This window comes from Heloderma suspectum, chromosome 5, assembly GCF_057233095.1.
Source record: "Heloderma suspectum isolate Gila_16-S chromosome 5, 16-S_ref, whole genome shotgun sequence".
NCBI classification, from domain to species: Eukaryota; Metazoa; Chordata; class Lepidosauria; order Squamata; family Helodermatidae; genus Heloderma; species Heloderma suspectum.
Window position 1 is genome coordinate 102,916,393 of NC_139462.1, and position 144,179 is coordinate 103,060,571.

At 42.8% G+C, this 144,179-nt stretch overlaps 1 protein-coding gene and 1 long non-coding RNA gene across 7 annotated transcripts; one reads left to right on the forward strand and one right to left on the reverse strand.

Annotated features, from left to right (window-relative positions):
* Positions 1 to 537: 537 nt before the first annotated feature.
* On the reverse strand, positions 538 to 52,850 carry KLF3 (KLF transcription factor 3). Of its 5 annotated transcripts, none has more exons than XM_084856951.1 (8): positions 51,984 to 52,850; positions 45,648 to 45,700; positions 27,506 to 27,603; positions 22,468 to 22,550; positions 10,021 to 10,498; positions 9,210 to 9,360; positions 5,642 to 5,802; positions 538 to 2,836 (listed from the first exon to the last, which is right to left on the reverse strand). In XM_084856951.1, the coding sequence occupies exons 5-8, from the start codon at positions 10,478 to 10,480 to the stop codon at positions 2,655 to 2,657; spliced, it is 954 nt and encodes a 317-aa protein (XP_084713077.1). In that variant the 5' UTR covers positions 10,481 to 10,498; positions 22,468 to 22,550; positions 27,506 to 27,603; positions 45,648 to 45,700; positions 51,984 to 52,850; the 3' UTR covers positions 538 to 2,654. The 5 variants fall into 5 exon arrangements, with proteins under 5 accessions (XP_084713077.1, XP_084713076.1, XP_084713075.1 ...); XM_084856950.1 differs by having other exon boundaries at positions 22,468 to 25,567; XM_084856949.1 differs by lacking the exon at positions 22,468 to 22,550 and adding an exon at positions 51,094 to 51,314.
* On the forward strand, positions 51,669 to 64,366 carry LOC146344231 (uncharacterized). Of its 2 annotated transcripts, XR_014792181.1 has the most exons (4): positions 51,669 to 51,730; positions 61,765 to 61,869; positions 62,333 to 62,542; positions 62,932 to 64,366. It is a non-coding gene; the product is annotated as an uncharacterized LOC146344231 (long non-coding RNA). The 2 variants fall into 2 exon arrangements; XR_014792182.1 differs by lacking the exon at positions 51,669 to 51,730 and having other exon boundaries at positions 61,541 to 61,869.
* The last annotated feature ends 79,813 nt before the right edge of the window (positions 64,367 to 144,179 follow it).

Below are 144,179 nucleotides of genomic sequence, written 5' to 3' on the forward strand. Positions count from 1 at the left end.
AACTCTTGGTTTGGCTTTAAAGTACAGAGAACTGAAAAAAATGTTTTACTCATTTCCTCCATTTTTTTTTGCACTAGCAACCCATAAAGTATTCAGCTGAATTCTACATCTCTCTGCGACGTGTTCTAACATTGCACGGCGCAACAGAAATATTTTAGAGCCACAATAGCCTGCTCCACAGTGTCTCATATTTGCGTCACTTAAGTGGCAACTCTTCCGTATCAATCCTTTGACATGTTTTGTGAGTATTTTCCTTTCAAGTAATATCAAAGTAAGAATTTTCTTGGAGGAGGGAAGGTAGTTTCAATCAAGTCAAAGTTGTATGGGATTTATGCAATAAATTGAATTTAAAAAACTGGTACAAGGCCTACGCCAGGTATGAGAAGTGTTTGGCAGCAAAAACAATGGATATGATCAAGTCAAAATGAAGGAGTTCTGTGTTACCTTGATTTCAGTGGGAGAGAGCTAAGCAGAACCAGGCTATAAAATGACTTTTTAAAAAATATGGAAGAAAAGAAGAGACAGGACTACAAAAAGTGCTAGAAAATAGTTTATAGACATGAACTATTGAAGACCAATACAATCTATGGATCAGTATTACAAGCACTACTTTGCAGTCTTGAGTAAGCCAAGTTGCCCCTGAAGGGTTATTTACCTGAAATGTATTTGATTATAGTAGTTGATTTCAATAAAGTATTTCCTAGCACATTCTGAGGCTCTCTTGTTCATTCCTGTTATTGCTGCTGGCCTACATTCTTTTATCCTTCCTTTTTAAGTGTAGAGCTAGAAAAGGTACAGAAAAGGGCAACCAAAATGATCAAGGGGCTGGAGCAACTTCCCTATGAGTAAAGGTCTGGGGCTTTTTAGCTTCAAAAATGGTGGAGGTGGAGACATGGTAGAGATATATAAAATTATGCATTTTGTGGAGAAAGTGGATAGGGAAAAGATTTTCTCTCTCATAACACTAGAACCAGCGTCATCCAATTAAGGTGAATGGTGGGAGATTCAGGACAGAAAAAAAGGAAGTACGTCTTCATATAGCATTATACTGGAATTCAGTACTATAAGATGGAGTGATGGCCATCAATTGGAAGGGGATTAGACAAAGTCATGCTCGATAAGGCCATCAATGGTTCCTTGTCATGCTATCTATATATTCCTTGCAATATCAAAGGTATTATGCCTCTCAATCTAGGTTAATATGAGAGGGAGGGTGCCATTGCACTCATGACCTGCTTGTACGCTTCTCATAGGTATCTGGTTGGCCAGTATAGATAGGAATAGAAGTGAACTGGAGGAGCCTTTGGTCTGATTCAGATCAGCTCTTATGTTCTTAATATGAAAGCTGGACATGTCATGATTCTATCAACAGCCTGCACATTACAAAGGAAAGCATGCTGGTGGACAATGCAAGATTGACAGTCTTCTTAAAATCCTTCCATTTTACATAAATAGAATCTCTAGAGGATACTGAACAGTATTAACCATGCTGGATTTTTAAAAAAACACATCTTATGTGTATTTAATCACTGATACTGAGAATGTAAGACTGTGTGTTACAAAATATTTAAGGAACTTCATGAAGCTCTCCTGCTGAACTTTGCTTATAAGGCCAACAAAATCTGTAATATGAGAGAGATCAAAGTGTTATCTTTTCCATTTGACAAGTTTTGAGCTGTACAGAATTGTTTGTTACGATTTTCTCTTCCTTGAATATCTTATATTATGAACATATTAGTGTCTTTGATGGAATTAGCTTCTAACAGTGATCTGATTGGGTTCATTTTACTAAAAAGGTTGCCATTTCTAAATTATGCCAGGCAAAGGACAGAGGCCTTCTACACAACTGGAAATACAGAGAGGAGTGATGAGAGAAGAACATACCTACCACACCTCAGTGAGGTAGATTATTGCATGTATCATTGAATGCCACATCACAGGAGTACCATGTGTGTTCCATTCATACAGTTGCACATAAAACACAGATACTGACATCACATGAAGGTGTTTTGCTTAATGAATCTACTGAGGCACTATCTCCAGGCAAACACAAGCTAGTATTCTACACAACACACAAAAGAGAGGCAATGTCGGTCAGTATGTACAACATTATGAATTGACAAAATTTCTGGTAACAGCCACTCATCAGTCGAGAATATTTCATTCACTCCCAGGTTGATGATTTTTTAACATCCAAAAAGTGTCTTGTGGAACATGCTTCTATAACCAACCACACTGGAAAGGATCCATTCATTGCATTGCTGAGCATAAAAGGAGACATGCATCCTTTACAGGACACACAGAGTCTCTGGCAAGGACTAGCAGGCTGGATTTCCAACAACAGTAATTATATGATCAACATATACTGGCTGATTAAATGGCAAAACTAACCAGCTTGATTTTAGTCTCACAGAAATTTAATCTACTTGCTGGCAGATAGGGTTTGCTTAGCATCCCCTGGAAAAAAGTGTTCACATTCTTTAGGTCTGACCCGTGACAAGGGCAAAGAAGGGTCAAGCAAACATCTTTTACTGACCACAGGGAAGGTTTTGAGGCTATAAATCCAGAGATTCAGGCCAGCTGAATCTAAATTAAGATGCACAGATTAAAAATAAAAAGAAAGGAAATACGGAGAGAACTGAATGACGAGAGGTTCAGACTAGCATGTGGCGTTTCCTATGAAGGGCAAGATGGTCAGAGCGAGAGAAGCTACGATCACAGTCTGGGCACTGGAATGGTTTAACACCGGTATGTTTCCGGAAATGCCGCGTTAGTTCATCAGATCGAGCAAATTTCCATGTGCAACCTTCCCAAGTGCATTTGTAAGGCTTTTCACCTGAGGACAAAAAAGACAATTATTTTTTAAGAGCACATTCAGCACTGCTTTTTTATTATATATAATGAACAAACAAGAAAAGCAGGCCTCCCTTGCCAATACCATCTTCAGTTACAACCTATAGGATATGTTTACACAAGATGATATACTACTATGTTGAAAATTCGGTAAAAGATACTCCTCTAGATTTAAAATACGCCTTAGAAACTTTTGATATTTGCTCGCTGCTAATCTGTCCACCACACCGACCTGTCTTCCATCTTTAATCCAGGACATAGTACAAACATTGGGGCTGGTCTTGTGCAAAGGTAACCTTATGAGTTTATATAGGATATGAGACCCAGGTATCATTGGAAATATTATTTATATCTGTCTATTTCAAATATAGCATTCCTTTGCACACACCTGTAACCCTGTGGGAGCCATGTCTCCTATGGGGCAATCCCATGCAAAGAATATCATGACCACCTGGGCAGTGCTGGAGCCCATCTACATAGCATATTCACTGTGGTCCTTCTGTGGCCCGCAGACAACAGTGGCAGATAATGCATGCCAGTCTCTGTTGCAAGAGTGCTGTTCCTTGCTGTAAAATTTGGTGTTTCTCACAGTGGTTTCAGGGACTCTGTGTGACTTGAACTGCCCTTGGTGTGCACCGCTGTGTGGTGGGGGGCAGGGGGAGAGCAGAGGGCTAAACATGTCCACTCGGAAGAAACGTCAATTGCACTTTGCCACGTACAGGAGTAGAGTGGTCAGGAGAATTCCTTTGTTTTAAATACTCATTGAGCGTGGGAGTGGGCAGCCAGCCTGTTGCTTTGAAACTGCTCTGTGTTACAAATGTGCGCTGGATAAACATGCTTACTCTGAAGTAACTCTCTCCAATTTCACTTTACTGACCTCAGGAGTGGGGAGGGGAAGTGGCAGAGAGCAAGCCTCAAGCCCGTCGCTTAAAAACTACCCATGCCTACATGGAAGTAACTCGTCTTCTATTGCACTTCACTGAGTGGGGGGAGGGGGGAGTAGTGGACAGCAAGCCTCAGACTGCGCTGTTATGCAAGTGTGAAAGTATGCTCTTGTGGGGGTTCACAGGTACCCAGAGCCTTACTGTTTTCAAAAGCTGATATTCCCCAAATGACCCCTAATCCCGCAGAGAAGGGCTGGAGACAGAGGAGAGCTATCTGCTAAACATGCTTACTTGGAAGTAACTCATCCTCCATTGCAACTTCTTGAGCACGGGGGGGGGGGCGCGGGGGGGAGAAGGGAGGTGCAGAGAGCAAGCCTCCACTCATTCACTTCCCCACACCTATGCAGTTGATGAGGTTCATTTCTACTTGCAAGACTCTACTCACCCATCCCCGAAGTAATGCGGTTTCAGGTGCCGTTTGCCCCACGCAGGCGGGTTTTGTTTTAATGTATAAACTGCTTTATTAGCTCCTCCTGGGGCAAAAGGCAGCCAACTCAATTTCATGAAAATCCAGATTTAAATGCAATCTCAAATGCCATCGCCATGTAGATTCAGCCCTTTTTATGCATCTTTCCCAACTCAACTGGCATACTTCCAGCTAGCAGGTGGTGATCTGGTAAGAAAGACCCATGCCCTTTCAACATGGCTGAATGCATGTAACTTCCATGCCCATTTGTGTGCATGAGTGTATGCACAGACATATGTAGAGGTGGGCACAGTTAATTTCTAACCTAAATGAAGCCTTTACATAGTGACAGAACCCTCTAGTAGTTCCCTATTTTTCTAAGTATCCTTTTTTTATTTAAAAGATTTTAAACTTGCCTTTTAGGGTACATTGCCTTAATAAGTATGAGATCTTTAGATTCAATGTAGTAAATCTGGACAAATTTAGTGATGATGTAGAAGGGTGTGGTAGTGCAAATTCCACTGACTCACCATTTGCTAGGCGAGCAAAATAAGCCAGCCACCAGTTAAAGAAGCAAAAGTATGCATAGAAAAAAATAAATTGGCTACAGTCCTACACATACCTACTAGGGAGCAAGCATTGAACATAGTGACACTTACTTCCAGATAAACGTGAATAGGATTGCACTATAAACAAAAATATAGGCAGGTATTCTACTTTACTTACTCCAAGCCACATACTAGAAACAATTTCTGGTATTGTGATGTGGCACAAATGGTAAGAGTGGTAGGCTGGACTTAATTTGAGCCACTCTTGTGGCAAAAGGAAATACAACCACTGATTATTACATCAGTGGTTATTTTCTACATCAGTTCCCCACCACCATTGGGACCAGTGATGTTGCCAAAGCATGTTGCCACATAAACTGGTCAGGCACACTGCCAATAAGATGCGAAGTGTGACAATGGCGTAACAGGTATTCTGTTTTTTGCAGCAACAACATTGTGTAGTTAAAAGATAGACTGCACCTAAATTAGGTTGCTTTGTGATTTTCTTCATGGCTTCACTGCTTGAATAGTGAACAAACTCATTCAGCCAAATGAAATTATATATATTCCTCAAGTCTACTATATTCCTATGGATCGATTTAAGCTTTAGCAGCTCTAATAGCAACTCAGACTGATTCAGTTGTCCTGCTACCAGAACATCCCTAACCCTTTTAATTGGAAGTAGCTTACACATATTTACGCTGGCCTTTGCAGTATGCTATATATGGAGCTGGGCCACTCTGTCCCTGCCCTCCTCTTCCCTAGTACAATGGCCCTTGTACAGTACTACTGTGTCATACATTGCTATGTCTTCAGGGGAAGTGGCAACGTAATAGTTCTAGCATTCAGGCAGGGGTTAGGTTCCATTATACTTCTGTTATGTTTCATACCTGTATGTGTTCTTCTGTGAGCTTTTAGATGGGAGCTTTTAGTGTAAACCTTGTTGCAGCCTTCGTAATCACATCGGTGTATTCTACGCTTCCTTTGTGTGTCAGGAGATTCCACAGGTAAAGGCCTCTTCCCAGGCTGAACTATAACTGAAGGGTGATTCCTGCATAAAGTTAAATCACAGGTCAAAAATAAAATCTTCTGAGCTAAATCTTCCTTTATGGCATACCACAGAGCTTCTTTATTCACTAACCCCTACGTCTTTTGGCAGCATGAGCAACATTACATACATGTGGAAAAATTCAAGCAAGCTTAGCAAATTTCATGGACTTTAGTGGTAATATTTTGGCTGTCTTCCCTGTTGGGGTTTTTATTCATTCTGTGGAATGAACATAACCAAAAAATATATATTTTTCATAGCATGCTAGGATTTTTCATTTATTTTTCAGAGCTGACCTTGTTTCCTAGACAAACAATCTTAGATTTTTCAAATTCTCACTTGGGCTTCCAACAAACTTCTATTGCTTTTGTTTACATATTTTATTTCATTTAGAAAATATTTTAAAAAATGAATGGGCTGACAGACTTTTCAAATTATTAAATCCATCACTTCTTTTGCTTTACAAAGCTGAACTCAAGAGGCTTTATTGTTCATCCACTCCTTAGAGACCAATTAAGAATTTCCTGTGTGAGACTGGCAAAAGGGTGTGGCCTCACTTCACCACTTATGTCAATTCCTAAAAGTGGACTTTAGGCTGCATGTGCATGCGTCACACCCGCAGGATGTCTGAAATTATCTCTCTGGCTTCCATAAATAAAGTTTTCTTGCCTGCATCCTAAAAGGTACTATGCAGGTAAGATGGACAAATTAGTAAGCATAAAGATGACACAGACTACAGTCCTAAACACAAATTCTGGATTGGTTTCTATTATTAAAATAAGACACCTATTTTACAGGTGGAAATATGCTTTCAATACTGAAGTTAGAACAGTACACAGACTACAGAAAGCCAGGCCCATTCATATGCAGTAACTGGCCCTAGATTTTTTCAACATTTTTGTAGGTTATGTGAACTTCAATGTCCCATGTGTAGAACCTTAGATATTACTGGGTACTTTCAAAAGACATGATACTTAAAGGTATAGTTAGAATACATGTGTGCAAATTTATCTGTGTCCAATTAGAAATAAGTAGATTTGAGTCTGACTTCGACAAGTGCTTAGAATAGAAAGCTCTCAACCAAATGTGTGGCCGCTGAAATCCAGAAACTCTCAGGCCCTTGGACAACTGGAGAAGGCAAAGTCAGCTGTAAATGACAACGGCCATAAGAGTTCCAACCTTCCCGTCTCACATTTCTTAGGTCCCGTACTCATCACCAAAGGTCAATATCACCAATGGGACACTTTTCTTCATTGGTTATGTTTCCAGACAAATAAATGATAGCAATGATAACGTCTCCTAACAACAGTAAGACCACATTACCATTATACTACTGTTATTAATGACATTTACTTATATCGACAGAAATTAAAATTAACGGACCCATAATAAAAAAAAAAGTATTTATTTACTTGCAAAAAACCATCTTGGTAATCAGGTGAGAGCCACACATTACACAAAATATATAGGTGATTAAGGATTTACTGCCTATAATTCTACTAAATACATCCATCGTAGTTTGGTCGAATTTACATAACTATTTATGAATACAAGTATTCTTTTAACACATGGAGGGCTTTCTGAAATATATAATATTATCTTCCATAAAATCATTTTGTTGTGGTTTGTTTAACCACGCTTATCCTCCCACACTCATAGCTTATGCTGTAATGGTTGCCTGTGTAAAACTGTGTTTCCTGTAAAACAAGAACACTGAAAATTTTCAACCTGTGCTGCATATGACTGGGTTTCAATAGCCCATTAATGTTTGCTTAGAACTTTTGCAGGGATGAATGAATGCAGATTCAAGAGGAAGAGCCTACTAAACCACATGATGAACAGCACAGCCAACCCAAGATATTTTGATGCCTCAGGCAAAGGACAAGATGGTGCCCCCTCCATTCCACGAAGCCAACTGGACTGGCAGTTGAATCTTATCTCAACATTGGCAATGGGATAATGTCCACCACCACACCCAAGGGTAGCAGCCTAGCTTAGCGGGGGCACGACAGGTGTGTGGCACAAACAGCTCTGTCTTCCAAGAGAAGGGAATGGCTGGCACCAGGTGCCACTGCTCCCCCGCTCCCCAAGCATCTGCTGCCTGAAGCAGTTGCCTCACTCTGCCTCATTAGGGCCAGCCCCAATGAACAGCTTTCAATTTTAGGGTAACCTTAAATTCAGGCATTAATGGTGGTGCCCATAACAGTTGTATCCATAACTGTTTAGGGGAAAGACAGACAGTTACCCCCTCCTTCTCTTAATTAGTAAGCAGAAAGTCCCACCTCTATTTTCTTCATCTAGAACTTCTGTACTTTTTAAAAAGAGGAAATAAAGGACTGCAAGAAGTGACCATGCAATTTCTGCAAATGGAAAACTTTAAAACATAGGGTAGGGTGTGGCTGCAAAGCACCAGTGTGGGAAGGAACTGTGCAGATGGGCTATCCACACATCCGAGCTTCCACTGCTATAACATTGAGCCCCATCAGCAATAAGTGTTTTTCGTAATTAATAACACTGAAGAAATAATATGAAAATTGCAAAGCACATGAGCAGTATAGGTTAATCTCACAAAAAATTCAAAGAGAATCACAAGCAATTTAGGGCAAACCTCTGCCAAAAGGAAGGACCACCCATCAAAACAAGTAGCCTCAGATTAAATAGGAGAACTAAGCCACATGCTACAGGAGAAGCGTAAAGGCCCAGGATCTCTAGTCAATTTGATATAGTAAAAAAAATCCCTTCTTGACTCCAAAAAGAGCAATCAGTGATGCACAAAACTTGCTGATGAATTAAAAATACCCCAATGAAATAAACTGTGCACAACCCTACACCACCCAACACAGATCTCCCAAAGGAAGTTGCTGCACTTGTATGCTTTCTGGGTATTTTATTCCATTAGGGCAACACCAGTTGCACTAATGCAAGACATCTTGCACCTGATCTTGTCTATGGGGTTTTTTTCCCCCAAAGGAGGGTGAAAGGCCAGAGGGGAGGGTATAAAATTGTCCTAGGTTCAGGTCGGTTGAGGGTATTCTCTTGACATCAGTAACATGTCATCTTTTCAGGTTTTGAGGGATATTTTAAAAGTCTCTAGGGGTGCAACCATATGAAAGCTTAGACAGAAAAAAATCCTACAACTTCCAGCATGCCCCAGCCATCATAGCTGCCTGGGGCATGCCATGAGTTGTAGGACTTTTTTCTGTCTAAACATACATAGGGCTGTACCCTAAAGGTCTTTCCTGGGGAATGTATTCTATCTGTTTTGACAAAAGGATTGGGTTTTAACTCGTCATAAATTCAACTAGATAGTACTACTCTGAATGTTTTGTATCTAGTTTTCAACGACGAAGCACAATTAATTCTTGTGTTGAAGTGAGATATTTTAGGACTCCATCCACTTAGCTACTTACTCTTGAAGCATTGCTTGAGGGGGTGACAATGATGTCATCAATGGAGGGGAAATTTGTTCAGGATAGTAGTCATTTCTAGGCGATTCCATGCCTGGTTCTATCTTAATAGATTTCTTTAGTGCTTGCTTCTCATAAGATTCAATAACAGGTACTACAAACAAAAAACAAACACAGTATGGAAATAGTAAATGAAAAGAAAACACATTTTCAAACACATTTCAAACATTTTCAAAATTTAGAATCTGCAAATAGAATTTTATTTTCCCATTGGTGTAAATCTGTACCACTGTATTAATATGCTATGCTTACCTCTGGAAATTAAGAACCTTCACCTGGCAACCAAACAGGGAAGTTTTATAAATTTGAAGAGAGGTGGTTCTCTCCTCCTCCCTGTCCCCAGGTTAGTGATAACTAGTATACATATTCATGCATTTTACAGGCTAGTACATTCTGTAAACTTATTTGTAATCCTGTCATTTAATACATTTTTTTAACTGCCTTTCCTCCAAGGAGCTCAGGACAGCATACATGTTTCTCCTTTCCTCTCCTCCCTTTATCACAACAAAACTGTGATGTAGGTAAGGCAGGGAGAAAGGGATTAGGCTAAAGTTCTTGAGTGAGCATCAATCTGCTTTGTTCTAGAGGAATTTGAACACTCTATCCACCTCATACCCTTGCAAAAGGATAAAGAGCACCAAATTTGTCCTGTTATATTTAGGATATGGTTAAATGGAAGAACATTGGATCCTTTCCTATTTAACTTTAAATCATAAGAAATGGGAGGGCAAAGTCCACAAAAACAAGCTTTTACCTGGCATGCTACTTGGGTTTTCCAACTCTTCTGAAAGAACTGTGGACACCATAATAGGCTGTTGAAGGTGAGGGGCATACATAAAAGGGACAGGTTGTACTACAACTGGCTGTATAACTGGAAGTATCCCTGGGCTTCGAAGTCCATGGCGTGAAAGAGCTGCCATTACTGGAGGAATAGTTAATGGCATAGTGAAAGGCTGCATTCCTGGTGGAGTCAATTTCTTCATTGGAGGGCTGGTGGAGGGCAGATTTAATCCAGGTGAGTGTCTCCTATGTACAGTCTGGAATTTCAGAGGAGAAGGAGAACTTCTAGCTGAAGGTTGCTTGTTCACTGTGAGATCGACAGGCTCAACTTGGACTTCATTACACAATCCTTCTGGAATCTGGTAGAATTTATTCGACATTATATTTGGTGTTGAATAAATGACACTGTATTTGTTGGGCTTCATATGGTCCATGTAACTAGAGTTGAATGACTATATGAAAAAAGAAAGGGAGGGGAGCAAGAGATGAAATGAAAATCACTGATACAAAACAGGTAAAATATGTATGTTTTAGAAAACATGGATTACTTATGGATCACCTTAAATTCCATTGGACTGCATTTGAAATCCATACGGGTATTCTTTAAAATGAGCCAAAATCAGACACTCAAATAATTCTGGTTATGTGGGATCATGTTCCCAACAGTAGATGGCCTACAGGTATCTCTGGTATGGTTAGCCTTGGGGGGTTTCTCCACGACAACGGAACGAGATGGAAGGAGAAGCCAATCGTGGCTTACCCAGATTTTTCAAGGAGCCAGCTTTCATCTGCGCAGGGTTCCACTAGTGAGTGTATCACAGTCACTTCACCGAACATACTTCCAGTGCATGCGTGCGTGTGTTGGAGTGAACGTCATCTGACTGGCATGGGTTGCTCAACCAATAAGAGAGGCTCCCCCTGCCCCCCATGCAGGCTCTCCCCGCTTTCTCCTATGATAAAATCCTGGGAAGTTTCCTTCCCTGTATCCACAGAAATCACTCTCTTTTGCTCTCTTTACCCCGCCCACCTGACAATCATGAAAGGAACACAATGTTCTCGCTGCCCTGCAGCGATCAATCGAAGCGTTGACATTAAGGCTCTCTAAATGCGTTATTTTGATTCATGGGAATCTTGGGAGTGCGCTTTTCAGAAACAAGCCTCATTGACCACAATGGGAGTTACTTCCGAGTAGACACGCATGTTTGTGTTGGGAAAGACAGGGAGGGGAAATGGATGAGAAGTCAACCCCCTTTCTAATCCGATGCTGTGCAGGATCGGCATGATTAAAGGTGGAAGTAGTTACTTCTGAATGGAAATAAACCAAACAATGGAGAATCATAGCTCTGAGAAAGCGCTTTACAGCCTTTAGGGAATTAGTGCTTTAAAATGTGCTATTTCAATTGGGGAAGATCTCTGTAAATTCTGATACGTGCATTCAGGGGACAAGTGTCACTGACCACAATGGGAGTTACTTCTGAGTAGACACTAATTAGTTTGTGCTGGGACAAACACACAGGAAATATCCCTTGACTGAGGTCAGGGTAAAAGGCACACCCCTGGGCAGGGCTAGCATACCCGAGGTAAATGTGGGGGTTTAGAATTGGACTTTAAACAGTTTCAGGAAATCTGGTTTTTCCGTGATAAGCTCTGAGGTGGCTGCTGGATGGCCACAACATCATATTTCATCATATTTCCCTAACGACCTCCAAATGCAGCCAGCTCAGAGTAAATTGCTCATGGAAACACCCCCTTGGTCCCTCATGTTCAATGCCCGTGCCACAATACAGACTTGGTTTTATTGTAAGCCAGAACCTTCCGTTATGAAAGTTGAACTGATAGGATTTGTCCAATACCTTTTGATGAATATTGCAACTCAGAACTGATTGCAATGATTTGGACTAAACAAACTCCAGTTCAAATTCTAATGTGAAGCAGTCTAGTTTGGGGGTAAGTAACATTACGACCCAAGGTACTGTGCCCAGTTTTTGCCCTCAGAAAACTTTCTCATCTTTTATTGGAACAACTAACCCACAGGCAAGTTGCTGTAGAGCAATGCGAGACTGCAACAGTGTGGAGAAAAACTGACTGGATGCGGCCCTCATGCTGCCTATCTCTGGCCTACTCTATGTAGTAAGCAAAATTCTTTCATCATCATAAATGTTTGTGGTTGCGTAACCTTTTTAAAATAATAAATGTTTGTTTGTTTATTTATTAAATTTCTTAATCACCCATCTGGCCGGTCACCCAGCCACTCTGGGAGATGTACAACAGTACAATTTAAAACAGTAAAATTACACATCAAAACCTTATTTAAAAATACCCTAACCCACCCCCAAATGCCTGGCTGAACAACCAAGTTTTCAATGTGTGGCGGAAGCTCATTAAAGCTCATCATGTTACACTAAACCACAATATCCCTGTGTAAGTAACTTTTAATTGAACTTAACACTAGGACATTAACATCTTTTGACATCTAAATAAGTTGTTTATATAAATTCTATCAACTATTTGTTCCATAATTTCCAGAACTCAACACTTCAGTACTTTTGCCTCTTCCAAATATTTCATTTGTAATCTTATGCCTGTCAAAGCCTAAAGAACTGTGAGGCAAGGAAATTATGATAATTATTAAACGTTCTGAGTGATCAAGGCTACCAGTTAAGGAGATATTAATAATGAACAATACGAAGCACTTGCCAACTCCCAGAGCTGGCCCAAGCCACTCCAAGAGAAGGTGCAATCCAAGAGAGGCACCCTAGAATTATCTACAACATTGCCAACGATCCTGGGACAGACCTCTTGGATTGCACACTGGTTCTCTGCAGCCCCAAGCAACTGCTTGGGTTGCTCGTGGAATTAGGCTGGCTCTGGTAGTTAAAATATAGCTCTGTGCACAGTACTAAACTCCTGCAATAAGGACCAAATTAAACCTGCAGAACATGATCTATAGGGCTTTGCAATGCTGTGGTATTAGGTATTCACAATTAAGCATATACACTGTGATAGGTCTAATCATAATCACTTTAACCAAGTGGAGTTCAAGATTAGGAGGATTCCTAGAACACTTCGTCACCAAGGTAAAACACAGTATAATTTCTTATGGCCTGATGCTATGAGCTACTGCAAAAGCAAGTAAACACTTGAGGTGATGGCACAAGTGTGGCAACCTAATCCAGGATGTCATACCAACACTGCACAGCTGAATGTCAGTGTTGCAGTGACAAAGTGGTACTATATGAGGCACAGATTGTTATGTGGCTCAGAACTGAGTAGAGATGGGATGTGGCGACTGTGGGCAGGAAAAGACAAACATCATCCAAAAGGCATTTCAACTGTCACAGGAGCCAGCAAGATGAATGCAACCCTCCATTTTTAAAAATCGTTTTGCAACACAATGATAACAACAAGCAAACCAAAATAAAGGGGTGGGGGAGAGAAGGACAAAAAAACTGTATAATGAAATGTATCAATGCAATTCTACATGCCTAATACTGGGTTGTAATTTTTTTTAAAAAAATGGAATATAACTTGTATACAACTTGGAATACAACTTGTATACAACTTGTATACAACAACTTGGAATACAACTTGGAATACAACTTGGAAGGCACAACATAGGAAGATAAATTTGCTCCACTGGTAAAACATAAGATACAGCTTTAGTTACATCGTACAAGCTACTCAAGGTACTGCAGCTTGGACACACAGGACTGAAACATCAGACGATCATTTTCAAATGCGAGTACAACACAAGGACATTCATGTACCTAACTAGCTTAAAAAAATAGGGTGGGAACCAATGTTGTTACATTCATGGAAGGAACTTCCACTGATGAAAGGACAATTGCACTCACAGAGGCTGTCCTTCAGTAAGCACAACTCTCCTTCCATAAACAGAGTGATGATGTTCTATCTCACCCTTGATAATTTTCACCAATTTTGAAGTTTAAAATCATACTGTGTCGAGGGATGCCTTCTAGAAAGATAACAGACTTATAAGCAAGCAGACTTATAAGCAAGCAGAAAAAGTACTCTCATTAAAATGTCTTATACAAAGTTAGACACTTTTTTCCATTTTAATTGGGGCTGTGATCCTAAGCATATCTTCTTGAAAACAGCGGAAGTTACTTCAAATTAAACATGCTTAGGATCAGACTGTATATATAGCTGTGCAGTTTTGGCTTCCAGTGAATTTATGTGGCTTATAAAATGGTCGTCCCACAGATTTCAGTAAAATGTATGTTATGTTTAGGACTATTGTCATAAATGTTCAAAACGATGTGCAGGACAGACTACAGCCAGGCACATCTCTGAGCTATAATTTAGCATTCTATAACATTTTTGTAAAGGTTGCAGTTCAAATGAAACTTTCAGACTAAATAAAGAACCGTGTTTACTTCAGATGTTAAGACAACTATGGTGTACTTAAATGAACGTCAGTAATGATTTTGGGTGGAAATACCTAACTATTAATGGCAAAAAAGCACACAAAATTATTAAATATGCCAGGGATTCAAGTTGTTCAGCTTCTCAGACAGCTTGGAAGAAAAGATTTTCATTGTGTGTAGCTATGCTGGCACAGAACTGGTCTAAGTCAGCTGTTTTTGTGCCAGTTTGAAGAGGCTGCGTATTTTGACAAGGTTTCTTTCTCACATTTCTACTGAACTGCACATTTTCAGGAGAAAATCATTCACAGCATAAGAAGAAAAAGGTAAAGTGCAAAAAAGAAGAAATGTGATATGACTGAAAAAACAAAAGTACGGGAGATAGAAATCTGCATATCTGGCAAGTTAAAATATCAACATAAAGTTTGCAATCCTAAAATGGGCATCTATCAATAACTGGGCAAAATTAGAGCACTATAGACAAAACTGCTAAACTTGTAATAGCAATCTAATGGAATGACTACTCTCTCTCTCTCTCTCCCCCTCTCCTTCTCTCACTCACACACACACACACACAGCTACTCTTACTCTATCTGAGTTAAAGTATGACTGTTTTTGTTTGGTTTACTTTAACTATGTTATATATATATGGAAAAATACAATAAAACAGTATTTAAACAACAATAGTATTTAAACAAATCTTGTGGCACTCTAAAGACTAATATATTTTACTGTAGCATAAACGTTCATAGACTAGAGCCCATTTTGTCAGAAGCATGAAGTGGGGCTTCTTCACACAGAGCTTTTATTCTGCTATTGAGATTGCTCACTCACGGAAGTTTGGGGGCCTTTTACATGACTTCATGAACCTTCAGGGCGTCTCCTGCACTAAATGACCTTTATTCCGTTTTTAAATAGGTCAGAGATAATGAGATATCACATTACCCTGCTTGTGTTCCACTTGAATTCCCTCTGTGAAAAAGGAAAAGCTGCAAGAAGAGGAGCTAGGTCAATGAAAGAGCCAGCATGGTGTAGTGGCTAGAGCATTGGACTGGGAATCGGGAGATCTAGGTTCTAGTCCCCACTCGGCCATGGAAGTGCAATGGGTGACTTTGGGCCAGTTACAGACTCTCAGCCCAACCTACCTCACAGGGCTGTTGTTCTGAGGATAAAATGGAGAGGAGGATTATGGACGCTGCCTTGGGTTCCTTAAAGAGGAAAAAAAGCGGGATATAAATGTAATAAATAAATGAAACATATGGAAGACTGAGATAAGGGGGGAAGGAAGGGGAAAAGGGAGGGGGGGAAAGGAAGCATGTGTAAAGGGAGTCTGTTGTGATCCTGCATTTACAATAGAAGCAGAAAGCCCCTTTTTAAATGCGGGATTTTAGGCTGCTCATGATCTCTGCAGTTGGCAGATTATGTGACTATACATACAGTATACAGAAAAAAATAATTGTAAATAGTGGAGCCAAAATGCCATGAAATGTAGGAGTTAGTGGTGGATCTGTAAAATTTCTATGCAAAGCACAGAAATGTTTTTATACAATATTCAGCATAAGCAAAAATGACCCATTCAAAACAGCAGTCACTATATGAATACTATCTTTCTAGCTATGCTGTGCTAATTGTGAATTAATTAATAATTAATTAATAATAAATAAATAATTAGTAATTAAGAGAGCCAGTGTGGTGTAGTGGCAAGAGTGTTGGACTGGGAGCTGGGAGATCCGGGTTCTAGTCCCCACTCGGCCATGGAAGCTCACTGGGTGACTCTGGGCCAGTCACAGACTCTCAGCCCAACCCACCTCACAGAGTTGTTGTTGTGAGGATGAAATGGAGAGGAGGAGGATAATGTCAGCCGCCTTGGGTTCCTTGCAAGAGGAAAAAAGGCGGGGTATAAATGCAATAATAATAATAATAATAATAATTGGACAATTTGATCTTAATTTAGCATACTATAGCTAGAAAGGTGGTATTATCACAGGTACTAACATGGCAAATGAGTCACTATTGTCATCTGGTACACATTTGAGCTCTGCATAGAAATTTCACAGATCCACTGCTACCCTCTGCTTTTCATGGCTTTCTGGCACCATTGTTTCCACGTTGGTTTTCTCTGTACGTATTCCAGCCTTGTCCCCTTCATGGATCACTGCCTTGTTGTGGCGAAGGGGCTTGCGAAACTCTGTGAAGCCATAAGCTATGCCGTGCAGGGCCACCCAAGACGTACAGGTCATGGCGGAGAGTTCTGACAAAATGTGGTCCGCTGGAGAAGGAAATGGCAACCCACTCCAGTATTCTTGCCAAGAAAACCCCATGGAACGTATCACAAGGCTAAAAGATATGACGCTGGAAGATGAGACCCTCAGGTCGGAAGGTGTCCAATATACTACTGGGGAAGAGCAGAGGGTATTTCCAAGTAGTGCCAGAAAGAGTGAAGCGGCTGGGCCAAAGCCGAAAGGACACTCAGCTGTGGATGTGTCTGGTGGTGAAAAGAAAATCTGATGCTGTAAAGAACAATATTGTTTAGGAACCTGGAATGTCAGATCAATGAATCAAGGTAAGCTGGAGGTGGTCAAACATGAGATGGCAAGAGTGAACATCGACATCTTGGGAATCAGCGAACTAAAATGGACAGGCATGGGCAAATTTAATTCAGGTGACCATCATATCTACTACTGTGGCAAGAATCCCTTAGAAGAAATGGAGTAGCACTCATAGTCAACAAAAGGGTGGGAAAAGCAGTACTGGGGTACAATCTCAAAAACGATCGAATGATCTCAGTACGAATCCAAGGCAAACCATTCAACATCACAGTAATTCAAGTCTATGCCCCAACCACTGATGCCGAAGAAGCTGAGGTTGATCGGTTCTAAGATGACCTACAACACCTTCTAGAACTAACACCAAAAAAAGATGTCCTTTTCATCACAGGGGATTGGAATGCTAAAGTAGGAAGTCAAGAAATCACCGGGATAACAGGCAAGCATGGCCTTGGTGTACAAAATGAAGCAGGACAAAGGCTAATAGAGTTTTGCCAAGAGAACATGCTGATCATAGCAAACACTCTTTTCCAACAGCACAAGAGGCGACTCTACACATGGACATCACCAGATGGTCAATATCGAAATCAGATTGATTATGTCCTTTGCAGCCAAAGATGGAGAAGCTCCATACAGTCAGTAAAAACAAGACCTGGAGCTGACTGTGGCTCAGATCATGAGCTTCTTGTTGCAAAATTTCGGCTTACATTGAAGAACGTAGGGAAAACCACTAAAGCATTCAAGTATGACCTAAATCATATCCCTTATGAATATACAGTGGAGGTGAGGAATAGATTTAAGGGATTAGACCTGATAGACAGCATGCCTGAGGAACTATGGACGGAGGTCTGTAACATTGTTCAGGAGGCAGCAACTCAATCCATCCCAAAGAAAAAGAAATGCAAGAAAGCAAAGTGGCTGTCTGAGGAGGCTTTACAAGTAGCTAAGGAAAGAAGGGAAGCAAAAAGCAAGGGAGAAAGGGGAAGATATATCCAACTGAATGCAGAGTTCCAGAGAATAGTAAGGAGAGACAAGAAGGCCTTCTTAAATGAACAATGCAAAGAAATCGAGGAAAACAACAGAATGGGAAAGACTAGAGATCTCTTTAAGAAAATCGGAGATCTCAAGGGAACGTTTTGTGCAAAGACGGGCATGATAAAGGACAAAAAAGGCAGGGACCTAACAGAAGCAGATGAGATTAAGAAGAGGTGGAAAGAATACACAGAAGAACTATACAGGAAAGATCTGAATGTCCCTGATAGCCATGATAGTGTGGTCACTGAACTTGAGCCGGACATCCTAGAGAGCAAAGTCAAGTGGGCCTTAGGAAGCATTAGTAACAACAAAGCTAGCGGAGATGACAGTATTCCAGCTGAGCTATTTAAAATCCTAAAAGATGATGCTGTTAAAGTGCTGCATTCAATATGCCAACAAATTTGGAACACTCAACAATGGCCGCATGACTGGAAAAGGTCAGTTTACATTCCAATTCCAAAGAAGGGCAATGCCCAAGAGTGTTCCAACTACCGTACAATTGCGCTCATTTCACATGCCAGCAAGGTTATGTTCAAAATCCTACAATCTAGGCTTAAGCAGCATGTGAACCAAGAACTACCGGAAGTACAAGCGAGGTTTCGAGAGGCAGAGGAACTAGAGATCAAATCGCCAACATTCACTGCATCATGGAGAAAGCAAGAGAATTCCAGAAAAACATCTATTTCTGCTTCATTGACTACACTCAAGCCTTTGATTGTGTGGATCACAACAAACTGTGGAAAATTCTTAAAGAGATGGGAGTACCAGACCACCTTACCTGTCTCCTGAGAAACCTGTACGAGGGCCAAGAAGCAACAGTAAGAACCAGACATGGAACAACTGATTGGTTCAAAATTGGGAAAGGAGTACGACAAGGCTGTATATTGTCGCCCTGCTTATTTAACTTATATGCAGAGTACATCATGAGAAACGCCGGGTTGCATGAATCACAGGTCGGAATTAAGATTGCCGGGAGAATTATCAACAATCTCAGATACACAGACGATACCACCCTAATGGCAGAAAGTGAAGAAGATCTAAAGAGCCTCTTGTTGAGGGTGAAAGTGGAGAGTGCAAAAGCTGGTTTGAAACTCAACATTAAAAACACTAAGATTATGGCATCTGGCCCCATCACTTCCTGGCATATAGAAGGGGAAGAAATGGAAGCAGTGACAGATTTTATTTTCTGGGGCTCCAAGATCACCGCAGACGGTGACTGCAGCCATGAAATTAAAAGACGCTTGCTCCTTGGGAGGAAAGCTATGGCAAACCTAGACAGCATAGTAAGAAGCAGAGACATCACCTTGCCAACAAAGGTCCGTATAATCAAAGCTATGGTTTTCCCAGTAGTAATGTATGGCTGTGAGAGCTGGACTATAAGGAAGGCTGAGTGCTGAAGAATTGATGCCTTCGAACTGTGGTGCTGGGGAAGACTCTTACAAGTCCCCTGGACTGCAAGGAGGTCAAATCAGTCAATCCTAAAGGAAATCAACCCTGAGTGCTCATTGGAAGGACAGATACTGAAGCTCAAATATTTTGGCCACCTAGTGCGAAGAGAAAACTCCCTGGAAAAGACCCTGATGGTGGGAAAGACTGAAGGCAAAAGGAGAAGGGGACAGCAGAGGATGAGATGGCTAGATAGCATCACTGATGTAATGAATATGAACTTGAGCACGCTCCGGGAGAGAGCGCAGGACAGGAAGGCCTGGCGTGCTATGGTCCATGGGGTCACGAAGAGTCGGACACGACTTAACGACTGAACAACAAATTCCAGCCTTGTATTTAACAACTTGTATTGGTACCCATAGGCAATCAGGAATTCCATGCAGGCAAGTGAGCAGGTTGGCAGAGGAGAGATGGATCTCTCAGTTATCAGTATGTTTGGTAGTAGGCCATTTTTTTTTACCTGCGAAGAAGCTCGTAGCCTGTGTTCTCTCCTCTTTGGCCAGAAAGCAAACACAGCCTACTAGCCTCTTACAAAGCGGCTAGGCCTCAGGAGGCTAGCAGAAGTTTTTGTACAGGCTACTAACTTTTGTTTTGTGAGCTTATTTACAAGACTGACACACGCACAGATCTTCCAACCATGAAAAACACATGCATCTAATGAAGTGAACTGTAGAACACAAAAGGCTATGCTACAGTAAATGCTAATCTTTAAAGATGCCACAAAACATTGCTGTTGCCTTTTACTACATACAGCTAAGACAGCAATCCCCCAACATATTTAAATTTTCAGTAACAAATTCACCTGTTTTCAACATAAAGAGGATATCCTTTCGACATGACTGTAGTGCATGAAGGCAATGGCAAAACACTAATATTGAAAGAAAACATGTAGATATACTAGGGCAGGTGTAGACAACCTCTTTTGGTCCAGGGACTAGATTGCCCCCCCCCCGACCAAACCAGTGGGCCAAATGATGCTAAGGGGGTGGGGGTCCTCCCCTCCCCTCTCGTGATGTCATTGGTGCTGCCTTGCCCACTTCTTTTCCCTGTGCAGACAGAGGCACAGAGCTAGTAATTAGATATAGGTAACTATTGGTGACACTCATCATACTGTTGTCAAGCTTTACAATCCAGTGCTGCCTCTGTTCTGCAGCTTGCTCAGAGGGAGGGAGGGAGGGAGGGAGGGAGAGACTGACTGACTTGGGGTGTGGGGTGGGTGAGAAGCCACCCCTGCCATGCACCGGGTTCTGACAACACAGCAACCCGTGACATGGCACAAGTAATTGGGGAAATGCCAGTTGAGTGACCAGCACGCACGGGAGTGGGGGAAACGATCCATACCGCATAGTTTCCCCCACTGACTGTGCAAATTCGGACAGTCTGTCTCCTCCTCCCTGTCTACTTCAGTGTGAAAGCAATATGATAGTACAGAAGGCAATATTTCTGTACAGATATTACAGAAACAGACAGTGTGTTCTTGATGGAGGCTGTTAAATATAGTATTTTTAGGTATCAATCATGTGCCAGGGGTTTTTCCTGGCCTATTCTGATTAAGATTACTTTTCAAAAATGTGTAAATTGGAAAGCAATATAGTCAAATCAAACTGGGAGTTGCTACATTTCTTCCCTTGTCACATCTAGGACAAAGCCTAGCTAAACAGATGACATTTGTGATCTCCACCCAGAAATGGAAGCTGTGTTAATCCAACATAATTTTCTCTATATCGTAAAACCACATACAGCAAGTTATGTCAGATTAACCCAGCTGTGACGATGAAAGAGTTTTATAATCACTAAAAACTCATGGATTTTGAAGAAGCTACATATCAAACCTCCATTCATAAGGACAATTCATGCAGGCCCTTTACCACTAAAGTAATCCCTGTTTCCCTGTGATAGATTTGTGTTTTTATTTTATTTAAAACATGTGTTTTTCTCTCCTCCTCCTCTCCATTTGCATCTTAAGAACAAACAAATCACCACCTAGTCTAGTTTCAAATAGTCTAGTTGAGTTTCGAACACTGACCTGCCTTTCAACTACATGTAGAAGTCTAAGGTGGACACTCATATAGCAAAGGCATCTGACCACTACTGTTTATGTAGCAAACTGATTTTCTGGCACCTTTAGTGGTATTGAAAAATTGTTTACCCAGTGGAAGAGTACAACATTAACTGTTTGCCATTACACATAGTCGACAGGGTGGAGCTCAGGCAACACTGCAATTAGATCTGCTATATAGTTATTACTCATGTGTGTAGTAACATAGATTCATAACTGCCTATTCTGACAGAGAGGTGAGAAAGTACCCTGGGTGTGTTCTCCTATTATGTGAGTGTGGTACATTCTTTAAAACCACATCCCTATGGTGAAGCTCAGCCTTCCCCATCCTGGTGCTCTGCAAATGCGTTGGACTACAATTCCCATAATCCCCAGCCAGCATGGCCAATGGACAGCACCAGGTTGGGGAAGGCTGGTGTAACTAAACTTAGCCAAGACCTTATTATGCACGAATGGCACTGTCCCTCTCACCCACAGATGTTTTTGTACACACAACCTATACAGTGCAGTAACCCCAACTATTAAAAGGGTGAAAATGATTAACAATTTATCAAACATTGCAGCAAACACAATGTACTTGATTAGAATTATATGCACTAGAATAGGAAATGGTGGTCTTTTTATCCAACTACCACCATACCAACCCAAAGGCAAAATTTTGTACTGTATCTATTAAAATTGCCTACATGGCTCTTTCTGGGGTTATAAGACCAGGGATAAGTCCATTCTTAAAAACCTAAATGCGTACAAGATTTTTTTAAAAAGAAACTGGAGCTATAATGTATTTGAATTAGTGCTGCAATGTTTAGTCAATAAATCAATATCAAATCAATTATAAATCTTTGGATCAATCAAAAGCAATTAACCCTTTAAAAAAATTGGATCCCTGACTATATCAGTGGCACATTTTTAACGTAAGGACTTGCAAATGCATTGATGGCCATTAGTACCTTAGAAGAGGTATTCTTGCTGTCCTCACATAGGAGAGAACACCTCTTCTGAGATGGTGCCTACTGTGAAACATGTACATCACCTAAAAACAAAGAAGGATGCACCTTTTTTCAGAACTATAGTTTTTCATATGCAAATGTAATCAATCACATGTTATTTAAAATATATGATTAATCAGCTAAGATTTATTTAAGTGACAACTCTAATTTGAATGGATTTAAATAACGAAATGGCTCTGCTCTCCTTAGAATGGGACAGATCAACAGAATATCAACGTGTGAGAAACAAAGATGTATTACTGTTCAGGAGATGAAGGCAAAGCACCTATGAAAAAAGTATTTTATAAGAGGAACGAGGTTGTGCTTAGGAAGCCAGCACAGCAGTGACTGAACAAGATAATCGAAGAAGAGTGCTTTGTGGCATGCTTGCTGCTACTTAGTTTAATGTAATGATTCAATCTGTGGAACAAGTTATTGTCTCTGACACCTTAATTTTAGAACTACATTATTCTAGACATTTTATCACCCTTTTAAAATTTGTCCTGTAATGCATCTAAGAAGCTCTAAAAACTAATTTTGTCTTTAAACTGGGACTATGGTACAGATTTATGTAATGGTTTCTCTTCCTTCCATGATATAAGCTCTTGGAAGAGCTTTGGTCCGCCAAAGCCATGGGATTATTAGAAATATTTCCAAGGTACATCTGCGTTTTTATAACATGTAAATAGGGTTATACTAATGGTTTCAAACATTTTATTAAGGACTTGTACTGCACCCCAAACAAATTTACCAAGAAGTAAGTCCTACTGAGTCAATGGGATTCACTTCTGAGTATACAAGTTTAGTAAAGGGCAGTTTTGCATGGCATGTCTTTGTATGGGGCTTGCTTGTCAAATCAATCCCTTCTCCTGACCTGGCAGTTACACCGTTCCTTAACATTCTGTAGTATATTGTCCCTATGCCCTGAAGTTGGCAGCAAGGGGATCAGCCCGAGTCTCCCATAATCCTCTAACCCATAATATTAATTAGGAACCTGCCAAGGGGGTGGGCAAATCTCAATGTATGTTTTCATTCAAGGCTGTAAAGTGTAATAAAATGCACTTCAGTTAAACACAAACATTTTATTTTTAAACAGCAATTTATGTTATAGATGAAGTGGCTTTGCACTCACTCATGTACCTCAGAGAGTGTCTGTGCACTCAGGTAATCTAACAAGGACCTGCTTAGAGTTCCATAATTGTGAAATTTACATTGTCAGGTACCAGGTGCTGGGCTTTTTAGGTGGTAGCTTCTATGTTGTGGAATATCCTTCCTTGTGAGGCTTGCTACATCTATTTCATCTCTACATCAATATGACTTGACTATATTTATTTTAAGCTTGCAAAAGGAGACTAAAAAATTCTTTTTCCACTAGGCGTTTGGGGACAGAGAGTGTAGCAGGGCATTTAGTATTACGGCTGTTTAAAATTTCTGTACAAATTTTTAGTACAGTTTTAGTGTATTTTTAAAACTGATCTTGTGTTAGCCTATTTCAGCCAAAAAGCAAGATAAAATGAAATAAACAAATTCATACACAAACTTCATCACTCATGTGAATATACTTATGCACACTCTGGCCAAGAACCTCACACATAATACATGCAGCTCCTTCCTATCCTGTTTTCATCTGAAGCCACCATCCACAAAGTCACCCCCTCGTTACTTTTCCATTTCTCTCTTATCCTTTAAAATGCATTCACACACATTGACTAGCCAAATGCTCACTAGCCACAATCAGCTCAGCATGCAAGAGCTACACCCTAGTACTGATGCTATCAGAAATGCTCAGTAACGAAAAGCGGGCTCATTATGGGGACTGGCAGGAGGTGGAGTGTTGCAAAGGAAGTCTTCTCATAGCATTGCTCTTGTCAGTTTTCTTGACCCAATATCTATGAAGCACTAGTTTAGTGATGCAAAACAATCTCATTTCCCTTTTTGTGGCTCACCAACCTTTCATGAAATGCAGGCTACATCACATCTGTCCTGTCCTAGATGTCACTGAAATATGGCAACATAAATTTAAGGATGCTATAGATGGGCAGACAAGGAGCTAGAAAAAACTTGCACGCGTTACATTCCTGTAGCACTTACCTCAGAGGATCTATATTCTCATGTTATGCTAGAGATAGGTAGCAACAATTACCTCTTGGGGGATTCTCACTTACTTCTAGCAAATTACCTCTAACCTTTCTGTAAAAGTACTCCTGCAGTAACCTCAAGGTAAACAACGGAGTTACCTATTGGCACAATAACTGGGGGGGGGGGGTGTCTTCACGACAACTGAATGAGAAGCGCATTGGAGTATTATACGGATTTTCATGGATTGGCTTTGATCTGTCAGGGATACACGAAGCAAGAAAAACCAAGTGTACCATACTTTTAAAATTTAGTTTCCACAGGTCACACAGCACTTGAAAGGAACATACTTCCGGGTTTCGTGCTGGGAGTACAACGGAACGTTACCAACTTGGCAGGGGCTGCTCAACCAATGAGAGAGACTTGTTTCGTGCCCCTGTCCAGGATACCCCCACCTTTTTTGCATGAAGAGGCCAAAATCCTTAATTCTCCAGTGCAGCATCTGAAGGCTCCCTATGAGTGCATCCCATCACCCCAATTTTGCCCCATTCTAGCAAACTGTCAGGGCATTATTCCTCTCCCCACCTTCTCCCAAATGTGCCACTTCTACCTGAAGAAGCCCAAATCCCCAATTCTCCAGCGCAGCATCTGAAGACTCGCCCTGAGAGTAGCACCCCTGAGAGCAATTTCTCCCCATTCCAGCAAAGTGTCCTGAAGATATAGCTTCCATCCCCCCCTTCCTCCGGGCACTTTCTCCCTGCTTGCAATGACAGGCTCCCTTGAGCCTGAGACCTCACCTGATCACTAATGTGATAAAGCTGTTATGCATCAGAGAAGCGACTTTACACAATATTGGGAAAGCGATTTCACATCACATCTGAGAAGCGAAGTAATGCAAACATCAGAGAAGTGCATTACCATGGAGGCTAATTAGTTCCACTGGCAAAAAGGAAGCGCAGGGCGATTCTGAAGGCTCGAAAGAGTGCTGGAAAGGCAAGAGAGTTACTCTAGTTACCTAAGTTACTGAGGACACAGCCAGGTGAAAGACACACCCCTAAGAACACTCCCATCATACCGAATTTAAAGTGGAGGGATGGGCACACAGCTGCTCAACCGCAGGGGAGCCAAATTAAAGAAAAACAATGGAGTAAAAGTACTCTGTAAAAATGTGGCTTCCCCACAGGTAAACTCTGGGGTGGCTGCAGAATGGCCATGATGTCATGTATCCTTAACGGCTTTAAGCCCTGCAGCATTGGAGAAAACCTCCAATGTTGATATGCCCCAAGTAGTACTTTGGTCTATAACCAATCATGCCGATCACTTAAGGAGACATTTGTATTCATTAACCATACGACAGTTCTTGGTTTTCTTGATCAAAATAAATGTGAAGTAACGGAGGTGCTTGTTTGTTTTAAGCTGACTTCAAAAAGGAATTCAATTAATTTTTATAAAGTCTATCCAGATAAAGAATTTTATTGATTTCTTGGAAATATTGTTTTCAGAAAAGTTTAAAAAAACCCCGCTCTGAACACTATTTGGATACTTTCAAATATTACAAATATCCATGATAACTTTGCTCCTTGGGAGGAAAGCTATGGCAAACCTAGACAGCATAGTAAGAAGCAGAGACATCACCTTGCTGACAAAGGTTCGTATAATCAAAGCTATGGTTTTCCCAGTAGCAACGTATGGCTGTGAGAGCTGGACTATAAGGAAGGCTGAGCGCCGAAATATCGATGCTTTCGAACTGTGGTGCTGGAGAAGACTCTTATGAGTCCCCTGGACTGCAAGGAGGTCAAATCAATCAATTCTAAAGGAAATCAACCCTGAGTGCTCATTGGAAGGACAGATACTGAAGCTGAAGCTCAAATATTTTGGCCACCTAATGCGAAGAGAAAAGTCACTGGAAAAGATCCTGATGCTGGGAAAGATTGAAGGCAAAAGGAGAAGGGGGCGGCAGAGTATGAGATGGCTAGATAGCATCACCGATGCAATGAATATGGACTTGAGCACACTCCGGGAGAGACCGCAGGACAGGAAGGCCTGGCGTGCTATGGTCCATGCGGTCACGAAGAGTCGGACACGACTGAATGACAACAGTGTCAACTTTGTTTCAAAGTGATGAATCTTGTATAACCACTGCTGGCAGAATATCAACAGCCAAAAACACAGAGATGTTCTGATTGTACAAGCTTCTCATTACCAGTAAGTTTCAAACATAATCCTGTATTCAATTTTTCCTCTTTGCGACTACTTTCCAAGTACACAGAGGCAAACTAGGCAAACAGGCTCACTGCACCAGACTCTCCCTAGAACATCCTTGAGTAAGCTTATTTTCTTGAACTTTGCCAAGGTGCTCCTTCCTATACCCTCTATGTGGGTCTGGTGGAAATTCTCAAACATCAGCATGAAATTAAAACATGGGTAATCAAGTAAGGCTAACAGCACCAAATATAGAAAAGGGAAGTTCTAATATCCAGTCTTAGACGATGTTATGTGCTAAGTTACAGGACCGCCACTTTTTTTTTTCTTTACGGAGGAGCTCTGCCCATAGCAGCTGCATGGTAGGAAGAATTTTATTTATTTATTTAACTTCTATGCGGCCAATAGCTGAAGAAGAAATCCAAAAGAGATGATCCTATCACAGCATTTCCATGCTGGGAAACTGGACAGGTTGAATTCCTTCCTGATAAACAGCAATTAAAGGCAGAGCATCTGTCAGGAAAAAGGTGGCTATCCTAACTAGTCAGTGACTCTAACAAATATTTCTAGGTATGATGAGTAGCAGTGCTTTTTAGAGGAACTGGGAATCTCTTCTCATTCCTTATGAAATCCAGAGAGTTGTGTCAATAGGTACTACACTATTAACCAGACTAGAATATAATCCATGAAAATAGACACTTTAATATTTATAAATACTGACCACTGGTACTGATTCCATTGGTTCTTGTTTGATAGGGACAGGGTCAAACATTAACATCTTCTTAGCGCACTCTACTCGTGGTGGTGTTGCTCAGGTCTCTAAAATCAAGAGAAAAAAGTGGGAGAGGGTTTTTTTTAAAAAAAAGTATGAAAAAGCATTATAATAAAACTTAGCACTAACAAAGCACATTTCAAATGTTCAAAGTACTCCACATATATTCTCTTGATAACCTTTACAACAAACCTGTATGTCATGCTGACATTATCTCCATGTAATTCCATCTCCCGGGGGGGGGGGGAGGGGTGACCCCAGGCTGAGATAATAATGGCATGCCTAATAATGGCATGCCTAAGGGGGGTTGTTCAGTTTGAACTGGGAACTTCCTAGCTCACAGCTCACACTGTACTACATCTGCACTCGCAAGTGTGTCACAATACTGCATTGACTTGATGATTCTACCTCGCAAGCAAGTATAATTGCTTACACTATGGTCATAAACACTCTAGGCTTATAACACCATACATTAAGTTGTATGATATCAGCTTATAGCTTCAGAAAAGCCATTTATGTTTTGATGTTAAAGTAAGTACTTATACTTAAAAAGTAGTAAATATGTATCTTATATTTAAGATAAGGAAATTTGTTACCAGTCGTACAATACAGAAACCTTTATAACATATAAATTGTTAGAAGCAATAAAGATCCTATTTGCCTATATGAATCCCCCTCCAAAATACCTTAAACTCCTCCAATGCTTTTATACAGAGCTAATTCAGATATTATAAATTAGCATGAAATGCAAGAATCACTCTTGCTTGTCTTTCCTGCAATCAATGTGATATAGATGCCACCCATGTGTTCAGTGCCCACAGCTGGTCTTGTGCCAGTGGCTTATATGCTACATTACTGGCCTGGAAAGTCCTTTCCTCTGCCGCTTAGCCGGCAATGTCCAAAATGCATTCATATAGGGTCTCCTTGTTGGAATATAATATAAAAGGCAGGTAAAACCATATATTAGATAGCTCTCCTCTTGGGAACTGGGAAGCCTTGAATTCTAAGGTCTGCTTAAGCCAGCCTTCTCCAACCTGGTACCCACTAGCTGTTTTGGAGTTCAACTTCATCAGCCACAGCCAGCATGGCCAATGGTCAGGAATGCTGGAAGTTGTAGTCAAAAACATCGGGGGATCACTAGGTTGGGGAAGGCTGGCTTCAGCTATGAACTCACTGGGAGAGCCTTATTAAAGGTAAGATGAGCAAGGCAGCCTTGTGAGGATGAACGAAATTAGTACTGCCATGCATTTTAGTTGCGAAGACAGGTTACTCAAAGGAGTTAAAGCTGGAGTGACTAATCTGTTTGGCCTGAGAAGCAGGCTACAAAATCTAAAAAAGCAAACACCACTGCATACTATGTTTGACAGTTTCACTTGATTACCTTTGGACAACCTCACTACCCCAGAAGAAGTCTGAGGAATACAGCTTAACTTGATGATTACAGTGTACAAAGTAAGAATAAGTATGTATTGTTCCTGCCCCGACCCCCATTAATATTTCTAAGAACTGGTTAGAGTCCTTAAATAGTAATTTCAGTATAAGAGAAGTCCCTACTGTTTATATTCTAGATAACAAATCTTATAAGTACTGTATCATTTACAGTTCACATTTTTGTAAATCAGAGGAAGCAAATCTGTCATATTCAGGAGAGGATGGAAGCAAAGCAATTGCCAGCAACAATAATATCTAGTCCTGAAAAGGAAGAAATTCCCATTTTAAAAAAGGGGGAAAACAAATTAGGAAAGGATCGCCGAACAGACGGCTAATCAGGGTTCAGAAGTAAGTAAGATGTGTAATGGAAAATATAGAAAGGCAGAGAAAGAAAAACCCTGGAGGGAATAACGTGTAAAGGACCTGATATTAATTCTACAAAGAATCCAGAAGCAGAAGCCTTGGTAAAGTGGCATGTTAAAAGGCTCATGTAGAAAAGCCCCAAGTCAATTGGAAAAAACAAGATGACAACAGAATAATGTTCTGGATGAGTGTGATCTTTATGTATAGTACCAGAGAAATATTCTAAGAGCACAGAGAGTATGCCCATTTATTTTGGGAGCTTCACATTACTTTACAAAGTTATTAGAAGTACCAGCCAGTGGGTTTAATATGCATTTTAATGCACAATGCATGTGTCTTGTTAAACAGATGGGGCTATTACGAAAACACGAAAATTGGCAGCTTTGCTGCAGGTGTTTGGCAGCTTGATCCTCTCAACATTTGATGAAAATGGAAGTAGAAGGGTATTATCCTAGCACTCCATTACGAGAATCAGACACAAAAATGTGTGCATGTTGTAAGTTTGAATACAATATAGAAAGCTCAGATATAAAGAGACAAATACCACTGCTGGCATACAAGTGTTTACCCCACCCATCTATAAAGTAAACACTGCACACAATGGTTATTTTGTGTTTTCACAGGCAGTAACAATAGCAACTAGCTCTCTGGCACTGGCTGAACATTGGGGAACGGGAGAGCGGGGAGTGTTTGAAGAGCACCACAATTTTGCCCGAAACATCTTTTATGATAAAACTCAATTACTATTATGTCTGGATTGTATTGTTTACCATTAACTTTTAACTGACTTTAAAGTGACTATGCTTGAGGGTAAGATGGAGGGAGGGGAATGGGGTTGGGGGGCAGAGAATGTCTTATTTGTATAAAATGAAAAACCTTTTAGTAAAATGTTAACCTAGCAACCACTGAACAACAGAGAGGAGAGGGTGGGGAGAGTTCATGGAGCCCAGGCTCTGCAAGGGCCTACATTTTTATTGCTCCTGACATTTCCAAGGTATGTCTGGTTAAGGATGTCTAAGGACAGGGAGAAAAGAAGGGCTTGCCATATTAATATACTGTGCAAAATGGGTAGGAGTGGGACCTCTGGGGGCAATGGCTGAATGAAAAGGCAAGGCACTGGCCCTCAGAAGCTCAAGTATTCAGGGGTATGAACATGGATTACTCGCTAGACTCAAAGTGTTCCTCAAGAAGCCTGGTGAGTACTCTCCAAGAGTTAATAACAGTGGGGAAATACTCTTTTAATTCTTTTGGCTATGGAAATACTTATTACCAATATTTTCTTATATCTGAGAATATGTAGCTATCTTCAGTCCTTGACGGCAACAAGCACTAAAGGCTTAAAAGTAAAGAAGCAATTTAAAAGACAGCCACAGCCTATGATCTTGAAACCCACATCTTGAATTATAAAAGGCAAAACCAAGGGTTTTTTTTTGGGGGGGGGGGGGGGTTACACCGAAAGTGAGCTCTTCCAGAATGAGTATAACCCAGACTGGGCACAACATATGCAGCTGCAGTTGTCTGACTTATCTATTAATGAAAATGACATAATCCCCATGAGCAAATTATCAGCAGCATTCTGGCTCATGATGTATTTTTGCTGATTCCACAAGTGCTGAGCAATATACCCATACCTGTACCAAGCCAACCCTGTCCCAGACAATGTTTAACTGTTATGAGAGGCACGGTCAAGTTGTATCCATAGGTGGCGCTAGAAATATAAAAAGAACATCGCATAGATAGACTTCACTTGTAAAGAAGCAAAAAATTCAATTGTAAAGTAACATTACTTTTAAACTCCTTCCTGGATTTCACTCAACAAATCAAAAAGCATATTTTCAAACTGATTCTTTTCCAGAAAGTTCTAAATGTGGCACTAATGACGAATCACACTACATTATGTAACATTCATAAAATAGTAAGTGAAGTCTATAATAGAATAGGTTTGATTTTTTTTTTGAAAACTAAGCAAGATGGAAGAGTTATAAATGTTAATCAAGGAAATGTTAATCAAGATTAAAAAGAACACGAATGAATTTAAATTCCAGTCACAATAATTTTAATCAGATTATTCCAAGTTCTTCTTCAAAAGACCCTTTGTCAAGAATTGATAGAGAAAGGGAAGCAGTGAAACTACCTCGTGTAAACTAGGGCAAGTTTGCCATATTTGTTGGAAGGAAAATGGGTAAATCTATTGTCTTCCATGTTCATTTGAAATGAGAGGGACAGCACTCATACAACAGACATAAGAGATAGATGTCAGGATGGAGGCACATGAAACTAGATGTTTTATGACCACTTTATTCTTTGCTTGATCAAGACACTTAAGGTTGCAACTATGGGGCACATGACATCTCATGAAAACTGTAAGTGATGTCATTACATGCAACTCCATATGAAAATTATCTGCAGCATTCTGGTTCATTATATATTTTTGCTGAGACCCCATGTGCACACACTTTACAGAGCTAATCCTGTCCTGGATAACATGCAGCTGTTGGTGAAACATTCAAACTGGTACAAGTCAAGGCATGGTGATCCATCTAGTCTAGTGCCGGGTACACTGACAAGCAGTGGCTATCCAGCATCTCAAGCAGAAGTTTTTGCAGTCCCATTATCCCAGATGCTTTAGCTAGAGAGGTTAGGGATTGAACCCGGGACCTTTTTTTAATGCAAACCATGTGCCATCCCTCTATATTAAAGTAAGAAAAATATTATGCATATTCAAGGCTTATCTGCTCACATGCAGTGATAGCGCTCTACAAATCTCCAGTACTGATCAAAAAGTGAGCCTGCCAGCATCTTAGGTATTGGCTTGGTAAAAGATTCTTTAATGATTCTTAAGAATCTAAGAAAAGATTCTTAGGGGCCTTTCAGCCCCTAAGAGAGGCTTGAACTTTTGCACTTCCGCTCTCTGTTTAAAAGTTTAACCACCTGAGCTATACAAGGAGGACTGTGACTTTTACTTCAGTTTCAGTTTTCTGTGTTAGTAGTTCAACACATTGTACTGACTTGGGGTTGGTTTGCAAAAGCAAAGGGCCTTTAGATCACTCTCTGCTTTACCTGTGCACAGGCATTATTTGAGAAAGCATATTGGTTGAACTGGTGCTCCAAGGATGCCCTCTCTTTGACATTTCTGCAATTATGACAGCTTAAAAAACCATCTCTGGAAACAGCAGTGAGAGAATACCCACGGAAAACCAGTTCATACATTACTCTATGTGACCTCCTGTACTTAAGGGCCGTTAGCAAGAGGAGATATTCTTACATGGAATACATTTTGGCTTGAATAGATTTTTCAGTAAAGTGATTATGGTAGGAAGTTAAATTGTTGTTCTGGTTAAGTAAATTTTATTTCATGCAGCATAACATTAGAAGTCTGACCCCACTGGTAACTAATTATGGCTGGCATGGTAAAATATTTTAAATGTATCCCTGGTGATCTCAAGCCAGTCATCAGTGCTCGTAACAGTTTTTCAAAGTCCTAGACAAGGAGTGAAGCTTACATCTGGTTCCCTTTCCAAAACCATATTTACCTGAACAACAGTCTGAAGTTCAGAATCTTATCTCCTTTCTAATGAGCTACTAGAAAGACAATTTCATGTATTTGAAAAGCAAATGAAGCAGCTGTTGTGCCAAGAAGCTGCAAGACATACATGAGTGAAAAAGCCTTGAATGTGCAATGTTGAAGAGCTGTCTCCTCTCGACTGGGATCTAAGTAACTGAACAATGGTTAGAATATTAATAACTACAACTGTACCAAGGAAGACAAAAAAAATCCCTTTAGGGACAGTCATCCGGTAAACCAGTGGGTCCACCCACTGCCACCTAAAAAACAAAGATTTGGGGCGAGGCAGAGAAGTTATGAAACTATAGTAAGGATATTCTGAGTATATTGTCAATTATAATATATGAATAAATTTGCTTCTCTTGTACACAGGAGAATTCACATCCTCCTTATTTTACAGGCCACCATTTTATTTTGTTTGATTACGCATTCTTGTTGGAAAACAAAACAAAAATACCTGCTCAAGTATCTGGGTCACCAGTTCAGAGGAGATAAATCTTTGTGTGTGTTTTTTACAAATAAGATAAGTTATTTTGCATCAAAATGTTTTATATAGGTAAAAGAATGTGGACTATATGTAATATGAAACTAAATCATTAACAATGATCCAGTAAGCAAACATTTCACTGTGTGTGTGTGTGTGTGTGTGTGAACAAGCCACAGAGTTTTATTTTTCTGCCTCCTCCCAGCCACTCCACCCTGTGGATTTTTGCCAAGGGAATGCAACTTGTCCAAACAGGACACAGCTTTGATAAGATTCTGCTCACACCCTATACTTTGGCAAGACAAGTGAAGCAATTGATTTCTGTATGCAAATAAGGGCAGGTGCAAAGGTAAAGTCCAAGCAAAGTTCCAAGGTATTTCTGCAACAGTAGCCTGATGGAAAGGAGAGAGAGAGGGAGAGAATGCGCGCTAGAGAGACAAGAGAAAGGAAAGTGTAATTTCTGCCCTTGATGAAAAGAAAGATTTCTCTACTGAGTCAGAACACAACCCAGCCAAGGTAAGAACTTTGGCTGGATCATGTTCTGACTTTCAGCACACAGATCCTATTGATTTCAATAGGTGAGATTTAACATGTGCTTTAAGTTCCATTGTTTTCAGTGGAGAATTTAAAGTGCTTAAATTTGAGGACTTGATCCAGCGAAACTTCATGTTACCCATACTTTCCCTCATCAAGACTGTTTTTGTTTCTATCAACAGAGAACAGCTTGAGATCAGGCTACGCTTCTTCCCATGCCAATCTGCACGCTCTCGAAGATCTATTGATGAAGACCTCTTGCACATGCCACTGCCTTCTAAGGCACATTGCATTATGCGAGAGGGCTTTTTCTAATGCAGCACCCCGTATATGAAACTCCCTGCCCTGACAGGTTTGACTGTATGTCGTTGTCTGTGTTTCATTGTTGTCTGAAGAAATGTCTTTCTCAACATGTTTTTTAGGGTGCTTCTAGATGGAGGACTCTGAGCACTACTAATCAAAAGGCACTGTGCATATCTTCTGTGTGTTTTTTCCTTAACAGATTTTTTTCCTGGTAAGAAAAATAGGCAGAAGAAATATGAGAGGGTTACAAACGGAAGACAATGATGTCTGGACCTTCTCTGAAATTCCATGTTTGACTTTGTAGTACAAAAGCCTTGTTTAAAAGTGCTGAGTCTACTGCCAGCTAGACTGTGATGTTGTGTGTGTGCACGTGCACATTTTAATTCTGGCTCTTTCCAGTTTACTCTATTTTAGCTGTGTATTTTGCATTATTATTGTATTTTAAATTAATGTAATATTTTGGGTTGTTTTTGTTAGCCACTTCACGTATCTCTATTTAGAGATGATGTTGCAGCATATAAACGAGTATGCTGATGGCCTGAAGCATACAGACAACCTCTGATTAAGCTTGTTTAGCAGCATGGTATGTTTCACCATACATAGAACATTCAGGATGTCCACAAGGAGGCACAGGATAGGAACAGATACCGCCTCTAGGCTAGGAGGTAAGGTTGGAGAATAGAGAACAAAGATTCAGCATTTACAAATTTCAGGGTCAGTGAAGCAACATTTTAGCCATTCTTGAATATGTCCAGGATTTGATCCATACTACTATGTTGAGGGATGCTGAAACTTCTCTCTCTGTCTCAACCGGTTTGCACAATTGTTGCAGCCATCATGGCTTATTTAAGTCACGGTAGATTGTGCCGCATGCCATCTGCCGTGATGAATATTCAAGCCACGGTAGGTGATCACTGTGGCTTGTTTGTGTCTTCCAGACCCGGTGACAGTGGGTTGTTGGCATGGTTCTCACACACACACACACCCATGGGCTGTTTTAGGGCTGTGGATCTGTTAACCACCTTCGCCAGGTTCAGATGACAAGATAAGCCATGGCGACTGCCTGCTGCAGTGTGAATATTCAAAATGGCCACCAGCATGCACCATAAGCCACGGTGGGCTTTGGTGATTGTACGAACTCCCCCCCCCCCCGCCACACACACAGGCCCTACCCCCCACAAACCCTTCTTAAATCAGCATTTCTGTCTGTGGGCAGGAAGGAAGGATAAGTCTATGAGGTTTACTTACTGTTCCAAAACTCCTACTATAAAGCAATGTGGCTACCGTAAAAAGAACAAATATTTCACCCACCCCCACCTCTACCCACCCTAACAAATACTTTCTACAGAGTCTATTCTTGGAGGAACTATAGGTTTATAAATACCCAAATTAAGTTTTCTCTCTAGCTTTCAGCATTGGGAATACATCTTTGTTATTAGAATATGGTTGGAATTTATAAACTAGCTCCAGGTTCCTATGTCTTTAAGGCAAAATTCCAAAGAAAATGTGTCAAGAACTAAGAGTGCTTCCAGACTGGTGTTTACTAGCGCTACCCAGTCATTGCGATTTTGCATGTATCTTACAGGGGAACAGAAACTGACTTTCCACAGTCCAGGAGGTATAACGCTTCATGTGTGTACATCCTGCTGTGTTCCATCCATGCTACATGTGACACAGCTGTGTGGACAAGGAGGATCAATTCACCTGAACATGACATTTTAGCAGTGTTCTTTAAAATTATTATTTTATTTGTGCTAAAACACCTTTTCATTTAACTGCTATTACAAAAAATACTCTACTAAAATGACACTGACTAGAAAGGTAGTAGCAAAGCTGTGCTGAAGTGTTGTTGTTGTTCAGTCGTTAAGTCGTGTCCGACTCTTCGTGGCCCCATGGACCATAGCACGCCAGCCCTTCCTGTCCTCCGCTATCTCCCGGAGCGTGCTCAAGTTCATATTCATTGCATCAGCTGTCCCCTTCTCCTTTTGCCTTCAGTCTTTCCCAGCATCAGGGTCTTTTCCAGGGAGTTTTCTCTTCACATTAGGTGGCCAAAATATTTGAGCTTCAGCTTCAGTATCTGTCCTTCCAATGTAGGATTTTGAGCATAACCTTGCTGGCATGTGAAATGAGCGCAATTGTGCCGTAGTTTGAACACTCTTGGGCATTGCCCTTCTTTGGAACTGGAATGTAAACTGACCTTTTCCAGTCTTGTGGCCACTGCTGAGTGTTCCAAATTTGTTGGCATATTGAATGCAGCACTTTAACAGCATCATCTTTTAGGATTTTAAATAGCTCAGCTGGAATACTGTCATCTCTGCTAGGTTTGTTGTTACTAATGCTTCCTAAGGCCCACTTGACTTCACTCTCTAGGATGTCCGGCTCAAGTTCAGTGACCGCACTATCATGGCTATCAGGGACATTCAGATCTTTCCTGTATAGTTCTTCTGTGTATTCTTGCCACCTCTTCTTAATCTCATCTGCTTCTGTTAGGTCCCTGTCTTCTTTCTCCTTTATCGTGCCCGTTTTTGCACAAAACGTTCCCTTGAGATCTCCGATTTTCTTGACAAGATCTCTAGTCTTTCCCATTTTATTGTTTTCCTCGATTTCTTTGCATTGTTCATTTAAGAAGGCCTTCTTGTCTCTCCTTGCTATTCTCTGGAACTCTGCATTCAGTTGGATATATCTTCCCCTTTCTCCCTTGCGTTTTACTTCCCTTCTTTCCTCAGCTACTTGTAAAGCCTCATCAGACAGTCACTTTGCTTTCTTGCATTTCTTTTTCTTTGGGATGGATTGAGTTGCTGCCTCCTGAACAATGTTACAGACCTCCGTCCATAGTTCCTCAAGCACTCTGTCTATCAGGTCTAATCCCTTAAATCTATTCCTCACCTCCACTGTATATTCATAAGGGATATGATTTAGGTCATACCTGAATGGTTTAGTGGTTTTCCTGATGTTCTTCAATTTAAGCCGAAATTTTGCAAGAAGCAGCTCACGATCTGAGCCACAGTCAGCTCCAGGTCTTGTTTTTACTGACTGTATAGAGCTTCTCCATCTTTGGCTGCAAAGAACATAATCAATCTGATTTCAATATTGACCATCTGGTGATGTCCATGTGTAGAGTCGCCTCTTGTGCTGTTGGAAAAGAGTGTTTGCTATGATCAGCGTGTTCTCTCGGCAAAACTCTATTAGCCTTTGTCCTGCTTCATTTTGTACACCAAGGCCATGCCTCTCTGTTATTCCAGTGATTTCTTGACTTCCTACTTTAGCATTCCAATCTCCTATGATGAAGAGGACATCTTTTTTTGGTGTTAGTTCTAGAAGGTGTTGTAGGTCTTCATAGAACCGATCAACCTCAGCTTCTTCAGCCTCAGTGGTTGGGGCAGAGACTTGAATTACTGTGATGTTGAATGGTTTGCCCAGGATTCGTACTGAGATCATTCTATCATTTTTAAGATTGTACCCCAGTACTGCTTTTCCCACCCTTTTGTTGACTATGAGTGCTACTCCATTTCTTCTAAGGGATTCTTGCCCACAGTAGTAGATATAATGGTCACCTGAATTAAATTTGCCCATGCCTGTCCATTTTAGTTTGCTGATTCCCAAGATGTCGATGTTCAATCTTGCCATCTCATGTTTGACTACCTCCAGCTTACCTTGATTCATTGATCTTACATTTAGGGATGTACGAAAGACACTCACCTTTCGCGGATTATGTTGGTGGGGGGGGAGGCGCTCCGTCCCTCGCCCCGGAATCCTGGACGGGGGGGAGGCGCTCCGTTCCTCCCCCTCGGAATCCTGGCTGGCCGGCTGTGCTCCGCAGGGATTCTGCGGAGCTGCCAGCTGGCTCCGCCAGCAGCTGGACATCCGGCTGCTGGCTAGCAGGGACGCAAATGGCGGCGGCCATAGCCTCCGCCGTTTGCGTCCCTGCAGTCAGCTGTGATACGCTACGTAAAGGTTTATGTAGCCTATCACGGCTGACTTAAAAAAACAACAACAACAAGTGTACGCAAATGCGTTCCTTATTTTGGCACGTCTTAGTCTACGTCAAGATTTACGTAGACTAAGACGGCAAAAATAAGGGGAGCGCAAATAGCGTAGCAGACGTAGACTACGACGTGCCAAAATGAGGAATGCAAATGGCGGTGGCTGTGGCTGCCGCCATTTGCATACGCGCATTGTTTTTTTTTTTTAAGTCAGCCGTGATAGGCTACGTAAACATTTATGTAGCCTATCACGTTTTTTTTTTTAAACCTAGCCGTGATCGGCTACATAAATGTTTACGTAGCCTATCATGTCTCTCTCTTTTTTTTTTTAATTGGAAATGGCGGCGGTGGCAGCCGGTCGGAAGACCGGCCGCCACAGCTGCCACCGAACCGCCGCCGCAGCCGCCACCGCCGGAAAGATCCGCCCCAGGTAAGTCTCGTCCCGGGGGGGTGGGGGGGCAGACCGTTCCGCGACCGATTTCGTGGGGCCGAATGCGCTGGCATTCAGCCTCCCCGAGATCCGTGGCGGAATTCTCTGACATCCCTACTTACATTCCAGGTTCCTAAACAATATTGTTCTTTACAGCATCGGACTTTCTTTTCACCACCAGACACATCCACAGCTGAGTGTCCACAGCTTTGGCCCAGCCGCTTCACTCTTTCTGGCACTACTTGGAAATTCCCTCTGCTCTTTCCCAGTAGTATATTGGACACCTTCCGACCTGAGGGGCTCATCTTCTGGCGTCATATCTTTTAGCCTTGTGATACCTTCCATGGGGTTTTCTTGGCAAGAATACTGGAGTGGGTTGCCATTTCCTTCTCCAGTGGACCACATTTTGTCAGAACTCTCCGCCATGACCTGTCTGTCTTGGGTGGCCCTGCACTGCATAGCTTATGTCTTCACTGAGTTACGCAAGCGCCTTTGCCACATCAAGGCAGTGATCCATGAAGGTGTGCTGAAGTGTAGATATATGGTAAACGGCTCAACTCCCCAATGTGTCACACCATACATATAAAAAACACACTTCTTCAAAAAGAAAGAAAGAAAGACACATGAGTAGTGCTAAGAAGATCAACACCTGTGGAGATTGTGTTCCATTCTTCCAAAAATCAAAATCAGATTTTCTGAGGTTTCAAAAGAGACAGAAGCAGCACAGGAAAAACGCAGTGATTTAAAAAGTGAGTGAACTAAGGGTAACAGTTCTGCATTAAACTTTGGCAAGCACCCTAAATCCCATTGAACTCAGTGGAACTTGTTTGTTGAGTAAGCATTTTAAAGGTTGGGCTGCAAATCTTTTGTGTTCAGAAACAATTACACTTTTCTTCCTGTGCTGAAAGGTAGTGCCCGCCCACACCCCACCATCCTACTGGGTGTCAACAACTGGCACCACAGAACATCAGATGAAAAGACAGGCCAAGCAGTGGGGGGAAACCCCAATGAATTCTACCTAGTCCTTGAAGACTTAAGACTATTAGCCTCTTTGAATGCCATTTTGGGGTATGTGTGGAAAGGTGGGGTATAAATCAAATCAAATGAAGTAAATAGTATTAGGACCATGGAGTCAGTTGAGAAATTGTAACCCTAAATCTGTAACTTCTACTACCTCTGCAAGATCAATATATATGTCACCTAAAATTACAGAGGAATCAGTGCACTCAAAGGAGACAAAACTGTCTGCAAGTCCCTTCAGCAGACTTTTATTCTGTTCTCAGATTGTTAGGCTCTATGACCTAAATATGGTAACTCATATTTAACAGCCAAAACAAAGAAAACATTTGTCTGCTCTGTTTTAACAAAGGTCTCCAGCACATCTATGATTCCACTGTCTTCACTAGGATCTAATTATCCCCTTAAGCATTTACTAAATGAGACTCCACTTTTGTACCAGACAGTTACAAAACCCAGTTAGAACAAGTAAAGGAGAAAATATCTAGTAGTGACATTGGTGATGGTGAAGAGAAAAACAATAGGACCTCGAAAGAGCAGTTTTAAGAGAAGTAGTGTTGTCAATCAGCCAAAGATGTATTTTTTAGTTTAAAATTTTGGTCAATAGATGGAAGAAATTTAAACACATTTGCATATTACCAAAATCTCAAAATATTAAACTTCATAAGCTACTGATGGAAGTGTAAGATAACTGACTATAAGCAAAGAACAAACAAAAATAACAAAAACAGAAAAGCTATTAATTGTTCCACTCCACTAGAACCAAAGTAGCCTCACAAAATATACATGTCTTAGTATCTTGGCCCTGTTGATTAAATTTTGCTCTCAGTGATGAATCAACTAAGGGTGCAATCCTATTCAGATAGGCGGCTGCCTCCGAACTTGGAGGCAACCACCTATCCAAAGCAGGGCAGGAGAAGCATGAAGGAGATTGTTCTCTCTGCGCTTCTCCTGCCCTGCATTTTCGGCTAGACAGCCAATTCTGACCATCTAGCCATGGGAGGGTTGAGTGGTGGAGGAGGCTGCTGTACGACACACTGGATGTGTCATACAGGCATTTCTGCCCTCACCGCCCCAGAACGCCCCCAGCCACGCTCCTTTTCGGCTGTTCCGCACTCCTCTTGTGAGTGTGGAGGACAGGGCTCTTCCGCGCTGCCTCCGAGGCAGTGCGGAAGTAGGGGGAGGTCAGTTCCCGGAAAACCAGATATCCTATGGCTGTCTAGCTGCTGTCTAGAAGCCACAGGATTGTTCCCTAAAGCTTTAATTTATTAATCTACTGATTATAAATTGCGGACCTCGAGGAGAGCTATGAGAAACTGGAGGAAAGGAGGAAACAGTTTTATTATTATGAGAGGACCTCGGAATAATTACTCAGGTTTGCTCTGATTCTATTAGGCAACAGGAAATGTTTGATGTACATCACAAGCCAGCTTGTCTGTTTAATACAGAACTTTTAACCTGAGCTAGGATACCAACCTTATGAATATAATGCTGCTACCCAGATACTTGGTGTGGGGTTGAGTGTTTTTCCTCATATGTATGGGTATGTATACTAGATACTAGAGTTAAATGGACACATATACTAGATACTAGCATTAATCTGATTTAGCAGTTTCTACTAAAAAAAAAAGGCCTTTGCTGCCATATGATGCTCTGTGCAACTCCTATCACCCTCTCATTTTATATCTATTAGACCTTACTGAGAGCCTCAAGCCACCTCCATGAGACAATGTGCTCCCTTATCAGAACAGAATGTTATCTGGCTTCCTGTCTCAAGCTACTGCTTCCACGGAGAAACACAGACACACATTTGAGAAAGAAGAAAGAGCAGACTTATGAAAACAAGTGAAGTATGCAGAATGGTATGACAATTTTTCCTTTCTAAGAAGAAGGGAAAGAGCTGCTTTAGTTTTTTTAAGAGTTAACTTTTGAAGAATGTAACTGATAAAAATACATGAGCTGTGCACAATCCAGTCGCAGTAAAATCAATGGGACAAGTCCAGCCCCTAACAGGAGTGTGTCTGTTCAAGGTTCTAGCCAGCCTGGACACAGGGGCCTTGCAGTGCTACTCAGGCTTGAAGGACAGAAGGACATTTTAGGAAGAAGAAAACAATGATACCTTTTCACCATTGACCCTCTACACACCTGCTGGCACACCTAAGCATGGCCCCCTGCCATCCCACAGCCCCCTGAGGGAGGGATCTGTCCACTCCATTCTCGGGGGCGGGGCTGCTCCACAGCAGGGGGGAGGGGGCAACTGTATAAATCTCTCCCTTGGACTACTCCCCCCCCGCCCCGCTTCAAACACTACTGACTGCAAAGCCATGTGCTGGTTAGGGAAGTCTGCCACCTAGTGACTGAAGTTGGTACTGCAAAGCAGAAGTTGAACTCAGTGAAATGGGGAGTACCTTCCAATTCTGACACATTTAATTTTCAGTTTTGGATGAACATTTCTGCTTTGGGTAGGTGTTAAAAGGTTTTAGGAGGAAGAAAGGAGGAAACAGTTTTATTATTATGTTTTAGGACAGAGGACCTCGGAATAATTACTCAGGTTTGCTCTGATTCTATTAGGCAAACATACATCATATGTTTGATGTACATCACAAGCCAGCTAGTCTGTTTAATACAGAACTTTTAACCTGAGCTAGGATAGCAACCTTATGAATATAATGCTACTACCCATATACTTTAAAATTAATCAAAACGAATGAATGCATTTTACAAACCAAATAATCCCGAGGTGCACATACCTAGGGTCCCCTTAGTATGCATGCCAAATTTCAAGTGTCTAGGTTGCATGGTCTTGGCACTGACCGACACACATTCTTTTTTATTATTATAGATAACCAGGATTTGAAACCAGGATTTAAAGTTAGTTTCAAATCCTATTTAAACAGGAATCCAATTTAACTATAACAACAACAACAACAACAACTTAACTGTGATTACCATAGGTGCCAATATAGTTCGTGACTGTGATTAAGTCAGGAGGAGGAGGGGAGGGGCTGGAGTTAGGGAGCACATGATTCCATGATCTACTCACATTCTCTTAATAGAGGTTAAGAGGATGTCTCCACTGACAATGGGTGAAAATATCCATGCAAGTTAAGGATAAAAAAAAGATAAGAATCCTGTACTCTTGGATCTGAGTAAGATATGAGTATCAGAAGGAAGCCTTGCATGAATTATGAACAAAACCAAACAAGGGAAGAGAAGTAAGAAAGATTATTGGTATGGAAAAATAATTAAATAAATTTGGATTTATTTATTCTCCAGAGAAGCAATTCGGTCATTCCCCAACATGCCAAACCCTTCAAGCTGCGTACTGACTGCCTGTATCAGACAGACAAACACCATTTCCTCCATTATGGATAAATTCACATAACTTGTAAGGTTAGGTCCCCTTAGAATACATCAACAATGGTTATTAGAAACCCTATAAGAAAGGCTTGGCACTAGATGAAGCCTTAATACAGGGAAAAGTTAAATTTGTTCCTTAGACTAACCCTGCCAAATGTCAAATTATAGATTGGAAGTAACCAGCCTTGGCATGAAAACTCAAAACTTCAGTGCTGGCTGCACAAAAGAGGCTGGTTGTTGTTTTTATAAAATAATCCCCTATGTGCTAGCTGTGTTGGTTAACGCTACCTGTCTCTCCAAAATGCATGATTTAACTGTTATACAAACTTAGGTCTCAGAAATTAAATTCTCTGAAATTGTAAATAGTTTACTATGGAAAGTTGTGAATAGCAAAGTCTACTACATTTACAAGTACTGGCTTCAGTTTATTGTCAAGCCTTGCCATAATAGATAAAATATACAAAAATTACCAGTGTTTAGTTTGAAAAAAGCAATGGCAATGCCATATAAAACCATAATGATATGTCAACATTAAAGTGATCCACTATTCTTTGATCTGATACTTTAGCAGTTTTAGGGTGCAATCCTATGCATATTTAGACAGAAAGAAGTCCTACAACTCCCAGCGTTCTCCAGCCAGCTAAACATGCATAGGATTGCACTCTAAATCCCCATTGCCACCATCTAAGATATACACAATTTGATATTGAATTGAACAGAATCTAATCCAACATAATGGTTGAGCAAGTGGCTTCAAACCAGTGAAGCAGTTTTCAGTTTTTTTGATCCAAGCTACTTCAACTGACTTTAGTATCAATGAGTCTTCTTAGGCTACAGGTGAGAGTCACATGGTTCAGTGCTCATCTACATCAAAATATTTTGTGTATGGAAAGCCAACCAGGGGAAAAGATTTTAGCATATCCTGCCCTCTAATATGCACACAGAGAACTAGGAGAAATTTTAAAATATTCTTTTTAAAAAACCAAAAATATGAAGCTGTATTTAAATATGCAATCCATATCTTCATGAATGGGTACAGTTCTAGGAAGACTGAAGTACATGCTGTTTCTGAATTTGAACAACTGGCTCATAGTGCACATGCGAAGGGCTTACAATATAACATTTCAGTCCTAAACGCGTAAGTATATCATATTGTAATGATAGCAACCCAAAAGGGATAGTGGGTACATGGAATGTCTATAGCTGCCTCTAGGAAGAAGAGTGCAGGAAACCTTTGAACTCACAGTTCTTACAATGGCAGGCAATGGCCCCTATTTAGGGCTGCACGTACAGTCTAATGCATACATGGAGCGCCTTTATATGCAGACTTTCCTCCATTCACTTCAATGAGTATTCCCATGTTGACATCCTTTTTTTTTATGTGGAACTGCCCCTCCACTAAAGTTTATGGGGAAGTTATTTTGCTTAGGGGGAGCTTCATACTGGAGCAGCCATAGTTCAGTGGTAGAACACATGCTTCACATGCAGAAAGTTCCAGGTTCAATCTCTGACTTCACCAGGTAGGCCTGAAAAAACTCCTGTCTGAAAAACTGGAGAGCTGCTGCCAGTCAGTGTTGATAATACTGGGTTAGATGGACCAATGGTCTAACTGGTTATAAGGCAGCTTCCTATATGCACCAAAGCTCCCTTGTCTTAAATGGAATGATTGGGACACATGTCTTTTGCATATGGCTATAGTCCTAAGAACCTCATCTTGCAGGGCAAATGAATCCGAAATTAGCAGGATTTATATCTAGTGTGTTTAGATTTTTTAAAATTTTACTTAGTGTGTTTAAAATTTGTGGTACTAGTAAAAATACTAATTTAAAAATAAGTAGCATCCATATGATCCTGCCTGTTCTCTGGGATCGTCTGAGGCCATTCTTTAGATACTAACTTCATCATCACAGATACAGCAAGGACAATCGAGATCAGGGTTTTTCAGTGGTGGCACCCCAGTCGTGGTATGCTCTCGTTAAAGAAGCTTGCCTATCATCTTTGTTCTCTTTCTGGCACCAGGAGGAAACATTTTTGCTGTTTCTCTAAGTAGTCCACATTTCCACTCTACTGTGTTGAAATCAGGGAAGTTCTGATAGCAGCCATGTTTGCACAGCACACTAAACCATAGTATAGTGTGAAATGCATGAGCAGAAACAAGTTGCAGCAATTCCCAGGATTGCATGCTCTCTGCTTCTCCTTCTGTGGTTAACATTAACTATGATTCATTTAAATAAACTAGCTTCAGAAACCTTGGTCTGAAGTTGGCTTGTCTTAGGCTAACTATGATTAATATTAGCCAGACTTTGTCATTCCATAGGACCCAACAAGCCACTGTTAACCAAAAACATAAACAAAAGCTTCTAACATCCTCCTTTGGTCCACATGGGATGAGATGGGATAGCATACAAGCCCAAAGTTTGATGTAGTTCATTCCTGCTGGTGCATACCATGTTATACCATGGTTTAGTGTGACATGTGACCGTGGCCATTATGTAAGGTATTTTAGTTGATAATTTTGTCCATATTTATGTACATTGTGCACAGTTTTAATATTTAGAGAATCAAAACTCTTTAATGCCTTCGCAAGAGAGAAGTAAAAATGTTTGCGAAATATAACTTACCAAAAAGATTAGCTTCTGTTTTGCACACAAATATTTTCTTGAAGTTGGTACTTCTGAGGGAAAAAAAGCAAACCACTGTAAGTGTATCTCTAAGTAGAATAGACATAACAATCCCCCCAAAGTTAAAAACTTTTAGTCACAATTTTAATGGGAGAGCGCAGTAAGCTCTTGCTTGAAATCAATAAGAATGATAAATGTTTAACTTTGGCTAGATTTTGTCCTATAAGCCCCAATCCAGTTCTTAACACATATCGTTTCACATGACTGGTTGCACCTGATTGTAGATGGAGACAACACACACATCTAAATGAACACCCAACTGAAAGTAATGTTGTGCAGATAGATGACATCTGCATCCAGATGTGCATCCAATTTACACCATTGGCTCCTGTTCCAGCAAGTGTTAGTCATGCAGAAACCTGCTTCCATTCACAAATCTTCTTGTCTACAATTGTCAATGTAGACAATGTTAGGTATGGAGAAGATATTGTTAGGTACATTTAAGACTGTTTTGTAATAATCCTTAAGCTATCACAGAAGAATCTAACAACACAGATCAGTGCAGAAGTTATTGGTGGGGGTGAGGTAAGAGATATAAACCTTATGAGCCCAAATAATTAAGCATAAAGGTGAGACGATGCCTATCACTTTTTCATATATTTTGCTTTCATCCTGGATCTTATCTAAAGCCAAATGTTGAAATTAATAGCATTCTTTTAACTGACCTCAGTGGACTTTGCCTCAAATCCATAATGTAGTTGTTAATCTCACTTATTCATAATCACACAGTCTTTAACAGGAATACTTGGTATCTGCAAAATACATCTTTAGCTCAATCGCTACTAAAGCTAAGAATACTGCAGATTTTCCAAGTTCTCTTTCTCAACTTCCTCTTGAACACTGTCTGCCTACCTACTCTCATTGTGAATGTGTCCTTGCTTCCCAATCTGATATGCTATTTTATTTCAACAAAGAATGCTTAATGTTTTCTATAGTATAGAGAAATTGTATTTCCCTACTCCAAATAAAGATTAGGAAGCACTTCTACAATGGATGAAGTGCACAGAGATGGTACTTTATTGGAGGTTTTAAATGAGAAAAATGGACGTGGCTTAGGAATGTGACAAACTGAAGTGGTCTGCACATAAAAATAGCCCATGGTTTAAACAACCCATGGGTTGTCATACATGAGCGGGACCACTGCCTCCTGCACGCCTGTGACTTCAGTTTTTAATCAACAACCTACAATCAGCTGGGCTGTAGGTTGTTGAGCATGACATGTGAACCCAGAGTGCTGGGTGCTGTTTAAGGGATAAACAACCTAAACAACCCAGCACTCCAGGTTCGCATATCATGTTCAGCAACCTATGAATGGACCGATCATAGGCTGTTGATTAAACGTGGAAGTCGTGGGTGCAACAAAGGCTGCATGCCTGCTCTCTCCCTCTCGTTCCTAACCCACAGACTATTGTTACATGTGAATTGGCTCACTGCCTTAAGGCAGAAGTTGAACTCAGTGAAATGGGGAGTACCTTCCCATTCCGACACATTTAATTTTCAGTTTTGGATGTACATTTCTGCTTTGGGTAGGTTTTCTTCTATCACAATGAAGAAAAAATGCACTTTGATAAAGTGAAATATGCTTTATATACTCTAAATACTATTGTTATCATCATCACCACAGGGTGGTAAAGTTAAACAAAACTACACTGGGAAGTGATTCCTGTAAAACCTTTCAGAACCAATACTGAATATACTTTAACATAAACTCGTGAGCAGCCTAATTTTTTCCTCACTTTTGGATGTGTAGACTTCAGTGGAATTATTTCTAATTCACACCATCACAAGCTTTTTTTTTTTTTTTTAAAAGAGCAGCCAAAGCTATGTCTTTTCTTCAAAAATATTTTTTTTCTTCAAAAATTCAGAATAAAAATCCTTAATCACCCAAGTATACCGGAGCACAGAGTGTGAGAGTTAAAAGGTTAACATTGGCTTCTTATGGTGACATAACACAGGCTGCTTAGGCAATCATAAGTGTGTAGAGACATGATAATTCACTGGGTGGGGATTGGGAGTTGTAGGGCAGTGACAGGGGGCCGGGTTTGGGCTACTGATCTACCAGAAACAGCCTGAAACAGGAAAGAGCACACATATGCTACTTGGAATGTATGACGCAAACCCCAGCCTTGAAACAAAGAACAGGAAACAGCTCTGCAGGCTAGGCTGGAAAGAAAGCACAGAGAAACGTTTAGGTGGCCCTCCCTGACCTCTATATTCATGTGCAGCTGGAATTTTTAAAAACAAACAAACAAACAAACAAACAACGTGGGTGTAAGTGTTTGGTCAATGGGTGTGAGTAAAAACTACCGTCTCTGCATAGGAGAACTGCCCTTAACAAACACTGGGTTAATATCTATACTGGACAACATAACCCCAACATGTGATTTCTTTTTCTTCCATTACAGCTCAAACTAATTAACCCTGGACTCCCTGTACATTTTGTTTTTAAACACTCTGTAATTATGAACAACAAATACAAACTTTTATCAAGACACAAAGCAGACTCTTGGTCCCAATAAGTACATTCTTTCAAAAAGAAAAAAATGAACAGCTAATTATCAGAGCTGTTCTATGGCACTTGCTAGCCTGCCTCTTCCATCCACACAAGATCTCCTTGGTATGAGAAGACACTACAAACAACTTAGTGTATAATGATAGTACCATGAATATAATATATTACATGCAGAATTAATTTATTAAAAACAAAATACCATTAAGACACATTACAGAAAGAAAATACCATGACAGTAAGCTGCCTTGGATGTCATAATTAACCAAGATTTATTGTGATGTGAACAAGCTGCAACAAGCCTTGGGCTCACATAGTACTATCTCAGGTTGGCCATAAAGAGGAGGAATTCAGAAACATTTGCTTCCATTTTTTAAAACACTCACAGCTTGTCATTTTGTCCAAACCTGACTAACAGTGATTAATCTTAACTTTTGTTCGAAACAGGCCAACTTTTAACCATGGGTTATGAATCTGGCTTGTTTCAAACAAACCACAGTTTAGAGTTTGGATGCCACACTAAACTGTGGTTAATTAAAAACAGAAGCAAACATTTCTATCTCCTCTTTGTGTCCGCACCAGAACAGAAGCAAGCCAGCCCAAGGCTTGCTGATGCTCATTCCCATCACGATTAAGTCATGGTTTATCATGACATCTGAACTGACCCATAGACAGACCACAATACTGTCCAGAAAGACGAAAGACCATTTTATATCTGGTTTTATTTCTATCTATTGCACTGCTTTTATGGAATTCATTTTTTACTAAAACATATTACGATCTAGATCAGTAACACAGGTCTGCTGTAACAGCTGTGAAAGGAGTATAGGAAAGTGCTACATTGCATTGACTAGCATCATAGCAACTAGCAAATTTTATTACAGGAATTTTGATATGGTTCTAAATCAGTAATCTTCAACAGGCTACTGTAGAGTCCTACTTATCTTAATCTAGTCTCAGTGTTTTACCCCTTTCTCAGCTAAATCAATGAGGCTTAAAGTGTTAAGGTTATGCTTGGACCCACCCTCATAACTGATATGCATTTTCTAAACAGAGCGCCATTTCTGTTATTTCCTTTGTTTTCAGCATTCCAAAATATAAGTACAAAATCCATTTAGTATGCAATTCTATACATATTTATTCAGAATTAAGTACCAATGGGGCTTACTGCAAAGTAAATGTATGCACAAGATTGTAGCCTTAGATTGCTATAGGCCTGCCTTTTCTGAACACCTGTGAAGGTTCATCTAGCTTTCCCCAACCTGGTGCCCTCCAGATGTCTGATTACAACTCCCATAATTCCTAAGCTAGCATGGGCAATGGATGATGGGAGCTGTAGTCCAACACATCTGGGACACCAGGTTGGGATGGCTAACTCATCTTCTTTATTTACTAGATTATAACTTTAGTTTGGACAGATTACTTTGGTGATTGTAAAAAAACAAGGCAGAACAGCAAGCTGCTTTGACAATCAAGTTTCACTGTTATTAGACACTGTTATTCTCAATATTATTTTATTTTTCATATCTATGTTTACCAGTATAAAATTCAGTCAAAGTAAAACCTGGACGTCTGCTTGGATAAAAAGAAACTATTCCTGTGCTTTGATGGGATGGGGGGGGGGGGAAGAAAAGGTAATCTGAAAGCATTAGTGCTACAAAACAAAAGTTTTAACGCAAAGTTAGGTTGATGTACATTATCCGTAGGTCAAAATGTTAATCTAATCTAGATTTGAGTCCTATGATGCAGCAACTAATGAGGCAAACTATAAAAGCTTGTACTACTCTATGGAAAAAATGTTACAGTGCATTTTGTTGGCTTTCAGTGCAGATAATAAAAATGTTTAAAGATTTAAAACTACAACTTAAACCTCTGAAGGCCTCAGCATCAATGCAAGGTTTAGATTTTCCCAGCAACTGAAAAAATTGAGCCCTGTGAACTGTGGCACTTCCTGCATTTACAAAAGGCCATACACAACTGTGCAAGAGTTACTGTTCAACTGGCAGCATGTGTAGAAGTAACTCAGCAGAAGAATCAGTGGGGACAAGAGGACCAATTTCATCTAATTTCTGCATTAAGGAGAAAGCTAAATGTTAATCTACATGGAAATGTGTTGTCTTGAGGATTCTAGTACAATTTCCTCAGATAGAAACTAGGATTTTAATTTGTTATATTCCACATCTATGGCATTTAAGTATGAAACTTGCATCTGACAAACATTTAAGTAGTATTAAACTGTCTTTAAGCACAAGGAAGGCAACTTTCAGAAAAGAAGGAAGCCAAGTATTGCTGTTATTTACATTGATAGTCACGTGTGAGAGACATTCTACCATGTTTCCTTAACATAATTCAATACAGTCAGCTTTGGTGCATATTTAATGTGTGTGTGTTTAAAAAATGAAAATACATTGATCCCTGTTGAAGAGTCTCTTTGGCCAATGAAAATAAAACATGGGCAGACGATTCTTCTCCAATGGTATCATTCTTACCATAATTCCTACTTTAAACGGTACACATGACATCTTCACCTCAAGACAAATGTGTACTCCAACAGAAACAAAGCAACAAAGCAAATCAATTATGTTCAAATTTAGTTTTGTTCTTTAACACTACATTCTTTACCCAAATAGTGACTAAATTGGTGGATAGTAATAGAATCACTTTTTAATTTAAAAGCTACTTTAAATAGGAGAATGTCTGACATTACTTGCCTAGGTATCTAGGTACAAAACCCCAAGGCTACACAAATCACCTTCTTCTCGTCTTTGTATGTGTAGAAACTACACAACTTGATGTACTCTCTGTATTTCCTTCCTCCTTGAGAAAAGCTGGACCCCCCCCCCCTCTACACACACACTACAGGGCAACTTTACTGACATCTTAATGATTTAAATGGGGCTTCTCCAAGGATGCGATGATGTAGGCAGTTGAGGCTCACTGTTGTCAAAAAAGCATCCTATGCAGTGACGACTGAAATCAATATATGGAGCACGAACACACATGGAGCAATATTCTTTCCCACTTGAAGACAGGAAAGTATCCCATGGAGTGAGCTGAAAATTCTGTCAAATCCAGTATTCCAGTGATTCCAGGTGTTCCTTAAAAAAAAAAAAAAAGGCCCTCAAGACAGAGGTGGTACCCTAGGCTTTTGTCAGATTCCTCGCATTCCGTATCACCACAGCTCCAAATGACAGGATGAATGGCTCATATTTCAGTAGAAGCAAAAAACCCGGAACACAAAGGATGCGCCCCCCTCTGCAACCCAACGACCCTCAATTCCATTGCAGACCAGTGGATACGTGTGAACGCAAAGCTGCAGCGTCCGTTCAGCCATGAACCCGGCCTCTGGTAATCCAAGCGGCAAGTCTTGTCTCTCCTTACCTACCCACTCACTCACTCACCCCGGGGTGCTAGAGAGAGAGATTCCACCTCCTGCCCCCCCCCCCGGCCTCACACGCAACTTTTGCAGCTGCGACGACGTTCTCGCGGAAGTGGCAGAAGTCGCTTTGTCCAGGTCGGCGCGCGCGTTTGTGTCCTCAAAGCGGCAACCCCTTCACGCGAGTGACACGCCTTAAACAAGCCCTTCTCTCTGCCTCGCCGGGCTCAAGGGAGCACCTTCTCCCCCGTGCGTACCCCCCCCCACGCCGCGCTTCCAGTACGGTCCCAGTTACCTCTCTCCTTTTCCCTCCCCCCCACGCCAGACACGTCGCGTTCCCTGAAGTCTCCACCGCCACCTTTTTCTCCTCCCCTTTCTCCGCGCGACTTACTTTTTCCTTGTCAAGCGAGGCGACACCACTAGCCCCCGACGGGACACCGAAGTTGCTGCTTGGGTGCGGGGGGGGGGGGCGTTGCTTGCTTTCTCTTGTGGAAAACCGAGGAGCTTTTCTCTCTCCCCTTTAGGTCCTTGTAAAGGCGGCGGGGGGGGGGGGGGGAGAGAGGTTTTTGTCGGGCTGTTTCTCTCGAGCGGCGAATGCCGCTGCCGGAGCCTGTCCGTCCCTCTGCCTTTTCCGCAGCAGCAGCTCCGCTAGTCGGTCCGAGCGCCTCTTCTTTCTCGCCTGCTTGTCTTCCCCCACTCAGGCAGGCTCCTGGCACTAGGCAGCGCTGTCACATGACGCCGGCGCCGCTCGCTCTGCCAGGCTCCCTTGGCCGGCGGGGTAACTAAGAGGGCGGGAAGGAAGGAGGGCGGGAGGGAGGAAGGGTCGGGTCAGGGAGGGGCGCGCGATTCACTCAGCCGGGCGGGCAGGGCGTCTCCTCTCAGCCTCGCTTGGGCGGAGGCCTCAACACACCACAATCCAAGCCAGGGGTCGGGGCGAGGCGAGTCACTGTTTGGCTCCCTCTCTCTCACACTCACACAAACAAGTCGGGCACGCACTGACTCTTCCCTTCCCCCGGGAGGCAGACGAAGACGGCTCCTCCTCGCGCAAGTTAGCCACTAATTACCCCCCCCCCGCAGCCGAGGAGAAGGGTGGGGCCGCCCCGCTGACAAACTTGCCCTTCCAGCTGCTGCGCGCCTCGGCCTCCCTTCTCCTCCTCGCTTGTCAGGCAAAGGCGTGTGCACCTGGCAGCCGGCTCGGAATGACACACGCCCTCCCTGGAAGCAAAGCTGCAGCAGCGAAAAACAACAACACCCCCACCCCCCAAAAAGCCCAAAGGGAAGGAAGGGAGGTGCTCGCTGACAGAGGCGGGAGGAGGCTCCTGCCGCTGCCGCGCAATTAGCTTGGTCACCGCAAAGGCACAAAAAGGCGACACGTAGCCCATAGCAGAGTGGAAGGCAGGCCCTTTAGAGAGCTTTCTCTTTTGAGTGTGTTGTACTTCACTTCTTACATAGCAGTGTAACGAAATAGTTTTTCTATTTCAAAAGTTCATAATTCACACAGTATTTTTAGTTAACTCTCTGTAATACTTCACTTGCCCTTATCCTATAGATCTATTAGGGGTATGGCCATGTCAGGGCTCAGCTGGACCCCCCTGCAAGAGGTTTTGGGACCTGAGATGGAAAAGCCATGTGGCACACGCCCCTCACCCCTTGCTTAACATAAAATAAATGCCATCTTTTCATTGTACCTGAAAATCTGCTATCTGAGGCCCCTGCCACCATGGTGGGCCCAGCCACTTCGTCATTTTAGGCACGTGGTTGGCTGCTTGAAAAGTCTTTGTAGCATAGACCACAAAGTGGTGAGGTGGTGTGCTCCCAAGTGTCTCACCATGGGCTATATCCCAACCCACTCGGTGGGCTATATCCCAACCCACTCGGTGGGCTATATGAACAAGACCTCAAATGTTTCAGGGCCACCAGATCCTCCTACGCCACACAGCAAGTGAATTAGGGCCTTCTACTTCCCGTGGTAGATGGCAGTTTCCTGATCAGGGCTTCTGAAGCATCTCATACAGAGTGAAGACACAAAGTGTGGTGGAAGTGATCTGAAAACACTCCAAAGCATCTAAGGGCAGAGAATATGTGTTCAGATTACTCTAGCAGGGTTAGAATGTCTTTGCATTCAGAGATCTGATTTCCACAAAATTTCACCCATATTCATAATTGAACTCAAAGAACATTATGGAGACTCTGCTGATTTATTTATTTATTTCTATACCGGCCAATAGCTGAAGCTCTCTGAATCTCCTGAGGGGGATCTTCATGGTAACGCTTTGACATTGCTCTCCGTTTTTCTGCGCTTTTAAAGGAATTCGGCACTGCTCCATAAGGGGATATATTGCACTGAAAGAAGCAGACAATCCCACTCCCCAGGCTGGTCACACTGAACTCTAATTCACAATATGCTGGGATGACTTAGATGGAATCCCAGCAGTCCCGATGCACGTCATCATTCTGAGAGTCTTGTCCCATCCACCCCTTTCACCTTGTCCTGTCCCCTCTTCTTCCTGAAGGCAATGCTGAATACGTATCCAATGGCCCATACCCCACCAGTACCTATAATAATACAATACAATATAATATAGAGCCAGCAGCATAGTTTCCCTTGTGAAAAGGCCAGCAGGACTTTGCAGCATAAATATCACAAGATCAACCTATCGAGATAGCGCATTACAATTAATGCATGAAAGTGCTATTTTGCTCCATCAATACTGCGAATGTAACCGGTAGTTCCTGTGTAGTGGTTAATGTGTGCTACACATGTCCACTGTGCTGATTCTGTCTTTCTGATGCAGTGGAACTGAGTCTGGGGGGTGAATGCTCCATAATGAGAAGGGGAAAACTGAAGGGGGTAACTACTGTGTCTAAAGCCATCACTCTGCAATTACGACGGCATGTAAAAGTGAGATCCCGCATTTATGAATGAGAAATGCACGCTGTTAAACAGTTTGCTTTTCCATTCATAAATGTGGGATCTCACTGTAACGTATCCCCTGGAGTACTTTACTGTGTGAAAGTGCTACGTTGCTTTGGCAACATCACGACTGGTTGGGGCTATTTACTCCTATACTCGCTTATTAATTTTGGATGGGAATCAGGACTTTGCCAATACTTCATACATTTTCCATCACTACCTCTCTCTAGAGGAAAAGAAGAATAACCTACAGTGAGTAGAGAAAAGTAAAGTAGTGTGAGGTATGAGAAGAAAGGAATACCTACAGGCATCTCTGAACTTTGCTGTGCCCGGCTGCGAAATGGCGGAAAAACTTGGGGGGAAAGAGGGAAGGGAAACACCCATTGACCTGGGTCACCGAGGTCACGGCCAGGTGAAAGACACACCCCTGGGCAGGACTATTATGCCAAAGTTAATGCAGAGTGTTGGGGCACACAGCATTTGAAATGGAGGTGCGCCTAATTAAATAAATAAACTGGACTAAAAGTAGTCTGCAAAAATCCAGCTTTTCCACTGGCAATCTGTGAGGTGGCTGGGGACTGACCATGACGTCATGTGCTGCGAGTGAAGTCGAAATGCTCTCAATTTGCAGCAAATCCCCCTGGATCTCTCAGTAGCATTTAATGCCATTATGCATGGTATCCTTCAGGGCTGTCTTGCTCAGATGGGACTAGGGGGCAGGGCATTATGGTGGTTTTGGTCTTTCTGTAGCTTCACCCTGTGACATTGATTTGCAGGGTGCTGCAAGGTTCCATCTTGCCCCTGCGTTATTTACCATCTATATGAAACCTATGTTCCTCAGTAGAACTTTAACCTACACATTCTAGGCAGACTCCTGTACCCTTGTAAGCTCTATGACAGATATTTACGCAACAGGTGAATGTGTTCCTAACAGCAAGTTGCTACCCTACTATCTCTAGAGCTACAGGAGCTCTGATGGAGTAACCAGTTGGCAATACCTCATGTGTCTTTCCCCCTCAGCATCTCTTCCATCCCAGGTGTTGACCAGTATCAGCTTTGACAGTGCCACATACGTTGTTTCTTTATTGCCATGAAGTTTCTTTGTTGCCAGGGAGTGGTAATGGCAGAGTTCTGCACTGACAACAAGATTTGTTTGGACTCCAATCTGGTAATTTGGAAAACATGGCAATTCAGCCCGGACTGATTTGGATGTTGCCCACTTTGGGTTGGGTCCAAATCTGAATTTTGATTCAGAAGTCCAAATTTTCATGCCTCCCACTGACTATCATTGGAAATTAAAAATAAACAAACAGCTATACCTCCCCCTCCCCTATTTGTCAGGCCTGGATGAAATTTGCAGGTGTAGTAGCCTATTATTATTATTAATAGTTTTTCTCCAAGGAACCCAAGGCAGCTTTCATGATCCTCCTCTGTTTTATACTCACAATAACCCTGTGAAATAGGTTAGGCTGAGAGTCAGTGACTGGCCCAGTGGGCTTCATGGCGGAGTAGGGACTAGAAGCCCTATCTCCTGAGTCTCAGTCCAATACTTTAAATAGAATGGGGGACAAGATGGAACCCTGAGAGACACCTTACGCCATTGGCCAAGACCTCAAACAGGAGTCCCTAAGCACCATCTTCTGAAATCACCCCTCCAGCAAGGTCCAGAGTCACCATAAAATGGTGCCTCCAAGTCCCATCCCATCCAGGCAGTCCAGCAGGATACCGTGGTCAACGGTATTGCAAGCCACTGAGAGGTCCCAAGAACCAATAGGGACACATTCCCCCGTCTCGTCCCTCACATACATCATCCACCACCAAGGCAACCAAAGCAGGCTCTGTCCTGAAACCAGGCCTGAAGCCAGATTGAAATGGATCTAGGTAATCGACCTAATCCACAAAACACCTGAAGCTGAGACGCCATCACTTGCTCCAGCACCTGCTCAATAACAGAATGTTGGAAACTTGCCAGAAGTTATCCAATACCATGGGGTTTAGGGAGGCTTTTAAAAACAACAAAATTCTAACCACCACCTCTTTTAGGCATGATGGCACCACATCCTGTTGTAAAGAGACATTCACCACTACCCTTACCCACTCAGCCAGTCCCCACCCCATCCACTTTTACTCTGGTGTAAAATATTTAATAGTTGGACAGCCAGTATGGTGTAGTGGTTAAAGTGATGGTCTGGGACCGGGGAGACCTGGATTGAAATTCCCCACTCAGCCATGAAGCATACTGAATAACCTTGGGCCAGTCACTATCTCTTAGCCTAATCTGCTTCACAGGGTTGTTGTGAGGATAAAAGGTGGGAGACACCATACATGCGCCTTGGAGTAAAGGCAGGAGATAAATACAATAAAACATAAAATAATGGTGTGCCAGTGGATTTTGTAAGCCAAAAGTTTGGCTAGAAATGGGGAAAAAATAGGCTACATATATATTTAGGAGCCTGATTTGAAAATAAGGACTTGGTATTCTTAGATGACCCCAGAGCAAAAAAGCTGAAATAATTGGTTTGATTAATTTAAGGTGCAATCCTATGCATGTTTTGACAGCTGGGTGGGAAATGCTGGGAGTTGTAGGCTTTTTTCCTGTCTAAACATGCATAGGATTGCTCTCTTGGTGCATAATCTTAGCAGTGTCCCTTTTAACATTGTGTTTTATAAAGTCTAAAGTAATTGGTGTAATGGCAAGAATAAATGTTACATTTCCTGGCTGAGGATGGTTCTGAACTCTAGGCCAGGGGGTGTTGAATCTCAGCCCAAGGGCTGAATTCAATTTCAGAGACACTCTCGGGTGCTGCATTTCAGTGGTGGGCCCAAAGCAAAAGTAGCCAGGCCAAAATATCAGGATCCCAGGGGTGTGGCCATCTGGGGAACCCTGGAGAACTGGATTGGGACCCCAGGTGGCCCAGATTTGACCCGCGGGCCTGAGGTTCAACTCCCCTAGCCTGGAGCTTAGAACCCTCCTCAACCAGGAACCAGGGTTAATGTCTGGCGCCATCTGATATGGCAATATCATACACTGAACTACCATGCCTTGCATGGGATCATTTGTGAATGAGGAGCATTCCAAGAGGAGCCAGGCTCTTGGAATTTGTGGGCCAAGTGATGCAGCATACTTTGGTGTGGCAGTCAAGCCAGCATTGCAGCGGTTTGGTTCATGTGATGCTTGCTATTACACAGCACAGAAGGTGTAGTAGGCAATCTGATAATGTTTCACTGCACGTGACAAATGAAGCACAGGAAGTACAGTACATGCAAATGTCAGATGAACCTCTTGGTTTGCTTGGTTAATTCCTGGATAACCAGATCACATCAGGGTTCTATATTCCTTATTGATTTGGACATGGTAATTATATGGGCAAATCAGACTTCAGCTATAACTCTTTGTGCTTTTGTAAAAATTTGCTGCAATAAAAACATAAGAGCTATGCTAGATCAGACCAAGAGCCCATCTAGTCCATTCTGTTCACACAGTAGCCAACCAGCTGCCCGCAGGAAACCCACAAGCAGGACCTGAGTGCAACAGAACCTTCCCACCCATCTTTCTGAGCAATTGGTGTACATAGGCATACTGCCTCTGATATTGGAGGTAGCATAGCTAGCCATCAGGACTAGTAGTCATTGACAGCCTTATCCACCATGAATTTGTACGAACACCTTTAAAGCCATCCAAATTGGTGGCCATCACTACATCTTGTGGAAGGGAATTCCATAGTTTAACTATGCACTCTATGAAGAAGTACTTCCTTTTATCTGTCTTGAATCTCCCACCAATAAGCTTCATGGGATGACCCCTTTGGGTTCTAGTATTATAAGAGAGGGAGAAAAACGTCTCCTTATCCACTTTCTCCACACCATGCATAATTTGTACACCTGTATCATGTCCCCTCTTACTTCCCCTTTTTCTAAGGTAAACAATCCCCGCTTTGTTGTAACCTTTCCTCATAGGGGAGTTGATCCAGGGCCTCGATCATTTTAGTTGCCCTTTTCTGCCTTTTTTTCCAACTCTACAATATCCTTTTTTAGGTGTGGTGACCAGAACTGTACACAGTGTGTGGTTGCACCATAGAATAGATTATGTGTGGTGTGTTATGAGGGAGAAATTCTGTTGTCACTAAGTCCATGCAAGCGTATATTGAAAGCCATACATTTCACAACCCAGCCGTACTGTATTTTGATGCAAACTACGTGTAGATACATCATGGGGGTGGGATGGGAATGCCTCAACATCTCCTAATTTTGTCTTGTTAGATCAGTAAAATGTGGACTTAAAGCAGAGGCACAAGCAAGTTGCTGTCTCTCATCCTTCGTATCAGAACAATACTTATGCATCTCACGAGGCTGCAGAGAGGATGAATGAGACAAAGATGGCACAGTTTGTTGCACAGTGAAAGTATGGTAACAGTAAATGGCTTAATGGGCAGTGCTGTCCTGCCTATGGAATACCCTCCCTAAAGAGGCTAACCTAGTGTCTATGCTGCAGTCCTTTCAGTGCCAGGCAAAAATATTCATATTCGTCCAGGCATTTTCACACCTTGTAAACTTTTTGTTAAGGGTTTTACTTGCTGTTTTAATGTTTTGTGAGATAATTGATTGTCCACCACCCTGAAATCCTGATAGAATGAAGGGTGGTGTATAAATGTTTTGAATAAACCAACAGGGCTGTGTCCCTACATGCAGATCACGGTAGGGAACTTCCCTAGATGTGAAGAGCGTGTCGTTCTGATGGAGGACTGTGTTAACCTTTGCCTAATGGGAGTGCCAGCAAAACAACCTGCTGAATCCTTTTCTGCCTCCTTTCTACTCCAGCCTCTTCAGTTATTCCCGGCCTTCTAGCCCTTTAAAAGTCCAAGAGTTCTTGGGCCAATTCCTACCCTCCCTGAAGAGAAGAAGCTATCAGAAGAAATAGTGTTCACACCCTCTACCCACCAAAATGCTTTTTCAATTGAAATCTGAAATCATTATTGGGGTTCCTGCTATTGCAAGCTTTGGAACATAGGAAGAGCTCTGGATCAGACCATATTATTTAGGACCCTATTCCAGCAGGAAGCCTGTAAAAAAGGCATAAAGGCACCAGGCCTCCTTCATTATAGGTCTCCAGCATCTGGTATTCATAGATATAATGTAAGTTCAATGTAGCTATCATGGTTAAAAGCCATCAACAGTGCCGCTGTTGCCCCCTATTGCAGCCGCTGCACTTCCCTTACTGTTGCCTCTCCCTCCCTCTCCCCCCACGCTGGCCACGTCTGTCTCCCTCTCCTCCCTGTCACCACTGCCTGTACAGGCAATTCCCAAGGACACCCCTGCATGTCCCACATACCTGGCTTTAATGGAGGATCCCTCAGAGCCAGACATTTGGGCCTGTCCGCCTCTCTGAAGAGCTGTGCTGGCCGCTTTTCTAGGCAACACAACTCTTCAGGGGGCTTGGCTGCCTGCTGCTCAGTCTGAGAGGATTCGCAGAGCAGGTGGCAGTGGCAATGGGGCAGAGAGGGCGGCGGCAAAAGAAAGAGTGGTTGGGTGGACAGGTGGGTGATATGCTGCAGTGGCAATGGTGACAGGTGTTCCTGGGGGGGGGGGAGTGCATAATTTGCCTGAAGTGGAGGATTCACCCAGCCTCATGAGAAGGCCAGCCCTTGCCATTCATAGACTTAACTTTTTTTCCTCTTCAAAAAGATCTGTCACCACACTCTGTGCCTGTGTGAATTCTTACGTTAACGAAGGGTTGTGTGAAAGAGTACTTCCTTCTGTTGGTTTGGAATCTACTGCCTACCAATTTCATTGGATAATCCTTTATTCTTGTATTATGAAAGGAATAAAAATCACACAATGGTGTAAGAGCTAGGAGGCCAGCTGTTCATTTGCTTTATTTGTCAACCAGTTTGTACACATTCTGCTTCAGACATTTTTAATGCATCTGTTACCTTGGTTCACTTTGAGCCATTGTGCAGACATCATAGTGCTGCAAACTCTGACCACAGCCTTGAAAAATATTGCACATACATCTTGGAAGCTGTTAAAATTAATTGCAACACAGGATGCTGAGCCACAGGTCCCCAACATTTTTGGGTCGGTGGGCGCATCTGGAATTTTGAGAGTGTGTTGTCGGCTGCCATGGCATGGCCAGTTACAAAACACTCATTTCCCCGAAGGCAAAGTGATGAGACTAAAAGAAAAGTAACTTGCCTAAGAACCCAAGTACAAAACAGAGGTGGGGTCTTAGCTCCAAAAGACAAAACCACACTTTTGAATTCACAGTTTTCTGCTCCAACAGCCATTTCACAGAAGGCAAAGTGATGAACCCCAGAGACAAGTAATTTGGCCAAGAAACTGCATACAAGGCAGAAGTAAGGTCTGAGCACCAAATGCCAAATAATATATTTCCCCTCACAAAGCACAACAAAATACCTATTTCACAGAGGGCAAACTGTGAATAGAAGAATCATAGAGAAACACATACCACACCCACACAGATCCCAGGCAGAACACACCCACACACCAGGCAAAACAGACACACACAATGCCTGAACAAACACACAAACCACACACACACACAGCCCCAGGACATTTCCTACCATCCCCCAACTTACCTTCTTTGTTTTTTCTGGGCTGGCCAGGTACATTTCAAAATGAAGCACTAAGTTGCAACCAACCACCATTTTTATTTTCTAAGACTGCCTCTGGGACCCACGTATGGCCCAGCATTCTTGGAAATAAAGATGGCGCAGGAAGGCAACACTTCGCTTTGCAGCATGCAAGCTTCCCAGTCAAGGAAATAGTTGTAATTCTTAATTAGAATTAATTTTAATTTAAAAAATCTTAAAAATAAAAAAACAGAATGTTTGGCAGGCTTCTGCCAAACAGACAAGAGAGGTGTCTGTAGGCACATTGATGCCCATGGGCATCATGTTGGCAACCTCAGTGCTTATATATTGAACCCATTAAGTGGTATTATTGAAATACGATCATGCAACTCTTAACTAAGCATTATTTTATATTACAAGGCTATTAATACATTTCAAAAAATGAAAACATAAAGTAGCCTTCACATTTGATATAGATCAAATTATTATTATTATTATTATTATTATTATTATTGATAATTCAGTGCCTTCTGAATGGTCAGAATACATCTCATTAGGGTGTTGCATTGGCCATGCCCTGCTGTTGCTACATATATGTGCTCAGATATAAGGTGCAATAAATGTAATACCACTAATTATAGCTCCTGTTCTGCCTTCCTTTTACACAGGTAACCTCCCATTGGTTGCACTGATAGTTAAACCAGTGAAACTGAGGACAGGATTATCAAGTCATGCAAAACTACCAAGAAATGTGTCAGATGCTCCTATTGAAGGTAATGGGAGTTTCTCATTTCAAGGGTTGTTACAATTTCATACATTTCATTATAATTCCATGGATGTAACTGGGGTTACATAAGATTTATACCAGTCTAAACAACAGAAGACCTATAGCTTTGAATCTTTCATTTAAAGAAATCCTTTAAAAAGCTGTCTTGTTTGATGAATGCCAAATGAAACACCTATCGATAGTTGCAAATGTTACTAAGATGGACACCTCCCATGCAGTAGTTGCTGCGTATGGTGAATTTTAGGTGATATTGTGAAAGCCAACACCACAAGCATTGACTTTTAGCCTGGCACTCTCAGCAGAGCAACTTTTCAAGCACTCACAGTAGTATACTAAAAGTCAATGGTCACAAAGTTCTACACAAGCCATTGACAACTCAGTGTGCACATCCAGTTATGTGCCACAATTATGGGGATGTTGTATTTTTAACTAATTTCTCTACTGTTTAGAATCTCTTTTGCCTTCAGCCCACCATCTTTTGCCTTCACCCACTACTTGAATGTGGCCCCCAAGAGCTTCCTTGAAATTGAATTTGACCCTCAGACTGAAAGAGGTTCAACACTCCTCGGAGGTTTCTCCATGACAACGGAAGGAGAAGCGAATGGAGGATTATCCGGATTTTCCTAGGAATCAGCTTTGGTCCGCTCAGGGCTCCACAAGTGAGTGCATAAGTCGCTTCACGGAACATACTTCCGGGTGGGGGTTGGAGTGAACATCATCTGACTGGCAGGGGATGCTCAGCCAATAACAGAAGCTCTCCTCCCCCACTTCCTCCTTCTATAAAATCCTGGGAGATTTTCTCATGTGACAAAAGCACTTTCCTTCTCTCTCCACCCCCTTGTATTAATTAGTTCCTTACAGTAGGAAGCATTACAGAAATACAGCTGTAGATCCTTCTCCCTCCCTTAAAGCTCCCAATGCTGTGATCAAGCAAAGCTCCACATTAACTACTCTCTTACAGCTAGCCAAATGCTTCAGAGCCTCAGAGACTTAATCCTGTGAATACTTGAAGCACCCTGGCTCCAACCAGCCCTTTTTCTAATCCCAGGTCTCCTTTCCCCTGAAGGTCCTGATGCTGCAAAGGAGTGAAGCTGCAAATTAATTACTCCCCAAAAGAAAGGAAGTAAGCATCAAAGACAAGCCTTATTGAACACAATGGGAATTACTTCTGTGTAGACATACATATGTTTGTGGTGGGAAAGACAGGGACAGGAAAGCAGCCTCCTTTCTAACCCAATGCTGTGCATGATCAAATGTGCAAATTAATTACTTCCCAATGGCAATAAACAAAACAATAGAGAATCGCAGCTTCGAGATAGCATTTTACAGCCTGCAGGGAATTAGTGCTTTAAAATGTGCTATTTCGATTGAGGGGGATCTCTGTAAATTCTGAAGTGCGCATTCAGGGGTCAAGGCTTATTGACCACAATGGGAGTTACTTCTGAGTAGACACTAATTGGTTTCTGCTGGAAAACACGGGAAACACAGGGACAGGAAACACCCCTTGACCGGGGTCATGGTGAAAGGCACACCTCTGGGCAGGGCTAGCATCCTCGAGGTACATACAGAGGTGGGGCACTCAAGAACTATACCACGGAAAACCCAATTTAAGGAAAAGAATCTGACTTAAAGTAGTCTAAAAAAAAATCCGGTTTTTCCATGAATAGTTCCAGGGTGGCTGTGGGATGGCCATGATGTCACGTGCCCCAAACGACCTTAAAATGAAGCCAGCTTGCAGCAAATCCACCATAGAGACAACACCCTTGTTTAAATGAATAGGATTACATTTTATTTAATTCTTTTATAGTTCTCAAATAAACAATAATTCCATGAGAGTTAAAAAAGACACTAGTGCTGCAGTCCTGAGACCAACAAAATTCTATTCAAATCAGTGCAAATGCTGCTTGGCTGGCAAGTATGTCTTCATGCCAGATAACTGAAGAAATGGTCCTCATGGTACCTACTAATCCATCTTTGCCCTGGATATTAGACACAGAAAGTTTCTCATATCATTATGGTATCTAAGTTTTTGGTCAAAGTGACTCATTAGCCTATGCTAATTAGTTTTGTGCGTATAGTTCATAGAATCATAGAATAGTAGGGTTGTTGTTGTTGTTGTTGTTGTTCAGTCGTTCAGTCGTGTCCGACTCTTCGTGACCCCATGGACCATAGCATGCCAGGCCTTCCTGTCCTGCGCTCTCTCCCGGAGCGTGCTCAAGTTCATATTCATTGCATCCGTGATGCTATCTAGCCATCTCATCCTCTGCCGTCCCCTTCTCCTTTTGCCTTCAGTCTTTCCCAGCATCAGGGTCTTTTCCAGGGAGTTTTCTCTTCGCATTAGGTGGCCAAAATATTGGAGCTTCAGCTTCAGTATCTGTCCTTCCAATGAGCACTCAGGGTTGATTTCCTTTAGGATGGACTGATTTGACCTCCTTGCAGTCCAGGGGACTCGTAAGAGTCTTCTCCAGCACCACAGTTCGAAAGCAGCAATTCTTCAGCGCTCAGCCTTCCTTCTAGTCCAGCTCTCACAGCCATACATTACTACTGGGAAAACCATAGCTTTGATTAGACGGACCTTTGTCGGCAAGGTGATGTCTCTGCTTCTGACTATGCTGTCTAGGTTTGCCATAGCTTTCCTCCCAAGGAGCAAGCGTCTTTTAATTTCATGGCTACAGTCACTGTCTGTGGTGATCTTGGAGCCCAAGAAAGTAAAATCTGTCACTGCTTCCATTTCTTCCCCTTCTATATGCCAGGAAGTGATAGGGCCAGATGACATGATCTTAGTTTTTTTAATGTTGAGTTTCAAACCAGCTTTTGCACTCTCCTCTTTCACCCTCAACAAGAGGCTCTTGAGATCCTCTTCGCTTTCTGCCATTAGGGTGGTATCGTCTGCATATCAGAGGTTGTTGATAATTCTCCCGGCAATCTTAATTCCGACCTCTGATTCATCCAACCTGGCATTTCTCATGAATAGTAGGGTTGGAAGGGGCCTATAAGATCATCGAGTCCAACCCCAAGATGTATGTGTGGGAAGGAGCTTCAGATGGTGACTCCTATCTCTGCCCCCTTGGCACATCCCACTCCCATGTAACTGAATTGAAGTTTGCACTGGGATCTATCCCAACACATATCTGTATATACCCTAGTAAATGTAGGTTTCAAATGCACACCTGTTTGGATGGAATGTGAGAATGTCAGCTGCATGAGAAGGCAGGACATGATCCTGAGTTCCCTCTCTGCATGTACGTCTCTGAACACATAGGAAATCTGCACAGGGCTATGGTGTATTTGACAACATATTTTAGGGTGTATTCCTATGAGACCTTTTGTTCTTGGGTGTGAATACCTAAGTAAATTACACAAGCAATATGTCAAATGTGAACTGCACCTGCATATATTATTATCCCCATTCCTCTGTAAAACACACGTACATGAGGCACAATCATAGGAACCCCACCTTAGAGCTGTATCATAATTTTATATACAATTTATATATATATATATATACATATATACATATGTATATATATAAGAAATTGAGAACATCAGGCCAAAGTGCTTCTAAGGGTCTATAAAACTAAAAAAATGCATATGTTGCATTTTCAATGCTGGTTGCTTCTAGTGAAAGTGCTTATTTAACTGCTTTTTGTCCTGCTCTGACCTACCTGGTTTTAATCTACTGTGTAGGTTCCCAGATTTAGCCATTTAGCAGGAAAGAGTTTGTCTTACGTTATCCTGTAATGTAGCAGAGAGTCCAAGAACTGGTACTGTTAACTACAGGATATGAAGTTAAAAACTTGTAACCCATAAGGAGTGTTATTACTATATAATATTTTATATTACAGACAGACCAGGAGTTTGTATTCCAGCAGCAACCACAAGCAGTAATAAATAGCAATGAAACTATAAAAGCAGTAGGACTGCAGGGGCCAGATTCCAGCATTAGCCACAGTGATGTTACATTCAGATAAATACCATCACTGCTATCTTAACAAGGACACATCCTCATTCTGTGTTTATATACATACATTTTCTTTGCCTTTAATAAGAAATGGTTTGATTATATTGTCCTAATTTTTGCAAAATGGGTGTGAACAATGATAGCTCCACATTTAGCATACTTCAGTAGTCTACTCTATAGCCAAGCCAACAGAAGATTAGTAACAAATGTACAGAATGATACCTACTTTCCATTCTGAGACCTGCACAGCCCTCTTCTTCTTTTGTTTTATTCTTTCCACAAAAAGTAAATTAAGGAGGAAAAGGCAGAATAGCTGCATAATGCCTTTTAATTGCTGGTGCTAGGAGCTGTCCTTTTGGAAGCACCCTGTGTTATCAACAGTAGCGAGTGAGCCAGGATACATAAATGTGATGATCAGGACAGCAAGTACTCAGTGTAAAATAAATCAATCAACTCAAAAATTTGGCATATATTTGCACAATTCCACTTCTTCTAGCCATGAAGGGAGATAATGAGCAACGTAGCTCTGCAGATACTGAAAATTCAAACAATTGGGGGGTCTACATTTACCTTACTGAAAGTGTATCTTAGAAAGTTCTGAATGCTCTGCAGCAGGGTTCTCTGGGAAAATGCAGGGTATAAACGAGGGGTGCTGAACCCCAAGGGCTGAATTCAGTTTTGGAGAAGCTCTCAGGGGCTGCATTCCAGTGGTGGGCGGGGCTGAAGGCAAAAGGGGCAGGGCCAAAGACAAAGGGGTGGGGTAAAATACCATACCTCTTTAAGCTCATATGAAATAAAGGGCAGTATTTTTACTAAATGACCCAGAAAAATGGCCAAATCAGCAAATAAAATCAGAAACAAAGCATGTTATGAGGAGGTGGGGGAACTATGAAACATAAAATTTTTGGAAAGGAGTTTTCTTTCAGAATTCAGTCATGCTATTTTAAAATATTGAATACACGCATAAAATGATGTATAGAAATCCTTACATTCCTGTTCAGAAGTTTTATCTCTGCTAAAAGAAGTTACCCTAAACTATCCAGCAGCATTGGAAGTGTGAAATACACGAAGGGTACAATCCCATGGCTTGTGCCCCCCCCCTTAGAAGGATATCGGAGGCTTCTGAGTAGCCAGTGCTGGGATGGACTGCCGCCAGCAGGGCAGGAGGAGCAGCAGAGTCAATTTTCGCCTCTGTCCTCCTTTTGCTAAGTTTCCCGAGGCTCGCTGCTGGGGGCAGGGCCAGGACCGTAGAGGCCATAGGAGCTTTCGTATTCTAGCCTCTCCTCTCCCCTCCCCACTCACCAGAACAGTCCCTTCCTGACCTCTCTGAGGTCCTCTTTGAGGCCGCTTTTGCAACCTTGGAAAGCAAGCACCACAGTTAAACTATGGAATTCGCTACCACAACATGTAGTGATAGCCACCCATTTGGATGGCTTTAAAAGGGGGTTAGATAAATTCCTGGAGGAGAAGGTGGTCAATGGCTAGTAGTCCTGATGGCTATGTGCTACCTCCAGTATCAGAGGCAATATGCCTATTTACACCAGTTGCTTGGGAACATGGGCAGGACGGTGCTGTTGCACTCGTGTCTTGCTTGTAGGTTTCCCAGGGGCAGCTGGTTGGTCACTGTGTTGGACTAGATGGACCCTTGGTCTGATCCAGCATAGCTGTTATGTTCATAGTTCTTTCCACGGTGGCTGTGTGCAGGAGGGGGAGTGGGGAGGGACTGGATTTTAGAATTCTCCGCCTGAGGTCATAATAGTATCTTAAAAATCCTGTGTTTCCTGGGATGCTTTCCAGAGACCATAGGGTTGCTCTCTAGATACATTTTATGGGTACCTTTTTGATTTTAGAAAAGACTTGACTTTAATGGGTTTGTGACCGCATAATAAAATGAACTAAACTGACATGTGTGTGCATGGGTTTGCGTGTATGAGAGCAGTGTTTTTTAATTGTTTATATTTGCTCTGAATTTAGTGCTTGTTCATAAAGTTTGAAAATATATTGGGGTGAATCCAATGTTAGTCTAACATAGGCCCCGTTCTTTTCAATAGGTCTACTCTAAGTAGGACTAACACTGGCCACAACCTATTGTAAACCAAAATCAACTCAAAATGCTTGCTCCAAAAGTTAAGATGAGCAGAGCATCCTCTTCTATGATGGGAATTGCCTATGCACATGGGGTTCCCCCCTCCCCGCCATATTCATTGAAGAGAAGCTCCTATGTAAAGCCAAGCTATGAGGCTTCCTTGGTGTTCATGGATCACAGCCCAACAGTGACCAGGGAAAATAATATCCTTGCCCAAGAATGATCTGGAGATAATTAAAAGCAGTAACTGTTGGCTGTTTTATTCTGTTCATATGGAATAGTGGCCCAATAACTCAGGGCAGAAGATGCCCTTTCTCAATAAATATTATGGTGATAAATCAGCATGTGCAAACATGATTTCATATTGAATTCACATGTGAAAGCTAACAAACCCAGATGAATTTTATGAATGCCTGAAAATGTATGTACAAATGTATGTACGTGGGTAAGGATGTATGAAAGTCACTTACCTTTTCGAACGGGGTGATTCGCGGTGGGGGAAGGCGCTCCGTCCCTCCCCCCAAAATTCTGGCCGGGGGAGGAGACGCTCCGTCCCTCCCCCCCGAAATTCTGGCCGGGGGGGAGGCGCTCCGTCCCTCCCCCCCCGAATCCTGGCCGGCCGGGTCTGCAAATGGCGGCGTCCATAGCCGCCGCCGTTTGCGTCCCTGCAGTCAGCCATGATAGGCTACGTAAATGTTTACGTAGCCTATCACAGCTAATTTAAAAGAAAAAAATGCGCGTATGCAAATGGCGGTGCTTGTGTTCCTTATTTTGACATGTCTTAGTCTACGTAAACATTTACGTAGACTAAGACGGCAAAAATAAGGGGAACGCAAATAGCGTAGCGTCTACGCTATTTGCGTCCCCCTTTTTTTCGCTGTCTTAGTCTATGTAAATGTTTACGTATACTAAGACGTGTCAAAATAAGGAACGCAAATGGTGGCGCCCATGGGCACCACCATTTGCGTACGCACGTTTTTTTTCTTTTAAAACAGCCGTGATAGGCTACGTAAACATTTACGTAGCCTATCATGGTATTTTTTAAAAATCTAGCCATGGTAGGCTATGTAAATCTTTACATAGCCTATCACTTTTTCTTTTTTTTTTTACTGGAAATGGCGGCAGCGGCGGCAGCCGGTTGGAAGACCTGCCGCACCGCCGCTGGAGCCGCTGCCACCAGGAAGATTCGCCCAAGGTAAGTCCCGTCCCTGAGGGGGGGCGGGGGGGCAGACAGTTTCGCCACCGATTTTGGGGGCCCGAATGCGCTGGCATTCAGCCTCCCCGAGATTCGTGGCGAAATTCTCTGACATCCCTACGTGGGTGTATGTATGTCTCCCTTCTTTTCAGACATACACTAGTGATGCTAGCAATCAGATACTGAAACTGAAGCTCAAATATTTTGGCCACCTAATGCGAAGAGAAAACTCTCTGGAAAAGACCCTGATGCTGGGAAAGATTGAAGGCAAAAGGAGAAGGGGACGGCAGAAGATGAGATAGCATCACGGATGCAATGAATATGAACTTGCTCACACTCCAGGAGAGAGCGGAGGACAGGAAGGCCTGGTGTGCTATGGTCCATGGGGTCACGAAGAGTCGGACACGACTTAAAGACTGAACAAGAACAACACTTAGTGGTGTATTTTTTTTCTTTTTCAAAAATTTTATTTAAAAACAAAACAAAATCAGCATAGGATCCATGACACCATAAGATAGCAACCACAAAAACATAAGTAGTAATTTAAAAACAAACAACAACAAAACAACCCCAAAACAATCATAAGTCAACTTTTTTTTTGTTCTGTGTAGTTTCCACTACACATTCGCTTCACAGAACATACTTCTGGGGGAGGGGGGTTGGAATGAATGTCATCTGACTAGCAGGGGCTGCTCAACCAATAAGAGAGGCTTCCCCTACCCCCCATCCAGGCTCTCCCCCTCTTTCTAATTTGATAAAATCACTCTCCTTCTCTCCCCACTCCTGCATTACTTACTCCCTTAAAGCGACCATCATTACAAGAACAGAGTGTTCTCTCTTCCTTGAACCTGCAGAAGCTCGAACAATTTCCTTCTCCCCCCCCACATTACTTACTTCTATAAAGCAACAATGAACACAGAATTCTCCCTGCCATGTTGCAATCAACTGAAGTTTCGAAGCTTCAACATGAAGGCTCCTAAACGTGTTATTTCAATTCTTGGAAATCTCAGTAACTTTGAGAGTGCGCATTTCAGAAACAAGCCTCGTTTACCACAATGGGTGTTGCCTCTGAGTAGACACACTTATATTTGTGCTGGGAAAGGCAGGGATGAGAAACAAAGGGATGGGAAACAAGCCCCTTTTCTAACCCAATGCAGTGCAGGATCGGATGATTGAAGGTGGAAGTAGTTACTTCTGAATGGCAATAAACCAAACAATGGAGAATTGCAGCTTTGAGAAAGCACCTTACAAACTTAAGGGAATTAGTGCTTTAAAATGTGCCATTTCAGTTGGGATCTCTGTAAATTCTGATGTGCGCATTCAGAGGTCAAGCCTCATTGTTACTTTTGAGTAGGCACTAACTGGTTTGTGCTGGGAAGCACAGGGACGGGAAACACCCCTTGACAAGGGTCACAGTGAAAAGCACACCCCTGGGTAGGACTAGCATACCCCAGTTAAATGCGGGGGCACACAACAACTATACCGGGGAGAATGTGACTGAAGGAAAAGAATCGTACTTTAAGCAGTCTCAGCAAATCCAGTTTTTCCATGATAAGCTCCGGGGTGGCTGCTGGATGGCCATGACATCATGTATCCCTAACAACCTCCAAATGAAGCCAGCTCGGACTAAATCAGTCATGGAGACACCCTTAAGCTGCACCAGCCAGGGCAGAAGGGGGGGTTGCTTTCCTCCTTTCCCCCTTTTTGTCCTTGATCATCCTGTTCATTTTTCCCTCCCATTGGTTTCAGCTATTCTGGCACCTTTGCCAGGGTAGGGAGAATGGTGTTGGGGGAATGGTTGATCCAGACTCTCACCCGTTCTACCTGGAGATGCCCCCTTTTACCACCTACTGCCTTCAGAGCAGTATTAATTCTTCCACAGTATTAGCTATCCCACCCAATGCAGCTGTTAAATGCACAAGAGCCTGGTAGGAAAAAAGATGGCAGTCACAGATACCATATCAGAAATGCCTTGAGAACCTGAAGGCCTTTAACCACATGAGCCTGTCCGAAGCCAATGAAAGTGCCCTTCAAGGCCCTCCCACCATCTGACTCAGAGGAGAAGTCCTTGCCAGAACCTCCATCTCTCCAGTCTCACAGAAGTCTAGGACACAAAACTAGATAAGAGCCTTTTTAAAAATCCAGTCAATTCCTCCGGGGGAGGAGGGGAGAGCTAACTACACTACAGATCTTGTCAGCCTACATAAGGCTTCAGTTGGCTTTAGCTCCCTGCTGAGACAACATCCTCATTTAGTTGTCCAAGTAGGAGAGAACCTGAACCAGCAAGGTTCACTTGGAATTATCATTTGCCCTCAGCATAAGAGGGCATCTGCCTTGACTTTGCCTGCCCGTGTGGTTTGGCCCAGAGTGAAAGAAGAAATATCTAACAATAAAGTTTTTATAATTTGAATGGGTTTATCACAGATCCATGCTGTAGGAAGAGTTTCAAAAATAGCTAGCTAACCATAAATATTTACACATGAAGAACAATATATGGTTATTTTTTCATGCATAAGGATATGCAAAAGTGTGTAGTAGTGACACTATAGGTATCTGAAATTTGAGAAGGGAATTATCCTGTAAGGCTGGTTTTTCATCCTAGTCAGGGTGTGGCGGTATCACTTTAATAAGTAAACTAAATAATTACTTATTTACAGATTCAGCAAACAGGGAAATCACACTGACTTTTGAAATATATCAGTGTAAGGGAGTGGAGACTAAAGTGCTGGATCTGGAGTTGAGAGACGAGCTTCAGATCATGGCTTGTATCTGTAGCTCATTTGAGTGGCCTTGGACTAGTCAGTACCTTTCACCCTAATAAGTCTCAGAGGTGTATGGAAAAATAAATGAGAATTGTAAAGTGCTTTGCATGCTGAAAAGTGCCACTTCAGTGTTATATAATAATATCATTTCTCTGGTCTAAAAACACCATTGAAACTGTTTGGTTGGTTAGTGGGATCTTTGATACTATTATCATACTGTGTATTTGCATTGTTCAGAAAGTTTATATTGTTGTTGTTATTCCCATCACCACCATCTGCACCACATCCAGAGGCCCCCAAAGTGGCAATGATAATATATATATTTTTTAAATGCATTCAAAAGGAAAAACATAAACACCATATAAAGTGACTCTAATTATATCTAATAGGTCAGTTCCCAATGTATCATCACAATCTGGCATGACCAAAAGAAACAGAAATGAAGATGTAGATAGGAACAGGCTTCATTCACAAAGGCTGGACTCACTAGGTGCAGTGCCAGTGTTCCGAGTGTACCCCTTTCTTTTCTCCCATATAAGTGAATGGTTGCCATTTATTCCTCTGGGGAAAAGTAAAGTGCTGCACTTTAGGGACACCATTGCAACTCACCCTCAAACTAGGGAGCCCAGCACTTCTGGGCAGGCATCTTATGGAGAGTGCAATAAATCCCTTGAGATATACTGACATCCCCTCTACACATACTCCACCTGTCATAATGACAGGCAGTTTGGTAGTAATCATATACAGAGATTAATATTTGGTGTTAGTGTATGGATTAAATTAGCGCAATCAGCTCTCTTCTCCCATGGTAGCAGTGTGGTTCCTATAGTACAGTTGGGGCCCCTAACACCCCAACTGTAAACAGCTTAACCCCTATCCAGACATCCAAGTGTGTGGTGGCACTTGGAGAGCGTAGTAGCACTTGTACTGGTGATGCCCAATAGGAGAGTGGGCTTCCCATTCATTTTAAAGGGGAACTTGCATCTCATTGCATAAGAAGTTTCCAGTGGACTGTGCCATATGGATGTTGTCAGGCAATTGGGGATATCTTGCATATAGGGGTAGAAACAAGTGCATAATCATAGTCTGTGGCAGGGGCATAGTTACCGAGGGCCCATCTGGGCATGGACCCCAGATCTTTTTGAGCTGTCCTAATTGCCTTTTTTTTTACATTTTCCCATTGACTTGCATTGGAAAACAAAAGCGGCCATAACTTTTTTAGTTTGTATGAAATTTGGAGGCTTGATAGCCCCCAAGGAACTGATTGAATCTGCTAAATTTCAGGCAGTTAGGTCCAGTGACCTTTGTGCTAGTCACAGGTAGAATTTGCTATTTTCAAGAAAATCTGTCAAAGCAAAGAGCTATATTTTTTTGTGCTTCCACATAAATTCATGGAATTTGGGGACCTAGCAGGCCCTATGGAGCTGACTGAGCCTGCCAAATTTCAGACAGTTAGATCCAGTGGCTTTTGTGCTAGCCATGCATAAAGTTTCCTTTTCTCAAAGTCTAAAACAAAAAGTAAAAACTGTCAAATCACCCAGGGGATTAGAGATCCTAAGCAGAAGGTGTTTAAGGTGACCATTAGGAGGTCACTATCCCTAATCTCTGGTGTAGAGGTATTTTGAAGTGCCAAAAACTTATCTTCCCCTACTTTTATTTTCTGCTCTTACATGCCCAGTGTTGGGAGCTTACCTGCAATGAAATTTTGAAGAGGGAGAAGGAAGGGAAGAAAGAGCTCCATGTGAAATACTGGTATTTCACAGAGCATCTGATTTTACTGCCCCAAACTGGAACCTTTGGATTCTGCAGAAGTTTAGTAGCTTCAGTACAGCAAAGGATCCAATCAGCCTCCACAAACTTCTTTCTCCTCCCCCACTTTAATTTCTCCTAAATAGCTGTAGGACTCAAATAATTCCAAAGGGAGGGTTAGGACTATGTAGCGTCATGATTGAGAAACTGCTGTGGCTCTTAAATAGGTTCTACAGTTTTAAAAAAGCTAGAAAAAGCCCTCAGCCACCTCACCTCATAAAGTTCATTTCGGTACATGCAGTCCTTACAAACCCTCCACAGCCTCCTAAATTCCTCTGACGTACTACCTCTCTGAAAGGAGCCAATTGGCTTAGGGAATTCTCTCTGCCCCCCACCCCCACATTTCCAGTCACCATTTGTCTTCTCCCCTCCCCTCCCCTCCCCTCTCTTGTTCTTTCTTTCTCTTCTTCATTCCACCCAGAGCATATCTTGGGGAATTCTTAAAGAGAATTCTCTTCAGTGGGCAAGAGAAGTTCTGACTTGTATTCAACCTTATACAAACAGGGTAGGTTTTTCTCCTTCTCACTCAAGCCTTTGAGAAAAGTGGGTTCACATGGTTGTAGAGAAACAAATTTGGGGCTTTTTCGTTTGTCAGTTATCCAGCAATAGGAAGGGCTGTAGCTCAGTGGTAGAGCACATGCTTGGCATGCAGAAGGCCCCAGGTTCAATCCCCGGCATCTCCAGGTAGGGCTAGGAAATAATCCTGCCTGAAACACTGGAGAGCTGCTGCTGCTAGTCAGTGTCAACAATACTGGGCTAGATGGTCCCAGGGTCTGACTCAGTACAAGGCAGCTTCCTATGTTCCTCTGAACAGAAAGCTTTAATAAAAATAGGAGTTTTTGGTTTGTTTTTTAAGGGGAGGGGAGATAAATATTGCTAATTTATGCAATCCTTTGCATGCCTACTGAGAAGTCCCATTATGTTTAATGAGGCTTATCCTCAGGAAAGTGTACATAGGATTCCAGCACAAGTTATTTTGCAGGGAGGTTTGCACCTTGATATTCTGCATGTTTACTCAGAAATAAGTCCTGAGTTGTGAGCATGGTGCTGCAGGCTTAATACAGTGCCTACCCAGTTCTGTCTAATGAATTGACTACCCTTTCAGCTCAGTCCTATGCATGTTTTGTCATTTGTGGGTTTGGGTTTGTTTTTGCATGAACTCTTCTTTATTCCACCCAGAGCATATCTTGGGGAATTCTTAAAGGGAATTCTCTTTGGTGGGCAAGAAATGTTCTGACTTGTATTTGAGTCAGACTTGATTTCAGTGGTGAGGGAAAGGCACTTAGTGCATGCTCCAAGTTTCTCCATAACTTAGCCCTAGTTTTGAAAACAGACTAGCTGGCTGAATCCTGGTGAAGTCTTGGCACAAATGAAGTTATGGGGAGGAAGATACAGTGAGAGCTTGTGCATAACAAGTAGGAGGTAGAGAGGAGTTGCACAAAACAAGACATCTGTTTTGACGAAGAGTTGCTGGAGGATGGTAGGATGAGGAGGGATGGTTGCATGGAGGGGAACAGAATTGGTAGGAGGAGAATACAAGTGCTCAGTGGTGAAAGAACAACATTCTGCACATGCTCAGAGGCACTCTCTATTTAAGAACATAAGAAGAGCCGTGCTGCATCAGACCAAGGTCTATCTAGTCCAGCATTCTGTTCACACAGTGGCCAACCAAATGCCCATATGAATCCCACAAGCAGGACATGAGTGCAATAGCACCTTCCCACCCATGTTACCCTGCTGCTAACATTGGTGAAATGTAAATAAATTCTAGTAATTCTAAATTAGAATGCATGTATATCCTTCAGAAACTTTGCAGGTTTCTTGCCTGGGGGACACCTCTAATGACTTGTGCATTTTCTTACAAATTTACCCAAAAACTATTGGGGAAGGGGTGAATGGAAGGGAAATCAAATCACTCCCTCCCCCAAACTGGAGAACTCCCCTTCCACATGAACTGCTGCACCTATCCTTCTGAAACTTTGCTGGTTTCTTACTTAGGGACAACTGTAGGCTGTGTGTAATTTTCAGAACAATGGTCCACAAGGAATATAGGGAGGCAAGTATGTCTTCTTTTGGAGACCTCAAAATGTCAAGGCCACCCTTGCACAAAAACCCTTGTGGCTATCATTCTGAAATTTGGCAGACATGATCTCCTCTGATGGGACAATGAATCCTGAAATTTTTATCCAGTTCTTTTAAGGAATAAAAAACATTATTGGCAGTTCCCTTCAAAAATATAAACCCTGCACCTATTTTTCTGACATTGGGCAGGTGTAATCCCCTTCTAGGGGGCTACTATGCCTGAAATTATCCAGTTCTGACCAAGAGAAAAAAGTTACAGGTTTTTTTCCCCAATTTCCCATGGTAGTCAACAGGAAGCATAAAGACTCATTTTTCCAAACCTTGACTCAGGTTTGGTGCTGAGCTGAAGTGGTCCAACTACAAATTGGCAGAAGCAGGATGTTTTCCAAAATGCTGAATCAGGGTCTGAGTTGAATGGGGGTGGGGGAGTCAGTGCAAATTTCTTATGTATGCATGTACATATGTAATCTATACACACATGCAAGCACACTGCATGCACGCACCACACACTCACACACATATATTAGATGTGCACTGAGACTCTCTGTGTGTGTGTGTGTGTGTGTGTGTGTGTGTATGTGCAAATTTGTGTTATGGGCCTGTGCCCTGGATCTTTTAAGACCCTAGCAGTGCCCCTGGTCTGTCACATATGCATGTCCTTTGGTTTTTCAAAAACAAATTGTGGATATTTTCAGTCTTTTGTTGGGTATTAACCTCCAAGTTAGGCTGTTTTAGTGGCCTGTTATAGGGTTGTTTCCCCCTCAAACTAGCCATGCCACCAGGTTCAGACGACATGACAAACTGCGCCTGGGTGGGTAATTAGGCAGATGGTGCCCGGCATGTGCTGGGCACCCACCGTGACTTAAATAAGCCATGGTGATCATGCGAACCAGGTGAGAGCATGTGGTGATGCCACAAATCTGGAAAGCTCTCGCAACTGAAATTTGACAGGTTCCCTCTTTGTGCATCCTTCACCAGACATTGAAGATGCTTCTATTTCAATGGATTTTTAATGCGTAACACCTGATTTTATTGCTGCCAGTATGAACATATAACATCTTTTACTCATCCTGCTGTTAGGTTTTTATTTTTTATATTGTTTTTAAGTGTAGGTTGTAATATATATATATTTGGTATTGCTTTTAGAAATTGTTTGTTGTACTTGAATTTTATTTATATTATATGGTATTATTATTACTTCTTGGTGTACTTGTAGTAGAAGAGCACGCTATATTGTTGTTGTTGTTGTTGTTGTTATTGAAAAATACACTACTAATTTTCAGAGAGGGTAAGTGTGCTGAATATTTACAAACTCCACCTGCTTCTATTGCTTTCCTCTGCTTGCTTTCTTAATTTTAAGTGACATAGTTTTGAATTTTTAATACCTAGATGCCATGGGTGTGATTATCATATAGGTTGGGTTTGACTGATATAATTTAGAACTTCTCAGTGGTGATTATTGGGAGAAGCAATTTAAAAACCTTCTAGACAGGAATGCACATTAAAACAGTATAAATACTGTAAATATTCATTTCATTACAGATCAACAGCTGAATGATCAAAATACATTGTGAGAAAGTGAATGGGGCTCGCAATCACAATGTCCTTTGGCAACACATACCTTAATTTGCAAAGATTTAAGTCTATGTGTAGCTTTACTAGACTACATAGATATAAGCACTGAATATGCTTGCAAAATAAAAGTGCAAGAATTAAGACTTAGAACCTTGTTTTTAAATCTGTGCTGTCAGTAGATGCATCAATGACTACCTAATAAAGCTTCAGTTGGCACTGTCTTTTGACAGGTGGAGACTGGGCTTGATTTTCTGAAGTATATTAAGGGAGCATCTGGGGGGACATGGATTGTTCAGTCCTAGACAGGGCTTGGAGCTCGGATCCAGGAAACTGCGCTCCCTGCCCCTGCCCCTCTGCCTCATAGCCGGTCTGGAGAGAACTGCACCGGCTAACTTTTTGTGCTCACAAAACAAAGCATGGTGATGGGGAAAAGGGGGGGGGGGTTCTAGGGGCAGGGAGGGGAGGATGTGGGGCTACGAGGTATCCCCAGCCATCCCCAGCCTCCTTCCCTCCCCCTCCCCGAAGCCTCTGCTAGATGGGCAAAATGTCTGTCTAGCTAAACTGCAGAGCAGAAGGCATGACGTGCATCCTGCTCTGCGCTGGATACACATAAGCCTTCAAGTTCAGAGGCTTACAAGTACTCAGGGTACATCCCATAGGACTGTGCCCTAATTTATTGATAAGGATATTTATTTTGCTCTACCCCAAGAATGGAATCCCCTTCATGGATCACTGCCTTGTTGTGGCGAAAGGGCTTGGGTAACTCAGTGAAGCCATAAGCTATGCCGTGCAGGGCCACCCAAGACGGACAGGTCATGGCAGGGAGTTCTGACAAAATGTGGTCCACTGGAGAAGGAAATGGCAACCCACTCCAGTATTCTTGCCAAGAAAACCCCATGGAACGTATCACAAGGCTAAAAGAGATGACGGCGGAAGATGAGCCCCTCAGGTCAGAAGGTGTCCAATATGCTACTGGGGAAGAGCAGAGGGTATTTCCAAGTAGCTCCAGAAAGAGTGAAGCGGCTGGGCCAAACCCGAAAGGACACTCAGCTGTGGATGTGTCTGGTGGTGAAAAGAAAATCCGATGCTGTAAAGAACAATATTGTTTAGGAACCTGGAATGTCAGATCAATGAATCAAGGTAAGCTGGAGGTGGTCAAACATGAGATGGCAAGATTGAACATCGACATCTTGGGAGTCAGCGAACTAAAATGGACAGGCATGGGCGAATTTAATTCAGGTGACCATCTACTACTGTGGGCAAGAATCCCTTAGAAGAAATGGAGTAGCACTCATAGTCAACAAAAGGGTGGGAAAAGCAGTACTGGGGTACAATCTCAAAAACGATAGAATGGTCTCAGTACGAATCCAAGGCAAACCATTCAACATCACAGTAATTCAAGTCTATGCCCCAACCACTGATGCCGAAGAAGCTGAAGTTGATCAGTTCTATGAAGACCTACAACACCTTCTAGAACTAACACCAAAAAAAGATGTCCTCTTCATCATAGGGGATTGGAATGCTAAAGTAGGAAGTCAAGAAATCACCGGGATAACAGGCAGGCATGGCCTTGGTGTACAAAATGAAGCAGGACAAAAGCTAATAGAGTTTTGCCAAGAGAACACGCTGATCATAGCAAACACTCTTTTCCAACAGCACAAGAGACTACACATGGACATCACCAGATGGTCAATATCGAAATCAGATTGATTATGTCCTTTGCAGCCAAAGATGGAGAAGCTCTATACAGTCAGTAAAAACAAGACCTGGAGCTGACTGTGGCTCAGATCATGAGCTTCTTGTTGCAAAATTTCGGCTTAAATTGAAGAACATAGGGAAAACCACTAAACCATTCAGGTATGACCTAAATCATATCCCTGATGAATATACAGTGGAGGTGAGGAATAAATTTCAGGGATTAGACCTGATAGACAGAGTGCCTGAGGAACTATGGACAGAGGTCCGTAACATTGTTCAGGAGGCAGCAACTCAATCCATCCCAAAGAAAAAGAACTGCAAGAAAGCCAAGTGGCTGTCTGATGAGGCTTTGCAAGTAGCTGAGGAAAGAAGGGAAGCGAAAAGCAAGGGAGAAAGGGGAAGATATATCCAACTGAATGCAGAGTTCCAGAGAATAGCAAGGAGAGACAAGAAGGCCTTCTTAAATGAACAATGCAAAGAAATCGAGGAAAACAACAGAATGGGAAAGACTAGAGATCTCTTCAAGAAAATCGGAGATCTCAAGGGAACGTTTTGTGCAAAGACGGGCATGATAAAGGACAAAGAAGGCAGGGACCTAACAGAAGCAGATGAGATTAAGAAGAGGTGGCAAGAATACACAGAAGAATTATACAGGAAAGATCTGAATGTCCCTGATAGCCATGATAGTGCGGTCACTGAATTTGAGCCGGACATCATCCTAGAGAGTGAAGTCAAGTGGGCCTTAGGAAGCATTAGTAACAACAAAGCTAGTGGAGATGACAGTATTCCAGCTGAGCTATCTAAAATCCTAAAAGATGATGCTTTTAAAGTGCTGCATTCAATATGCCAACAAATTTGGAACACTCAGCAGTGGCCACAAGACTGGAAAAGGTCAGTTTACATTCCAGTTCCAAAGAAGGGCAACGCCAAAGAGTGTTCAGACTACCGCACAATTGCACTTATTTCACATGCCAGCAAGGTGATGCTCAAAATCCTACAAGCTAGGCTTCAGCAGTATGCGAACCGAGAACTACCGGAAGTACAAGCGGGGTTTCGAAGAGGCAGAGGAACTAGAGATCAAATCGCCAACATTCGCTGGATCATGGAGAAAGCAAGAGAATTCCAGAAAAATGTCTATTTCTGCTTCATTGACTATGCTAAAGCCTTTGATTGTGTGGATCACAACAAACTGTGGCAAATTCTTAAAGTGATGGGAGTACCAGACCACCTTACCTGTCTCCTGAGAAACCTGTACGAGGGTCAAGAAGCAACAGTAAGAACCAGACATGGAACAACCGAGTGGTTCAAAATTGGGAAAGGAGTATGACAAGGCTGCATATTGTCACCCTGCTTATTTAACTTATATGCAGAGTACATCATGAGAAACGCCGGGTTGGATGAATCACAGGTCGGAATTAAGACTGCCGGGAGAATTATCAACAACCTCTGATATGCAGACGATACCACCCTAATGGCAGAAAGCAAAGAGGATCTAAAGAGCCTCTTGTTGAGGGTGAAAGAGGAGAGTGCAAAAGCTGGTTTGAAACTCAACATTAAAAAAACTAAGATCATGGCATCTGGCCCCATCACTTCCTGGCATATAGAAGGGGAAGAAATGGAAGCAGTGACAGATTTTACTTTCTTGGGCTCCAGGATCATCGCAGACGGTGACTGTAGCCATGAAATTAAAAGACGCTTGCTCCTTGGGAGGAAAGCTATGGCAAACCTAGACAGCATAGTCAGAAGCAGAGACATCACCTTGCCGACAAAGGTCCGTCTAATCAAAGCTATGGTTTTCCCAGTAGTAATGTATGGCTGTGAGAGCTGGACTAGAAGGAAGGCTGAGCGCCGAAGAATTGATGCTTTCAAACTGTGGTGCTGGAGAAGACTCTTACGAGTCCCCTGGACTGCAAGGAGGTCAAATAAGTCAATCCTAAAGGAAATCAACCCTGACTGCTCATTGGAAGGACAGATACTGAAGCTGAAGCTCAAATATTTTGGCCACCTAATGTGAAGAGAAAAGTCACTGGAAAAGACCCTGATGCTGGGAAAGACTGAAGGCAAAAGGAGAAGGGGACGGCAGAGGATGAGATGGCTAGATAGCATCACCGATGCAATAAATATGAACTTGAGCACACTCCGGGAGAGAGCGCAGGACAGGAAGGCCTGGCGTGCTATGGTCCATGGGGTCACGAAGAGTCGGACACGACTGAACGACTGAACAACAACAATGAATGGAGTAAGAACCACAATGTATTGAAAAGTACACATATAAATAAGACACAAAGATGAACATCACAAAGCCTTCCGATTTTTTTTTAAGCCCATATTTTCTCCATCCCTGAGTGCCAATTTCATTTTGGCCATTAAAAAACAGACCAAATACAGTTTGGGAAGTGACTAACCGCTAGTATTAGACAGAATCCAGAGCAAGTTAGGGATGCTTGCCCTATTGAAATATAAAACAACAAAGTCTGTTGTGGCACCTTAAATCTAACAAATGTATTAAGGCAGAAGCTTTTGTGGGTTATAGTCTACTTCATCAGATGAAGTGTTATTGAGAGTTTCAGGTACATGTTCAGGTACACATAGTTGAGGTAAGAAGGAACTGTAAACAGTGAAGTCAGAGGCAAATTAAATGCAGAAAGTACTAATAGTGACAACCACGTTATTTACAGTGGCCATCCACAAAACAGTTGCTGCGGATAATATGAACATCCTGGCACTAGTTAAGCCATTAACACATGTAGTGTGATTTTTAAAATGCTTTATCCTGATTCAAGCTGAAATTGAGAAAGAAGTTATCTCTGGTACCACCTCACCCACCTTACACTTGCCCTGGTTAGGAACCTCTACATTAATCTTCCTTAGAAACGAGGTCCAAGACACAAAGTCTTGGTGATCGTTCAATGTGGTGCTAATTTTTTATTTTCAGGTGTACACAAAAAATGTCTTAGGCGTCACATCTGAGAAACGTAATGTGTAAAGCAGCCCATGGACTTTTCACAGTTACTTCACCTCTAGTTTCTTAAGAGTGGTGAAAGTGGGCACTGCTGTAATGTACCTTTACAGCTTTTAAAAAAATATTAATTTCATTTTAATTTTTCATGTACATATATAACAAATTCTAAACCCTGGAATTCATCTTTTTTTCTTTTGTATCTTCTGACTTGGTATTTTAGTGTTTGTTAAATTGTTTCAATTGTATTTTTAACTGTAATTTGATGTATTTTATCTAGGGGCCATCTATACAGCCAATTTAATGCGTTGGTAGAGCTCACTGCGGTTGTTTGCGACAGATGATGCTTGTCGCCAATCTGCCACCATCCTGCAGTATCCATCCCGAAAATGCGCATTTTTGGAAAGTCCTTTTACTCTGTCGTTTTTTTAAAAATGTGGTTCTGGAGCAGTGCCACAGCAGTGTGCTCCGTCCCCATGCATTATATCCTAGGTGTGCCTCTGTGATCTGGCTGTGACCTGGCAGTGAGGTGGTCAAGGGATGGGGCTTCTCCTGCCCTCGCATCCTTCTTTTCCCCCATTTGTAGTAGGACTGCTTTCACAATAAGTAGCCTCCTTTTCCCATTCATAATAGCAGTAGCGCTGTTTCATTCACAGTAGTGGACTAACTCTTTTCTATGTAGTGTACAATAAACAATACACAGAACTGAAGGAGAAAGGGCAGCCAGCAGCAAGAGCCTGGAGCCCTGGTATTTCGCGTTGTGTTACTATGATACACCCACAACTTCACAGTGGCACAATACACCTACAACTAAGGAATACCCAGAAGGGAAGGAGAAAGGGCAGCCAGTACAGCAAGGGAGCATGGACAGGGCTGAGAACAAACCTCCCCAATCATGGAATTGTGCTGGGTTGCTCCTTCAGAGTAATGCAGCAGTTTGCTTTTCCCCTTCACAGATAGCAGCCGCTGATTCATTCATGTCTCCCCTTCAGAATAGTCCCCTGCGTGTGTGATTTTCCTGTGTGTTTGTGGGGAGGAGGAGGAGGCAGCTTAGTTCAGGTTGGGGAAGCAGAGGCAGCAGCAGCTGCTGACTCCAGAGCGCAAGCAGAGGGAGGCAATTCCAGCCCTTTTCCTCCGTGCAGGATCTAGGCACCTCCTGTCTGCTCACCTGTCAGTCTGTCCCCGGGCTTCAATATTGTTCGTTCACAGTCAGTGGATGTGAGGGACAGAAGTGTAGGGTAAACTGTCCAACATTGCTTGTCTCTTCCATTAAACTTCCCTGAGCAGTGGAGCATGGAGCAGGGTGGGGAGCAAGCCTCTCTCACTGGCTGAGCAGCATCTATGGGGTTGATGGCATTCACTTCTACTAGTGGAACTCCGCCCATCCAAGTATCCCACAGTATCATTCCACTACTGCAGGTGACGTTGCTCTAGCTGAAAGTAGGTTTCGTAAATACGTGCAAGGGGAGAATCCAACTAAATTAATGCTTGCACAACCACTTGGTCAACTGCTCCACTAATACATTTTGGTACCACTCACATAAGATCTGCCAGCATGTCTTGGTACCACTTAGAATCATAGAATCATAGAATAGCAGGGTTCGAAGGGGCCTATAAGACCATCGAGTCAACCCCCTGCTCAATGCAGGAATCCAAGTCAGAGCATCCCTGACAGATGGCTGTCCAGCTTCATTCTGAATGCCTCCAGTGTGGGAGAGCCCACTACCCCCAGGTGATTGGTTCCACTGTTGGTTCCACTTCAGCAAGCCCTGCTAGCACATTGTGCAACTGCTAGTTTTGGCAGAGTTGCGCAACCCCTATTTGATTTAGAGAAATGACACCACGAGATACTGGGGTCCCAGTAATAAATACAAACATGAAACCAAACAATCCTTGAGTCTGAAATTCAAGTTGCGTAGAAAAATGGCTTTGGACAAAAAGTTATCTCATGAACTAGTTCAGATTTGTGGATTTCTTTTTTCAAAGTCATATATGCTAAGAGTAACAGTTTAGCTTTGGGAAGCTCCCAAAGAGAAAAAGGACTTTCAGATGCTTTCATTCTTTTGTAATTTAAAAATCCTGTTTAAGGAAATACCGAGCAAACAGGTTAACCAAAAGGATGTTCACAGGAACACATTAATCAGGGTGAATGCCTGTGGGACAGGAGCCACTTATTAAATGCTGTTTGAAATAGACATTTCTTGAACACTGTATTTTAGCCAAGCACCTAGGTTATTCATTTTAATGATGTTCTACAATCTCTCCTTATATTAGTAAAATGGGCATGCTGCATGGATGCACTCAGCAGGAAAATAGGTGAATGGAAAAAAGCAGGACAGGGTCTCTCCCTCCAGGCAGGGGAAAATGCTGGGATATGCAGGGAAATCTTGGGTTTTTGAGGGGATTCCTCCCCCCATTAACCCCTTCCCCAAATGGGGGGAGGGTTCAAGGGTTGCCATAAATGCATGGCTCTCATGCTGCCTTTGAATACTGACAAAAAAGCAGCATGCAAGTGCAAGCTCTCCGTTGGCTGAGACTTGGGCAGGATCTACACTTGAGCCCTTTTTGTTTGTGAGGTGCTGCTGTGCTGGTATTTTTTTCCCAAACATGATTGTTGCTCTGTGAGCACACATTAATGAATACAGAGCAGTATCTGTTGTGTTTATGACACAATCAAGTGCTGCACGCCAATATATAGTGTTGAAATTGTGGGATAACTTTGCGGAGTTTGAAAGGTTATGCATGTTTTATCATTTGTATTTATAGTGCAAGCATATGTCGCAAGCCACAGTATAGTGCTACAATTGTGGGAGAAGAGGGAGGTGAAGCTGCCACTTGAGACTGTCTTTAAAAAAAGTATGGTAACTGCATGCACATGTTTGCAGCTATGCAGGAATGCAAGCTTAAAAATAAATTGTCTCTTTAGTCACAGCTGCGCAGCTGTGTAGATGCACAGTGAAAAATAGCCAAAAAGAACCATCATGGATTTCCTGCCTGAAAATCCCTCCCCCTGCCCCCCCCTGAAGTCAGCTCAGACCAGAGGGCTTTGCTTCCTAGTAACCCTGAACCCTGGAACCTCTTCTATTAGAAATTAACCCCGTGCAGGTGCAGATCCCTCTGGGTGAAGGGATTGCACTTCTTGCTTTCCCTTTTATTTCTTCCACCTGCCCTTTCCCTTCTTTTTTTCATTGCACTCCTCCACGGTACTCAAATGAGAAGCAGCAGTTTAGCTCTGTTCTCAGGCTGGCAAACAGGCAGGCTCTGTCTGTCCATCCAACCAGCCAGAGAGAGAGCTGCAGAATCAAAATCCATGTGAGGAAACAGCGGGGGGGGGGGAGGAGGAGAAGGGGGAGAGGAGGGGGAGGAGAAAGACATGAGGTGGGAGAAGGTGAGGGATAATGTTGCAAGACAGGTTCTACAGCTTTAAAGCCAGTAAGAGTTATAATACTGCTAGATCTTACAACACATGACTTGGTAGTTCAACACTGGAATAAAACACTAGTGTAGTTTGGCTTTTGGAATTAGGCTGAAGAAAAGCAGGTGGCCTGCTGCCTCTTACTGCCCTTCTTTGGCCTGGGACTTAAAGGGGAAGTGATAGAGCAAGGGCACAGCCTCAGGTATGCATCCTCAGAGCCCAGTTCCCAACCACAGAAGCTTTTAATTTGCAAGGGGGACAGTCCCCTTCGGAGTTTACAGGACTGCGGCATGGATGGGAATTTGGCCTCAGACGACAGCTCATCAGAAGCAACTTCCTGTCCCCTTCAACTGTGAATTTGTCTCTTGTGTTTCCTAGTTTGTTTGATCTGGTCATAAGGCATAGACCAAGACCTAACAAAGAGTTATGCAGGCTTAAGACACACGGATTTCAATGGGATTTACGCGCCCAATCTCAATACGCTGGATTGTGGTCATCATCTACAATTAAAAAGGAACCTGCGTAAATGTTTGTTTTTAAAAACCTGTGTCAAATGAAAGAACCACTGGAATACTCCTCAAGTTACCTCAGGAATCCTAGCCACCCATATTCAAATTATCCAGTTTAGACTGCAGTCTTAATATTGGCTTCCTTCAATTGCGTTTTGTTGTGGACTTGGCAGGATTTCACACCCAAACCTCCCATCTGCAGCCTGCACCTGCTCTGTGCAATTTTTAAAAAAGTCAAATAGTTCTGAACTTCCTGGACTACCCTGGTTCCTGTAGGCAGACAGCCTGAAGACAAGCCCACTTGCTATCATAAGGTTGGAGGAGGGGTGTTATGTGCAGAAAATAGTGTCAGCTTCTAGTTTGCACAATTTTATTTTTGTTCTTTAGAAATGAGCTCCTTTCTCACAAACAATTGCTTTTCCAAGGCTGAAGTCTGGGATGTGAAAGAAAGGACATCACAGTATTCTTGGAAGAGAGTGGATTTACCATAGGGTGGCCAATTATGCAATTATTTCTTCAAAAAAGAAGAAATGTGTCAAAAAGATTTCTATAAAATGTGAATGTGCTAATTTATATGTATAAATGCGAATTCAGAAATAATTACTATAATTTAATTTTATAAATTTAGATAGAAATATAATACATTTCACCATAGTGGAGTAGCTGTCCTGTGTGTCTGCTCAGTCTGCACTCTAGGTACTAACAGTTGATGGACAACTTCAAGCCTCTGCAATCCCTTTTAAACATTTCTTTATCTTTAAACTGGAGGACTGGACAGCCCTTCAAAGAGAGGATACCTTGAAATAGAGAACTGCCCTCTAATGGCCTTCAAACAGAGAACTGTCATCTGTGAAGTAGGACAAATGGCCAGCCTAATTTACCATCCAATTAGCTAAATTCAGTAAGCAGTTGAGAGACTTTTCTACTGTAGCTTAAAAAGTTATTTGCAGTGAGCCTAGCCCCATAGCCCTTTTATGCTGACATACTTGTGGTTTTGGTGTGGTTTTTCTGATCAAAAGGCATGTTAGGTGAATGTGCGCCTCTTATGTGATACATAGGCTGAGATCACAACTGGCTTATGGCTCCTGTGCAAAGACACCACCTCAATGGCAGGAGTGGATGGGGCAAAGAAATTTCAGTTGTGGGAGCAAAGTTTAAATATTCAAGATTATTTTATTTATCTATTTATTTATTACATTTCTATACCACCCTATCGCCGAAGCCGAAAATTAAATTGATAAAAGAAAGAAAGAAATGAAAGCAGATATTTTCTCAGCATTTTTGAGGCTAGTTAAAAAAAAATAATCTTATAGTAACTATAGAAACATCATCCACATAGAATAGTAATTCTAATAATCAGTAATTCAGAATACTAATCTGTTCTTTCTTTATTTGAAGCAGAGGGGCTTGTGCCTTTGAGATGCATGCCCAACGCATAGGCACATGTAACACTTTATAACAAAGTAGTGCCAGGGTAGTGTAGTGTTTACAGTATTGGACTGGATCTGTGGAGACCCTGGTTCAAGTTCCCCACCCTGCCACGAAACTCACTGGGTGACTTTGGATCAGTCACTGACTCTCAGCCTAACCTAACTCACAGGGTTGTTGGGAGGAGAAAATGGAGAGGAGAAGGATAATCTATGCTGCCTTGGGCTCCTTGGAGGAAAGGCAGGATATAGAGGTAACAAATAAATAATAAATTACAATGATCGCTCTGTATAGAACCAGAGAGTTGGCTAGAAACATAGGCGCTCCCAAGAATGTGGACTAAAATACAGGGGCATGCGTGCCTCTCATTCTTCCTAAGTAGTGGACCTGCTCCAGTGTCTATTATAGCTGTGTGCTGGAACATAAGAACACAAGCTGGGGGTCCATGAGGAACTTGTGTGCAGTGGAAAGGTTGGGCAGGGAACGAATGGGCATTCCTCCCTTTCTTCTCCCTCCGCCTCTCACCTAATGGGTGAGGTGAGGCCAACGCTGCATCCTGAGAGTTCTAGGCACACTGCACTGGGCATCCTTAGAGTCTTCTTGCCCAGAACCTCCAAACAACCCACTGGGTAAGGAGACCCTGGGGAGGGCCATGCTACATTTCTAGAGTTCTAAGAAGACTGTTTCACCTGAACGTTGAACCCTGACAGCCAAGAGGTTGTGCCTTTGTGCTGTAAATCTCTGCTGCAAGGCATTCTCCCTCACAGCAGTGGGTGGTCTACAGGTCCAACCCTTGTCCCATAGCAATCCTAGGGGTTTTGTGGAGCAATGGGAGGTTGGAATGTCCCCCTGCTATTTGGGGGGCAAGAGTAGAAAGGTCTCCGCCATGGATACAAGCTTTTACCAGCCCTGGAGTCCCCCACCAAATTCCTCTCCCTTTGCATCCACATGTGTGGAATAGAAATAAATAGGAGGTCAACATTGTCTTGCTGGATCATACCAAATTTGATTTAGTCTGGGGTTCCATCCCACAGCAGAAGGCAATGGTTACCCCTTGTTTCCCCTCCCCTCCCCCCCAGCATCTGGTTCTGCTCCTGAACATGTGAGTTCCATTTACTTATCCATTCCCAGTGGTCACCAAGCCATTGACTGACTTACTCTCCATAGATTTTTCTAATCCTTTGCCATAGGCTAGTGGCCCTCATCACATCCTACAGAAAGACATTAGACTTTTTTTGATAGGAAACTGCTGCCATTATCAGAGAGACCACACCTACTGAACCTTTATTCTGCCACTCAGCCTCTCAGGGCACAAGAACATCCTTCACCTGTTTTTGCTCAGGTTTGGCAATGTGAAGCTGCCCTTGAAGAGCATTTGGAAACTTCAGTTCATATAAAATGCTTTTGCAAGGCTGCTGACTGAGAACAGTTTTATGGAGCATGCCACTTGGTTCATTTAAGGCTGCTCCAGAAGCTGGAGCTAGTGCAGAATGCAGCAGCTTGGCTGTTGTCAGGAGCTGCCCTTTTCATCATGTAACTGCTGAGGGAACTGCACTTGCTGCTTATTTGCTACTGGGCCAGGTTTAAGGTTTTAGTACTAGTGTACAAAGCCCTAAACAACTTGGGACCGGGATATTTGAGAGAGCGCCAACCTGCCTGGTCAATGAGGTCATCAGAGGGCATGCTCTTGGTGGTCCCACATGAACCTATGGCTCGATTGGAGACCATTCGAAGAGCCTTCAGTGTGGTGGCCCCATTTCTTTGGAACTCCCTGACCCTGGAGGTCAGGCAGGCGCCAACACTGTGTTGTTTCTGGTGCCTCCTGAAAATAGCACTGTTCCAGGAGGCATTCCTTAATTGACCAGTCATGGTTTCTATTGGCATTCTGGGGTTTTTTAAGCATAATGTTAATATGGTGTTTTAATCTTTTTTATTCTTTTACTGTTTTATCTTTTGTGTTCACTGCTCCAAAATCTGTTTTACATATGGAGTGGCATACAAATATTGCAAATAAATAAATAAATTTAGTTAGTTAGTTAGGGTGCAATCCTATGCATGGGCTGGCTGGGGAATGCTGGGAATTGTAGGACTTTTTACGTCTAAATATGCATAGGACTGCAGCCTTAGTTAGATATCAAGCCTTCCCTCCATCATGGAACCCAAGGTGGCTCCTGGCAGTAAGCTTTATTACACACTATGAGCCTCACTTCTGAGTAGACATTGCATACAGGGCCAGACCAAGACATTTCACATTTTACTGCCTGAGGCTTAGAAGCAAATAGTGCCCTCCACCCACCCAAGTCAAGATGCACAGTACCCAAAGCCAGCCAAGTTATTTCAGGATATGATGGAAAAAATCCCACAAACACTTCTCTCCATCCTTAACAGTAAGAATACATTAATGACAAAGTTAATAACTAACAATTTGATGTCGTTTCATGAGATTCCAAATCTGTTGCTCGAGGTGGCTGCTTCACCCTACCTAATGGTAGGAGCGGCCCTGCATGCATAAGTTTGTGCTATAAAAGTATAAAACAAGGGTTATTAATGACCCCTGTGGGGACTATTAAGTAAACATTACATCATTTAACATTATTTCAATAACTGTCAGTACATTACATGACATTTTATGCCCACTTTACTGCCTTGTCCAGGTTGCACCTAGGCAGGAACCTGTACTGCCCTGCCTGGCTACACGGTTGCATTACTGACTCAGTAGGAAGAGGATTAATGTTTTTTTGAGGTACACTTCACTTCCAAAACCACGATTAGCATGTTACAGGCTGACCCAGAGTGGTCACCACTGCAAACTTTGGTCTGCAGTAGATCCTATTGTTCATGGACTAGAGTGGATGTGATTTATCCACTGGCATTATGGTGCATGTGAGAGCCCATCTACATGCAGCCAAGGTTAAACTGAAGACTTTTATCTGGCGGGATATGCAAATACATCTGGTGACTAACTGCAGGCAACTTATGAAAGACCCAAAGTAAGCAAAATAAGAGACACCAGAGTGGTCAAGAATGCTCAAAGCCTTCTCATCAGACTGAGGTTTGACATTACAAGTCACTTTGACAGCTGTTTTGCCATCCTCCTTTAGGCCGAAGTTTCTTAATGGCTTCCTCAACCCACCACCCCCTTGTTGACTCATTCTGCCACACAAGCCTCCAAAACTCTGAGTCACTGTAAAGGGCTAGAACTCCTCCTGTGGCAGCCATATATTACATAAGGCAAGGGAGAGTGAGCTGATAAAAGGAAACAAACCGTTTCCAAGAAAACATATCACCACAGACCTTCTATGCCTTCACTACACATATCTATAGTGTATTTGCTTGAGTGTCAGGAAGTTCCAGCAGCAGTGCTACAGGGTTTAGTTTTGTTTGGAGGAGAGCACTGGGGATTTATGGTGCCTTTGTAATATTTGTTTTGTTTACAGTATGCAAGCAGAGCATGCTGGAAGCAAATCAACAGGCTTACAGCAGGCAGCAAATATGGTAATCCAGAATCAGATTCCCAGAGAGAGTGCCTTTAACACCTAAGTATTTCACCTTCAGCCAGCTCACAGCTCCCTGTCCCTTCCTCCCTCTTTCCCTACTTTCCAAATTCAGATGGCAAAACTGTCTCCATACTGCTCCTCTGCCTCTTCCCTTAGCTCTGAAGGGTGTCACATACTGAAAGCAAGGGAGAGAGATTCTGGGCCATGTTCCAGGGAACATCAATCATCCTAACAAAGGAGGATCATGCAGCATCCATAACAGTATTAATTCAGAAACGATTAATTCAATAAATACACATCACAGTAAAGGAAGCATCGTTAAAGCTTCCAATTGAGTGGCAGAGCCAGCCAGCAGGGAATTTTGAAGTGGAATGAGGACACAGATGCTCTGTGAATTTCAATCCTTTTATGGTATCAATAGATAAAGGTGAATTGTGTGGGTGGTGGTGGGGGAATCACTCATGAGAAACACAGATATTTATTATCCAACTCAACAGAATGGTCATAAACCCACTAGGTAAGACATCAAAATGCAAGGGGGAGGGTCTGAAAAATGCAAGGCTCCCCCATCAAGCAGGCCAGTGGAAAAATCAATGATCTCAGCTGCCAGAGGCAAACAGCCAGTTGTATTACTAATGTGGACTTCTTTGCCAGCTGATCTCTTTGGCAGCAATGGTGTTTAAGCTCAGTCAGAGCAAGCTTAATAAGAAAGGATGCCAAACGGAGGAGGAAAATTGGTTTTGGTAACAGCGGGCCACTTTTCTTCAGTCAAGCAAGCAGCAGCCACTGTTTCCTAGACCTCCTGATGTTCAAAAGAGTTGCAGATGAGGCCAGTAGGTTACAGATCCTGGATGGGGGTAGGGAGGGAATGAGCCATTTATCAAAAAGGGTGGCCTGGCCTGGCTTTAAAACCTCCTGCAGAGGGTTTTTAAAAGCAAAACAAAACAACAAAACCAATAATAATCAGCTCACATGCTTTGGAACACTAGAAAGCCAATAAGGAAATGGAGCTTATGTTAATGAGATCTTACTTTCCGGAAAAACTGCAACACTCAAGCCCTTGACTAAGTTTAATTCTGGGGAAGGTTATGCTGGTGCAATTAATTAATAAATTAAAATAGCCATGGTTTTATAATGTCATTCCTAGCAGGAATCATTTAAAATGTAAAAAGTAATGGCGAAGTGTTGAGGGTGGGGGAGGACAATTATAAGGCTTTAAAATCCCTAGTAACCCTTTTATTTTGCAGCCTGTTCTGTGTAGTCCCCTTTTCCTTTTCCTAAAAAAACCCACCTTCCTAGATGATTGCTCCACAATTTGGCACGTGCTCAGAGAAATCCAAGCATTTTCATATGGCAGTGTTTTCCCGCTACCTCCTCATCAGAAATAACACCAAGGTAAATATCTGGCATATTTTTCTGCCACATCTGATTTCTGTTACAGAACAAGGAAAAAAGAAGTCTAACAACAACTGTGAGCTTTTCGCTCTTTTAACAATCTTCTGGCTGGTAGTCGAAGTCCTTACATCATTTGGAAAAAGAAAATCCCACCTGTGTGTAAAGAGTACTACTAATTCCCACAACTGTTTCAGACTTTACTGTAGGGCTAGGTTGTTACATCTGGGCCCCTTCACACTGCCTTGGAAACCGAGAGAGGTAAACCTGGCCCCATTCACCCAATTGTAATTGTGTGATTTCAAACACCCAAAGAGGGCTATAGAGTTACAAATTTCTTTTTTCTCTTCCAGACTGAGTGAAAAGCTGTTAAATGCAAGTTAAGCCACGATAAACAGCTTCAGCAGCGGGATTTGGAAGAAGGACCTGTGTAGGGTGGCCACATGATTCACCAAAATGAGGACAAAAAAAGGACCGATTTGCATAACATTTCCATATGGTAATTTATATGTATATATGCAAATTTAGAAATTATTATAATTTAAATAGAAATATAGTACATCTCAACAATGTGTGGAAGACTATGATCAGGTGACCCGTGTGCCCACCTGTTCAGCCTGCTGTCCAGGTAGGCGCTAACTGTTGATGGGCTTACAGTTCAATATCTTTAAACTGGAATTGGACAGGAGAGCTCTTCAAAAAGAGGACTCTCCTCTGTAAAAGAGGACATCTGGCCATGAGGAAGTATTAACCCTCGCCCCACCCACCAGTTCATCAGTCCAAATCACTCTCCAAGTGCCTTTCTATCCCACTGGATTCCAAAGATGTGCTTGCCTGTATCCAAACCTATGTTTGAAACCAGTTGGGAGGATAAGACAGCTTGGGGATGGGGATGTCAGAGAAATCCAGTCGGGGGTAGGGGGTGGAACTTGAAGAGCTTTCATTGCCTTGGCTCCGGACTTCGGATAGTCTTCCACTAGCTGGCAAGACTCGGTCCGCAGCAAGTCCGACCAGCTACAGATTTACATATTTTTTTTATTTGCGGAAATAGACATTTGCATAATTTGTGCACATTTTGGTCATGATTTGTGCATATTACACAAATTTCAGCTGCAATTTGCACAAATGTTTATTTCTGCAAACTAAAAAAAAATACTGAAAAAGTCCCTGGATTTTGGGAAAAGCCCGTGACTCAACTCACAAATACAAGCTGGGTTGGCTATGCCGTGGAACTCCGGAGAGCCCCAAAAGGGCTGGATTTGCAATGGACATACCTACTTGGGGGCAATATGGAGCAGAAAAGTGGCAGGCAGGGAAAGGTATAGGCACCCCCTTCCCTCTGCATCTCCACTTCAAGTGCCCCTCCAGATGTCAGACATTTGGTCCATGCATGTGTGTGTCATATGTAATTCCATCATCATTGGAACTACACCTTCGTTTTAGAGATTATGCTGGGCTAGCTATGAAAACAAGCAGAACAACTTTCTGTACATTTGGTTGTGACACGAATCTGATATTCGAACTATTTATTTATTTATTTATTTATTTATTTATTTATTTCAATGTGTGGTCATATAGAATATTTTTATGTCATTCATCATGTGTGTAATTTCAATACCACAAGCTATAGCTTAGACTCAGTGGTGCAGTTAGGTAATTTTAGACTCTGACGTTACTGGTCTTATACTTACCCACTCTGCTCTTTCAAAGGGAATGCGTATTATGTCCCTTACTTCAAAATGTGCTAAGTCAGCCCTCTGGCTCATCCTGCGGAGTGAAGCATCTGCCCCTAAGTCCTGCCCTGATGGTACTCCTACGTAGACTTCAGAAAGGTATACATTAAGAACATCAGAAGAACCATGCTGGATCAGACCAAGGGACCATCTAGTCCAGTCCAGTCTAGTTCACACAGTCTAGTCCATCTAGTCTAGTTCATGCAGTCTAGTCCATCCAGTCTAGTTCACACAATGGCCAGCCAGCTGCCCACAGGAAACCCACAAGTAGGACATGAGTGCAAGAGCACCTTCCCACCTATGTTCCCCAGCAACTGGTGTACATAGGTATACTGCCTCTGATACTGGAGGTAGCATATAGCCATCAGGACTAGTAGCCATCGATAGCCTTATCCTCCATGATAAGGAGGATCCTCCGTGATCCTCCTATCCAAACCCCCTTTAAAGCCATCCAAATTGGCCATCACTGCCTCTTGTGGAAGTGAATTCCATTGTTTAACTATGTTCTGTGTGAAGAAGTACTTCCTTTTATCTGTCCTGAGTCTCCCACCAATCAGCTTCATGGGATGACCCCAGGTTGTAGTATTATGAGCGAGGGACAAAAATATCTCCCTATCGACTTTATCTATCCCATGCATAATTTTGTAGGCTTCTATCATGTCTTCCCTTACTCGCCTTTTTTCCAAGCTAAACAATCTCAGGTGTTGTAACCTTCCCTCATAGGGGAGTCACTCCAGCCCCTTGATCATTTTAGTTGCCCATTTCTGCCTTTTTTCCAGCTCTACAATATTCTTTTTTAGTTGCGGTGAGGAGAGCTGTAGACAAAACTTCAAATGTGGTCCAACCATAGATTTGTATAAGGGGAGTATGATATTGGCATGGGTTTTTTTCCCCGAATCCTTTCCTAATTATGCCTAACATGGAATTTGCCTTTTTCATAGCAGTCACACACTGGGTCGACATTTTCATTGAGCTGTCCACCAGAACCCCAAGATCTCTTTTTTGGTCAATCATTGCTGGCCCAGATCCCATCACTGTATACATGAAGTTGGGATTTTTTGCTCCAAAATGCATAATTTTACACTTCCATATTGAATATTGAATTCAATATGCATATCAATATTGAACCATATTTGCCATTTTGATGCCCATTCTCCCAGTTTGGAGAACTCTTTGCAATCCCATTCATTCATTCATTCATTCATTTCTATGCCACCCAATAGCCGAAGCTCTCTGGGCGGTTCACAAAGATTAAAACCATAAGTACAGCATAAAACAATAAAAAATATTGGTTTTTTAAAACAACTACTTTATTTGTTTTGACCACCCTAAATAATTTCATGTCATCAGCAAATGCGGGCACCTTGCTGCTTACTCCTAATTCCAGATAATTTATGAACCAGTTGAAAAGCATTGGTCCCAATACAGATCCCTGTGGGACCCCACTGGTTATATCCCTCCATTAGGATAATTTAACATTTATTCCTATTCTTTGCTTTCTGTACTTTAACCAGTTACTGATCCAGAAGAGGACCTTTCCTCTTATTCTATGACTGCTAGGTTTGCTCAGGAGTCTTTGGTGAGGGACTTTGTCAAAAGCCTGTTGGAATTCCAAAGATCTCTACTGGGTCACTCCTGGCCACATGTTTAACGACACTTGCAAAGAAGTTTAAAAGCTTAGTGAGATATTTGTGGAACCCATGTTGATTCTTTTTCAGCAGGGCTTGTCCTCCTACATGCTTACTAATTTTATCTTTAATAATGCTTTCAACCAATTTACCTGGAACAGGTGTTAAGATAACCAGCCTGTAATTTCCCAGGTCCCCCCTGGATCCCTTTAAAAAAATTAGCATTACATTGGTCATTCCCCAGTCCTCTGGTACCAAGGCTTATCTTAGGGACATGTTACATCTTTTTGTGAGAAGATCAGCCATTTCACATTTGACTTCTTTAAGAACTCTAGGGTGAATACCACCTGGGCCCAGTGACCTGATAACTTTCAGTTTGTCAAAAAGATTGAGAACTTCATCTTTTGCTACCACTATTTGCCTCAGTTCCTCATAGGGATGTACGAAAATTCCACCACGGATCTCGGGGAGGCCGAATGCCAGCGCATTTGGCCCCCCGAAATCGGTGGCGGAACGGCCCGCCCTCCCGCCCCTACCAGGACGAGACTTACCTTGGGCGGATCTTCCTGGCGGCGGCGGTGGCGGCAGCGGCCAGTCTTCCGACCGGCTGCCACCGCCGCCATTTCCAGCTTAAAAAAACCCAAAAAACACGTGATAGGCTAATTAAAGATTTACGTAGCCTATCACGGCTAGCTTTTTTTAAAAAAAACTGTGATAGGCTATGTAAATGTTTACGTAGCCTATCATGTCTGACTTTTTTTAAAAAAACAAAAAACACGCGTATGCAAATGGCGGCGGCCATGGCTGCCGCCATTTGCATTCCTTATTTTGGCACATCTTAGTCTACATAAACATTTACGTAGACTAAGATGGCGAAAATAAGGGGAACGCAAATAGCGTAGCGTCCGCTACGCTATTTGCGTTCCCGTTATTTTTGCCATCTTAGTCTACGTAAATGTTTACGTAGACTAAGACGTGCCAAAATAAGGAATGCAGCGTACGCGCGTGGTTTTTTTTTTAAGTCAGCCGTGATAGGCTATGTAAACATTTACGTAGCCTATCACGGCTGACTGCAGGGACGCAAACGGCGGCGGCTACGGCCGCCGCCATTTGCATCCCTGCTAGCCAGCAGCCAGATGTCTGGCTGCTGGTGGAGCTGGCCGGCAGCTCCGCAAAATCCCTGCGGAGCACAGCCGGCCAGCCAGGATTCCGGGGGGGGGGGGAGGAACGAGCACCTTCCCCCCAGCAAGGATTCCGGGGGGAGGGACGGAACGCCTCCCCCCCAACCATAAACATAATCCGCGAAAGGTAAGTGCCTTTCGTACATCCCTAGTTCCTCAGACTCCCTTCGTGGGGGCTGTCTTCACAAGCAATTCTATCTTCACACTAGAGCAGGCTGAATTCCTTCATCACAGAAGATGTTGCCACGAATCAGCTGCTAACCAGCAGCTTCCCTCATGAAAAGCCGTATTTTCTGAAACTCCTTTTACTCTGACTTTTTTAGTGAAAGCAGATCCCTGGCAGTTTTACCGCAGTGTGCCATGTCTGCCCCATATTAAATCCTGGGCGTGCCTCTGCGACCTGGCAGTGACATGGTCAAGGGGGTGGGATGCCCCATTCCCTCTTTTTTCACCAAAGGAAGTAGTTTTTCTCATTGAGAAAATCTCCAGGAGTGGAACAGCCATCCCTTACATTACCACAGTAGTGGGGACACTCATTCACCTTAGCTAGTCTGCTTTTAATCTTTAACATATCCCCCCATTTGTGTATGTTTACTCAGAAGTAAGAAATAAATCTCACTCCTCTGAAGTGAAAGGGTTAAAGGCTAACTTTATTAATTCACCCTAAAGTTATCTTTTGCTTCTCCACGCTCTCTTAAATCGCTATTGCGATGCTGTCCTTCTTTGATGTTCTGCAGTTTCTCTGTTGTTGTTATGTAAAGTGCATTCTCCACTTTCTTGCTTTATCGCAATAACAATTTTTCGGGTTTTTGGTATCTTCTCACTGCAATCAGGGAGAAGGAGAAAAGGAGAAGGTGGAGTTGGAAGTAATAACTCCATGGCAGATTGCTGGAATGGAGCGAAATTGGGTTGGGGGGAAGCTCTCAGGGGGAGCCATCAGATGCTGTGCTGGAGAACTTGGGATTTTGCCTTCTTCAGGGAAATCTGCACACATGAGAAAATTAGTTGCTCTCCATTCATAATAATGTAGTAGCACGGGGGAGCCTGGACAGGGGTGGGAAACATTGGTTTCTCTCATCGGTTGAGCATCCCCTGCCAAGTTGATAACATTCAGTTCTATTTCCCCCATCCCACCCGGAAGTATGTTCCTTTCAAGCACTGTGTGACCCCTTAAAACCAGATTTTAAAGGTATGATACACTCAGCTTTTCTTGCTTCATGTGTCCCTGATGGACCAAAGCTGATTCTATGAAAATCCAGGTAATACTCCAACATGCTTCTCATTCTGTTGTTGTGAAGATCCCTCCTCCCCCCCGGAAATATCAGTTCAGGCATAGGTATCTGTCCTACATCTTCTGCAGTGAAGATAGATGAAAAGAATTCAGCTCCTTATCCTCCTTTAGATTGGAAAGAATTCAGTCTCCTTATCCTCCTTTAGTACTCCTTTAACAACGATGTCATCCAACTGTCTAACTACCTCCCTTGCTGGTTTCCTGCTTCTGAAATATTTAAAGGATTCTTTATTGTCGGCCTCAATGTTGTTAGTGATATGCTTCTCAAAATGCTTTTTTGCATCTTTATTGACTGGGTTCACACAATCATTTAAATATACCACCATTTCATAACCCAGCTGCTGCTTCTAGGTTGTCATGTCATCCGAACCCAGCCAAGGTGGGTTGTTGGCATGCTTAACAAACCACCCAGAACCAATGGGCTGTTTTAGGGTTGTGGGTGTTTTGTTAACTATGCCAACAAGCTACCCCTGCTGGGTTTGGAAGACACGACAACCTATGAGCGATGGCTGAGTTAAGGAATGGATGGCCGTGAGCACCCAGCCCATGTTACCAGATGATCATGCAAACCCAGCCACTGTCTGCTTGCATCTCCTTCATGCAAGTTGGTGCTCTCTTTTGTTCTTATTTGGGCAAGACTTCCATTTTCTGAAGGAAGCCTTCTTTTCTCTAATAGCTTCCTTGACATTGCTCATTAACCATGCTGGTGACCTCTTGGACTTGGTGCTACCTTTCCTACCATGTGGTATTCATTCTAGCTGAGCTTCTATTATTGTGGTTTTGAGTAATCTCTATGCATTTTGAAGGGATTTAGCCCTCTTGACTCCCTTTCAACTTCCTTTTACCAGTTCTCTCATTTTAGAGAAGTTTCCTCTTTTGAAGTTAGATGTGACTGTGTTGGACTTTCTTGTCATTTTCCCACTTAAACACATATTAAATCTGATAGCACTGTGGTCACTGTTTCCAGCTGTACATTATAAACAGCTATTACCTATGAGAGCTAACAGAGCCTCCATGTAGAAAGGCAGTATACCCCTGAATTCCAGATGCTGGAAACCACCAATAGGAAAGTCACATCCTCTACATGGTTCACTTGTAATCACCTAGAGGCACCTGCCTGACCACTTTTGAAAGCAATGCGGGATTAAATAAAACCAGCAAGGCAACGCCTACGTGTGTAACTAAGGACACGTTCATTGTGGGAGGCCAACAGTGTAGAGTGTACAGCCAACCTTGATCTTGCATTGCTTTCTTTCTGTCAGCTAAATCAAGGGTGGGCAGACTTCAAGGGTGAGCTTGTGTGATCTACTTTGTTTTTTCTAGAATGCTAAGGTCCACCAATCCAAGCTGGGTGCAAAAAAGTTGCTCAGGCAGGCAGACATACACCATGGATGAAGGAACAAGACTGCATATGAGCACATGCTCAGCCCAGAAATTTGTTATCAAAATCAGAACCAAGTTCACAAGCCCTTTCTTGCAAAAATCCCCTCCTGGTTTCCTCCCAAGCATTCTTTTTCAGCAACCTAATTTGGGGGACATGGAGAAAGTTTGCTAGTTGTTTCTATTGTTAGACAACTGAGAATTAGAAACCCTTGCTGATCGACTGCAAATCACCCAGGGGGATCTCCATGACAACAGGAGGAGAAGTGAATAGAGGATTACCTAGATTTTTCAGGGAATTGGCTTTGGTCTGCACAGGGCTCCACAAATAAGTGCACTGTACCATTCTAAGTTGCTTCACAGGAACATACTTCTTGTATGGGGTGGGGTGGGGGGTTTGGAGTGAATGTCATCAGTCTGGCAGGGGCTGATCAACAAATTCAAGAGGCTTCCCCCTCTCCAATGTGAGATGTCCCCCCCCCACAGCCTTCCTTACAGCTGACAAAGCAAACATTAAAGAAACACAGCTTCACCCTTCTCCCTCCCTTGAAGCTCCTGATGCTGTGAAGGATCAAAGCTGCAAATTAATTACTTCCTAAAAGCAAGGAAGCAAACATCAAAGACATGCAGCTTTGACATAGCTTTAAGGCGATTGCCTATCCAAAGCAGGGCAGGAGACGCACAGAGGGGATCGATTCCTCCATGCTTCTCCTGCCCTGCTTTTTCGGCTAGACAGCCGATTGCGGCTGTCTAGCCGTGGGAGCACGGGGCAGGGAAGGAGGCTGCTGTACAACACATAGGATGTGTTGTACATAGGATGTGTTGTACAGGCAGCTATGCTCTCCCCGCCCCGCAACGCCCCAAGCCATGCCCCTTTCTGGCTGCTTGGTGCTCCTCTTGTGAGCGTGGAGGACAGGGTTGTTCTGCTCTGCCTCAGAGTCAGCGCAGAAGTTGGGGGAGGTCAGTTCTCCGGGAACCAACCTTGGAGTGTGGGATCCAAGGTTGGTTCCTGGAAAACACCATATCCTGTGGCTGTCTAGCCACTGTCTAGCGATCATAGGATTGCTCCCTAAGGCTCCTAAATATGCTATTGCAATGCATGGGAATCTCATGCATTTTCGGGAGTGCACGTTTTGGGAACAAGCCTCATTGACCACAATGAGAGTTGACACATATACGTTTGTGCTGGGAAAGACAGGGACGGGAAAGACAGGGACAGGAAACACCCCTTGACTGGGGTCACGGTGAAAGGCACACCGCTGGGCAGGGCTAGCATACCCAAAGTAAATGCGGGGGGTTGGGGCATACAACAACTATAGTGCAGAGAACCTGACTTAAGGAAAATAATCAGAATTTTAAGTAGTCTCAGGAAATCTGGTTTTTCCGTGAAAAGCTCTGGGGTGGCTGTGGGATTGCCACAACACCATGTGCCCCAAACAACCTCCAAATGCAGCCAGCTCGCAGCAAATTGCCCATGGAGACACCCCCGCTCCCAGAGACCTACCAGTAAATCCAGATCTACACCTTCTCTCTGCTCTGGAACTAAGTGGACCAGCAGGAATCCATGCTGAGGTGAGATCAGAAGAGCATTTCCGATCCCTAAAACTAGCACAGACCAGATATACCTTTATATCGCTCAACCAATACCATGTTTTTAACTGACACTGCTGCACTCGTCAGATGTTTAGGTAAGCGAAAGCCTTCATCTGTGATCAGTGCCTGAATTGAGCCCAAATTTTAGCATTATTTTGTTAAAAATTTCTGGTCAAAACAACTGCATGTCCTCTCCACAAGCAGTTCTAAAAGTGCCATAACTTCCCTCTTTGGTTTTTTGATTTACATGGAGGGTGTATATTTCTACAAACTTGCTTACTCCTGGAGAAACCCTTTCCTCTTTCTATAAGTAGCTCCTTCAAGAAGAAATGATGATTTTGTCTTACATGAACTCCACACCCTTTTGTACTTTACAGCACAACCAAGTTACAGTTTGGTCAGTCCTTTGGTCTTGGGTACTTCTTTGATTGCACAGTTAGGTGTGGAGCTCTGCTTTTGATAATCATTTATTACTTGCTTTATGGCTGCTCAGGCACTCTATAGTTAACCTTCTGAAGGCAGCATTAAAGTGTTTTATAAACTGCCTATACTTAGAATTCCGGGAGGTGCTGAGTAAGAACCTAAGAAGAGCCCTGCTGGACGAGACCCAGGCCCCAGCTAATTTCCAACAACATCTTGTTTCCAGCAATCGCTAATCAGGTATTTCTGAAAAGGCCACAAGCAGCTATGGAGGCAGCACAATTCTTCTTGCATCCAAGTATGAATGGAAGGTGCCAGTGTCTTTTCAGGGTCTCCTTGCATGTTCCACGAAGAAGGGGAAATGGATGCCTCTTTTCTGCTACTCCTTGTATTTTGCAAAAAGGGAACTTGCACATCTTCCTTATATATCATTCCTCTTATTTCTTCTCCCTCACTAACTTTATACTCATACTTTCTTATTTGCTTTTTCAAATGTTTATTTTTCCATCTTGCCCTACTAAAGTATAAGAGACTTGAAGTTTGGGTGGATGTGTCTTATGAATAGCCACTGTCAATAACTCACGTAATTGTCGCTGTCTGACTTTCTACTTTCTTCAATTCCCTCCGACTTCACTGTTTACAATTCCCCCACCCTACCCCTCCAACCATGTGTTTATATATACTTGTAACTCAGGATAACATTTCATGCATCTCATGAAGTGGGCTGTAGTCCACAAAAATTTATGCCACACTGGTCAGGAGTTGTAGTCCAAGATCTCTGGAGGACACCAAGCTGGGGAAGGTGAGCTTATGCAATCATATATTTGTTAGCCTTTAAGATGCCTTTGTTCTTTTTATACAATTATCACCTTTATTCATACGATGATTATGTAAGAAAACACACACACCACTTTAAAGAAAATATCGTAAGTAAAAAAGTATCTCTTTTTCTTTCCCATTTTTGTATTTTTCACCTTTTATCAGAAGGGCACCATCAACACAGTGGACATGCAAGTATTACAGGGAGGGATCTTGCTTTTATTCTCAGAGCCTAATGAACCTTTCCCTAACTTGGTGCCCCCCAGGTGTGCTGGCCATGCTGGCTGGGAATGATGAGTGTTGTAGTCCAACACATGACTGGGTGAGAGCAGACCTAATGTTTGCTTGCTCCTGGTGGTTCCACATGGACTTATGGCCTGGTTGGAGTCCACCAGGAAGAGAGCCTTCAGTGTAGTAGCCTCCTTCCTGTGGAACTCCCTGCCTTTGGAGGTCAGGCAGGCACCAACTTTGTGTTGCTTTCGGTGCCTCCTGAAGACATTGTTATTCCAAGAGGTTTTCCCTGAGTGACCAGCCACAGTTTATTTTGTTCAGAATCTGTTTTTTTTTTAATGTTTTAATTGTTTTAATTATGGGATTTTACTCTTTTATCTTGCTGTTCACCACTCCAAAATCTTTGATGTGGAGCGATATATAAATATTGTAAATATATAAATAATGTTTGCAAGTGTTTTCACAGAATGCAGGCATCTTTCACCATTTGGTGGTCAATTCCATACATGCTGTGTCGCATTGCATGCAGAACATTGGAAGTCACTCTGAGAGTCCTGGGTGGAGAAGAAGCATACATGCATCACAACAGAGGCAACAAATGTGTTACTATGAATATACTATGGAACAGGACAGGCTCTACCATTAGGCAGATTGAGACACTTGCTTCGGGCAGCAGATGCTGAGGGGCCAAGAGTGGGCAGAGCTGTGTGTCGTGTGCCATGTGACACACGACACACACCTCTCAGAGGCAATATGGAATGGTGCCCCCTTGCCAGCGTTGAGTAAGAGTCAACAGCCAGTCCAGCTGACTTTTGTACATGGAATGGAGGGAGGTGCCATCATGTTTTTCTTCTGTTGCTTTCACAATGTAACACATAAGGCAGATGTGTTATGTGCTCCTTAAAAAAAAGAAGCGGGTTATGCGAACTGGGCTTACACACATATGGGCCTCCACAAGGAATGCCTGACTCATGTGTTATATTACGAGCACGATGTCATAAATATCTGCATGGAGAGGACTGCTGGGCCTAACTGGGTAAGGAACAGAAATGGGCCTAAAGTGGAAAGCAACAGAAATACTTATAAAAGGGAATTCATTTTTGTTTTGGAATTCCCATAATTTTATTCTAAATCTCTAAAACTGGGATGGGCAGTGCAGGGATGGGCAGTGCAGGGATGGGCATGTGTCCCGCTGCCTGCTGCTGCTGCTCCACCAAAATTCAAAGCAGCAAAAACATCACCAGTTTGCCATTGATTTTTGGCAGCAAACTGCTCTGGAAGCCTAAAACAGCCAAATGTCACTTGAAATCAAATGGAATTTGGCCATTTTAGGCTTTTGTAGCGGTTTACTGCTGAAAATCGGTGGCAAAATGCCATGGATTTTTTTGCAGTGGCCAGATTTGGAGCTACAGTGGCAGTGGTGGTAGAAATGCAGCCCACAGGAGCAGGAAGAAAATCGTCCCCAGGTTCCTTGACTTTACCCACTCCTGCTCCAAGATGATTACATATTTTGTTGGTGCTCCCCAGATTTCACCAGTTTTCCATATTGATCCATTTCTCCATACTTTAATTGCAGAAAGCCAAAGTATGCACATCAGTGACTGGATCGCCTGTCATTTTTAAATTTAGGATTCTTCCAGGTGGAGATGTCCTAGTGCTACCAATGAGAAAGCTTGGTGCCGCTGTTACATCTTATCTGTCTTAACCGATTAAGGGCACAATCCTATTCAGATAGGCGGCTGCCTCCAAACTTGGAGGTGACCGCTTATCCAAAGCAAGGCAGGAGAAGCATGGAAGGGATCATTCCCTCCGTGCTTCTCCTGCCCTGCATTTTTGGCTAGACAGCCAATTGCAGCTGTCTAGCTGCAGGACGGCTGAGTGGGGAGGAGGTTGCTGTATGACATTGGATGTGTCATACAGGCATTTCCGTCCTCCCTGCCCCAGAACACCTCCCAGAACGCCCCTTTTCAGCCACCCCACACTGCTCTTGTGAGCATGGAGGATGGGGCTCTTCCGCGCTGCCTCGGAGGCAGCAGAGAAGTGGGGGGAGGTTGGTTCTCCAGGAACCGACCTCAGAGCATGGGCTCCGAGGTCAGTTTCTGAAAAACCAGATATCCTGTGGCTGTCTAGCCGCTGTCTAGCAGCCATAGGATTGCTCCCTAACTGTGGTAAGAGGAAAGATAGAAGGAGTGGTGGGGAAAACAAGAACCACCCATAAAATTCCGTGAATGAGACAGGGTGAAAGCACCATATAAGTCTCACCTGGAAGCAGCCTTACTTCAAAGCAGGCACCTGATATTAGCCTTGCTCTGGAAAAAGACAAGCACATAGCTTGATGGGGATTGGGGGGGGAGTCAAGCAAAAGCAGGGGAGTGACTGCATTCAGAGCAATGGAGGAGGGTTAATCACCCCCATCTCCAGTCTTGGGTCATCTCTACACCAGCCTAAAATCCTGCATTTAAAATGCAGCTTTCTGCTTCCGTTTTAAATGCAGGATCACAACAACTCCCCTTTCCCCCCACTTCCTTTCCCCCCACCCCCTTCCCCCTCCTTCTCCCTGTATCTGAGTCTTCCGTTATCTTTCATTGATCTCACTCCTCTTCTTGCTGCTTTTACTCTTTTCACAGGGGAAACTGAAGCGGAACACAACGGTGTAATTTGATAACTCATTATCTGCAATCTATTTAAAAACAGAACAAAGGGCATTTAGTGCAGGAGACACCTTGAATGATCACAGCGGCTTGTAAAGAGCCCACAAACCTCCATGAAGGAGCAATCTCAATCACAGGATAAAAGCTCCATGTGAAGAAAGCCTTGCTGTCCCAATAAAATTATCAGCCCCCTGCAGCTGCTTTGAAGTGGAGAAAAGGACATCAGGAGATCCAGTCACACATCTCCCACATCACATGGCATTTGGAGTTGTATTTAATATTTGAAGAACAGCACTTTTAAAAATATAGGCAATAATGATCTTCATAAAAAGGGAAAGTTAGTATAGTTGCTAAGAGACTGAGCTGTGAACCAGGAAGTCCCCATGAACTCACTAGGTAAACATAGGCAAGTCACTTATTTTTCAGCCTCAGTCTGTAGTATAAGGTTAATAACATTGACTTATCCTACTATGATGGATCAGTGCTAAAATGAGGGTACAGGGACCACCAAAACCTATTTTAAAAACTTTAAACAGTTGTCACCAACTTAGTAGTCTAAAAAGACCTCTGATAGGGCTGGCCCTATCATTAGGCAAAGGGAGGCAACTGCCTCAGGTGGCAAATGCTGGGACAGCTCCCCGGACATTCCTCTTGAGTCCACCATCCATTCCCCTCTATTGGACAACAGACCAGTGTGTGCCATGCAGCCTGACCTCCATCCTCAAAATTAGCCTGCTGCCCTCAGGTACAGTGGAAGACACTGGCTGGGTTCGCATGATCAGCGGGGAAACTGCACAGTATGGGTTGTTCCTTCTGTGCCTGCATGTGCCTGGCATTTGCTTAATTACCTGTGCTACATCACAGGTTGAGGTGTTGTCTGAACCTGGTGCATGGCACAGCGGGGATGGCTTCTAACCCACTCCACGACCCGTGGCTTGTAGTAGGGATTGTAGGGTGTGTTAGAAGCCATGCCCACTGCACCTCGTGCCAGGTTTGGACGACACAGCAACCCACGACACAGCATGGGTAATTAAGCAAATGTGGGGGAAACCACCCATAGCACGTGGTTTCCCCCTGCGATCGTGGGAACATGACCACTGTCCTGTCGCCAGTGTTAAAGTAAAATTCAACTGCCAGTCCAGTTCACTTCTGTAGGTGGCATGGGCAGAGGGCACCAACTTGTCTGTTGTCTCAACCAGCAAAATGACTTGGGCTGGCCCTGACCTCTGAGATAGCCTATGTCCAATAACAGATATCCCCCCCAAAACCAAATAGAACCCAATAATAAATCCAAAATTATTAGTAGTGTATTCATCCCAGTAGGCATGGTAGCAGAAGTCTGAATGATCCTTTGGCAAAGAAGTATAAAAATCAAAATGTGAATTTACTTTGATAGTAAAAGTAAATGCTTTGAAAGCATAGTTTTCATGGCATTCTAAAAGCAAAAGAGGAAGAAAAAGGTAAAAACAATGGGTTGGATCCAGACATACTTAGAGTAGGATCCTATTGATTTTAATGGGTCTACTCTAAGTATAACTAAATCTGACTCCAGTCCGTTGTAAGCAGTTTACACAAGTGGCCTACGGTATTGGCTGAGCTAGTAGCTCCTTATGCACTTGGTCAGAAAAGCTAAACCTCTGCTTATCCCATTTTAAAAATGGATGAACTATATACATCTCTCAGAGCAAAGGAGCCAAGACAACTAGGAAGTTCTTTCTCTGGCCACTAAAAAGCTCCCTTTTGAATATTACAGCTCTGCCTTTTAAATAGAGAAAAATCTCACCTGAAGTGGTGTGGGCCAACCCACTTTCGGATGTGAACCAATCCTGTCAGCCACAGCTAGCAGGAGCAAGGCATGTAGCAGCCAATCAGAGAGGACTATGAAAAAGAAAGGTGAAGTTTGTACTGCTAATTACTGACCCATTCACACATCCCCATAGTTTAATCTGCCAGGATGCCAGACATTCCTTTAACCATTCACATTTATTCAGATACCTTATCCAACCGGATGAAAGAGGGCAAGATTTTGGAAGTGTTTGGCTGTGAAACAGACCTGTTCACAAAAGGAATTCCACATGCACGTGCACGTGCACACGTATACTACCTAAGCAAACAGGCTGGTTCCAACGAAGTTTTAGGAAGCTGGTCCAGTTAGTTGATCGAATTTCACCAAAGCGTTTTAACGTGTGTGATATACTTTGAAACTTAAGAGTGCCAATTCTAAGTATACATGCATAGGATCTTGCTACATGTGTGAAATGCATAAATATATAGTTTCCGTCTGAGAGGATGATTTCTCTTGCGCAACCAGCAAGCTTGTTATTTGGGCAGAGTGGGTGGGGCATTGATAGCCTCCGCCTCTACTAGTTACACCCTCGTGAGAAGAAAATGACCATTACTTGGCACTCTGTGTGTCAGGAAGTGCAGAGAATTGGTCTAGGCAAGAAAGAAATCTGGACAGGTTCTCAGGTTTCTCCCTCTCCGGTCTTTACATTCCACTCACTCAGTGTGAACTAGCACAACAGGATGACATTTGCCATTGTCAGTTGGTTTACGTTTACTCATTCTTGGTATTTGGAAAGTCAGGAATTGTTATACTTCCTGCTTGAAAAAGAACAACAAGCTAGAAATAATGGAGTTGCTCCATAGGCAACGCCATTCATGGCATTATCTTCTTCAAAAAATCTGGTCTAAAAGAAATCAAACAAATGTCAAGACTTGCAGTAGAGCCATCTTAACGACTCAGTTAGCCCCTTTTTCCTATTGCTGCTCTCTTTTTGGATATATCCCTTTTCTCTGCTCTCTCAGTTTGGGGTCACACAGCTCTTGGGCAGTGCCACTTAGTGGCACTTTCTGTCCAGGCTGCTTTATGTGGGCTCTGCTCTCCCTGTTTTGTAGTACATTACAGTCACACATTTCTTGGGCCCTCTGTGGAGGCAGTTTTGCATCAACGGAATAATAATAAAATTCCTGTTTCCCCTTGGGATTTTCTATCATGAATAAACCCATATGTAAGCAATGCGATATTCATGACGCAGCACTCCATAAACAAAACAAATGACCAACAATAGTGCATCCACTTTATAAATTTACAGATTTTTTAAAAAATTGTGAACAGATTTTAAAAATGTGAAACCTTTTGGCATAAAATGCCAGCCTTGCTCACAAGTCAGAGCATGCTAAAATACCACTTATAAACCAAGCCAGAACCAAACAGGAACAGGCCACCAAGCCTCAGTTGGGGAAACAAAGATGAACAATAGGCACCTGTATTCAACAACAGACAGTCAAGCCACATTAATATGACTCATTTATTAATCATGACTTGTTTCATCTCATCCTTCACACTGATATTGGATTTCAGCTGATCAATAAACATTGCCTCCTTAACCTTTCTCCTTTGGAGGCTCCATCCAATTGGTAGCACAGAGATCTTTACTAAAGTTGCTCTGCCAGCATGTTCCTCATATGAAAGAACCACGATTTAGCACGCATTTCATTATGCTTGGCCTGTTGAGGCTTGGCCTGTTCCTGATTGGTTCTGGGTCAGTTTATAAGTGGTATTGTACCATGCTCTGACTTGTGGCCGTGCCTGGTGTTTTATGTCGAAACATTTCACATTTTAAAAATCTTTTTATAATTATGAAAAAATCTATAAAATTATAAACTGGATGTGCTATTATTGGACGTTTGTTTTGTTTTCTATCAGACTTTCAATGAAATTGGTTCATAACAAGCACATTCCTGCTCTGCAGTAGTGTCAAAGGCCAGTAGTGTGGAGGGGGTATGGTCATTCCACAGGCCAAGTTTGTAGGGGAAATGTTCCAAAGTACCCCCAAGGACCTAGACAGCACAGAGCCTGCACAACTCTTATCTCCCGAGCTATCCAAAATTCAAAGCTGGAGAGAGAAAGCATTTAATAATAATTGGTATAAGGGACACATCTGGTTAGTACACTTGATTTCCAATGACAGGATTTTCTAATATCCTTCTAAAATGTATACAAGGGAGGAAGAGAAGAAACATTTAAAGCCTTAAAAGATTTGAGACCAAGCTACTTGAAGGATGGCCTTCTCCCATACCAGCATGCCCTCACAATGAGGTCACAAACAGAAGCCCTTCTCACCTTCCCTCTACCAAGGCTGGTTAGGCTAGTGAGTACAAGAGAGAGGGCTTTCTGTGGTGGCCCTGCAGCTCTGGAATCAACTTCCATCAGGGTTTTGTCAGGCCCCTTCTTTGCAGTTCTTCAGGAAAGTTCTGAAGACCCACCTGTTTTCACTGGCCTTCCCTTAAGTCTGGTCTGTTGATTTTTACTGGTTAGTTTTACTTTTGTTGCTTTTAACTAGCAATCTTGGTTTTTATGGTATTTATTGTAGCATGTTTTGTTTTAAATTGTATCTACTTTGTGTGGATTTTTTCTCTTGTATGCCCCCACCCTTAAAGGTGGCCTAGAAATAATGATAGATCGATATATGAAACCACCATTCTGTCAGTGGTTTCAATCACTGCAAGGCTGCTCTAGACAGCAAAATAAGGCTTTGCCATGCATTGCTCATCCAAATCTCACCCATTCTTGTGATATGTGCATGGGAAGAATAGAAGCAGAGGTCATGTGCTGCATAACAAGGGGGATGCATTGGGAGCTGTTTTATACATGTCTACACTGACTGAAAGCTTTATCCAGAAAATGAGTAACAAGAGGAATACATCGGGTACCCTCACTCCAAGTAATGTTTTGTTGGAATTCATGATGCCTCTTGTGTGAAGCTAGAATATAAACACTCTTCAGCATCAGTGCTGTCAAAATTCCCAGTTCTGAGGATTTTCTGCCACTCTGTGTAGGCGTCTAAATGTGAGAGAATGTGACTCTGAGCAACAAAGCATGTGCATGAATTGCACACACAAGGAAAATGCACAGGTGCATTGTAGCAGCATGCGCTATGTACACATGTTACAATGACATGACAAAAACAAACTGCCCCCACCAAGATAAATGTTCTGGATACACCCATGAAGGCAAGATGAGCAGATCTGGAATTTTGCCCCAGCTCTGTTTTGGTTTGTTTAAGGTTTAGCTTTAGACTTTGAGATTTTTTGATCTCAGAAATGTTCACCAGCTGGATTCTGATGCCAGTGACTGGAAAAGGTGTTAGGTTTAAGTTTTATCTTCTTGGAGGTTTGCCCTTAAAATGAATGTTGTTATGAGGCATGTCACCATACTGAATAAGTCATTCTGTTTGTCATGTTCCCATCTCTAATAACTAGTCTATGTGCTCATTGTTGAGTTGAGAAACACCCATATTAAGGAAAAAGAAGACTTTCACACATTGAACCACTGCATAGCCAGGAGTGGTTTATTTTTACATCTTTAGAGATTAACAACATTCCTCTTGCAGATTTGTTACTGAGTAAGGGTGAGTTCTTGATTCTTATTATGCCATAGGATACCTTGCCGCTAAGCTGGCTCGGGATTTCTATATCTACCCTAAGAAAAGCTTTTACTCACTCAGTATTTTTTTTTTTATTAAAATGATTTCAGTAGATCCTCACAGTTTCCAAAACTTCAGTTAACCCTAATACTCTGAATGTATGTATTCATAAATTTGAGAAGTGCATGTATCACATTTGTAACCCACTCTCCTTCAGGGAGGTCAGATTGGTGTACATAGGGTTATCCAGTTTTATCTTTGCACTGATCACAAGGTACGTGATGCTGAGAGATGATCGCTGACTTCAGATCGTCCAGTTGAGCTCCATGGTTCTTAAATCGAGGCCACTCCTGTCCAATACTCTATACCGGCCTTGGCCCCCTCCAGCTGTGTCAGATTAAAACTCCCAGGGGATGATGGGAGTTGTGGTCTGACACAGTTGAACAGTGCCAAGTTGGGGAAAGCTACTTTATACTCACCACATTGGTTCTCCACAGAATTTGCTCAGAGTCCATCCCATCATGATCTTGTTAACAGGACTTCTTTTCCGCCAGATATCTGATCACTCAAATGTTATAGCCACCCACCAGCATATCGGGATAAACTGCATTTTTTGTTGTTTATTCAGTCAGTCGCTTCCGACTCTTCATGACTTTATGGACCAGCCCACGCCAGAGCTTCCTGTCGCCACCCCCAGCTCCCCCAAGGTCGAGTCTGTCACCTCCAGAAACTGCATTTTAGGGTGAAGATATACACATTTTTAAAGTCCTGAGTAGCACTCTGGAAGCATGTTCACCGTGATCAACCCAAATGTATCTATTCCTCTCCAAAGTTGAACTCTGAAGAAATACACTTGTAAATTTGAAACAAAAACTGACTATGGATGGTGCAGTTGGGCTGGCCTCTCGATGTCATGCAGAATCTCCCCCTTCCCATGGCAGATTTGCAGTTAATAAGGAATGAATGAACAGATAAATGAGAGACCCAGTGTGGTGTAGTGGCGAGAGTGTTGGACTGGGAGCTGGGAGATCCGGGTTTTAGTCCCCACTTGGCCACGGAAGCTCACTGGGTGACTTTGGGTTAGTCACAGACTCTCAGCCCAACCTTCTTCACAGAGCTGCTGTTGTGAGGATAAAATAGAGAGGAGGAGGATAATGTAAGCTGCATTGGGTTCCTTGCAAGAGGAAAAAAGGTGGGATATAAATGCAGTAATAAATGAATGAATGAATGAATGAATGAATGAATGCATGAACGTCTGTACTGCCGTCTATGTGCATGTGTAAGTCAAGGCATGCAGTGTGTTGGATGTCTAGGAGAAGAGGCAGCATTTGATTTGCTAGTGTGCAAGTCTGTCATTTCACTTGTGAAGCTACTACAGAGCAGTGAGCTCTCTTTTTCATCCATCCACTTTTTCACCCTCACCCATACTATAGTTGGTTTACTGTAAAGTACACCCACTTCCAGGAGGCATTCCATTCCAAAATCTGAACCCAAACACAAACCATGGTGGAATCTCTCTTTTAATTTAAAAGATTCACCTAGGGCACAAACTTATGCATGTTTAGACAGAAAAACCCTACAACTTCCAGCATTCCTCTGCCAGCCATGCTGGCTGGGGAATGCTGGGAGTTGTAGGCCTTTTTTTCCTGTCTAAGCATGCATAGGATTGCACCCTCACATGGATAAATCAACCTCCATATTCCCAGGTGTATTTGGGAGCACACAGCTTCCTTCCACCCAATTATTCTACCCAATAATTCATATTCTACCCAATTATTCATATTATTACTTACAACTGCAACAAGTACAACATTTATATATCTTAATTATCCTTACAACCACCCTGGAAGATAGGCCGCTGTTATCACTCCCACATTTCAGACCTGGGGCTGAATCTAAGAGGGCAGTGGCTTTCCTAAACCGCTAGTACATTAATAGCTGAGGTGAGATTTAAACCTGGGACTTCACAGATGACAGTGTTAATCCACTAGAGTGCTTTTGGGGTGAGTAAGGCATGCATTTGTTTGTTTGTTTGTTTTAAAAAGTTATACACCACCCTTCAAAATTTCTACCACCAAGGTGGCTTACAAATAATCTTAGAGCAACTGGCAAGGCAATCCTGTTGTTGTGTCGCAGCACACCATCCTTAGAGTGCTCCAACATTTCCTAATCTCTGCTGGGCTCCAGCCAGCAGAACTGAAATGAGGGAGGAGCACTCTCACTTCGTTTTTTTCCTTTTTTTTCCTTCCCCCCCCCTTTTTTTTTTTTTTTTTACCATTTCCCTTCCATTGCAAGCAATGGGAAGGAAATGATTTAGACCCATCCCGGGGCTAAATCTTTCCCCATGCTGGGGGCATGGGGTAAAATCCAACGTAAATCCTACTTGATCCATTGAAATGAATGGGACATCAGTCAGTCATGGCTGACTTAAACCCCATTCATTTCAGTGGGTCTGCTCTAAGTAGGAGTTACGTTAGATTTTACCCATGGAGAGGGACCGGGAGGGCTCTGGTTTCTTTAGAACCAGACCCTCTCCCACTCTGTCCACACGACCACACCACATCCTGAGATCCTTCCCCCTTCACCTATCTGATGTTGGAGAGGGAATGGCTGGAGTAGGATCCACGAGGTCTAGGAGGAGGTATCTGAGAGCAGATCTCATCCTCTGAGGCTGGAGGTCTGTCTCTGACCTCAGAGCGAGAGATCTGATCTTTCCCACTGCACCTGGGAAGCCAACACAGGAGCCACAGAATTTCAGATGGAAGCAATGAAACATTTAAACCCAAAATAGACATCTACAACAAATCATAACAGATTAAAATAGCAAAAGCTATACAAGCCCAACAGAGGCAGGATAAAAAGTTAATTCAGGTTGTACTGAGTGTTATTGTTATTGTAGTTTTTGAGTTGTTTTTGTTCTTGCATCTGTTGTTGCATATGGCGCCACCTATGTACGTGGCACTTTAAAGACAACTGGTATGACAGACCCCTACCCCAAAGGGCAGGGCCGGCCCAAGACATGTTGCTGTCTGAGGCAAAGAACAAGATGGCACCCCCTCCCATTTCATGTAGCTGATCTTTCTTCAACATAGACAAAGAGTCAGTGTCCCCCACCACAGTTGGTGGAACAGCAGGCAGACTAGCTTAGGGAGCACACAGCTCTCTCCTCGAATACCTTGCTGCCACCTCCCAGTATCTGCTGCACTTTCCCTGCCTCACCTGCATCAGCTGAAAAGGAAAACAGAGTGAGGTGTCATCAGCATACTGATGATACCTCACTCCAAAGCTCTGGATAACCAATTACTTTTAAAGGGTTATCTAAATGTGGCAAAGCAGCAGCCCCAGAAACCCATGGGATGGGGCAACAGCAGAGATGACTTCACTTTTCTGGGCATTATGCTTGAGAATGGGATGGGAGCAGAGGGTTCAGGGGAGGAAAGCAGGAGGCTTAACTAAAACTGATGTCATCACTAGGGGAAGGCCAGGGAGGCAAAAAGAAGCCAAGGCATAAGAGAATATGAAGGCCGTTAGGGTGGCGCTACAGGTTTACTTTGCGCATAGCCAAGGATGAGCCAACCCCCTCCCTAAATTTCATTATGGTGATAATTGCATGTGGAGTTCCATGGGTGCCATAGATCCATTGTTTTTGAGGCCAGCTCTGCTCTGACCCCAGAGGCCTGTGTCCGTGTGTGTCACCAGTGGGTCCGGCCCAGGGTAGGGAAAATATGCTTCCTATACTAACAGAACAATCCTGTACATGTCTACTCAGAACTAATCCCCACCGACTTCAAAGGGGCTTAATCCCAGCTAAATTGGTATTGCAGCCTAGGTCTTATTTCCTGTCATGAAAGCTGGCTGCTTTTGAGTTCAGCCAAAACAGATTATTTGTATGACTAATACAATCACGGGTTGCACTCACAGACATGCATACACACTACCCAGATTTTTCACCAGCACTATGCAGTGTTATATTTAAAACAAGCAGTTATATCTAGAGGTGATGCGCCATTATGTGAAAACAGTCGGGGGAGTGGGGAGGAGAATTGATCAGCTAACAGATAATGGGGCATGTCTGTGCAATCTAACATTATGATTAGCAAGACAATGAGATATCAGTTTCCATATCTCGTTTAGTAAGCTCCTGATCATCACTTACGAATGCTGCTGCAAAGTCTGAATCACACCGATACGGATTTCACAAAAAGAACTGCAGGAAGTATAAAAGGAGGAAAGAATCCCATGTATCGTGGGATGATGAGCAGCTGCAGCAGTAGCAGCAGTGCTGGGAGATGAGAATACGTGGAAGCAGAGGCTGAAAGAGTCAGGGAACAAAAACCGGTGGCTTGCATTTTACGTATACTTAAAAGAGTATACTAGTGACCTTGGCCCCATCTACATGGGGCTTTTACTGCAGTTCTACTCTCTTGCCCTAAATCTGTTCCCCCCCCCCAAACGCATTTTGTGTTAGATTTTCCTGTCACAGTGTCTTCAGTGCTGTTCAGGAGTATGTGACCTCAGCTGGCTTTGGTGCAGGCTGGTGGAAGTGGAGCTGATTGGCGGAAGTGGAAGTAACATGGGACGTGGGGAGAGCAGAGGGGTAAACACGTCTACCCGGAAGTAACTCATTGCCTTCGGTTCCACTTTGCCAGGCCTGCTGTTTTAAAACTGTGCAGCTACGCAGGAGCACAGCTGAGAAAGGCTGGCTCAGTCACTGCCTCTCACTTTAAATAGTCATTGGGTTGGTGCGGGGGGGGCGGGAGCCAATCCTGCTCTTTTAAGCTGTGCAGCTATGAAGCTGAGAAACAGTGGATGCCTGTTGATTAGAAGCTGCACATCTAAGAAAGGGTGATTGCCAGGATGGATGATTTTCATAAACATATACTCAGAAGCACTTCATTGAGCCCGTGTTTGTTTGCGGGGGCAGGGAGCCTGTTGATTGGGCAGTTAATAAAAGAAAAAAGAAAAAAAAAGAAAATCAGAATGATTAAAGCATTACATTGATATTATTGAAGAATCATTTGCAGTACTCCAAAGAACCTTTGAAATTCATCATGTATAGCACATGCTCTAGCCCACTTTGCTAATGGCCATCAACATTTCTAATGTTCATGGATCTTATTAATTCTTTTAAAAACTCAGTTACACTACCAATCGTCACACCGTCAGGAAGTAATGTGAGCAATGTCAGTGATCAAATATGTGCTCTGTGAGAGCAAACAGACCAACATTTCAAGCAATGGATTTTTAGGTTCATAAATTCCTTGTAGATGCCAACCTTTGAAAATATAAAACATTAAGGATGCAATCTTATGCATGTTTAGATAGACAAAAGTTCTACAACTCCCAGCATGGCTGGCTGAGGCATGCTGGGAACTGTAGCACTTTTGTCTGTCTAAACATGCATAGGATTGCACCCTAAAATGAGTTGCCCATTGCACCAGGCAAAGTGGCATTTAGCTTTTCTTGTTAGGTTATTATGAGTCTGAACATTTTGTTGTATTTGACTAATAACCATTACAAGCAACCTAACTTAAAACATCATGCAATAACAGAACATAAACAGGATCAAGTTAACGAATCACCTGCACAGTCCACTGCCATAACATTCAGAGTGACCGTAAGAATATGTTTTGTGTGTAACATCAGGGTCGCAGTCTGACAGTAACGAACACATAGATACTTTTACCCTGTAAGGATGCCAAAATCAGTTCCAGGAAAGATTATTCCTCCTACATAATTTAAAACTGCATTATGCTTACGAGGATATTTTTTTTCCAGCTTTACATTTTGCACAGCAAAACGTATATTCCTTTAAGAAAATATTACTGTTTCATTTCAATAGTGCTTAATTCCTAGAGAAAGAGGTGCTGGGCCTCAAGTCTGGCACACTGTGTTTGATCTGGAAGCCCAGATTGGTGGTGATTCTATGGAATATTTGGACACCTTTCCCCCAACGTGTACACCTAGTTTGTGAAGGGGGAAACAGGACTGGGCCTACTGCTAACCCTGCCCCTGTTGTTGATGGACTCCAGAGACCCTGACCTCCCTACATTCAGTAGAACATAAGGAAGGAGTTCCTATGCAGATACAGCTCTCTCTCTCTCTCTCTCTCTGTGTGTTTATGCATAGAGCCTCTAAATACTCCTTCTCTCTATTTACTCAGCTGTAACAAAAATGCACTCTGGAAGTGTTCAGCACTTTCATTCTATTTTTCCTTTGTACGTCGGATACTCCCAGGACTCAAGAGCTTCGGCTATTGAGTGGTATAAAAATGTAATAAATAAATACAATAACTTAGGAAATGGCATCATTAGGCATCTGTCAAGGCCCGTGCCCATGGAGGGAGGCCCTGTGCCAATCCCTGGAGCCTACTGGCCCAACATAAGAACATAAAAGGAGCCCTGCTGGATCAGACCAAGGGTCCATCTAGTCCAGCATTCTGTTCACACAGTGGCCAACCAGCTGTTGACCAGGAACCCACAAGCAGGGCATGAGCGCAACAGTGCCCTCCCACCCATGTTCCCCAGCAACTGGTGTACATAGGCTCACTGCCTCTGGTACTGGAACTGCCACTCCTTGCTGTTGCTACCTGTTCACCTCCGCTCTCCAGCTGGGCAAACCCAGCACATCCTGTCCTCTGGGAGACAGTGCAAACTGGGCCCAAAGAGAGAGGTGAGCAATTAGGCAATAGCGGTAAGGGAGAGAAGATGGGTGCTTTCAGGGGGAGCCCTCCAAGAACATCTTTCCCAAGGGCCCCTTTAGACCTGGAACCGGCACTGAAGCCTGTCACTGAAAGCAGACAATGGGCTGAGCCTTGATGAGCCCCCAGAAAAAAAATTACATAAGCAAATTCTTTGCCGTATCCCTAATGAAATAATATAAGGAGCTGGTCTACCAGGAACCATTTAGTAATTAGATGAGAGGCTTCCAAAGTATTACAGAGTTAGAGGCTGGGATTCAGAAAGGCCAATGTGTGCAATCAAAGTGCTTTTGTACGTACATTAGACATTGGCTGACTTGTTCCTTCTGGCAGCAGTCCCTTGAACTTCCATGGCATACTGCTTCACAGGGTCCGTGACCTTCAAAGCAACTTGGTGACAGGGGTGGGGGTGCTTCTGAAGAAAAGCCCCCATGTGTGTACAGAACATGGTTCTCTGGAGCCCAGCCAATATGTATAAAATAAAATCATAAATCTCTCTAAGGGTATTTTGACTATTTGAATATGATACGTTTGCTGGTTCAGATACTACAGTACAGGGTGCAGAATCTCTGTTAGCCCGAGGGCCAAATCCCACTGTGGAGAAACTCTCGGGGGCCACATTCCAGTGGTGGGTGGGGCCGAAGGCAAAAGAGTTGGGGCCAAAGTACCAAAAACACTCGCATATTTTAGTTTAAAGCTCTTAGTGCCAGCAACGAAGTCCTTGGAGAGGCATTTCAACCTTCTAGAATTGGGAGGGGGGCTGCATAAAAGCTGGCAAACCACCAAATAATCAGTGGTTGGGGGAAAGAGGGTGTGACCTTCTGGGGAAGACAAACTATCTTTGTAGCAAATTGCTTTACAGACTTTGAATAGTACTCACAAAGTCCTAGAAAGGATCAGAGTTTGTCCTTGTTGTCTGCCTCTGGAGGTTCACGAATTGGCCTTACTAAGTCTGATTTTGGAAATATTCCTCTCTGTGAGATGGTGTACCCTAGATAAGTCACTGAATCCATTTTAAATTGACATTTTTAGTTGGAGTGTCTCTACACCAGCCTAAAATTGCACATTTAAAAGGGGGCTTTCTGCTTCTGTTTTAAATGCAGGATAAAAATGGACTCCCTTTACACGGGCTTCTTTTTCCTGCTTCCTTTTCCTCCTCCTTCTCTCCCTTATCTGAGTCTTCCATATGTTTAATTGATCAAGCTCCTCTTCTTTCAGCTTTTCCTTTTTCACAGAGGGAACTCAAGCAGAACACAAGCAAGGTAATTTGATAGCTTATTTTCTCTGATATTTTAACAATGGAATATAGTTCATTTAGTGCAGGTGATGCCCTGGAGGTTCAAGACATCATCTAAAGGGCTCACAAACCTCCGTGAATGAGCAATCTCAATAGCAGGATAAAAGCTCCATGTGAAGAATCCCTTGCTAGCCTAGTCCATGTTGCCACAGTTTGTCTAGGACATTTTCCAAAATCTTATCATGTTCATGCTCATCCTTACTATACACCAAAGTGTAATCCTGAAAGTATGTGACACCTGGTTTCTCCAGATATTAATATTGTCTCCGTCATCCTCTGAAACACTGATGTTGCAGAAGCCAAACCAAAGGGCATATGCTTAAATTGGAATAAGCCTTCAGGAGTAATAAAGCAGGGGTGCAGAACCTCTTTCAACCCAAGGGCTGAATTCAATTTCAGAAAAAGTTCTCAAGGGCCGAATCCAGTGGTGGACAGGTCTAAAGGCAAAAGGGTTGAGACCAAAATTACACCCCAAATTGACATATCATAGCTTAAAGCTCTTACCGCCACTAATGAAGTCTTCAGAAAGGCATTTCAAGCTTTTAGAGTGAGGATAAAAAACTGTACAGAAATTGGAAAACCACAAAGTAAATAATCGGTCGTTGGAGGAAAGGATGTGTGGCCTTCTGGGGAACCTCAGAGGTCCAGATTTGGCCCCCAGTCCTGAGTTCTGCATCCCTGCTATAGTAGAATGATTCGACTTGTGTTGATTGTAAGACATGACTCATTTATCTTATCTGACAAGAAGGAAAGGAGCAAAGCTTATAACAAGCTTTTCGGGAGTAGTATTACCAGCTAACCTTGAATTCTTTCATGCATAATATTCCTGAAAGGTGGCTGAGGCAATCAGACCACAGAATGGCAGATGAAAAATGGCAGATGGAATGGTGAGGCAAAAGTCGGGTTGTCCAAAGTGGTGAGGAGTAAATGGAACAATTTGTGAAAATGTCACTGGATTTATTCAATTTGTCAGCAAATGTATTTTCCCATGAATATTATGTTCTCTCCTGCTAAGGCCTTCCTTATCACACGGCCATATCTACTACCTGCAGAAATAGGCTGATCAACATCATCTTTATTTGCAATATTTCTGTGCTGTTATAAGAAATGATGTAACAGAAAGTTTGACATCTGGTCACAATTTTGATGGGTTGTTCACATTTTAAAAGCTCTTTTTCCTATTTGAATATGTTTTGTCACCATGAGCAATTTCACATAAGAAACAAAATCCCAATGGATAACAGAAAATTGAAAAGAAATTCGCAGTTTTATTTTGTCACTTTGACCAACTGAATTAATCAATATGCCCTCTATTGATACAGCTGGGACCTGCATTGACATCAGCCTCAGGTCACTTGGATGCAATCTTGCCAGAGAGGAACTGTTTCTTCTTAGTTAAGATTAAAATAATTAAATTTTAATTAAAACATTACTAGATCGCTATGCAGTGGTTATAATATCCTTTGATGTCCTGTCATTCTGATGAGTGTCTGGCTTGTGTGGGTTTTAAAGGTAAAGACAGATATAGTATGAAAAGTATGCACTGCAGGTCTCACAGTCACTGTGAGCCCAGCTTCTTCACAACTATTATTATTATTATTGTTGTTATTATTATTATTATTTACATTTTTATACAGCTCCATACCCGAAGGTCTCTAGGCGGTTTACAGAAATTAAAACATTAAATACAATATAAACAGTTTAAAAGCCATTTACATAAAATCACACAGACAATGTACACAAACAACATATAACTAAAAACAACTTTCATAGAGTCATAGAATAGTAGGGTTGGAAGGGGCCTATAAGACCATCGAGTCCAGCTTTGAACTGTCAGTCAAACTAAAGACACATCCAGGACCGAATGAAACTCATCATGTGTTATATTGTAGTAATTGGTCATAACTTCTAGTAATTTCAGTTAACTGAACAAGGGTTTAGCCTGAGTTGTTGTCTCCCCCCTCTTCCTTCAGAATGTCTGTCTGCCTTTGTTGTTATTGTTTAAGTGTCATATCTGCATTCAGCCATGTATTTTTTCAATGCCTTACTAATGAAAAAAAAATTACTTAAAGAACATCGCCCTACCTCAAACCCATATAACTGCATATGCTCAACAGAATACTTCAAAAAGAAAAAAGAAAAAAGTGGGGGACGACACTTAGTCACATCTCAAAAATGCCATAGACTCACAGTGTATAATCCCATGATAAAATAAATTTGTTTCCCCAGTTCCTTGATATAAACACAGGACCACCAGAAACGCACAAAAACTTTTAAAAGTGCAACAGTGTTCTGGGGGTTAGGGGAGGGGTTCTTGGCGATGCACCCAAGCACTTGCCAATCAGTACAATCTACAGCGAGCCTCTGCTGAAACCACAGAACTGTTCCTTATTCCCACCTTGAGCCTGACCCTGGAAAGGAATGGTACATTTGGAGTAGATGCAGGAAGGATGTAAAGGTGCTTTCAAGTCAGCTTTACTGCTCAAAAAATATGTTACGTCTATTTTCACCCTTAGAAACTTTCTCCTCAATCCAGCTAATAAGATCCCTGTGTGTATCACTCGCCTAACTGGAAACCGCTGGCATAAATCGGATATGTATCTGAGTGAAGACATACTCTAGTCATGCTGCATTGATTTTAATGGGGATGCCTATACCTTGTTGATATGCAACTAGTTATTTACTACTTCCTATTTATAGATTTCTTTTGCTGTTTTTATATATTATATATCCTATGTTATCTTTATGCTGTATGTTTTATATTTCACCTTGGATTACTTTTGCAGAGTTGGATACAGGGATGGATAACCTTCTGCTGCTGCTCCTGCTGCTAGTAAAATATTCCCCATTCCCTGCAGGAAACAAAAACAAACAAACAACTCAAAAAATATTTGGTTGGAGTGATAAATACATCTAATACATACGTTAAAAATAAATTTTAAGATTTTTTCCATCTGAAAGACACCCCCTACCCCATTGTCCTGGAGCAACCCAAAAGGATCAGATTTGTATTACAATGAACTGATTGACCGCATAAAGTTGAAGGTTCCCTGTGATCTTAGAATTGCATTTACAAAATCCTGCTGGCCTTGGGATGTTGCTGACATAGACATCATTTATGCTGACTGAAAAGAGACAGCAAACACCTTGAGAGTGTTACTCCTGTTGCCCAACAGGCCTAGTAACATGCTGAATCAGCATCCTGGAGATAGCACTTCCTGCCACCTATAATCTTTTCTCTCTTTGCTGCTGCTATCTCACGTCTTCATTTATCTTCCCTCATTGCCCCCACCGGTCTCTTTGCCCGTACCCCATGCCAATTCATTGGTTGTTTAACCCATGAATTGGCGGGACCCCAAACAAGGGAGGGAGCATGCTTCTCCCTGCACACTTGTCACTTCCATATTCAATCAGCTTTTATCAACAACCCAGAAATTCTCCTGGGTTGTTTGATGTGACATCTAAACCTGGAACTCTGGGTTGTTGTAGGATTAAACAACCCAAAGTTAAGTAAAAAAAATGGGTTAACTCTGGGTTCTTTAACTCCTAAATAACCCAGAGTTCTAGGCTCAGATGTCATGAAACAACGATTGGAAACGGAAGTGGTAATTGGCACACTCACAACTCAGCAATTGGCCATGACATGTGAACCAGGTGTATGGTACCCAAAGACTTCCTGCAACTGTCATTTGACAATGATTCAAGAGAAGTGTGCTGTCCTAGCATAAGCAAATGATTATGAAATGAAAACAGAATTTTTGTTTTATAACTCTACAAAGGAGAGTTAAAAGAAATCAGACTACAATCTTATATTGTAGTATGCTAGTTAAAGAATTTTGTGGTGGTGGCAAAACCTTTGATAGTGATTGGTGGAGCTGGTCTCCCATAATGTGAAAAAGTATATGAAAACAGTATTGTGGTGAGTGGAGAATTAATGTGAACAGAAGTGGCTTTTGGGCTCCAGGACAGTGTGAGAAGAAGCATTCTTGCTGTTGCTGTTAAAATGGTTGTCGGAATAACTGTAGCTCAGGGGTTCAATTGTGTTTTTTCCTAAAATAAACTGTTAGAGTGTCTTTCATAAGAATGTGTCTGTCTTTGATGGAAGCCAGAGAACACCGCTGCATCTCTTTTACAACATTTACCTCTTCAGGAATGAGGGGAAGAAAGTGGACAGATAAGCCTGAAGAAATGTGAGAACAGAGGAAGTAGGGAACCCCAACCACAAAGGGGCTGTGAATGGCTTCTAATTACTCAAATTAGAGCTTGACAGATGTTTGTTGAGTGCAATGATGCCAATATATAATTTCTATCAGCCAGGCTTGGCACCAGCCAAGAATCCCCCCCCCCCGCTCCAACTCCTTAAGGATGTGATGTTTGTTTAAAAGGTTGACTGCTCTGCTTTTACCACAGACTATTTCCTGCTTCCTTGGTTATTCCCTCAGAACAATAGCAGAGGCCATACAAGGTGCTGTGTTCACTCATGTTGTCCTGAGTCAGCTTCTCTTTCCATGAGGTTAACAGTCATTACACTGAAGTCTCTGCAAATTTTTCCATGGACTTCAATGAGAGCACAAGGAGACGCTGAAGTCTGTGCCTATGTACTGTGAGAGAATGTGCTTCTTTGAAGCTGCTGGCACATTTATTTATTTATTTATTATTTCATTTCTATACTGCCCAATAGCCAAAGCTCTCTTGTACCAAACAGGTGCAGTCTTTGAGCTGCTACTTCTGTACTGCCCTGCTGCAATGAATGCAAATAATATCCCAGATTGCAGCCAAAAAAAGCAACCCTATCCCCAGAAGCCCCTTCATGGATGAAGTTGTTCGCCTTGTTGTGGCGAAGGGGCTTGTGTAACTCAGTGAAGCCATAAGCTATGCCGTGCAGGGCCACCCAAGACGGACAGGTCATGGCGGAGAGTTCTGACAAAATGTGGTCCACTGGAGAAGGAAATGGCAACCCACTCCAGTATTCTTGCCAAGAAAACCCCATGGAACGTATCACAAGGCTAAAAGAGATGACGGCGGAAGATGAGCCCCTCAGGTCGGAAGGTGTCCAATATGCTACTGGGGAAGAGCAGAGGGTATTTCCAAGTAGCGCCAGAAAGAGTGAAGCGGCTGGGCCAAACCCGAAAGGACACTCAGCTGTGGATGTGTCTGGTGGTGAAAAGAAAATCCGATGCTGTAAAGAACAGTATTGTTTAGGAACCTGGAATGTCAGATCAATGAATCAAGGTAAGCTGGAGGTGGTCAAACATGAGATGGCAAGATTGAACATCGACATCTTGGGAATCAGCAAACTAAAATGGACAGGCATGGGCAAATTTAATTCAGGTGACCATCATATCTACTATTGTGGGCAAGAATCCCTTAGAAGAAATGGAGTAGCACTCATAGTCAACAAAAGGGTGGGAAAAGCAGTACTGGGGTACAACCTCAAAAACGATCGAATGATCTCAGTACAAATCCAAGGCAAACCATTCAACATCACAATAATTCAAGTCTATGCCCCAACCACTGATGCCGAAGAAGCTGAGGTTGATCGGTTCTATGAAGACCTACAACACCTTCTAGAACTAACACCAAAAAAAGATGTCCTCTTCATCATAGGGGATTGGAATGCTAAAGTAGGAAGTCAAGAAATCACCGGGATAACAGGCAGGCATGGCCTTGGTGTACAAAACGAAGCAGGACAAAAGTTAATAGAGTTTTGCCAAGAGAACATGCTGATCATAGCAAACATTCTTTTCCAACAGCACAAGAGGCGACTCTACACATGGACATCACCAGATGGTCAATATCGAAATCAGATTGATTATGTCCTTTGCAGCCAAAGATGGAGAAGCTCCATACAGTCAGTAAAAACAAGACCTGGAGCTGACAGTGGCTCAGATCATGAGCTGCTTCTTGCAAAATTTCGGCTTAAATTGAAGAACGTCGGGAAAACCACTAAACCATTCAGGTATGACCTAAATCATATCCCTTATGAATATACAGTGGAGGTGAGGAATAGATTTCAGGGATTAGACCTGATAGACAGAGTGCCTGAGGAACTATGGACGGAGGTCTGTAACATTGTTCAGGAGGCAGCAACGAAAACCATCCCAAAGAAAAAGAAATGCAAGAAAGCAAAGTGGCTGTCTGATGAGGCTTTACAAGTAGCTCACGAAAGAAGGGAAGCGAAAAGCAAGGGAGAAAGGGGAAGATATATCCAACTGAATGCAGAGTTCCAGAGAATAGCAAGGAGAGACAAGAAGGCCTTCTTAAATGAACAATGCAAAGAAATCGAAGAAAACAACAGAATGGGAAAGACTAGAGATCTCTTTTAGAAAATCGGAGATCTCAAGGGAACGTTTTGTGCAAAGACGGGCATGATAAAGGACAAAGAAGGCAGGGACCTAACAGAAGCAGATGAGATTAAGAAGAGGTGGCAAGAATACACAGAAGAACTATACAGGAAAGATCTGAATGTCCCTGATAGCCATGATAGTGCGGTCACTGAACTTGAGCCGGACATCATCCTAGAGAGTGAAGTCAAGTGGGCCTTAGGAAGCATTAGTAACAACAAAGCTAGCGGAGATGACAGTATTCCAGCTGAGCTATTTAAAATCCTCAAAGATGATGCTGTCAAAGTGCTGCATTCAATATGCCAACAAATCTGGAACACTCAACAGTGGCCACAAGACTGGAAAAGGTCAGTTTATATTCCAGTTCCAAAGAAGGGCAACGCCAAAGAGTGTTCAAACTACCACACAATTGCGCTCATTTCACATGCCAGCAAGGTGATGCTCAAAATCCTACAAGCTAGGCTTCAGCAGTATGCGAACCGAGAACTACCGGAAGTACAAGCTGGGTTTAGAAGAGGCAGAGGAACTAGAGATCAAATCGCCAACATTCACTGCATCATGGAGAAAGCAAGAGAATTCCAGAAAAACGTCTATTTCTGCTTCATTGACTACGCTAAAGCCTTTGATTGTGTGGATCACAACAAACTGTAGCAAATTCTGAAAGTGATGGGAGTACCAGACCACCTTACCTGTCTCCTGAGAAACCTGTACGAGGGTCAAGAAGCAACAGTAAGAACCAGGCATGGAACAACCGATTGGTTCAAAATTGGGAAAGGAGTATGACAAGGCTGCATATTGTCACCCTGCTTATTTAACTTATATGCAGAGTACATCATGAGAAATGCCGGGTTGGATGAATCAGAAGTCGGAATTAAGATTGCTGGGAGAATTATCAACAACCTCCGATATGCAGACGATACCACCCTAATGGCAGAAAGCGAAGAGGATCTCAAGAGCCTCTTGTGGAGGGTGAAAGAGGAGAGTGCAAAAGCTGGTTTGAAACTCAACATTAAAAAAACGAAGATCATGGCATCTGGCCCCATCACTTCCTGGCATATAGAAGGGGAAGAAATGGAAGCAGTGACAGATTTTACTTTCTTGGGCTCCAAGATCACCGCAGACGGTGACTGTAGCCATGAAATTAAAAGACGCTTGCTCCTTGGGAGGAAAGCTATGGCAAACCTAGACAGCATAGTAAGAAGCAGAGACATCACCTTGCCGACAAAGGTCCGTCTAATCAAACTATGGTTTTCCCAGTAGTAATGTATGGCTGTGAGAGCTGGACTATAAGGAAGGCTGAGCGCCGAAGAATTGATGCTTTCGAACTGTGGTGCTGGAGAAGACTCTTACGAGTGCTCTGGACTGCAAGGAGGTCAAATCAGTCCATCCTAAAGGAAATCAACCCTGACTGCTCATTGGAAGGACAGATACTGAAGCTGAAGCTCCAATATTTTGGCCACCTAATGCGAAGAGAAAACTCCCTGGAAAAGACCCTGATGCTGGGAAAGACTGAAGGCAAAAGGAGAAGGGGATGGCAGAGGATGAGATGGCTAGATAGCATCACGGATGCAATGAATATGAACTTGAGCACGCTCCGGGAGAGAGCGCAGGACAGGAAGGCCTGGCGTGCTATGGTCCATGGGGTCACGAAGAGTCGGACACGACTGAACGACTGAACAACATCCCCAGAAGAATCAACTTCTACCACCCTTTTACCATAACGTATAACTCCAAATATGCTGAAAAGTTCTGCAGAAGGACCTCAAGAGAAATGGGAATGCCATTTCTTGGTTTGTCCAGGTTCAGTTCTATTAACAGATGTGGACAAGATGCTTCTCACTTGTGCTGACTTCATCTTTACTTTTCTTATTCTTGTTGGATAAGAGTTGTGTGCCACTTGCTTGCTGCCTTACCCCACCAATGAAGTAGGGCTGCTAAAACGTATTAATCAAGACCAGTTTTTTAAAATTCTTACACGGTTTGTTTAGGACTAATACCAGGATTGCCCCAAGACATTTTGCTGCCTGAGGTGAAGGACAAATGTGGCACACACACCCTTCCGTATACAGAAGCCAGCTGGACTGGCAGTTGAATCTTACTTCAACACTGGAAGTGGGACAACGCATCTGAGGTTAGCGGGCTCACTTAAGGGACATGAAGCAGGCCGTGTGGCACACCTTGCTCTGCTCTGAGGCAGCTGCCTCACTCCACCTAATGGTAGGGCTGTCCCAAGGTCCCATTTTGTTCTCTTATTCTTCTGCATTGTGTTTGCTTGTTTTTTTAAATGGTGCCTCTCAGACTTCTTTTAGGAGCTTGCTCAGCAGCTTTCGCTCTATAAACAATTTGGTGCCAAATCTATGCTTGGTGTTAAGTAAATGATAAAAGCTACAGATAACTGTTTCCAGTTACGTCTGACTGGAGTCTGTTGTTTTTTCCTGTGTGTAATGCACTGCTTTCAAAATACCTTACAGGGAAACTGAATTGCCCAAAAGAAATTGCAACACCTTTCAAGCTTATCCTTTTAGGATGATATTTGGATGCCTCATTGGATACTAGACTAAAAAACAATGCACAGAGTTTATACATTCATGTGAAATATATGTGCACAAGCTTTTGCACAAATTGTTAGACAGAGGATGTGATTCAGTTGGTGGTCAGTAGCTAGGAAGCAATGTGCAAAATCCCATTAATTTCACTGGGAGTTAAGAACACATACCAGATGTCTTCAAACTCAACAGTTATTTATTATAACGTACCAAAACACAAGGCAACAATTTTTTACTTGTACAGGAGCATAAACAACTTCAGAAATGACCCTGATAGCTAGTACAGTCATATAGGCTCAGCATTCTTCCAGCCTCTCCAGAGGTTATGCAGGCCCAACTGTACCTACCAACTTCTGCCCAAAGTGAAAGCATTCCCTTCTGTTCCTCCCACATGGCCTGCAAGCACTGAGGCCCTCTGTGTTTAATGGTATTTACTCCCAGAGAAGTGTGCATAGGATTGGGACCTTCACCACAGGTTTAACTTTCCCATGGAAAACAATGGAACTTGAAAGTGCTTTACTTTGGTTGGATCATTTATGCCTATTGTTTCTATGCGCTACTGAAAATGTAACTTTTCTTAACAGAATTTTGCTTTCCTTGGACACATACATATTTTGGTTTCTTTTGTCTGAGAATTATAGGCAAGTATCTAAGGATACTTGCATTTTTAAAAACATACATTTTTGTAGAGGCAGCTAATAATATCCCCCCCCCCGACCAACCCTTATCCTTAGCTCCAAAACGTTTCCTGAGATTGTGAAAATGGTTGTAGAATTCATCTTTATCTGAGTGGCTGCCAGGTAGCCTGAACAAGAAATGTTGTCATCCATGCTTGTTCCCAGCAGCAGTTGAGGGGAACTGTATGCTGTGGGGTAGCAACTGGCCCTTGGAGGCCAGTTCTATGGTTTAAGTACCATAACGTTTTGGAAGACACCAATATAATGCGACCCTTGCATGCAGAGTAACAGGAAGACATCCCCCGTGAATTGACCAGGTGTCTACTAAAGCGTTTTTAAAGGTGCAAGTGCTGCCCCACCCTGAGGAAAAGGCACTAGGAAAAAAAACTGAAATTAGACTGGGTTAACAGCTTGGCAGGTAGGGCATTTGGGCTGAGCTGGGCACACCCTGTTCGTTTTATATCTAGTTAGGCCTATTTATCACTGATGTTGCCAACCTGTATCTGGGCTATACCACATTCATTCTGCAGGTGGGGGCTCACATGACTGAATCCTCATCTGTACAAAAACATTACCTCCACATAGAAAACTAGCATATCAAGGAACAGTTCTGGCTTACCATTGTTTTTAACACGCTAGCTTCCTAGGAAGGGTTGTCTTGTTTTGTATTGATGAACATTTTGTGATCTCCCACCTGCAGTTTGAAATGGAAGTGTCCAGGAACAGGTTTAGCACCTCAGTGAGAACTAGGCCTTATTACTTGGTGTTATCTTTAGCATTTCTTTACTTTGCTAACATTCACAGGTCTTACTCATTGCACCACTTACACTTTCAGTGTGCTGTCCTGATAAGCTTAAGCCCTGTCAGAGCTTAACATTAGAAACAGCCCAAAATTTGAATATTAATACCATATATAAATGGATTAAATGCAACTCCATTTGTATGTGTGGACCACACAAAGAAAAGCTTGGATTCTTTATAGGAGACTAGCACTAGGATAATAATCTAGTACAGCCTTTGCTAATGGTGTGCCCTCTAGATGTGTTGGCTATGCTGGCTAGGAATAATGGAAGTTGTAGTCCAACACATCTGGGGGATACCAGGCTGGGGAAGGCTGATTTAGTATAATAATGCCTGTGGGGCTATTACCCTGTTATGGATAATAGGGGAACACTGGCCAACTGATTTCATTGTTTATGAGGGAAAATGGTGAGAGGATGAGGAAATCTTATTTATTTAATCCAGTAATTTATTAGCCACTTTTCAGGGTCAGGTCCTCCAGCCATTCTGAGAGCTGTTCAACTAGAGGTCTATCCCCTGTTAACTAGGACACATGGCCACTCTAGACCACCACAGAGAAAGCTCTGTCCAACTTAACCTATTTCACTGGAGCATATGAACAGGGTCCCCATCTACACAGAGTATTTACTCTGGTTCTAGTGTACTTTACAGACGATTGTGACACACGATGTATGTCCCCTCTCTGCAGCAAGCGCAGGTTGTCATGCCGTAAAACCCACTTTTTTGCAAAATCGTTTTGTGATGGATTTTCCTGTTGTAACAGCTTCAGTGTGGTTTCGGACTCTGTGTGACCTCAACGGGCTTTGGTGAGGGCTGGGGGGAGCAGCGCTGATTGGCAGAAGGGAAAGTTGCATCATGAAAGGGTGGACATGAGAGGAGTGGGCTAAACATGTATACTTGGAAGTAACTCATTGTCTTCAATTGCACTTTACCGAGTACGGAAGCAGAGAAGGGGGTCAGGAGAATTCCTTTGCCTGTTGTTTTAAATCCCTGGACCAGAGAGGGGGCGCATAATTTGAATGAGTTTAAAAGGTGATCACCCCCAAGTTACCCTTGCTTCCGCCGAGAAAGGGTGGACACGAGGAGAGAAGTGGGCAAAACATGTCTACTCAGAAATAACTCATTTCTTTCGATTGTACTTCACTGAGCATGGGAGCACAGAGAGGGCGGGAGCAAGCCTTCACTCATTTGCTGCACTGCACCTATGCAACGGATGACGTTCTGTTCTACTCGCAGGACTCCACCCACCCAACCCTGAACTAATGTGGTTTGTTTGTTTACAATATTTATATACTGCTCCATATCTAGAACAGATTTTGGAGTGATGGACACAAGAAATAAAACAATAAAAGAATAAAAAGATTAAAACACCACATTAAAAATTATACTTATTTATAAACACAATACCAATAAAAACTGTTAACTGGTCAATGAAGGAATGCCTCCTGGGACAGTGATGTTTTCAGGAGGCGCCGGAAACAACGCAGTGTTGGTGCCTGACTGACCTCCAGGGGCAGGGAGTTCCAAAGAAAGGGGGCCACCATGCTGAAGACTCTTCTCCTGGTGGACTCCAATTGGGCCATAAGGCCATGTGGAGCCACCAGGAACAAGCCCTCCAATGATCTCAGTGACCGGGCAGGTTGGTAAGGGGGAAAGCACTAGGGATGTACGAACCCCACTTACCAGTCCGCTCCGGGGTCCGCTGGGGGGGAGGTGATCTGTCCCTCCCCCCAGAATCCTCCCTGGCCAGTTCCGCTCCATGGCGAGTCCGCAGAGCCACTGGCCAGGGCCGTCCGCAGCCGGACTTCCGTCCATTGCTGGGCCATGGCCGCAAATAGCGTCGGGCGTAGGGGACGCCATTTGCATCCCTGCCCTTTGCCGTGATTGGCTACATAAGTATTTACATAGCCTATCATGGCAAAGGACAGGGACGCAAATGGCGTCTGCTATGCTGGATGCTATTTGCGTCCGCAGATGGCTGCGGAACGAAGAGGACAGACCCAGACCGGCCGGCGCCAGGTAGGGTCCGTCCCAACCTTAGTTTGCGGATTCTAAAGAATTCGGCCTCATTGGAGTCCATGGCGGATTTCTCCGCCATCCCTAGAAAGCACTCTCTCAGGTATCCTGGTCCGAAGTTGTTTAGGGCTTTGTACACTAGTACTAAAATCTTAAACCTGGCCCAGTAACGAACAGGCAGTCAGTACAGTTCCCTCAGCAAAGGAGTTACATTCTGGAAAGGGGCAGCTCCCGACAACAGCCGAGCTGCTGTGTTCTGCACTAGCTCGAGTTTCCGGAGCAGTTTTAAGGGCAGCCCCACATAGAGCGCATTGCAGTAATGCAGTCTTGAGGTTACTAGTGCCTGTACTACTGTGGCCAAGCTAACCCTGTCCGGGAGAGGCTGTAGTTGGCGAACCAGGCAAAGCTGGTAAAAGGCACTTTAAGCCGCCACAGCCACTTGGGCTTCCAGCAACAATGATGGATCTAGGAGTACCTCCAAACTATGGACCTGATCTTTCAGAGGGAGTGCAATCCCATCCAGAACAGGTAATGAGCCTATCTTCCGGACCCGGGAACCACTTACCCACAAGGCTTACATCTTGCCAGCATTCAGTTTCAGTTTATTGGCCCTCATCCAGCCCATTACTGAGTTTAGGCACTGGTCCAGTACTTGCACAGCCTCTCCTGATTCAGATGTCACAGGGAGATAGAGCTGTGTGTCATCAGCATACTGATAGCACTTGGGTCCAAATCCCCTAATGACCGCTCCCAGAGGTTTCAGGGGCCCTTTGCCCCATGTAAGCATGTGTGTTTTTTTAAAATGCATATACCGCTTTATTGGCTACATGTGCCAAGGTAGGAGCAAATTCAAATTCACGAAAATCTGGCTTTAAACAGAATCACATCATAAACCATCTCTGTTAGATGGGGCCCAGGACTTTTGATAGAGATCTTATATTATGGGCAGGTTCATATGGGTGCAGGCAGTCCTTAAGGTAACCTGGTCCCAAATTATTTAGGGCCCTGAAGGTGAATACCAGCACTTTGAATTACACCGGCAATCAGTGCAACAGGCACAAAAGTGGTGGTTACGTGTTCAGACTTTCTGATTGCCATTAGCATCCATGTCCCACATTTTCCACCAATTAACGTTTCTGGGCCATCTTCAGCCAACCCTACATAAAGTGCATTGCAGTAGTCCAGTCTGGAGATAACTAGGGCATTGGTAACCAAGGCCTGATCCTGTTGCTCCAGATAGTGTTGCAGCTGGCATACAAGCCTGTATGAAAAAAAAAACACACACACTTTACATTTTAAGAAACTATGAGGGGGGAAAAGCTATTAAAAGATAGTGCCCCAAAAATGGTTTGGGTTAGTTAGCTATTCATCCCCCTCCTCCATCTCCCTCCATTTCAGTGCCATTTTCAGCAGGAAAAACTGTATCAGTTTTGGGCCGAATTGGTTCAGTCTACTCCTAGTTGGAGAAAGAAGAAGCACCTCCTTACCATGTCCCCTTCCTTGTAACATCTTACCCTGTGTCCTGATAGCATTATGGTATGACCTGGTTCTCACAACACAGCTGGCACATTGTGGGTTATATAACCCACAGTGAGCCGTGGTGGTATGTCCCGGTTGTGTGCGGCCACCGTTTTCAATACACAACCCTGATTCAGGTGATTGGGGATTGTGCCATGTCATGTGAACTAGGCTATTGTGGATTATTCGGGGGTTAAACAACCCTTGCATAACTCTCAATTAGTAGTAGGGTTATACAGGGGTTGTTTAACCCTCTAATAAACCACAATGTCCAGGTTCGCATGACACAGCACAACTTCCAATTGCCCCGATCAGGGGTTTCAGATTCAGCCCTGAACACACCATGGCTCATTGTGGCTTAAATAACCCATGAGGTGCCAGCTGTGTCATATGAACCAACCCTATGCGCACTGGACCCACATCAGTATTTAACAAAAAATAAATACAGCCACAGGATGTGTGAGTGTAATTTTACCAGAGCAGGGGTGCTGAACCATTTCCTCACAGGGCAATTTTTAAAAATAAAAGGTTGCTCTCCTCCCAAGCTGCTTTCCTATCGGGGGGTGGGGGGAGTGTGGAAAGTGCTTGTTTTGACCTATAGAGCCCTAAATGGTTTAGGGATAGGGTACCTGAAAGACTGCCATCTCCCATACACAAACTTAATCCATCAATGAAATGATCAAATATGGCCCTCCTCCATGTGCCCCTCACTTTAGAAGATAAGCAAGTGGCTATTGGGAGCCATTTTTGTCTCTGTGGCAATGATCCTTCAGCTGTGAAACTTGCATCCCAGCCTGGTAAATTATCTTGGTAGCGTGGTTACTGTCTTTCAGGAGTCAGGTGAAGTCCAGTTTACCTGTGATTTTAACACCACCTGATATTAATGCTGCTGAAACTGTTTTATTGGTCCGTAGGCTGCTGTTTTTAGTATATTATTTATTCTATTATATGGTTATTTTTCATTTTTCTAAGCTGCCTTGAGTACTATTTTCAGGAAAGGGGGAGGATTTTTTCTAAACAAACAAACAAATCCATATAATTTAATATAGAATTAACAAGCTTAATATGAGCCAAGGCTAATGAGGACTTGGCTGTTCAACATTATTCGTTGTTATTAATACCTAATAATAGCATGGGAATCTGTCACTAATGCCAGGGACCAATGACATGGAACATGTAAAAAACTAAGAGCGCCTCTGAACATGTACAAGCATATTTCCCTTATCAAGAGCTCACCATGGTGGACCTCAACAAAAATTTATAGGGAGACCAAAGTACTGACTATTAGATATCAGCTATAAAGCTTGCATGTTAGAAAGAAAATAAAGTTAGTTATTAAGGAATCTGTACTTTTCTACTGGAAAAGAGCCTGCTTCTCCACAACTGGTAATTTAACTTTTTTTAAAAATCCCCTTTACTAAATATAACAGTAAACAATCAGAAAAATTCACAAAGTTATAATTAGTCTTTGAGATTTGTTTTGATAGAATGTCATTACCAGGACTGAGCTAATATTAAATCGATTTACTATCTGTAAACACCATTCTGCCTTGTAACTCATCAAGGGCACAATCCTATGCAGGTTTAGACAGAAAAAAGTCCTACAACTCCCAGCATTCCCCAGCCAGCTAAGCTACATAGCTATGCTATGCTCTAAGTGAGCAATCCTATGGCCGCTAGTCAGTGGCTAGATGGCCATAGGATACGTCGGTTCCCGGGAACCGACCTCGGAGCCCATGCTCTGAGGTTGGTTCCCTGAGAACTCATCAACCCCCCCCCACACACACACACACTGCCTTGCAGGCAGCTTGGAATGGCCCTGTGCTCCGTGCTCGGAATAGAAGCATGGAGTGGCCAAAACAGGGCGTTCCTGGGGGTGTTCCAGGGTGGGGAAGGCGGAAATGCTGGGACGACACATCCTATTTGTCATCCAGCAGCCACTTCCCCCACTCCACCTTCCCGCGGCTAGACAGCCGAAATTGGCTGTCTAGCCGCAAATGCAGGGCAGCTGAAGCGCAGAGGGGATGATCCCTTCCATGCTTCTCCTGCCCTGCATTGGATAGGCGGTCGCCTCCGCATTCGGAGGTGGCTGCCTATCCCAATAGGATTGTGCCCTAATATTATTTTAATTTCAAAACGTGAAAATTTCTGCAAGCTTTCCCCCACTTTTTTGGGGTGGTGGTGGTAGGACATAGAAGATGGGAATTGCATTTGAAAAGTAACAGATAGGAAGACATGACAAAGATAAGCAAGGGTGATTATGGCAATGTCTTCTGGCAGGATGTGATATATTCAATAACGTCTTTTCCCAGTACAAGATTGCAATTGCTGCTCTTATCTGTGATTACATCATATTTTAATAAAGAAGCCAATGACTAATCCACTGATTTTTTTCTATAGAGTATCTTTGTAAACAAGTGTCCTACTTTTATTGGATATGAATATTCAAGATCTACTTTTACAACTGAATGAGTCTTACTTCAGCAACATGTGTACTCCATAATGTGAGAACATAAGGTAGGAAGTCAAACAAAGAAAGCATCAAGGCTCTGTCAATGATTCTGCCCTCTGTGTCACAAGAAACAAAGCAAACAAGGACTTGGCCTGCTAGAACTTCTTGTTCTTCCATTCACTCCTGAGTGATATACATGTAAGTGTTGCAGTGGTAGAATTCCTACCACTGGTTGAGATTCTGCCACGTTGCCTTGACCTCAACCCAAAAGAAATGTGACTTTCCGTATTGTATTTTTGGACTCCTGGTCTTGTGTTCCTCTGTGCTTTAGCATCCCAGTTCAGACTAGGCTTTCTAATTTGGGGGGTGGGATTCTGATACATGGGTAGGGTTGGGGACAGGGGGCAACCAATCCAGTGCACATCCTGCGGTGGCATACACAGCACAGCAATTTTAGGGAAGTGTGGGAACAGAGCCCTGTAGGTTTTACTGAGGACAGTAGTTTTTGCCAGGGCCCAAGGCAGAGCCCTACATCTTCCAGGAGCCCAGTGCAAAAGCAGCCTAGCCCCCTAAAAAATGTCTGAGGGGGAAAATACCCAGCTGTGTCCCCCCCCCAAGAACATACAGATAAACAGGGATAGGGATCTATACAGTGGGAGGAGTGGCAAAAGGCAAAGAGCCTATAAGGGTGCAATCCTGTGCATGTTTAGACAGAAAAAAGTCCTACAACTCCCAGTATTCCCCTGGCTGAGGAATGCTGGGAACTATAGGACTTTTTTCTGTCTAAACATGCATGGGATTGTGTCCTTATAGGCTCTTTGCCTTGTGCCACTCCTCCCACTGTATAGATCCCTATTCCTGTTTAACTGTATGCTGTTTGGGGGATCACAGCTACTTGGGCCCAAGAAGGCCCATGGCATTTCAAAGACATGCAGCATCCATGCTGGCTGGGGATGATGACAGTTGTAGTCTGGAGGTAACAAACCTGGAGGTAACAAAGCTGGGGGTATGGGTCCTGGAGAAATCTGGTTGGAGAATGGAGCTCCATGAGCTTTCATTGGCTTTGCCCCTGGACTTTGTTTCATCTCCTACTAGCCGGCCCAACTCAGCCTGCAGTGAGTTGGGCCACCCAGCAGATTTTTTGGTGTTTTTTAATTTGTAGAAATTATGGCTGTTACTTGTACAAATTTGCGCAAATTATGCAAATTTTGCCCATAATTTGCACAAAGCACACACACTGCAGCTGTGATTTGCACAAATTGTGGCCGTACTTTGCACAAATCTCTATTTGTGCAAATTACGGCCAACACACAAAAAATATACGCAAAAGGTCCCCAGAGTTTGGGGAAAACTTGCAAATGCAAGCTGAGTAGGGCATACCACAGAACTCCAGTGAGCCCATAAAGGGCCGATTTCCTGGTGTCGGGCATCCCTAGTTGGGGAAGTTTTGTTTACAGTTTAGGGCCAGTCTTGGCTAGTGACCCTGACAAGACCACTACTATCCACTGTTTTCCTGACTCAAGAATTTCTTGAAAATTCAGCCATCTCAATTTTGCGCCATACAATTCTTTTCTTAAGCATTCTCTTATTTCTGACCTTTTCAATATTTCAGTCTCTGCAATATACTGAATTAAAATGGTATTTAATGTATTATTGTGCCAAATGCACACATATAAACTTTGCTCCAAATCCAGTGCCTTAGTTTGTAGTTTTGTCCATGAGTCTTTCCTGCATTTTCCTTCTTTAGATGTCCTTTAGGGCTCATGAAGTAGCCATTAAAGCCTGTACTGGCAAACACGATAGTTACTGAACCATTATAAAGGAATGCAAGCTGATAAGAGCATGAAGACATTGTGAGAGAGCCAAATACAATATTTAGGAAGAGGTCTGCACAAGTTGTTGCCTACCCAGCTGAATGCAACCCACCACAAACTATCAGGGACTTGATATACTTTCTACTGTTGCTGCATCTCTGATACTGCAAAAACAGGCAGGTTATTGCACACCTGGCAGGAAATGATATGGGGCTCACAGGTTGCATTCAAGTTGGTGGGTCAAACGTTTGAAGGCCTGTTAGGCTGTCACAGAGAAAAGTATGTGGGGAAGAAGGGTAATAGGCCTTTTTATAAATAATAAAATAATAGGCCTTCTGGGAAGGCATGACTCTATCTGGAAAATGCGTGACCCACCAAGCCAAACACAGTCCATTAGGCAAATATAGCAGCCCATCTAGGGCTGACAAAACTCCTTGCCCACATGGGAAATCAGCAGGGCCGGCCCAAGACATTTTTCTTGCTGAGGCAAAGAACAAGATGGCATCCCCTCCCATTCAAGGTACAAAAGCTGACTGGACTAGCAGCTGAATCTTACTTCAGTACTGGGACTGGGACAGTATTTTCCACTGAAGGCCACAGGCTAGCTTAAGGGGCTCAGGGCAAGCTGCATGGCACACAGCTTTCTCCTCCAATACCTTGCTGCCACCTCCAGGATCTGCCACCTAAAGTGACTGTCTCATGGTTTAATAGTAAGGCCTACTCTGGCTGGTGGGGTTATGCCAAGTACCAGGAGAGGCAGAGCAGAAGTCTCATGGACTATGTTTGGCGTTGTGGGTCACAAATTCTCATGCCTGCTCTATAGCATGGTAGAATGGCTGGGAATGAAGTTGCCCAACAGTCCAATCTTGCTGGTCCAGCAAATAAAGTTTAGGATGAAGTGTATCAATAAGTATGCCGACCAGTGCAACAACTTCAAAAAAAAGAGAGGCGATGGTGGAGTTGTAGCGGCATTCATTATATTAGTGTTGAGAACATGGTCTCGTTTTATAGCTGAGGAGCTAGGTACAGCAGTCAGTGACTAGATCAAGATCAGTCAGTGAATTCATGGCATAAAAGACTTAAGCAAACTAACAAACAAACAAAATAAACAGTTAAGTAGCAAAGGGAGTGCTTCTGAAGAAATGCAGAGTGCTTCTCCCTCTCCAAGGAGCAATTGCAGCCATGCTTCTCTTCCCAACAAAATTAAGAAAAAGGGCCTTTTCAGATTAAAGCCTGAGATCAGATCAAAGCCTCAGACTCCACCTCAGTTTCAAGCAAATTATAGCTACAGAGCACATACATTCTGTTCACCTCCATACAACAATCCACTCCTAATTTTCCCTTCTCAAACAATTATTTGTAAAAATCACTTTTTAAACAACCCACTCCATCTTGTTAGAACCAAGCTCATCTTGTCTCCCCTGACTTAATATGTGCCAAGATCTAACTAGAATTCAGCCTAGAAGACTGGGTTTTGGAATATGGGAAGAAAAGTACCCCTGAACATATGCAGAGTGTCTTTGCCTCACCACTGAATAGCTGCAGTCCAAGAAGCCAGGAGTTTAAGGAAGGTTCCTACTCATCTCCATTGAATCATCCATTTAGCCTCATCCCGAGTACACCCCAAAACATTGCTTCTTAGTGCCCCACACCTGAATTCTATAACTGCCCTTGAGTTTAGTTCCTCAGAAAGGAGATTTTCTATGTCTTGATATTTGGCTGAACAGTGTAATAAAGTTCTTGGGCTAATTCACACTCTCGAATTCCTGCCCACAACTGGGAGTGCTGGACATGGACGCGTTCACACAATCACCTCAGCCCACCATGTATCAGCCACAGTGGGTTGCAGCGTGTGCGAACATCCATTTTGAATATTCAACCCCCAGTGAGTGGTTGCCATGGTTTGTTGTGTTGTCTGAACCTGTGCACCAGGGGTTGTTTGATGGTTAAATAACCCTCAAATAACCCTACAATAGCCCATGGATTATCTCAGGGTTGTTTAACCCTCAAACAAGCCCTTCTGCCCAGGTTTACATGACACCACAAGGCATGGTTTGAACAGGCAATCTGGTGCCTGCCGGTGCCATGGCTCATCATGGCTTAAATCAGCCACGCTGGGCTGCAGTGATTGTGCGAGCCAGGTCAATGAGAGGGCTGAAAGGGGGCTCTCCAGTCATGGTGCCTGCAATAGCTGACAGAAATGAGAGCCACTAAAGGCACACCGGGGATTTTGTCCATGTGTTGTTGCATTTAGAGACTAATATATGAACTATGAATGTGTAATTTCATGTCGTCGTACTATCTGGGGATTAGAAAACAGGGCTTCCAGTTATTGCGTGTAAACTTTTGTGGGTTTGATCACAGGCACTTTTCCTTTCAAATATTAATCAGTGACTAAACATTACAGAACAACAGAAGAGCCTAACTACACTTAATGTTAAATGTGTTGTTTGAAGCAATGTCAGGGAATGTTTTTCCTTTAATCCGGGGGGGGGGGGATTTGTATTGGGACCATGGCATGCAGGAAAGGGAGATTTAACTCTTCCCGCCACAGCTGCAGTCCAAATCCAAATCCCACCCCCCTTGCTGCTTTGCAGTTAGTATCAGGGGAAAAGCTTCCACTGGCGTCAATGGGAGCTTTGTTTTTCATAACACCAACTGCAGCAGTGTGTGTGTGTGTGTGTGTGTGTGTGATTTTTCTTTGGATCTCTGCCGGAGAAGGAAGGGCTAAACTTCCCCTCCCCAGACACTCTGGCCCTGATACAAATTGCCCCACCCTAGGATTAAAGAAAGCAATGAATATGGCCTTGAGCATGCTCCAAGAGCGGAGGGCAGGAGAGAGTGGAGGACAGGAAGGCCTGGCGTGCTATGGTCCATGGGGTCATGGAGAGTCGGAACCACTGAACCACTGAACAACAAAGGATTAAAGAAAACAACAACATCTGGCATTGCTACACAAGCGACACATTTAATGTAACATATAGTTAGGCCCTAAGACTGTCAGTATTCAGATCTTCCACAATGAGTTTCCACAGCTGTTCCAGGACTAAGCACAAAATAGCATCCTATCACTTTAAGTAGAAGCATGTCCATTCCAAAACCCAGGTTATGACTGCTTTGTAGAGCAAAGAAATCAAACTGTGTGAATCCCCGAAGTCACTTCGGTATATTTTTGAAGCTGAAAACTAAGATTTGTTATAGTTATCGCCCTACCTCTGCCAACAAAAACAAATCTTAAAAGGAAAACATGATGCATTTTCTGGCTTTTATTCTAAATGCAGCATTTCAAAAGCCCTACACAAGATGAGAAAAATAGAGCAAGGGGTTGGGCCTCCTTGCAAGCGTCTCACTGTCTATAGGGAGGCCTGGATTAACGTCTCTAATGCCAAAAGCAACTGTTTATTAAGTGAGCCATAGCTGCAGGGTATGCAGATTGGGAGTATTCATCATCACTGTGTTTATCATGCGTTTATAAATACAGAAGGGAGTTTGCTGAAGACAGACAGGGCAAAGCAAACTAATATCACTGAGGCCTATCTTTGTGCAATATGTACCACTGGGAAGACGGAAGCAATCCTTTCACCGAGGAACAGCTTACTGCAACTAGTCCCAAGCAAATTCCGCTGGCCTACTGGAAAAAGAGAGCAGAGAGACACAGCTGTGACTGAAAATGAAGTGTGATGCTGAGGGAACTGCAGTGTGCAGGTGACCATTCTGAACGGGCTGTGCTAATATCAGTACTCAAATATTGTCATGGGCCATACTCCCCCACAATGCAAGGCTTTCCTTTACGGATGGAGGGGGCAACTTGGCCCTTCAAATATTTTGGCCTATACCTTCTATCAGCCCTAGCCAGCATAGCCAGTGGTGAGGGATCATGGGAGTTGTAGGCCAAAACATTTGGAAGGCCACGTCTTGCCCACCCTTGCTTATGGCTTGTCCAGATTGTTGGGCAAACTCCACTCAGCAGTTAGGGCTACCTTGCAGTATATTTGATCCCAGCTATAGGAACCTTCTGATACTTTGTTCTGAGCTGAATGAAGCTGGATCCGCCCATATATATATATATATATATATATATATTGTTGTTGTTGTTTATTCACTTAGTCGCTTCCGACTCTTCGTGACTTCATGGACCAGCCCACGCCAGAGCTTCCTGTCGGCCGTCGCCACCCCCAGCTCCCCCAAGGTTGAGTCTGTAAAATAGAATGTGAAATTCACTTGGAAACGCATAAATGGCAGTTAAATGCTTACCAACTTTGTAATGGCCCTTGGGGGAGGTTAATGTGGGGGTGACCTTACCTGCTCAAATTGCAGTCTGCCCCTCAGCCCTGCCCTCCTGGCAACACACTTCAGATGCAGGAACTCTCACAACTGCATTCCCTTTATTATTATATACATAAAAGAAGACTAACTCCTGAGGAGCCACACACCAGACTGCCTCTGCTCCAAGGCCTGCGCTAAGAGGGAAAAAGAGGCCTCCAGGCCTCCAGAAAAGAAAGAAAAACTAACACTTGCAGGCTTCTTAAATATATATACACATATACATATAACAGCTGTGTAGGGATGCAACAAATTATGGATAATCCATCCATATTTTAAACAAACACACACACACACACACAAACAAAGGTTCTCCTGACACCAGCAAGGGTGTCCTGGGGAGAGGGCTGTTTCAGGGGTGGCACTCTAGCTTTGGAACCCCCTCCCCAGAATGACTTGCCTGGTGTCCACTCTGCTGTATTTTCAAAAATTTTCATCTTCTGCTTCACCCTGATTCTGTTGGTATTATTTTATGCAGTTTTTATAGATCTGCTGTTTATAGCTTATATGAATGTATTAGTTATGTTATGATGGTGTTAATATTTTATTGTCAGCTGCCCTGATAATGGGCTTGAAGGGTAGAAGCTAGCTAGCTAGCTAAATAAATAAATAAATTTGCAGTATCAATGAGGTAAAATCCATGGGATATTATGCAAAATATCTACACCAACCTTAACCCATTATAACAGTAATTCCTGCTTCCTAGGGAACTCTGGAATAATAGTTTAGAGGGGCTAGGGATATTTCAACAAACTACAGTTTCCAGAAATCTTGGAGGGAGTCATAACAATTAAAGTAGTAAAAACTGGCATACTGTATATTTGTATGGTAGATTATAGGGTGGACAGAGGACCTCTGTCCTCAGTTCTCTATTTGAAGGGCTGCCAGAGGATTGTCTTCTATTTTGATGGTGTCCTGTATTTCAAGGACTGTCCAGTCCAAGTCTGGTTGAAAGACAACCATTAGAGGGAAGAGCTGGGCCTTGAAGCTGCCCACCAACAGCACCTGGACAGCAGACTGAGCAAGGCACCCAGGGCACCTGGTCACAGCCTTCCCCACTATGGCAGGTGTATTTCTATTTGACTTATAATAATTATTCCTAAATTTCCATTCATTCATTCATTTTTAATATTTCTATCCCACCCTACATCATTAGGGGAGATAGATAGATAGATAGATAGATAGATAGATAGATAGATAGCATATGCCAATTTTATGCAAATCGGTATCCTCTTTTGTCCGCATTTTTGGTGATTCAGAAGTGGCCACCCTACGTGACTCTTTTGCAGTCACAGAATGAACACAAATCTCTAGTCACATTTTGTAATGATTAAGTATGGACTTGGAAAACTGGTCACTTCTTGCCCCCTTCATGCCTTAATTGCTTGAAAGAGATCTATGTGATTAAAGGGGCTGTGAGACCATGCTGCCATCAATGCCCCGAGGTCACATGGGTTCCTTGCCCCACCCCATCATGCTCATGCATGTAGTGTGGACATCTACAGGCAAAAAATCCTGTGTGCATACCTCTAAGGGTGGAGGTTTTCATGGGAGCAGAAGGTCTGATTGCTCAATTCTGGGCGTCAGAAGGCTGGGCAAGGAAGCCGTTTAATCTCAGGCATAGGAGGAGTAGTGTGGCTGTACTACCCCTTTAATCTCATGACCCCTTTTACACAATTAACAAGTGAAGGTGGCCATGTTATTATAGCATCCTATATTATACAGGGTAAACAAACTGGTGTGTAACCCTGACAAGGCAGGGATACTGTTGGTTGGTGGTACTAATGTTCAGCCTATTTCAGGTGGGGTTGCATCCCCCTTAACTAACAGGGTTGCAGCTTTGGGTACTCCTGGATTTGCCCCTGCTTAAGGACAGCTAACAGTGGTGGCCAGGAGTGTCATTTACCAAGTCCATCTGATTCATCAGCTTCACCCTTTTCTGGAGAAATCAGATCTAGCTTCGATCATTCATAATTTAGTCACTTCCAGGTTGGGGCTGTAATATAATCCACACAGGGCTGCCCTTGAAGAAAACCCAGAAACTTCCATTTCCAGCTGCATTGGCTACCAGTTTGTTTCTGAGCTCAGTTCAACGTGCTGCCCCTAAACAGCCTAAGAACAGTGTATGCCAGGAATCACCTCCTCCCATATGAATTTACCTGAGATCTGCATTCAGTTTTTTATTTGATGATCGCAGATATTTTTTTAAAAAAATATTATGATGCTGTTAATGCTGTGTGTTTGTGGTATGATTGTATTTTAACCTGTTTCGTGTTAGAATCAGGGCTGGCTCCACCTTTTGGAAAGTCCTTGTGCAAGACACCATCAATGGTCCTCTTGGCTCAGTGAGTCTACCTGAGTGAGACTCACTTCGCTCAGTGAGTCTCACCACTACTATCACCAGCTGCTATTGCTCCTCATTCTCTTTCTCATCATTGGTACGGCTTGGTTGCTTGACAGGCAAAAGGCCAATGAGCAAGTAGGCAGTGCTGTCTCCTGCTCCTCTTCCTCACCACCACCACTGTTGCCTGGGGCACAGCAAGAGGAAGGAGCAGGTTGAAATGGTGAAGAGGAAGAGATACGCCAGTTGGCAGTTGGCAGTGGGCTCCTGTTGGGGTGTGGGCCCTTGGCAGGTGGCCAACCATTCCTGCCCTTGATCATTCCTGGTTATTTATTTTGAAAGCTGTCTTGAGTGTGCTAGTCATAGAAAGGCAGGCTATAAATGCTAAAATAAATTAATAATCTGTCACAGCAATTTTAATTGTCAGAGTGATTACATTAATTAAATCACATACAATTAAATAAAACAGCAACACCAAGCATTATATTTCTACAAACAGATATACCAATATTTATACTTGTAACTTTTAAAAAAGCATGCTGCCACTTTGCTGCTTCTATAACACTCCCTTTCCTTTGACACATAAGGTGCTTCCAAACAAGGCATTTATCCCACCATCACCCTGCTTCATTCACAGAATTTTACCAGGGGTGGGGTGGGTCCAGACAATGTTGTCTTCCACGCATAAACCTCCTATGTTTTCCCGCTGCTTCTTCTGTCTTTTTTCTTACCGTGGAAAATCC

Bases quoted from the DNA above. Each gene is read 5' to 3' on its own strand.
- KLF3 (XM_084856947.1), bottom strand. From the start codon at position 27,562: ATGTTAATGTTTGACCCTGTCCCTATCAAACAAGAACCAATGGAATCA. The intron at 10,499-27,505 runs GTCAGTATTTAT...TTTTTCATATAG, and splicing joins CAATGGAATCAGTACCAGTG to TCATTCAACTCTAGTTACAT. The intron at 5,803-9,209 runs GTAAGTAGCTAA...AACTTTATGCAG, and splicing joins CCTCAAGCAATGCTTCAAGA to GAATCACCCTTCAGTTATAG.